Source organism: Tenrec ecaudatus, chromosome 1 (genome assembly GCF_050624435.1).
Source record: "Tenrec ecaudatus isolate mTenEca1 chromosome 1, mTenEca1.hap1, whole genome shotgun sequence".
Classification (NCBI taxonomy): domain Eukaryota; kingdom Metazoa; phylum Chordata; class Mammalia; order Afrosoricida; family Tenrecidae; genus Tenrec; species Tenrec ecaudatus.
In genome coordinates, this window is record NC_134530.1 from 56,592,180 (window position 1) to 56,708,479 (window position 116,300).

The 116,300-nt window shown below is 51.2% G+C and overlaps 2 protein-coding genes across 6 annotated transcripts; one reads left to right on the plus strand and one right to left on the minus strand.

Moving 5' to 3' along the window:
• Positions 1 to 28,218: 28,218 nt before the first annotated feature.
• Positions 28,219 to 69,873, plus strand: ZNF362 (zinc finger protein 362). Of its 5 annotated transcripts, XM_075553702.1 has the most exons (10): positions 28,699 to 29,053; positions 37,156 to 37,343; positions 44,502 to 44,627; positions 49,504 to 49,567; positions 49,746 to 49,992; positions 54,063 to 54,384; positions 55,329 to 55,553; positions 66,052 to 66,130; positions 66,244 to 66,402; positions 68,058 to 69,873. In XM_075553702.1, the coding sequence occupies exons 3-10, from the start codon at positions 44,590 to 44,592 to the stop codon at positions 68,172 to 68,174; spliced, it is 1,251 nt and encodes a 416-aa protein (XP_075409817.1). In that variant the 5' UTR covers positions 28,699 to 29,053; positions 37,156 to 37,343; positions 44,502 to 44,589; the 3' UTR covers positions 68,175 to 69,873. The 5 variants fall into 5 exon arrangements, with proteins under 5 accessions (XP_075409819.1, XP_075409817.1, XP_075409816.1 ...); XM_075553704.1 differs by lacking the exons at positions 28,699 to 29,053; positions 37,156 to 37,343 and adding an exon at positions 28,219 to 28,236; XM_075553701.1 differs by lacking the exon at positions 37,156 to 37,343.
• Positions 69,874 to 84,619: 14,746 nt separating this feature from the next.
• On the minus strand, positions 84,620 to 86,831 carry A3GALT2 (alpha 1,3-galactosyltransferase 2). The gene is made up of 4 exons (XM_075528050.1): positions 86,719 to 86,831; positions 86,410 to 86,499; positions 85,993 to 86,130; positions 84,620 to 85,307 (listed from the first exon to the last, which is right to left on the minus strand). The coding sequence occupies exons 1-4, from the start codon at positions 86,829 to 86,831 to the stop codon at positions 84,620 to 84,622; spliced, it is 1,029 nt and encodes a 342-aa protein (XP_075384165.1).
• Positions 86,832 to 116,300: the final 29,469 nt, after the last annotated feature.

Consider the following 116,300-nt stretch of genomic DNA (forward strand, 5'->3'; position numbering starts at 1 on the left):
CAAATCGAGCTCTTTAGTGACTGAGCACCGTGTACGTGAACCCAGGGGTGGTGAAAGGAGAAAATTTCCAGTAACGTTCATTCACAAGGGCAGAACCTTGCCTGTCATAGTAAATCAAGGAGGGCATCAAGTAGCAACGACACGGTGGTTCCGGGCCACCCTTCGTGGGGCACCTGCAAAGCAGGGGATCCCAACCAGGCCCAGCAACCGCCAACGCCACAGCCCAGGGGCGCAGTCATCTCTTTCTTCTCACGCCGCGAGTCCTGGCGTCAAGTCTAAGGCCACAGGTAAGTCTGCGGTCAATCCCAGTTCTTTCAGAGGGGTTTCTACACGGAGTCCTTCTGTGGCCCATGGAGGGACCCTTATCTTTCAATAAACCTTGCGTCCCATGTGGACAGATATTTAGAGAACTCCCAGTTCGGCAGTTGGCCCCACCATATGTGGGCTCCACAAAATGTGTGTGTGTGTTTTCTAAGAGCAAGGTCACTGGCATTGGGTAGATCCGCTGCAGCAAAGAGCAAGAATGCAACTTTGAAAACTAAGGTGCGCCTGCCCCATGCCCTGGCCGTTCAGTCATCATATGTGCATGGGAAAGGTGGACAATGAATCAGGAAACTGGATAATGAATGAGGCTGAACAATGAATAGGGAAGACTACAGGTAAACCTATGCATTTGAATTATAAAAGTACCACAGACCGCCCCCAAACCAAATCCAACTTAGAAGAAGGACAGCCAGAAGGCTCCTTAGAAGCAAGCATGGTAAGACTTCATCTCACATACACTTGACATGTTATCAGGAGAGACCCAGCCCGGGAAAAGGTCACTGTGGTAGTTTCATAATCGGTTGTCCGGCTGGGATGTTTTCTGAATATTCAATTGCTCTTGTCTCATACACACGCAAGTGGCTATGAACTTGTTTCTCCCGTCCACCGGGACTCACACAGATGTCGTGCTTGGTGAAACAGAAGGTCAGCGAAGAAGTGGAAGACCCTCAATGGACTGTCATAGTGGCTGCAACAATGAAGCCGAATAGAGCCCGGGAGCAGGCCGTGCTGATTCTGCCCCCATGAGTCAGAATCAACTCAGTGATGCCTATGCCCCGGCTCATTGTGGGGGTACCGTTTAGGCTAAGCTGGCCGATGTGTGTCTTAAACTCCTGGGGTGCACCATCTCCCGGTATTGTCAGTGAAACTCCATTACCATTCAGTGCATTCGGACTCATAGGGACCCTACTGGACTGAATAGCACTGCTCCATGGGGTTTCTGAGACTGTCAATCTTCGTGAAGCAGACGGCCTCCACGTTCTTCCAAGGAGCAGCTGCTGGCTTTGAACCACCAAACGTTCCGTTAGCATCACAATACTTAGCCCACGGAGCCACCAGGGATCCTTCATTCAAATCAACAGTAGATTCAAAGTATACACCAACAGCAGTGTGGCGGTCGCGAAACTGAACATGCGTGAGCTCCATTCTGACACCCTCAGTGACCACCTAGTCTTTCTCCACGTACAACATTTTCAGGGAACTTTGGTGGGAAATGTGTTCCCCCTTTCCAGTCTCGCCTCCCTAGAGGGCAACGCTGCGGAATGAAGGCGTGGTGGGGAAAGGCCCGGCCAGCAGGGGTGCTGGGCCTGAAGCGAGGGTGCCGCTCCGTGGCCTCTGGAACGGCGCATGCTCAGGTGCCATCTTCTACTGTGTGGGATGATGCGTTCCCGATGATCCTTTTTGCAGGTGTGAGTTTCCAAAAGCAGGTCACCAAGACCTCCTCTCAGGTGGACTTGGACCTTCCGTGAGCAGCAGAGCTCACTCGCCACGTTTACCCCCTAGAGGTCTTTCCTGTGTGACGTCTTAGGTGAAGTCAGTCAGACAGATCAGCTGGCCTTCTCCTTGACCTCTGTACAGTATGACAGCAGCTATAAAGTTGCTTCTTAAAGGTCAGCTCACAGAAAGTAGGGAGAAGGCCATTGTCTACACAACAACAAAATGTAAGGTAGGGAGCAAACGAAGGGGGGCAGGGAGAGAGAGCGAGAACAGCATCCTGGCCCACCAAGCGTCGAGGACCACATTCCCGCTCAGAGCAGCCAAGGCACAGAGAGGACCACAGGGTTGGCCTTACCATGAGACACTGAGCCACAGCGCTATGGCGGGCAGCGCCAGAGACACCCCACACACACCAGGGCATAGCAGGAAGGGGGCACAACTGAGCAGCAAGGGGAGCAAAGCAAAAAAGTCCCTGAGAAATTCTGAGAAGACTCTGGACTTGGTGGGGGTGGGGGTGGGTGGGGGGAGGTGGGCATGGGTGGACAGGGTTTGGCACTGCATTAGACCTGATTGGAAAACATCCATAAGGGCAGCAGACAGACCTGGAACTATTCATAGGCTTTTTCTTTTCTTTTCTTTCATGTCTATCTATATAAGATAGGCAGGATAAACAATTCTGAGGAGAAAACAACAGGATCGATGGTTCCAGGGCGACAGGGGAGAAGAGGAGGCGGGGCAGGGGGAGTAGGGGGAGTCAACAAACCCAGGGAGAAGGGAACAACAACAAGATCTAAAATCAATGGCAAGGAGGGCATAGAATGCCTGGTGGGGTTTGATCAAGTGCAATGTAGCTGAGAGGAAGTACAGAGAGCCGAATGAAGGTCAACGTGATAGTGGGACAGAAGGAAAGTAAAAGGAAATACAGAAAATAACTAGGAGGCAAAAGACATTTATAGAGGTATAAACATAGGCATGTAAATATGTAAATATATTAATATATAATGATAGGGACATAAGTCTATGTACATATATTTATAGGTTAAGTATTAAGGTAGCAGATGGACATTGAACCTCTACTCAAGTCATCCCTTAATGCAAGAACACTGTGTTCTAATAACCTGGCATTCTATGAAGCTCATCTTCCCAACACGATCCCTGTAGGCAAAATGGGTGCATAAACTAATGTGGTGAAGAAAGCTGATGGGCTGGGGTCTTAAAAGCTTGAAATTAAATAAGTAGCCATCTAGCAGGGAAGCAACAAAGCCCAAATGGAAGAAACACACCAACCCACGTGATCATGCAGTGTTGATGGGATCAGGGGTCAGGCATCAGAAGACCCAAAACAAACAACCATTTGGATGTGAGTGAGGGGGATCAAAATGGAGACACAAAGCCCATCGGGAGACAATTGGACATTCCCTCAAAGAAGGGTCACAAGGAATGGACGAGCCAGCCAGGGTGCAGTATAGCACCCAAGAAACAGATAACATTCCTCCAGTTCTTTAATGCTCCCCACCCCACCCCACTATCATGATCCCAGTTCTAGCTTACAAATCTAGCTAGACCAGAGCATGTACACTGGTGCAGATAAGAGCTCTCCACACACGGAATCCAGGACAGGTAAACCCCTCAGGACCAGTAATGAGAGTAGCGACACCAGGAGGGAAGGGGGAGGTAGGGGGAGAATGGGGAGAAAAGGGGAACTGATGGCAATGATGAAAATACAACGACACACGCACCACGAGCAACAAAAACATGGGTGAAGGGAGACAGTGGATGGTGTAAAATATGAAAATAGAAGTAATTTATAAATGATCAGCGGTTCACAGGGCAGGAGGGGGGAGTGGAACAAACAGGAGCTGATACCAAGGGCTCAAGTAGAAAGAGAATGTTTTGGAAATGATGATGGCAACAAATATACAAATGTGCTTGGTACAATTGATGGATGGGTTGTTATAAGAGCTGTAAGAGCCTCCAATAAAATGATTTATTAAAATAAAATAATTCCTCACCAAGAAACAAAAAGGAAGGCAATGGATATGTATGCAGGAAAAACCCCAGAACGCGGAGAAGAGTGTCATGAGACAAGCAGAAGATGCTGTGCTGACACAGACAGACTTTCAAAAAGGACAGTGCTCGGGTACCTCCGTCATTTCCCCCCAGAACTGCTCATCCGATGGAGCCAGCTCTCACCATGGTTCAACCATCTGTCTGTCACACAGAAGAGAAAACACTTCAGAAGTTGCTTAAAAAACAAACAAACCAACAACCAAATATAATAGAAATCTTTGATGGGTTTTCTAGTGAAGTTATCTTAATGGGGATTTCTAATATGTGGAGGCATTGGGATCAATAGTAATCCCAAAGCAGCAAATTCAATTTCTGGAGTGTGTTATGAAATGGGAATTTCATGAATCGCTTTCAAGTTTGAGCTTATGGTTAAGGCTTTTTCTACCTGCACCACTGTTAACTCATGTGAAAGAAACTTTCCTAATTCAAAATGAAACATGGCCACTCCTTGAGCATCACCTGTGGATGAAGATGGACTCACAAATGCGGCCACCTTTCTATTGGACATCAGCACATGAATGAGATCATTTTTGACCAAGTCACGAGAAACTCACAGCAGTTACAGTGCAAAACCGGAAACTGCAAGGTTTTTATGTATTTGTGGGACAAACCAATATGTGGGTGCATATTTTCCTAGTTATTTCTAAAACAACAGTGAATTATATCACTGGCCCATTAATTTTTTTCCTTGTACCCTAATATTTATTTTCTCTAAATTTTTAATATTTTATTTCTTATATTTTCATGGCATGTTTTTGTTTGTTTTATGGCCAACATTATCAATTATATTTTGTGAATTTTGGGGGGAAAATTGTGTCATATAAAAGGAAGGTGTTAAAAAATATTTTAAAGGCTGTTCTGAGCATCAAATATGCCAGGTAAGCTGGTGGGAAGGATGCAACCTTACAGTCATGATATTCTTGTCAAAAATATATAATCTAAAATGTATAATGAAAAATAGCAATCAAACCCTACTTGAAAGACATTTTATAAGTAAGTGTTAATATTCTTCTGAAAATGCCAGGGTCAAGAAAACTATAGAAAGGCCCAGGGACTGTTACAGAGTGCTGTTTTTAGGATGAGACCAGTTGGCTCAGAGTCATGCGGACACTATGTTCAACAGAACCACACACTGCCTGGTCCTGTGCCGTCCTCACAGTTGCTGTCAGGCGTGAGCCCACTGTTGCAGTCAGCAATGCCAATCTATCTCATTGATGGACTTTCTCTTCATTTGCTGATCATGTGCTTTACCAAGCATGATGTCCTTTCCCAGATTAAAGAACACAAAACATGACAACTAAATGCAATATGTTCTTAACAAAAGGATTATAGGAAACAATCAAAAGTCTTGGGGCAAAGTGGCAGGATGCAAGATGAACACACATACACACACACACAAATCAATCTGATTCCTATATATTGACGAAGAGAGCTCTGAAAAAGACATTGAGGAAACAATATAATTGATCATAGCCAAACAAAATATTAAAATATTTGGAATAAACCTAAGAAAGCTACAGAACAGTATTAGAAGAAATTAAAAGACACCTATTTAAATGGAAGACTATCCCATGTTCCTGGATAAGAAGGCTTAGCATCATGAAAATGTCAATACTACCCAAAGCAATCTATAAATGCAACACAGTTCCAATCCAGACATCAACTTCATTCTCTAAAGAAATGGAAAAACCATAACTAATTTTATATTGCAAGAGGAGACCCACGATAAGCTAAGAACTCCTTCAGAACAAGAAAAAAAGTAAGAGGCCTCTCATTACCTGACCGCAGAGCCTATTACATAGCCACAGTAGTCAAAACAGCCTGATACTGAATCAATGATGGGTACACAGAACAATGGAACGGCATAGAAAACCCAGAAATAAATTCACCCACCTACAGACAAAAGACAAAAAAACATTAAACAGTATAAATAGACAGTCTCTTTAACAATTGGTGTTGACACTATCAAATCTCCATCTGCAGGAGAATGAAACAGGGCTCATACCTCACCCCCAAATGAACTCAAGGTGAATCAAAAACCTAAATATAAATCCTAGAGCTAAAGTGAGAAAATAGGGACACACTTAAGGGTTCTATTGAGGACATCACTATACTATCAAAGATAACCAAGAAAGCACACCAGTAGAGGACAAAAGAGAGATGGTGACCTGATAACAATAGGACACAGTGCATCAGAGACTTCATCAAAAGAGCCTAAAGAGAACCCCCGGACGGAAAAAATCATAGCAATGACACATAGACAAGAGAAAACTCTGTAAAATTTATAGAAAACCCAGTAAGAAAAAAAATTTTAAAGCAGGCAAAGGACATGAGCAGAGGCAGTTCACCAAAATTTCCGTTGAGATGGTTACAAACTCATGAGACAAATGCTCACAATCACTAGCCATCTGGGAGATGCAAACCAAAACAATGAGATATCACCTCATCCCGACAATGACAATTCAACAAACCAGAAAACAACTACTGCTGGAGAGGGTGAGGGCCCAATGGAACTCTCCCACACTGCCCGTGTGTCTGTCTGTACTGTGCACGACCATCGTGGAAAGTAACACAAAACCAAAAGCCCACCTCACTGCCACCAAGTCCATTCTGTCTCATGGTGACCCGATAGGACATGGTAGAACTGCCCCAGTGGGTTTCTGAGATTGTAACTCTTTATAGGAGTAGAAAGCCAAGTCTTTCTCCCATGGAGCAGCGGGTGGGTTCAAACTGCTGGAAAGTAACATGGTGCTACTGAGAAACAACTGGGAATAGAAATCCCACACGATCCAGCAATAACTTTCTGGGTATATAACCTAAGGAATAAGAGCCAGAACACAAACAGAAGTAAGCCCTCCCGTGTTCATTACGGCACTGTTCACAATAGCAAACAGTTGGAAACCGCTCCAAGCCCATCAGTAGCAAAATGGATAAAGCCACTTTGGTACATACACACAATGGAGTACTACGCATCACTAAGAAAACCAAGGATAAAACCACGTAGCACCTCTCCAGATGTGGGTGGACCTGAAGACACTATGCTGAGCAAAGCTAGCTAGCTAGTCACAAAAGGACAGTATTGCACAAGAGCACTTTTTATTGCAAGGACAAACACATGACAAAGGCTGACATGCCAAAGCAAACAGACTTTGAAGGCTCTCAGGGGAGGGAGGGCAAGGGTGTGACGTTGAAGCACTGGACTAGAGGGTCCACAGTTAAAGACTTGGGTGTAAAGGAGGCTGGAGGCTCATCAGAGGGAAAGGGGCGAAGTCAGATAGAGTATGGGCCAGGGGGTGATGAGAGGTTAGAATTGTTGAATGCAGAGTTGGTAGTCTGAAATATAATCCACCTGCCTGACCTGTAATAAATAAACTAATGCAGTGAGTGCCGAATTGAGATCAAGTCGTCATAAGGGGCATTAGTGGGACAACTAGACTTTTTGAATTTCAACTATGGATTAACTTACAGAATTAAATTATATTATGTATTAAAATATATGTTCCGCATATATTTTGCAATGTATGTGGAACATTATTACTTTTATCAACTATAAGTTTCATGAAATTATAAACCTGTTGTAAAAATAATCAACATAATCCATATTACTTTGAAAAACAGTAAAATAAATATCGTATATCAAACAAAAAATACATTCTTTGTTCCCCAGTGTTCATTTGTTGATATGTTGCTTTGCGATACAATGTTTTATTGTTACTGTACTCTACAACTATACTCGACAACTACATTGAGAAGCAAAGACAGTGTGCAGATATTACCCCTGAAACACTGTGCAAAAATTACCTCCTAGCCATTGGTTTGATTAGTTGTGGAGAGACCTTATCCTACAGTTACAAGTTTTTCATATATTGTAGTTGGCATAGGACCTATATATAAACAAAGGTTCCTAGTACTTTTTATTATTATTTTTTAAAACATTTTATTAGGGACTCATACAACTCTTATCACAATCCATACATATATCAATTGTGTAAAGCACATCTGTACATTCTTTGCCCTCATCATTTTCAAAGCATTTGCTCTCCACTTAAGCCCTTTGCATCAGGTCCTCTTTTTCCCCCTCCCTCCCCGCTCCCCACTCCCCCCTCCCCCCTCCTTCATGAGCCCTTGATAATTTATAAATTATTATTTTGTCATATCTTTCCCTGTCCCACGTCTCCCTTCACCCCCTTTTCTGTTGTCCGTCCCTCAGGGAGGAGGTCACATGTAGATCCTTGTAATTGGTTCCCTCTTTCCAACCCTCTCTCCCTCTACCCTCCCAGTATCGCCCCTCACACCCCTGGTCCTGGAGGTATCATCGGCCCTGGATTCCCTGTGCCTCCAGCTCCTATCTGCACCAGTGTACATCCTCTGCTCTATCCAGACTTGCAAGGTAGAACTCAGATCATGATAGTTGGGGGGAGGAAGCGTTTAGGAACTTGAGGAAAGCTGTATTCTTGATTGGTGCTACATCGCACCCTGACTGACTCATCTCCTCCCGTAGACCCCTCTCCAGTGGCCGACAAATGGGTTTTGGGTGTCCACTCTGCACTTCCCCCTTCATTCATTATGGTAAGATATTTTTTTTCCCCTGATGATGCCTTATACCTGATCGCTTCGACACCTCGTGATCACACAAGCTGGTGTACTTCTTCCATGTGAGCTTTGTTGCTTCTGAGCTAGATGGCTGCTTGTTTACCTTCAAGCCTTTAAGACCCCAGATGCTATCTTTTTTGATAGCCGGGCACCATCAGCCTAGTACTTTTTAAATGTGTGGTACTTTGTATAACATTTTTCTCTGTGAAGTGGTACCTTAAATTTTTTGCAAATGTGGGGAATGATCAAGGGTAAGGTTGCATAGAGAAGAGGTATATCTGTAGCCCAGGTGGGAACGGAGCATGGTAGTTGGGCAGGAGGAAAGTCAAGGGAGATGGAGGAAGGAGCTGGGAGTCAAGGGGCATTTATGGAGGTCTAGACAAAGACATGTACATGCAAACATATATATGAGGATGGGGAAATAGATCTATGTGTCTATATTTATAGGTTTAGTATTAAGGTGGTGGAAGGACCTTGGGCCTCTACTTAAGCACTCCCTCAATGCATGAATACTTTCTTTTATTAAATTGGAACTCTATGATGCTCACTCTCCTGACACAACTGCTGAAGCCAAAGTGGGTGAACAAGTAAATGTGGTGAAGAAAGCTGATGGTGCCCGGCTATCAAAAGAGACAGTGACTGGGATCTTAAAGGCTAGAAGATAAACAAGCGGCCATCTAGCTCAGAAGCAACAAAGCCCACATGGAAGAACACACCAACCTGTGTGATCGCGTGGTCCCAAAGGGATCAGTTATCAGGCATCAAAGAACAAAAAAACATATCATTGGCTGCACACCTCCATGATACGATCGCCGAAGACAAACGGGTGCATAGCAAATGTGGCGAAGAAAGCTGATGGTGCCCAGCTATCGAAAGAGATAGTGTCTGGGGTCTTAAAGGCTTGAAGGTGAACAAGCGGCCATCTAGCTCAGAAGCAATAAAGCCCACATGGAAGAAGCACACCAGCCGGTGCGATCACGAGGTGCCAAAGGGACCAGGTATAAGGCATCATGCAAAAAAAAAAAAGAATATATATATATATGTGTGTGTATATATATGTATAAATGTGTGTGTGTATATATATACCATAGTGAATGAAGGGGGAAGTGCAGACCCAAGGCCCAAGTGTCGGCCACTGGAGATCCCCTCATAGAGGGGTTTAGGAGAGGAGATGGGTCAGTCAGGGTGCGATGTAGTACCGATGAAGAACACAGCTTTCCCCTAGATCCTGGATGCTTCCTCCCCCCAACTACCATGATCCGAATTCTACCTTGCAGGACTGGATAGGGCAGAGGCTGTACACTGGTGCATATGGGAGCTGGAGGCACAGGGAATCCAGGGTGGACGATACCTTCAGGACCAGGGGTGTGAGGGGCGATGCTGGGAGAGTGGAGCGTGAGTGGGTTGGAAAGGGGGAACTGATTACAAGGATCCACATGTGACCTCCTCCATGGGAGATGGATGGCAGAGAAGGGGGGGAAGGGAGACTCCAGATAGGGCAAGATATGAAAAATAACAATCTGTGGATTATCAAGGGCTCATGAGGGAAGGGGGAGCGGGGAGGGAGGGGGAAAAAAAAGAGGACCTGATGCGGAGGGCTTAAGTGGAGAGCAAATGCTTTGAGAGTGATTAGTGCAAGGAATGTACGGATGTGCTTTATACAATTGATGTATGTATATGTGTGGATTGTGATAAGAGTTATATGAGCCCCTAATAAAATGTAAAAAAGAAAAAAAATTGCAAATATACCTGGTTTCACTTCTTTTTTCATTGGCAGCACAAATTCTACAGGCGCTGGTAGGAAATTTCTTTTTCCCGTTGCTTGAAATGAACACAGGTTCCTGCTGCTTTACGAGTTATCTCGTGATCCGTCCATTACAGATGGAGCACAAAACATGAGTAAACTCAGGATCCATCCACAATGTGTTAATGTTGATTTTTCTGATTTTTAAATATGTATGTATATATATATCACAAAATATTTGGTATTAGGCTGGGTTTTCTAGAAAAACAAAACCAGTGACATCTGGATATAAATGTAAACAGAGTCAGAGCCAGAGATAGAGATATAGAGATAGATTGAAATTTGCATCAAGACAATGGTTCACACCATTGTAGAAGCGAGTTAAGCCTAGTTCAGTTCATGTCTATGGGTCAGATGTTAAGCTGCACTCATGTAGCTGCAAGGACTGATGAACCAGGAAAACCAAACAAGAATAGTGGATGCAGAGAGGAATAATTCCAAGGTCAGGTTTGTGACTGTAGAGTCCAATGAACCCAAGGTCCGCAGGCCATTGCCAGGCTGCTGATAGGTTGACGAACCAGATGCAGGACCTAGATCCAGCAGGAAAGAAACAGCAAGTGCCCCACAGTGTCTACTTATATGGGAAGTAGGCCACACCCCTGAGGAAACTTCAATGGGGCCTATGACCTGAGTAAGGGGATGCATGCCACCCAAGTCTTCCTACAGCTGATGGGCTACTCACAGCGAAGCCCAGTTTGGAGCTGATTACATTGTGTAAGGTAACATCATGGCTTATTAGACTTTGCTTGCCAAACCACTGAGAATCCTGACCCAGTCAAGTTGGTACAAAACCTAATATCAAATATCCCAAGGTAAGATCTTCATGTGTGCAATTAATGATCTATCGACTCCATTATCATGTTGTGCAACCATGAGTTAATTGTTCTTGCTAAATTCTCCAGCAGCATAAACAGAAACTCACTGTTTCCTAAGAAATGACTTCCACCTCACTGGATCCCTCCCACTTCTATTCACCATGAATAACGCTTTGGTCTCTATAAATTGGTATATTCATATAAGTGGGCTCAAATAATATTTGTCCTTTTGCAATTGACTCATATCACTCCGCATAATGTTTTCAAGGTCTTTTCCGTGTTGTAGAACGTATCAGGATTTCATTTTTCTTTGTGGCTGAATAATATCCTCTTGCAGATATGTACCACATTTGTGTATCCATTCATCTGGTGCTGGGCATTTAGATTCTTTACTCCTTTGGGCTATCGTGTATAGTGCGGTTACAAGATGTGGAATCACCTTGCAGCAAGTAAGTGACTTGGCCTTTGTACTTGGTTCTTTGTACGGTCTTCTGAGGCTAACGAATGAAGGCTGATCAGACCAAGAGGGACCACCACCTGGGGCCCCCTAGGCTAATTGAATGACAGGAGTCATAATGTCATCTATCATGGCTTAGGGTGAGGCCACAACTAGCAAAAGTCAGGAGTGGAGTGTGTCCAAGATCCCCCCTCAGTGAACTGCCTTAATCCAAGAGACAGCTTTGACCTCTGAAGCGTGGCAGAGGAGCAGTAGCTGCAGAAGTAGAAGCCAGAGCGTAAGACAGGATGATGGACTGACTTCCCAGCCCACAGAGCAAGTAAAGCTAAGTGCTTTGAGGCAGGAAACTGGCTTGTGGAGTAAGGTGCCTCTGGGCACTTAATTGGGAGAGCTGGGTTCAACTGACTATTGGAGGTGGAGCTGAATGCCTTCAGATTGAGACTTACAGTGGAGTGGCATGCCCCTGGAGTATGTATTAGCCCTAAAAGAACTTTGTAACTTGTCCTGAAAAATAACTATCCTGAGCATCTTTCACCTGAATCACAAACTTCCATAATAAACCCCAAAATTGTGAGCACTGGCGGTGAGCTTTGTGTGGCCATTGTGCTGAATTGCAGGACCCAGCGGAAACAGAGAGAGTGCTGTGGGAGACCAAGCATTGAAAGTCGGGAGTGTTGTGTGAGATAGGACAAATTAGGTGTGTGAAGATATCGATGGATGCATAAAAGATACAGAATAATAACGACAGATGAGGCAAATTGTAAACCGTTGAAGAATATGGGTAAAGTGTCTTACGCTCTCCATGTAGCTTTTCTATAAGTTTGAAATTATTTGAAGATGGAATTGTACCAACAACAGTAATAAAGGTGAAGCTGGAGCTGGAGCTAGTGGTATGTGGTCATGAAAGAGAGAAAAGATCTGGGGGTGACACTGAGCAGCGTAACGGGAGTGGATGTGAGTGAGAGAGAGAATCCCAGCCAGAACAAGAAGTCTGGGTACAGTAGATGGAAAGGCTGTGGTCCTGTGGAGCCTCGGTTCCCGGAGGATAACCCAGGGCCAGTTCCTAGAAGGAAGGTTGCTGGGTGTGTGGCTCGGAGGCTGGGAGAATAGATGAGCACTGGAGAATGGATCATGTGCCCTAAGAGGGAAGGAAGGGTGTGAACAGGGAGGAGGGCAGCAGGGGATGGCAAGATTTACTAGCTGGCCTAGGAAGAAAAGCCACTAACACAAAAGACAGAGGCAAAAGCAGCGCTGAGTGACAAGGACCAGAAAACAAAGGAGGTGAGAATTTCAAGCAAGGAACATGATATTGTGGACAAGCTCCAAGAATAGAAAAACAAGATAAGGACAAACTTAAAAACAAACAAAACAGTTTCATTGGTACTCAATCTACATATCATACAATTCAATAATTCAATCATAGCAAGAAAAGTTGTACAATCTTTACCACCATCAATTTTAGAACATTTTCTTCTTTCTTGTTTCATTATTATTAGCTCCTAATTTCCCTCCAATCTCCCGTACCATACCCCCAAGAAACCATTAACCCAGCCACTGTCTCTGTAGATTTACCCATTCTACACTTCATAGACAGAAAAACATACAAACAACAACAACCACTGTGACAAAGTGAAACTCAGAAAAGCCTCGATTATACAAAAGGTAGAAAATATGAAACACTAGAACAAGTTTAAAATAAGTCAAAAGGGAGGTCAAATGATAAGGTGTTCGATTGCAGACGCAATATCTACTTTCCAGTGCGCTCTGCATGACAGCAAAGCTATCCCGTCCCTGGTCTACGATCAGAGGAAATTCACCAAATTTAATGCACCTGCTTAATCCCTTAACTTTATTTTTTGTAACCGAAACAACTTTTAAGTGGATCAATGGGGGCATCAAATTCTAAGATATTACATTGTAACCTAACTATATCTACCAAAACTAACTTGACACGGCTCTGTCTGATAGCCAGGCCAGTCACATAAACTATGGCCAGAGGGGATGCAGTGGACGCTCAGTCTATATGTGAACCCTGCAAATAGCCTTCACTGCTGTCCACAGACCTCTGCAAAACCAGGTATGCACAATTTAAGCACAGATACCATTCCCTCTTTCGGATTTGGATTATAGTATTTCCAATCCTTGGATCACAAAGGCTGATGTACTTTTCCCATGTGGACTAAGCTGACACCTCACCTAGATTGCTGTTTGTTTGAAGGCAAGCAGAATAAGGACGCATTTTTAAAGTAGATTCTAGCAAGTATTTAGTGGTATTAGTGAGCGTGATACACCCATTAACCTACATAGGAAGATCCCCGCCCCCCCCAAAAAAAATATAATGTCCATTAACACTGAAAACAACAACAAACGCAAACTAGGGTTGAAAATCAACCTACGGTCAGAATTAAGACTTACTACTGATTAGAAAGTGATGGAGATGAATTGAAAACCACCTGTGATATTTGGTAAAGAAAGTACCAGGTACGCATATCTCGTCTCTTAGGAATTAGTTGTGTCCTGCAGTAGCAATGAATTGTATAATGTCACTCTTCTAGCCAAAGTCTCTAACGCCCACCAGGTGAACTGCCCCTGCCCAGGTCTGGTAAAAGGTGGAAGAAGATACTGATAGGATTCACCTCTGAGTAATTTTGAATAGATTCCCTGGAGTGCCATCCTGACGTGTACAGAATGAGCCCTCTGAGCAGCAGGAGGAGGGACGCTATTACCAGCAAGAGCTCGGATTGAAGCGTGTGCTCTGGACCTGAGATGTCTGCAGTGAACCTCCTGGATCCAGAAGCCAGTTTCACCATCAGAGGAGCAGCAGCAGAACCAGGAGCCAGAGGACGGACAGAGTCATGGACTTCCCAACCCCCAGACCAAGTAAAGCTGGGAGCTTTTGTGTAGGAGGCTGGCTTGCTGAGTGGGTGCCTCTGGGCACCTAATTAGAGAAGCTGGGTTTGCTGACTCATGGAAATGAACTTTCGGGTTGAGGCTGACTGGAATGAGGAGTCTCTGGGTACTCAATTCGGGGAGCTGGGTTCACTGACTCATGTCTTCAGATTTGACTTCTACCCTCCAGAACAGTGGGACATTTCTGTTCTTCGGAACCACTCCGAATTCATTATAGCGGTCCTGGGAAGTGAGCACCCACTGCCCTTGGTTCAGAGCATAGGATATGCTGCAGCCAGACCAAGGGCAGCCACAGGAGAGCCGCCGCCCCCACCCCACCCCACCCCCACCCCCTCCTCACAAGTCTCCACAACGGTCCTCACTTAGGAAGAGCCTGCAAAGGTCCTGGGCCCTCAGCTCGCCCTCACAATAGCCCCACCGGTGGGGAGTACTGTTAAACCCTGTTTGTGTTCCGAAAGCAGTCACACAGAGAGGGCACTGGACTTACCCAAGGTCACACAGAGCCACGGCTGGAGCTCAGGCAATGTGTCTCCAGGGTGAATTCGCTCTAGGCCATGGTAAGGGCCACCTCCCAGGCCGATGATCCTCGGCCCCGCGGGGGCCTGGGAAGCTGTGCGGCTCACTCAGGCGCTTCCCCTGGACATGCTGTCTGAAGGCTCACTGTGCGGGGCACCAGGAACACGTGGGTCAGGCCGGTTCCTCAATTCTCAGATCCCAGATGCCCTGGGGTCCCCTCTCTGGGGGTCTTCTCTGGCAGCATCTCCCAGCCTGGGAACTTTGTTTTTCCCTCTCCTTTGGTCTTCCTTACTCAGTCTGAGTTGGGAGCATGGTCCAGGCTAGTCTCAGGGATGCAACTTTTTCCTTACTTAACCTGTTCTCCCAAGTCTTAGGTCTGTGCCAAGCGTCCTACTGACAGGCAGGGCTGTGCTCCTTCGTCATCCTTGTCACCCTGGCCTCCTCCCCGAAGCACTAAGTACAGAAATGCCTTGGTTTTACTAAAGTCTTTGCTTCAACAAACACTTACTGAATGCCAACACTTTGCCTGGCACAATTTCCGTTATACAACTGGGAATCAGACAAAGTCTGTTGTAGGAAAGAGAACATTTTCGAGTGGAAAGAACTCCCTTCATATGTCTCGAGAGTAATAGAGTGGTTTAGCACTCAGCTGCTAAGCAAAAGGTTGGCAGTTTGACCAGCCAGCCCATGGAAGAAAGATGTGGAAGAAAGAGATGGCAGTCAGCTTCCATAAAGATTACAGTCTGGGAAAACCTGTGGAGGCAGTTCTACTGTGGTTTGTCAAACTCACTCCCATCAAGTTGATTCTGATTCTCGGTGACCCTATAGGACAGGGCAGAACTGCCTTGGTGAGTTTCTGAGAGTAACTTTTTACAAGAGTAGAAAACCTCATCTTTCTCTCCAGGAGCAGCTGGTGGTTCCAAACTGCTGACCTTGTATTAGCAGTCCAAAGCATACCTACTAGGCCACCAAGACTCCTCTGTCCTGCCCTGCCTCCCTTGGTCAAATGGAAGGCCCTGTTTCAACCCTGTAAGCTCTTTCATCTAACATAATGTACACGTCCCGGCCAAGGCTCTGTTCCTGGAGGTGTAGTCCCACTGTGAGTATGATGTACCCCTCTGCCACCAATCATACATTTCTGACAGTTCCCTCTGTGCTCATTAGGAAAGTAGTTGTGTGGCTATAGAGCCTTGGACACCATTATGACCTCATGCTAATGAGCTCCCTCATTCCAACACGTTCTCCTTAAAGTATATTTGAGGTTGGGCTCTCTTTGGGACCCTCACACAAGCTCAGGGCAGTGGCTCTCAACCTGTGGGTCTCCATCCCTTTGGGGGTTGAATGACCCTTTCACAGGGGTCGCCGGATTCATAACAGTAGCAACATGACAGTTAGGAAGTAGCAATGAAAATGTTACGGTTGGGGGCTCATCACAACATGAAGCACTGCTCTGCTCTAGGGGCAGGCCTCCTCTCTGGGTTCCGGGAAAGGTTTCAATTTCTGTCTCTATGTCCTTTGGCGATCCATCTTCACGTGGCTGGATCCTGCCTACTCTGCTCTTCTTATTTCTCAAAGGTGAGAGGTGTAAAACACACCCTGCACCCATATGCCTCATCAACATAACAAAGTAAAGCCTATTTCCAAACGGGATCATGCTCATTAGGTACGGACGTTGCTCTTAAATGCCATCAATGAAACATCACCTGGTCTTTCTCCATCCTCACAATTGCTACGCTTGAGTTCATTGTTGCAGCCCTGTCCATCCGTCTCCCTGTAGCTCTTCCTTTTTCACCTGCGCCTCTACTTTACCACAGAGCTGGTGGTGTAGTGGCAATGTGTTGGGTTACAATCTGAACGGTCAGCAATTTGAAACCACCAGCAGCTTTGCTGGAGAGAGACGGGCTTTCTATTCCTGTCAACAGTGACAGTCTCGGAAACCCACAGCGGCTTGCTAAGAGTCAGCATTGACGCGGTGGCCGTGAGCTTGGATTTTGGTTTTCTACTTTACCAAACCTGATGTCCTTCTCCAGGAACTAGTTTCCTCTAAGAACAAGTCTACCATTAGGTATAGAGGTTAGGATTTATAACACATTTTTGTTTAGGCTGGGGGCAATGGACACAATCAATCCATAACAATTCCTTTGGTTAAATGGTTCAGGAAGCCTGGTGGCATAGTGGGTTATGCACGGGACTGCTAACTAAATTGTGGTCAGGTTTAAATCTACCAGCTTTTCTGAGAAAGAAAAGTTATTAAGCTTTCTGCTCCCATCACGATTGAGAGCCTCAGAAACGCTCTGCTCTGCAGAGTGCTCTGAGTCAGCAAGGGGTGGGCAGGGGGTTGAGTCATGCCCTCCCTGCGAAGATAGGCTGCTATCCTAAACCCTGGGGCCTTATTTAGAAAAAAACCATCATTGCAGACCTAAAGATCTCCAGATTAGCTCACCCTGGATTAGGTCCAATGACAAGTGTCCTTATAAGAGAGAGACACGGGAGAAAAACGTGTGAAGACCGGGAGTGATAGGGAAGACAGGAAGACAGGCTGGAGTGAGGCAGCTGCAAGCCAAGCGTGAAGGCACATGGTGTATCGGCTAGACAATGACTCTCAGCGCTGACAGACAGGAGACTGATGGCTCTTCCATAACGTAATCGCCCTCCATTTAGTGATCTGATGCCAGCAGCCAATCAGTTGAAAGCCAATCAGTTTCCTTGAGACTTTGGCTTGCCTCCAATAGGGATCCGTGATCTGCAAAAACTCTGTCTTCTGTCCTGCATTTGATTTCGCCTTTGACCTCTGGTTTTTGAGATGTGAGCCAGCAGCCTGTTGTCCTACCTGATGATTTGGGGCTGATCAGCCCTGGCCACCATGGGAGACAGAAGCCTTCAGCCGCCACTGTGTGAGCCATTTCCTCAGAATAGGCATCTTTATGTATTGATATGCTTCGTGGATTTTGCTCCTCCAGAGAACCCAGCCTCTAACACACCTGGGCACGCAGAAGCCAAGAGAAGGTGGAAGAGGCAAGGACGTCTTCTCTTGAGTTCTGGAGTTGAAATCCCCGTTTTCTGCTTATTTGCCCATCTGGGATGATTCACGTCTCTTGTAACCCAACGTGTGCAAACAGACTGGCCTGGCACTGTGCAGATAGGACAAAGCCAAGACCCAAGATGCACGCAGGGCCCAGGGCTGCCACGCTCTCATTTTACGTGTGGGGAACGGAAGTTCAGAGAGGGAAATGGACCATCCACAGTCGCACAGCATGAGGGCAGTGTAACCTGGTCTCTTGTTTCTGCGCTGGGGGTGACTTGGTTAGGTAGCCAGAAGAGGGATTAGGGGGCTGTCTCCTCAGATGCCTGCATAGGGTCACAGCGAAGGGGTGGGAAAGGAATCAGGCACCCATTAGACACCTATGGAAAGATCCAAACTGAGCATGCTCAGACACAAGACCCCTTGGCCCAGGTGGGAGGTCCACCGGGGTGCCCAGTTTAGGCTCAGTCACATGATATCACCCAGGTGCGCTTTAACTCAGCCAATGAAGTCACCCAAAACCTTCAACCGCGCCTCCCCAGCTGAAGGCGATAAGTGCCTGTGGGAAGGCTAAGCCTCTTTCACTCCTCTCTTTCACGCTTCCCTTCCCTCTTTGGGGAGCGAGGTGCACCTGCAGGTGGGAGTGTGGGGTGCAGGCCGGGCCCCCGGGGCCTGAGCTCCTACTCCAGCGCCTCTCTCAGGACACTCTTTTGGAATTCCCTGCTCTTGGACCCTGGGGTTTCCTGGGAATATACCTGAAACGTCCCGTTTCCTCATAGAAGTCACTTGGATTTGCCAAAGTCCTTCTGCCGGATCTATTCTTTCAACGTGAACAAGCAAGAACCGAGGCATAAACCAGCCCAGAAACCTAACGTCACCCCCGAAACAGACTTGTTGCTGTTGAGCCAATTTGCAATTCATGGTGACCCCATGTGTTCGCGTGTGTTAGCGTGACTGTGCTGCTTGAGGCAGGCTCTCTTGACTAATCCCCACGGAAGCAGATCACCGCCAGGCCATTCTTCCACAGCACCACGTGAGTGGCCTGGAACCACCAACCTGTGGGGTAGCAGTCAAGTGTAGGCTGTGGTACTCGCTACCCTTGGGTGTGACTTGAGGCTGCCTCATTCCTCTTTTTCCGTGACTCCCCCACCCTCTCCCTGAGGGCATCTACTTCCTGACAGAAGGGAGGGGGAACTAGACTCTGTCAACATGGGCTGCTTCATATTCTCAGGGTCTACAAAAGGCTGCTATTATTTAATTACTGCAAGTGGCCATTATAAGGGAAGGCAATTGTCTGCTCTTTCATTGAGGCACTTCTGCCCCTTTCTCCTGGCAGCCCCCAAGACAGTCACAAAAGGGAGCTGGGGCTGGTTGGCCCAGCCCTGAAGGGATGGAAATAGTTCCTGCTCTCAGCCTCCCCCCAGAAGGGCCTCAAAGCCCTGCAAGAAGTGGGATGGATGTAGATCCTCACTTCCTGGAGGAGAGAGGGAGACCAAACCCACTCCCCAGGGCTGTGTCTCAGACACTGTGCTTGGCGCTCTCCCGTCTGGCTGGGGTGATGCACTGACCAGCCCAGCAGGGTGCCTGCTGAGAGTAAATGCTTGGAGAATGACGATGCTACTATTTCTGCTCCTCATGCACCAGCCTGGGGGAGTCAACATAATGATCCTAATTTTACAAAGAAGAAGACAGGGGCGCAGTCCAGGTCCTGCAGCTAATGTGAACTGCAGCTAAGGTGTGAACCCCGTCTGACCTCACGGCACCCTTGTTCTGCCCTTAGAACTTGTACTATTGGCCTCTTTTACAGTTGTAGAAATGGAGGCCCAGGGACACACTCCTGCCCCAGCCCGACAAATGAGAGCCATGTGCCCTTCCCTGCCCGGTGCGCTGCTGACTTGGTAGTGGCTCTGGGTCACCTGCTCCATAGCCCCTTAGCCCAGCTCAGCTCACAAGAGGGCAGGCATGGACTCCGATTGTGATGTGTAGCTTCAGTTTCACCAGGCTTCTCACCAGAGAGGAACCCACCTATCAATCACTCTGTAGAGGTTCGTTTGTCAGCATTACACATCAGTGTGTCATTCTCTGTAGCCTTTAGTAAGACCATTTAAGGTCCCTGAAAGGGCCTTCCAGAATCTTGCTGGGATTGTGCTCTGGATAACGGAGGAGTTTCCTGGTAATGGAGCTAGAGAAGATTTCCTAAAGACTTCCTGTTCGGGAATGTACATGAGGAGGAATGAAGCCCACCTGTTGTCCGAGGCCTATCGCTGAGCTGGGAGTGGGGATCTGTTGGAGGCTGGGGATAAGGCGGAGGAAGGGAGGGGTGGCTGGCTGCCTTGGATGGCCACCTGTCTCCAAAGAGAGCAAGGAGAGCTCCCATGGGAATGACTTGGGTCTTGGCAGAGGCACTTGTAGAAAGCTGGGTGCATTAGCTCCCAAGTGTCCCGAGAGTCCACTATTATCGCCATTTGAAACTAGACTAAAAGCAGCGACCTAGCAGTGAGCGCTCGGGTCCAGGCCCAGTTCTGTTGGACTCTAAACTCCATGGCTTTCTGTTGTTGGTAAGATGAGGTGCCATCAACGTCCTTCTGACTCACAGTGAAGCTATGTCCAACGGCACAAACCACTTCCCGGTCACACAAAGCAATTCTCATTCACGCTCCAGCCTCACAATCTTTGCTATGGTTGAGCCCATTATTGCAGCCATTGTGTCGATCCATCTCATTAAAAATCTTTCTCTTTTTACTGACCCTCTCCTTTACCAAGCATTTATATCATTCTCGCTCCTAATAAAGTACCGCAGAACCCCAAACCCACTGCCATCAAGCCAGTTCTGACTCATGGGTGCCCTTGTAGGACACAGTAGGACTCCTTCCTAGGGTCTCCCAGACTATAAGTATTTATAGGAGCAAACAACCTCATTGGCCTCCCTCAGAGCAGCTGGTGGGCTTGAACTGCTCACCTTGTGGTTTGCAGCCCAATGTTTCCTCCACTATGCCACCAGAGATCCTATGGCCAAAGTAGACCAGATAAAGTCCCTCCATCCTCACTTCTAAGAAGCGCCCTGGCTATATTGTTTGCAAGGCTAATATTCCTTCTAGCAGCCCATGGAATATACAATATTCTCCCCAACACCATAATTCAAATGCATCAATTCTTTTGCCTCTTGTAGTCATGACCTCGCTTTTGCATGCATATGAGGCTATGGAAAATACCGTGACTTAGGTCAGGCAGAGTTTAATCCTTGAAGTCATGTCTTGGCTTTTTAACACTTGAGAGTTTTTGTTTTGAGCAAATTTGCTCAATTCAACCCATTGTTTGCTTTCCTTGCTGCGTCCATGGTTGTTCAACTCAAAGGAGATCTTTAACACCTTCAACCTTTCCCCCATTTATCATGTTGCTATATATTGGTTCCCCTGTGAGGATTCTTGTTTGATGTTGAAGTGTACTCTGTCCTGAAGGCGGTAGTCTTTGATCTTTGGTTGTAAGCCTTCAGGTCCTTCTCCCTTGCAGCAAGCAAGGTTGTGTGATTAGTCTATGACGTGTTTAATGAGCCTTCCTCCAATCCTGATGCTGACCTTCGTCAGAGAGTTATTTGCTCAGCAGCGCAGACTGAATAAATGTGGTGAAAAGATACAGCCCTGACACATATCTTTCCTGATTTTAGTCAGGGAGAATCCCTTGTTCTGGTCACACACTGCACGTCTTTGGTTTCGGTTCAGATTCTGCATGAGCACAAGGAAGTGTTCTGGAGTTCCTGTTCTTCACAGTGTCATACGTAATTTGGTATGACCCACACATTCATAGCATACTGCCTAATACACAATGCATAGGATAATGCATAGCCTCTGCCTCGTCAAGATCCACCTGACATCAGCAGTGATGTCCCTCATCCCATTTCTCTTCTGAGTTTAGCTCGACTTTCCAGCGGTTCCCTGTTGATGCGCTGCTGCAACCATTTTAAAAATTATCTTCAGCAAGCGGTGTAACTTGTGTGCGATATTAATGACATTGTTTGATCATTTTTACATCCTGTTGGGTCATCTTTCTTTGGAATGGACCCAAGCGTGGATCTCTTCCGGTTGGCTGGCCACGTAGCTGTCTTCCAAATGTGTTGGTCTAGTGGTAAGTTCTAGCACCACATCACTTTGCTGAAACAGTTCAATCGGTGTTCTTTCAGTTCCTGGGTTGTTTTGGGTTGTTACCAATGCCTTTAGTGTGTCTTGGGCTTCATTCATGATCATTGGTTCTTGATCATATTCTACCTCCTAAAAGGTTGGAATATTGACCAACTTTTAGTAACTGTAGTTCTTCCCCCGTTTCGATGGCTCCTGTGTCATAAATATTTTGCCTGCTAAGTCTTTTAATATTGTAACGTGAGGCTCGGATATTTTCTTCAGTTCTTTTATTTTGAGAAATAAGGAAGGGGTCCTTCCCATTTAGTTTATAGGTTTTTGCATAGTTCATTTCAATATTTTACTTTGTCTTTCCAAGCTACCCTTTGAAAATTTCTTTTCAGCTTTTTTAATTCACCATTTTCTCCACTTGCTTAGGCTACACTACATTCAAGAGCAAGTTAAGTCTTGTCTGCCATCCACCTTGGTCTTTTTCCCTGCCTTTTTAATGACCTTGTGGTTTCTTCAGGCATGATATCCTGATGTCGTCCTGAAACTCATTTGGTCTTTGATGCAACTCATCATATCTATCCCTGTAGTGCCAGGCGTGATGCTTTCGTATCATTTAATTAAAATGTTTATATTAATATATATTGATAACTATAAAAGAATAAAAACAAAAAATTTTTCCTTGGAATTAAAAATTCAGGTGTTATAGGGCTATTCTTGAGATGGTCTCCAAATTCAAGTGGGATAAATAAATGACACACTTTGGTTCTTATGGACGCTTTCAATCCCTTCAGCTTGCACTTGGACTTGCATATGAGCAGGAGCTGGTCTGCCCCACAGTTGGCCCCTGGCCTCATTTTGACTGCTATATTCAGCTTCTCCGTTGCTTCTTGTAAGGAGCCCTGTGGTGTGGTGGTCACTTGTTGGGCTGATAACCTCAGGGCTAGCTGCTCAAAAACTCTAGCTGCTCCTTGGGACAAAGACGGGCTTTCTAATCCCGTAAAGGGTTACAGTCTCAGAAACCCACATGGCAGTTCTTCTCTGCCCTATCGGCTCCCCATGAGCCACATCGACTCGATGGCGGTGAGTTTGGTTCACCACAGATGCCGTCAATTTATTTCCTGTGTATCCATCTGGTGAGGCCCACATGTAGAGTCAAGGTTTATGCTGTTAAAAAAGATATTGCCAATGGATGCATAGTTGGTCTTGCAAAATTCTATCATTTGATCTCCAATTGTTGGGTTGTTTCTATCACCAATGCCACATTGCCTATCACTATCCATCTGGTCACTATCAATCCTTCTTGTTGTTTCCAACTTTTGCATTGCGATCACTGGTCCTTATCCTTGTATCTTGATTGCAAATGTGATCAATTTCAGACTGCAGAAACTGGAAGGAATCTTCAATTGTTTCGTCTTCGGCATTTGTGCTTGGTGTGTATATTGGAATAATAGCCGAATGAGCCGAAAGTATTGCACTTCGGGATAGAACTTGAGCTATTCCTGTTGACAGTGAACGTGACCCTATTCGTTTTCAGTTCGTCATTTCTGGCAGAGTGTGAACCTTGTGCCGGGCACAGGGGAGGTTACAGAACCTGACACACCTGCCTTCTCCCTTCCCACATCTGTAAGTCACCAAATCCTGGTAAGGCTGAATCCTTGAGAACATGGCCCACATTTGTTCACGTCTCTCCGCTTTCACCAATCCCACCTTGGTGCGAGCCATCTCCATCGATCACTTCCAAGACTTTGGACATTGCCCTGCTGCTCTCCCACCCTTTGTCTTCTTCCGGGTAGCCACAGGGACCTTTTGAAAAGACATCTGATCGGATGACTTCTCTGTTTAGCTCCCTCCTCCCCACGAGGACTTGTTGGTCTTAAGCTAAAATCTGAGCATCATTTTGCCCCCCACTCCCATCCCCTATCCACTGCAGCTCCGCCGTCCTTTCTGTCTCTTGAATGGGTCACGCTCTTCTTTGGCTCAGGACCGGCACACAGTTCTCTCCACCAACGGTCGTTCTTTTCTCATCTCTTCCTTGGTCTCGGCGTAACTATCCCTGCCGGCGACAAGTTTCTCTGATCGTCACCCATTCTTCTGACACCTCACACTTCTTTGAAACTCACCGATCCTAATACTCTCGAGTAATTGTTTGTTGAAGCCTGTCTCCTAGCGCGATGGAGGAGCGCTTACCAAGGTCCAGTTCTTTTCTCCTTCACGCTAGAGGAACTCTGGACTTTCCAGCCTCTCTTGTTGGTGAGCAGGAACAGGTGACTGCTTTGGGCCAATGAATGATGAGAGAGCGATGGATTGTGTCACTTCCAGGCTGAAGCAGGGGAAACCCCACGCATGGTTTCTAGGCTCCTGCCCTGCTGTAGTTCCTGAGAGGGCAGGCCATGTGCTTCAGCAGGTGAGGCCTTGAGATCACAGGGACTTCTCAGTCTAAGACTTTGAGGGGCTAGAACAGAGGACTTAGGATGGGTATGTATTACAGATTAGATTGTGTCCTCTCACCCCTACAGATATGTGTCAGAATCCAGGCCCTTATACCGGTGGATGTAACTCCATTTCTTTGCTATGCTAATGAGGCCATATCGGCATAGGTTTGTCTCAAATCATTTTATGTCTGAGATACAAAACGAGCCGGTCAAGCACAGAGAAGCAAGCACAAAGGGAGAAGATGCATACTACACGGAGAGCAGATCGCCAAGAAGAAATGAGAGAAACTCAGACAAGATGGGCCTCCCCAGAGGGAACAAAGAGAGCCGTCCCCTAGAGGCAGGACCCCACCTGCTAGCTTCCTAAATTGAAAGAGAAATTTCTGACCCTTAAAGTTACCTACTGTGCTCTTTGTTCCAGCTGCACCAGAACACTAAGATCGCCTGTGGCCCAGTGAGCAACAAACTACTGTCCCCCTACGCCACCATTTTGGAGTTGTCCTTGCTGCAGCAGAGCCTGGCCGGTGCTAACTGATACGGTGCTTCTTCCCATGAGCAGACCCTGGCTCGTGTTTGCTGCTCTAGCTCCTGGGCCTGGAATTCTGAGATATAAAAACCAAGTCCTGTCAAAGACAGTCTACTGCCCTCAAGTCGATTCTGACTCAGAGTGACCCTGCCTGCATAGGAGTTTCCAAGATGCAAATCTTTATGGGATTGAATGGCTCATCCTCAGGGAAACTGCTGAATTTGAGCCAGCGGCTGTAGGGTTACACATCCAACACTGCCCTGGCACACCAGCCAAGCTCCTGGAATTTAGCCTTTGCGTGAAATCGGACTCATGGGGCTTCTTAGGGTCTCAGATGTGTTATGAGCTATAGCAAGCGTGATCTTATCGAATCTCTCCAAAAGTCCATGGGTTGGCACTGTATGATTGTTTTTCAAGACTATTTTTAGAGGTTTCAAATTTCTAGAACAATCGAGAAGACATTCTAGGGAGTTCCCGTGTAGCACGCTTTTCCACAGCCCGTGTCCTATACTAGCATGTGCCACCTTCTTGCGCTGCGCTCTGTGCACATTCTTATCATTTGCTTAGATTTCCTTCATTTGTACCATTTTCTGTTCGTTAAGTGCCCTTCTTATATTCCAGGATCTCATGTGGCGCTGCGCTGCGTTGTCACTTCTCTCTCTAGGCTACTCTCTTGGGTGTGGCAGTTTCTCAGACGTCCCTCAATGTTGAGGGGACCCAGAGACTTTGTGGGGGCTGGGCATACACACAACGACAACCCAACTCATTCTCCATGTCCACATCACGGATGCTGATTCTCCAACCCAGTCCCATCCTCCTCTTACATGGTTTCTTCGCCATCAATGTTGCCTCATGACCAACCCCTACCCGTCAAGTCCCCTATTTAATCTTGGGAGTTACTGTTGCTGATTTATTCCATATGTAGCCCAGTGTTCATGGTAAACATTGCTAAGGCATTCTTTTTAAAAAATAGTTTTACTGGCATATAATTTGCATATCATACAATAGTTCAATCATATTAAGAAGTTATGCAATCAATTAATTAAAGACATGTTACTAAAGTAGACATCAGGGCATATTTGTAGATCAAAAGTTATCTTGGGGGTGGGGGGAGTTACCTTGGGACAATTGTTTCCAAGATTCACCCAGCTCAATGGCTCCAGAAAATCTGGATTCCATGAGAATTTGGAATTCTTGTCTGCATTTCTCTTTTCTTTTGATCAGGACTCTGCTGTAGGATCTTTGATCAAAATGTTCAGTGCATGTAGCCAGGTACCATCTAGTTTTTACTGGTCTCCCTGCAGAGGAGAGGAGGCAGTCCATGCAGGCAATGAACTACACATTCCATTTCTTTTTTTTGGTCCTATTCCTGACTTTTATCAGATGCCCTACTACTGGATTTGATCTTACATTTCCTACCTGGTCAACTGCAGTTATAGGGAATTGGGTAGAAGATCACAGAGTTAAAGTATACCATTTGAATTATGTTACAGCAAGTATACATACAATCTACATTGTGAATCATATGTACTACATATGAGGATGTGGTGAGGATGCACTGATGTTATCATTCTCGTGCCAAACCCCCAAAGACAAATAATGATTGGATTTTCTAAAGATACTGATTATAAAGGCAATGATAATGAAAACTGTTAACAAGTGAGATATTTATGACAAAATAATATCATGAATTATGAAGGGTTCATGGAAGGGGGAGTGAGGAGGGAGGGGGAAAATGAGGAGCTGATATTAAGGGCTCAAGTAGAAAGCAAATGTCTTGAGAATGATGATGGCAACAAATGTACAAATGTGCTTGACACAATAGATGTATGTATGGATTGTGATAAGAATTATACGAGCCCCCAATAAAATATTTTTAATGAGATTTTTCACCCCAGAGTGAGTGGCTTGCCAGATTTGTAGGAAAGGGACCTCATCAGAAGGCAGAGGTACTTGTGAAGAATTGGGGACATTTTAAGAAATTTAAGCTTGTCTCCTACATTGATTACGATCTCATTGAACCCTTCAACGCCCTGGTTAGTATAACTCTCATTTTCCTGGAAAACAGCAGGAATTTCCATTCTCCCCACTGGGCTCATCCCAGAGTCCTTTTCTGGAGACCTTGCCCGCCTGTCTGGGAGAGAGTGGGTCTCTCTGTGCTCTTCCACTCTGCTTTTTAACTCCAGTCAGGTCAGGTTACACACATGCTCACTGCGCCTTTGTCTGGGCCAGGCGTTGGGCTTGGGGCCTGAGGACAAATCCCTTACACAGCCCCGCCCTGGAGTTGCTTAGCGCCTTCACCATGTTCCTCAATTCCCAGCCAATGCACACCTATCACAGATTATGCTGAAAAGGTTTCAGTGGAGCTTCCAGACTAAAACGGACTAGGAAGAAGGGTGGCAATCAGTTTCCAAAAATCAGCCAATGAAAATTCTGTGGATCACAACAATCTGATCCCCAACTGATCATGGGGGTGGCTGAGAAGAGGCAGTGCTTCCTTCCGCTGTGCATGGGGTCGCTATAAGCTGGAAGCCAACTAGGAGGCATCTCCCAAGAAGCTAGATTGGAGTCGCCCTGGGTGCAGGGCTTTGCAGGTCCGTGCCCTCGGCCAACCTGCGCAGTGCCTGCGGTGCAGCTGGCCCCCAGCAGAACTGGAAGTGTTTCCGGGAGGGCAGCAAACACGGGCAGCCCATGTGTGTGCTCTTCTACCGGTCCTGGGCGCTCCCTGAGGGCAGGACCAGCCCTGATTGACTCATCAGGGTCCAGACTCTGGCCGAGCGCATCCGAAGTGGGAGCAGGTGACAGGAGCCAGGGACAGCCCTCCTCAGGTATAAGTGAAGTTTGGAAGCTGACACAGCCCAGGAGGCCGAATCAGGAGGGCTTGGTGACTGATTGGCTGGAGAGGGTGGAGCGGGAGGAGTCACACAACCGGCTCTGAGGTCTGGAGCCGGGGGACAGCCACCTCCGATCCTCTGCTGCCAGAGTCGCTGACAGCCTCAGGCGACTCCATCCTTTGGGGCTCAGCCTAGAGCCAGGGAGGGCCGTGGCCTACCGAGGGAGGGGTGCCTAGACTGTGCAAACTTCTGCCCCCCGCTCCCAGGCCCTCACCGTGACAGCAAAAACAAAAACCACACACCCCAAACAAAAACCCAACCCCCAAACAATGCGAACGGAAGCCATCAAACACCAGCTCGGCCCGAATTTTGGTAACGCTCGTTGGCTATGGAGTGCGGGGGTCCGTTCGGCCGCGGGGGCCCCTCGGGGCCGGCTGGCACGGCCCGGACGCGGCCTGCTCGGGGCCCAGGCCCACCAGGCCCGGTGCGCGGCCCGCCATCGGCGCGGCGGGCGGCCAGGCGGCGGCCGCGCTTGGGCGGGACAATGGCCGCGGCCGCCGGGGCTCCGGGCGCCCCCGCGCTGGGGAAGGGGCTGTCCTAGGGCCCGGCGCCGGTGCCCTCCCCGCGCGCAGCTCGGGCGGGCGGGCGGGCGGAGGGGGGCGAGGGCTTCCTTTGTGGCGCGGCCTCCCGCGGGCGGGGGGCGCCGCGCAACTTTGCCAGGCGGCGGCGGCGGCGAGCGCGAGACGAGGCCCCGGGGCCCGAGCGGGGCCCCCAGCGCGCGGCCCGCCCCCGCCCCCTCCCCTCGCGCGCCGTCGCCAGCGCCGGGCGCTGCCCACTCGCGGGAGCCCCCGGGGCTGGACGGGCTGCGCAGCCGGAGAGGCGGGGGCCCGACGCGGCCCCCCCCGGAGCCGGGCGCCTGGCGCGGGGGCTCGCCGAGCGCACCGGGGGCCGCGCGGCGTGCAAGACCCAGCCTCGCGCCGCCGCCGCCGCCGCCGCCGCCGCCTCGGCGCTTGCGGAACCCAGAAGTGAACGGCAGGCGACCCGGAAGGTTTGCGCGCGGCTCCGCACCGAGCCCGAGCCCGAGCCGGAGCCCGAACCGGAGCCCGAACCGGAGCCCCAGCCGGGCCCTCGTCGGGCCGCCGGGCGTGGGGCTGCGGCCGCGTCGCGGAGCTGCCGCCGGCACAGCCAGGTCTGTGCGGGCCCGGGGCGCGCGGGGCGCCGGCCTGGCGCGGGGGGGGCGCCCGCCCGCGGGAAAGTTGCGCCGAGTTGCGGGCGGGGGCGCGGACCGGGGCGCGGGCGCTGTCAGCGCGGGCGGGCGGCTCGCAGGGCCCCGGGCCCGGGCCGGAGCGGCGGCGGCGCGCGCGGGTCGGGAGGGTCCCCGGCAGCGCGTGTGGGTCTGGGCTCCGAGGGTGCGAGTGCATGTGTGCGGATGCCGTTTTCCAAGCCGGGCGATTCAAACCCGCTGCGATTCTCCGGTAAACAATGATTCACGGGCCTTCATGCAAATAAACGCATTGCAAACGGCGCGGTCCGCGCACTTTGCAGCCGGCGCGGTGGGGCGGCCAGCGCCGGATTTATCCCTTTTTTTGCAGATCTGCAGAATATGGCGTCCCCGTCCTGTTTTAAAAATAAGCCAGGCTGCCATTTTTGTTTTTCTTTTGTCTGAAAATTTTAATAAAACTGTCTGAGAATGTGGGAGAGGCGGCTGGAAGCAGAGGGGGCACCCGAAGGGTTGCCTTTTTTCCTTCTCTTTGGCGAGAGCCTCGATCCTTGCTGGGAGGTGAGACACAATGCAATTGCACTGTAAAGTGGGGGGGCAGAGGAAGCCGCTGGGAGATTTTGGGGGGGGGCCGGGAATTTAAAGTTAACTCTGAAACTTTTCTTTTTTTTTTTTAAGCTTTTTTTTTTTTTTTTTTTGGAAGGCAGTGTAATGCCGCGAAAGGATCTCAGGGGCCCATTTCTACCCATAGCCAGCCGCCTTTGCAGAATATTTTGGAGAAAGTTGCCTGCCGATTTCCTCGTAGCTGTGCCTGGCGGGGTGCATAGGGTCGGAGATGGGGGTCTTGGTAGGGGTCTGGGCAGGAGACGTCTTCTTCAAGGGCCTGTGTGAAGATGGCATTGTGAGGAACTATATTCTCTGGTTTGAGGCAGAAGAATGGCAATAGGGGCCCAGGATTTCCAGCTAAGACTCTTGACTTGAAGTAGCGTGGCCCCCACCCTTAACCCTATGCCTGGCACTATGGCCGTGTGTGTGTGTGTGTGTGTGTGTGTGTGTGTGTGTGTGAGAGAGAGAGAGAGAGAGAGAGAGAGAGAGAGAGAGAGAGAGCTTTCCTGTTTTCTTCTTGGGTGGCCTGGCCCCCTTGTAAGTAACAATTTTGCACTGGGCGCCCAAGTGACCCCTGGGCCCTTGGGGCAAGTTTGCTTGGCAGTTTGCCGTTGGAAAGCCCCTTCCCATGCCTGCTGGCCCTTGGACTTCCCGGAGGGGCCTTCAGTGAATGCCTAGCCCTGGGCTGGAGGCTGGGTTCACAGTTTCTCCCCTTAGGCCACTCCTGTCCCTTTTGCCACCCCAATGCAAACCACAGCCCCGAGGCTTTTCTGCTGGAGGCAGTGTGGACTTGGTTAAGTTCCTAAAGTGTCTGATGGGACAGATCAGAGTGTACCAACTCTTTGGGTTACAGAGAGCTTCGGAAGGCTAGGCCCCCAAAGTCCAGGGTTGCTGGCATTGTGGGAATCCCCATGGCCGGGTGAGGGCTGGTGAAGAACTTTCCTGCTTGGGAAAGTTGGTCTGTGCTGGGAGGACCCTTGCCAGCCTATCCGGTCTCTGCCCCTCCACTCCCACTGCTGATTTGTGTCCCAGAAGCCGGAGTCTTCTCTGGCTGAGGGCTGGGGGTCAGAACTGCAGAACTTACCTGAGCTAGCGGCAGGGAACCAAGGTAGGCATTGTTTTAGGTGGAGAAACTGAGGTTGAGAGGGAAAGTGACTTGCCCGAAGTCACCAATTAGGACAGCAGGGATAGGAGTCAGATGTGCAGGCTCTCCTCTCTTGTCCCACAGGGAGGCTGGCCACTGAATGGTTTGCCGTGGACAAAACCAGGCTGGAATGTGGTAGCACGTGCCCAGATGTGAACCAACATCCGCCCACCCACATAAGGATCTGTTCTGTGTGAACCACACTTTACAGTGTGCACAGTGTGTGTGGATGTTGGCCCAGAAACTGGAAGGCGGGGACCATTATCCCCATTTTAAAATGTGGGCCACTGAGGCTGAGTGGCGGCACGCTCGAGCTGAAGTCTAGACTCCGTATCTTGGGCCTTTTCCGCGGATCACTGGGTGCTTGTGGACAGGGCTATTGGATACGTTTGAGGCTCTGATCATTCTCATTCTTGGACACACACTCACTGTTACTGAGTCAATGCTGACAAATAGTGAACCCCCTTGTGGGTTTCTGAGACTTTTACTGGTGACGGGAGTAGAAAGCCCCATCTTTCTGCCCCAGAGCTGCTGATGGTTTTGAACTGCCGACCATGCAGATTGCAGTCCAATGCGTAACCACTACACTACCAGGGCTCTGTATAGGAGCAGATAGCTTATTTTTCTCCCTCGGTAGAGCTGCTTGGTTTGAACTGCCGACTCTGTAGTTAGCAACTAAGGGTCTAACCCACAGGGCCACCGGCGCTGATGTCTATAAAAATCCAGCTGTGCTCCGCCCTCTCAGCGAAGACGGCCACTGGGAAGCCTGGAAGGTCACCTGGGCTCCGAGAGGAGAAGCCTTTGGCTTGAAGTCATCCTGTGTGCTAAGCCCCAACTAAATTCCTGGTTTCCTCCTGGGATATGCAGAGGGAGGGGAACCACTCGACCACTGCCAGCTCCCACTGAGTCCAGGAAGGCCTTGCGTGCTGGTGATGGTGCCAGTGCTGGGCCGTGGGCACTCATAGGTCCGTCCCAGCAGCCGAGGGATGATCTAGGGTCTTGGGGAGTGAAGGCAAGATCGCTGGAGCTAGGAAGAGGAAGCTGGTGTGGGGGGCAGGGACGGACTGGGTCCTTCCTGGACAGACATCTCACTGCTCTGCCTCAGGAAAGTGACGAGCCATTGCGGTCCCCCGTTTGCTTACTCATTTGCCAGTGACTCCTGGCGACATTCTTTCATTTGCTAGATTACCCCTCTCTTCCTTCATTGTGTGTTCACTGGACCAACGGTTATCTCAGGCCTCTGCCCTGCCTGACGCACCCAGCCTAGGCCAGACCCTGACCCGGGAGTTAAGAATGATGGCCTTTGAGTCTTCCATGCGACAGGGAGGAAGAGGCGAGGCTGCCGGCACAGAGCAGCGGGCACTTGCCGACTGCTGACTTCAGGACACCTGAGGAGGTGTAGAGGCTATCCTGATGGTGGATTGGGATCCCGGGATCGAGTCCCTTTAGGCTCCGCATCTTGTCAGACCTTGGGCACCTTCTCTCTGCACCTAGGTTTGCTCTTCTTTAAAACGGGGTACTCTGTGGGTATCTTCGGGGTTGTAGGGAGTAATGATGAGACCGGCATGTGGTGCCAAGGAAATGGAAGGATCGTTGACTGGTACTGTTGAGCCTCCCGTGCTTTGGAAAACCACCGTGGTCATTACGGAATGAGCATGTGATCTTGCCCATTCGTTCCCTGTGAAAGTCTGTCTGTACAGGTTTAGAAGAAAGAAATCCGAAGCCCTTTCTGGGTCAGGGTTACAAGGCCCTGCCTGTCTGATCTGTCCCCACCCCCCACGCCCTTGTCCATCTCAGCCTCAGGTCTTCTTCCCCGTGACCTTCCTACTGCCTCTGGGCCTTTCCTTAGTTCCACACCTTGGGTTTGCAAGGTCTCCTGGCAGGGCCTTTGCACAGGCTGATCTCTGCCTAGAAGGCTGTTCTCTAAATCTCTGCCTGGCTAATAGCAGCCCCCCCCCCTTTTTTAATGAGTCTCATCTCAAATGTCACCTCATCCAGTGGGGCTTCCCTGACCACAGGTGATAAAGTTGCTTCCCGACACTCTCAGTCACCTTGTCCTCCTTTATGCGTTTGTGCTGCTTGCCCGCCTCCGGGGGAGCCTGCAGGAGCCCCCCTCCCGGCAGACGAAGGAGCAGGTGGTTCCGGCGCGGTGGGGCTGGGGCTCCAGTCAGGGTGGGGAACTGTGAGGCCCAGGTGTGGTGGCAGTGCCAGCAGCCAGGAGGGCCTGGGAGATAGTTACCCCGAGCTCTCTCTTCTCTGTCCCCGGGGAGGCTCGGGGCTGTTGGTAGGAAATAATGAGATGGCTAAATCATGGCATCTCAGCCTCTTCCAGTCTCAGAACTGTAGCATCCGAGGGCCTGCCCACCGTAGATGCTTGGTCACTCGGCGGCATCCAGCTGGGCTTCAGATCTCGTGCCCTCACCCCCGTCTTGGTCGGCAGTGTGGAGGTTTGCTTTGGGCCGGGCCGGGTCCTGAAAGGCTTTGTGAACAATAACATGTCCCTCAAAGCAGCGCCCACAAGAAGAGCTCCTTGCCACAGAGAGGATTCCGATGCCTGGTCAGCCTGCGTGTTCCGCAGAGGAATGGCCCCGCAGGGTGTCCATGGTTGCCATCTTTAAAGAAGCAGAGCACCGGGCTTTCTTCCGACGTGTCCCTGGGTGGGTTTGAACTTCCAACCTTTAGGTTGGTAAACATCAACAACCAGCCAACCCACAGCCACCGCGTCGTTTCCTACGCACAGTGACGCGGTGCAGGGTTTCTGAGACAGCCTGGTCTCTCCTGTTGTGGTCAGCTCCGCCACAGCACCACCGGGGCTCCTGATGGTCAATACAAACCATCTGTGCCTCCCAGGGACCCTTAGCTGATTGTTACCACCCCTCTTTTACAGATGAGGAAACTGAGGCACAGAGGCACTTTACCGAATCCCCAGGGACAGGAACTTCAGTGATACTGCTGGGACTTGAACTCAGTCCTTGGCCCCAAAGTTCTGACCAGTTCCTCCTTAGAATCTGTCCACCTCACTTGCCCCTTGTACAGACGGGGCATCCCCTTCCCACATCCTGGGCAAAAGGGTCTCTGCAAGGAGCCCCCTCCAGTGGCAGGGAGTCCTCTCCTCACTCAGCCCCCGTCTATCCTCCCGTTGCTGAAGCCCTCCCCTGCAATCCCACTCCCCCCACCCCGTTTTCATGGAAAGATTTGCCTTTTCACCTAAGGTGAGGGTTGGGAGAATGGCCATTTAGGCTTTCCCTCGCCTCTCTTCACCCCTCTGGGCTCGTCAGCTCCGAAGGCAGGCAGCCTGGGCGCTCAGAGTCGCAGGCGCAGATGGATGAGTGAGCGAGCACACACAGAGCGAGTCAGTCCAGTGTCTCCACCAGCCCGCTCCCGGGGACTGGGCAGGAGGAGGAACGCATAGCCTCTGACCGCCCCAGGGAGTCTGTGTGCGCATGGGTGCAGTCACAGCGCTTGGACACTGACACTCATCAGCTGATCTGAGTCACCTGCCCTGAGGAGAGGGCTAGGTCTCACCGGTCGCCCGGTCAACCCTTGCTTCCCGGCTGGGGGACTGAGCTAGGAAGGGAGGTGAGTGGGGCTCTCGGCCGGCGGGCTTGCTGCTCCCAGGTGCCAGAGGGACACCACAGAACCAATGCTGGGTTGTGGCTGCTGTAGCCTCACCTGTGGTATGTCTTCATCGTGGAAATGGAGGTTACACTCCCTGAGACACAGGCTGCGGAGGGCCAGGGAGACCCCAGAGTCTGCTGATGAGTGAGATCCAGCAAGCGGGCTGTGGTGGACGCCGGCCTGCGGCTGTGTAGTGGGACAGCTTCTGGAAGCCGGGGCTGGGTCTGGGGTTGGAGCTGGCGTGAGGAGACTGCGTCGGAGGTAGGGGGGTGGCTGCCAAAGGGAAGGGTATCTTTGGTGGATGATATGAGCATGGGGAAGGCTGAGGGTTTGTCCTGGGGCCCAGTGGGTCCTGCTTTGCCCCTTCTCCATGTGGCCCTAAGGACACCTGTGTTGGGAAGGGAGGGCCTTCACAATCTCTGAGCTTTGGGTACCAGTTTCAGGCTCCTTGCTCTGGGTTCAGTGAGGGTACCGGGACACATCCAAACATCCATGTCCACATGCATCTGCCCTGTTATTGCATGGTCACCCCTGGCCCTGCCCCAATGCCCCATCTTGGCTACTCTGGGGTGCCCTCTGCTATTTCAGAAAAGGCTTCAGATGCCCGGACGAACTGGGTGCCAGGGGATGTGTCCACATACAATGCACACTTATCCCCCAGTCTTCGCACTCTGCCACGCTCAGCCTGGCACGCTGCTCCCCACCACGCCCCCTTTTGCCAACGTCTGCACACGTGCACGTGTGTCTCTTCTGCCACACCCAGCAGTATCACGTGTGCCTTTGCCAGAGACCCAGCCCCACACGAGGTGCCAGCGATGGGGGGAGAGAGCAGGTTTGCTCGCCGCCCCGGCTGGGGAGCCTGCCACCAGACAAGATCACGCCGATGAATGTAGGATGGATGACGGTGAGCAAATGCCGTTAGTTTGGTCTGAGGAAGGCTTCCTTCTCGCTTCCTGCTTTTCGGCTTCCTGTCTGAATATTGATGGGGCGGTGACCTGAAGATAGCCAGGCCGAGGGTGTACCAGTCAGAGGGAACAGCAAAGGCCCTGGGATAGGGAAAGCGCTTGGCCTAATCTAGGAAGTGGAAGAGAGGGCAGCAGTGAGAGAGAGCAAGGGGTGGTGTGTGTGTGTCGCATGCGTGAGTGTAAGAGTTGAGGGGGGCGCTCCTGGTCTGTCAGGGCCTTTGGTCATCGGTGCTCCCCAACTTGTTTGCTGCACCCCAGTCCTTTCCGCCTTGCCATGCTCAGGGCCTACGCTTTCCAGCCTCCACCCCAGGGGGCTTGGGATAGGCTGTCAAAACTCAAAAAACCTCACTGTCATTGAGCTGATGCCAACTCGTAGCAACTCTATAGGACAGGGTGCCCTGTGGGCTTCTGACCGTAACTGTTTACCAGAGTTAAACAGTCTTTCTCCTGAGGAGCGGCTGGTGGGTTTTAACCACCGACCTTATGGATCGCAGGCCTACACATAACCACTACGCCACCAGGGTTCCTTGGGATAGGGTGTAGGAGCTGGCTTACCACCACACACTGGGGATTCCCAGCACCGTGGGGAAGGTCCTGGCAGCCAGGCCAGGAGCCGGGCTCCAGCATCTGCTTTCCTGTTGAACTCACTCCTGGACGCAGGCCTCAGTCAGTCAACAGGGCAGTCAGTCCCTGTGGGTCTTATAGATTGCCCAGAGTGGCTGTCCCCTGTCCCCCACCTGATTGGCCTCCTGGTTGTGGGTCTTTGGAATACTGTTGGGGAGTGGGGTTGAGGTTGCTCTGCAGGAGGAAAACGAGGCCCATGGGGCCCTACCAGTGGATCCTACAGAGTTGCTGTGAGTTAGAATTCTCCCGAAGGCAGTGGGTTAGGTTTTCTGTTTTCCCTTATACCTTAGAGACCTTAACAGTGGGCACTGAGCCCTGATCCTTACTGTGTGCCGTCCACTAGACAGTCTGTTCTCACGACCACCCTGTGGAGACAGACCCGTGTTCATTTCCAGCTTACAGATGACAATGCTCGGGGGTTTCAGTACCAAGTCCAAGGTTCACAGGCACCTTTGAACTTCAAAATTGGGGCTAGCCGAAGCCGTACTCTTAACCCCTGCAGTACCATGATGCCCCTGTGAGGGTCTGGGGGACAGAGGGCTTGCTTTAGTTGAGCCCCTTTCTCTTTAGGGGAGGAAATGGGCCAGAGAGGGGCGGACTTGCCAAGGGCCCTCAGTGAGCTGATGGCTGCAGGTCCTAACTTCCTTGCTGCACCACCAGCTAGCTGCGGGACTTCAGGCAGGTCCGTACCTCTAAGCTCATTCCATTCCTTGAAAGGAGGAGGTTCATATGGATGCCAGAGGGTAGGGGTCTTTGGGGGCCAAGACAGGACTATAATTGAGAAGAAACAGCATGGGAGCTTCTGGGGTCCCCGGGGGTCGGCTCTTTGACAAACCGCTGAGTGGGTCATGCTTTCTGAAGGCACATCTCCTTTTGGGATGCCCACGACAGTCTACGGCACGGGCTGTTGGGGCAGGATGGGAAACGCTTATCAGACACAGTGCCTGCCCTGCAGGGCCCTCCTCATAGCCGTCCTCACCGTGCTGGCAGAAGGCATTCTCTGGCGACAGGAGCCTGGGGGTCCTCCAGGCAAAGTGAGGTCGAGGGGTGCGCGGGTTTATGTTCAGCATGTGCAGAACGTTTCTTTCGGCCCTGACAAGGGTACCCTGGCCCAGTGTCCCCAGATGAGGTTACTGCCTGTTGGCAGCTGAAGACGAGCAGCTTCCCCACTCCAGGCAGCCCCCGCTCCGCCCGGTCAGTTCTGCCATCACAAGGAAAGCAGGCCTTCCCGGCCTGCACGCGAAGCCCGGCCTAATTGGATCCAGGATCCTCGGAGCCCAGCTCCCCACAGGAAGTGCCCGGGGTGAGTTTCCAAGGCCGGCCTGGCTGGGGTGGGGTCTTGGGGTGAGGTAGGGGGCAGCACCTGGGGCTCAAGGATCTGGGCTTTATGGAGTCGGGGCACATGGAGGGCAGAGGGGTCACGGGAGGCAAACGTGGAGGATTCTGGAAGATAAGAAACCGCCGATGCTCTTGCACCACCTCCAGCTTGTCCTCCCACCGGCCGTCCTTCCGGGCCTGTAACCTGCCCGGCCAAAACCTTGACCGCAGCCTCCCCAGCTTGGGTGCCTCCCTGGCTTTTCATCCCCAAGCCTGTTAGCCTGGAGCTCAGGCTCCTTCTCAACTCTCCCCGGTGACCTTTCCTTCCTTCTGCCAGCGCCGGCCCCGCGCGCGCCCACACCAGCCCAAGCGTGCTTCCCTGCCCCTGCGTTGCATACCTGCCGAGCGCTATACATCTTCGCCCCTCCCCTCCTCTCCAAGTCCCACCTCTGAGCAGCCTGGGTTTCTCCCTCAATGGCTGGGCTCACCTTCCTGGGAACACTGACCGTGACCTCCACCTCTGCCCAGCTGCAGCCCCGTGCCTCTCCCTGGGCCAGGAGCCGGGCTTGAGAAACTTCTGCATGACCCCCCCTCCAGGAAGCCTTGGAATGCCCTCCTGGCCAGCTTCTGGGTCTCCCAGCCCCCCTGACAGGCCCACTGAGCGATGTTCTCAGGGAGTACTTCACGAGCTCCAACTGTGGGTGGAAGGAGCCCTGTGGCATAGTGGGTTACATACATTGGCTGCTAACCACAAAGGCCAGCAGTTAGAAACAACGGGCCTCTCAGTGGGGAAAAGATGAGGCTCCCTCCCCCATTAAGGGCTAGCCCCTCAGAAACGGTCACAGACACAGGGGTGTCACAGACACTCTGTTCTACTGGGTCGCCATGCGTCAGAATCGACCCACTGGCTGTGAGTTCGGTTTGGGTGGAATGTGGACTGACTCCGGGCTGCAGCGGTGGTGGCCCTGCCCTGGGTGGGGTCTTGGAGGTAGAATACAAAGGTGGGTTGGGGAGGATGCAGGGGAATGTGGGAACAGATAACAGGGAGGACCAGTTCCTCTTGGAAATGGAAAGTGACCTCTAAGCCGTGACCTGGCAGAAGTGTGAGTGAGCTGGGGTGGGGGGGGGGTATGGGTACCCAGAGCCGGACACAGCGCTGCAATCCTGTCGGGAGCCCACACAGACAAGGCAGGCAGGCAGTGCTAGGACCGCCGGACACAGCGCTGCAATCCTGTCGGGAGCCCACACAGACAAGGCAGGCAGGCAGTGCTAGGACCGTGGACTCCGCTGGTGCTGAGGAGCTGCTGAAAATACCGCCCCAAGTGCAGACGCCCCAGCTGCGTTGTGCTCAGTGGTGGGAACTTGGTGGAGGCCCGGCTGAGTGATGGGGTTCAGGGGGTGGTACAGTTGTCCGCAGCCTGGCCACAGGAGAGAGCCCTTCCGTTTGAGGGCGTGGCAGGTGGTCTGTAGGGACCATTCCCACTGGGGTGAATGTGCCCAGTGACATGCCCTTCCTGCCCGAGTCTAGGGCTGGATCAGATTTAGAGCCTGCTCCTCTCTCAGCCCTGGTCCAGGTCCTGGGGCAGAAACCCCTGGGGGACTTGCTAAGGGTGGAGTGGGGAGATTGGGAAACTCTGAATTGCTAGGTCAAAGTTGGTCCAACTTTTCATTGTATTGAAATACCCTTACAAAGTCACCCAGTGATCCTGCAGAGATTGGGGATCCCAAGCACAGCACCCCAAGCCTGGGACACCACTGCCTAGGCTGTTCTGCTATTTCCTGCCCTGCCCTTTCTGAGCCCAGAGGCACAGTGTGTTTCTCCTTGGGCTGCTAACTGCAAGGTCAGCAGTTCAAACGACCAGGCACTCTTTGGCAGAAAGAGGAACCTACGTGCTCACATAAAGCCATTTCAGGGTCTTGGTTTTGGTCTCCTCTGCATCTAGTTTTTATAGAAGTATCATTGCTGTAAGGTTCCTAAAAAACCCCAAACCAAACCCACTGCCACCGAATTGAGGCCAGCTCTTAGAAACCCGCTACAGCAGTGGTTCTCAACCTTCCTCACACCGCGACCCTTTCATACAGCAACTCATATGGTGGTGACCCCCAACCATAACATGATTTTCATCGCTACTTCATCACTGTCATTTTGCTACTGTGAAAGAGTCATTTGACCCCCCAAAGGGGTCGTGACCCACAGGTTGAGAACCGCCGATCTACTGGGTTTTCAAGGCGGTAAATGCTGTGGGGGCAGGTAGCCCCATCTTCCTGCCGAGGAGCAGCTGGTGGGTTTGAACTGGACGGCTCCAGCAGAGGTTTGTGCTCCACTGCTAATCTCGCGGTTGGCGCTCTGAACCCACCAAGCAGGGCCTGCAAGCAAGGGTCTGACACTCTGCTTGCTTGCTTAACATCTCAGCCAAGATACCCCACCCCCACTCCCCGGGACAAACGCAGCGGCGGGGTCTCCTCCAGCCCTCTCCAGTGTGTTCCCTCTCAGTCATCTCACTGCCAGGGCCGCAGTCCATGCCGACTCACAGCGACCTGTTTCCGAGACTAACTCTTAGCAGCAGTGGAAGGTCTCGTCTTCCTCCCTCGGAGCCACCAGTGGTTCTGAACTCCTGACCTTGCGGTTAGCAGCCCAGCTAGTAACCGCCATACCTCCAGGGCTCCTGTTCTGTCTGTAAACTCCCAATCCAAGCTCATCGCCATCGAGCCAATGTCAACTCACAGCGAGCCTGTGGGGCAGGGGACCACTGTCCCTGGGAGTTTCCGAGACCGTCACTCTGGCTTGTCTCGCGTGGAGCAGCTGCTGCCCCAGAGGATGGCAGCCCAGCACGGAACCACCGTGCCGCCTGGATCTGTTTGCCATAAGAACATTCGCAGCGCATGAAAGGTGCCGTTTAATCCGTTCCTATCCATGTAGTGTCGGGATGAGAAACCCTGCCCTCTGGAGCCCGGCCGACGGTGTTCAGATCCTACTCTGACTGCTCGGCGCTGGGCAAGTTACCCAGCTCTTTGTGGCCCCCGTTCCTCGCCGGGTTGATAAGAACAGTAAGGGAGCCATTTCTCTATCAGTAAACGCCGGGCATTACCCAGCTGGCACGATGCCGCTGGGAAAGAGCCATCCTCCCGTTGTTTAAATTTTTGGCAGTTGCCGGTTTCCCCCTTGTGAAAACCTACGGGAAGAAGCAGCGTGGAAAGCCTCTTCTCTCGGGGATTATTTCCCAGGGCTAGATGGCCAAGAAAGGGGTCACTCACCAGGAGGTCTGCAAATGGTTAGCCCTCCTGGCACACGCAGTGCCAGCTTGCTGTCAGAAACGCGCCTTTCCAGGGCACACGCCCACCGTGGTTCTGTCAGGCTAAGTGCTTGATTGGTTACCTGCAAGGTCTGTAGTTCAAACCCAGCAGCTGCTCCTTGGGAGAAAGATGAGGCGCTCTGGTCCTGGAAAGGGATGTAGGCTCGGATGCCTACACAGACTCCCTGTGAGTGTGAGTCAACTTGACAGCAGCGGGCTTGCCAGAAATGCCCGGGAGTGCCCTCGTGTCCTGACACCCGCTCGACTCCTCCCTATCTCTTGGTTCCTGCGCTCTTGTAACAGGTGATGCCCATGTCATTTTCACGGCGAGGGAAGCTGTGTTTCCTAACCGCCAGCATGCTTTGGGGGGCTGCTGCTGCTATTAGGTGTCATTGAGAGGCTTTGCAGCCACTGTCAGTCCATCTCATTGAGGGCCGGCCTCTTCTTTGCTGCCCCTCCACTTTACCAAGCATGATGTTCTTCTCCAGGCCTGGTCTCTCCTGATGACATGTCCAAAGTATGTGAGACGAAGTCCCAACATCGTTGGCTCTAAGGAGCATGCTGGCTGTACCGCTTCCCACACGGATCTGTTTGTTCTTTTGGCAGTCCATGGCACGTTGAATATTCCTCACCAACACCGTAGTTCAGCGCATCAATTTTTCTTCAGTCTTCCTTAATCAGTGTCCAATTTCCATAGGCATATAAAGCTATTGGCAACACCATGGCTTGGGTCAGGCCCACCTTAGTCCTCAAAGTAGCAGCCGTGCTTTTCAACACTTGAAAAAGGTCTCATGCAGCAGATTATCAGGTGCAATGTGCTGTTTGATCTGTGAGCATTGATTGTGGAGCCAAACAGGATGAAATCCTTGGCGACTTCAATCGTTTCTCTACTGGTCATCCCGTTACCCATTGGTCCTGTGAGGATGTTGGTCTTCTTGACATTGACTTGTAATCCACACTGAAGGCCATAACCCTTGATCTTCATCAGCAAGTGCTTCAAGTCCTCCTCACTTTCAGCAAGCGAGGTGAGGTGTGTCATCTGCATATCGCAGGTTGTTAATAAGCCTTCCTCCCCTCCTGATGCCACATTTTCTGCCCGTAACCCAGCTTTTCCGGTGATTTGCTCAGCACACAGATTGAATAAGTATGATGAGAGGGTACAACCCTGAACAAAACACACCGTTCCTGATTCTAAGCCTTGCAGTGTCCCCTTGTTCCGTTCACACACCTAACTGCCTTTGGACTCATGTACTGGTTCCACATGAGCACAAGGAAGTGTTCTGGAATTCCCACTCTTCTCAGTGCTATCCGTACTTGGTTATGATCCACACATAGTCCATGAAACACCAGCAAGCGCCTTTCTGTGCTCTGCTTTGAGCGCCATCTGACGCCAGCGACGCTGCCCTTGGTTCCACGACCTCTTCTGAATCTGGCCTGACCAGCTGGCAGCCCGGCAGTGGACTCCTGCAACCGTGGTTGCATGATATAAGCACGTCGCACTTGCACGTGCCATCAGTGATCCCCCGTCATGTGAGCATTCTGCTGGGTCACCTTTCTTCGGAATGGGTACAAATATAGATCTCTCCATCAGTTTCCAATAGCTGTCGTCTAAGTTTCTCGGCACTGAGGAGTGAGGGCTTCCAGTGCTTCATGAGCTTGTTGAAACATTCCCATTGCTATCCCATCCATTCCTGGAGCCGTGTTTTTGGCCAATACTTTCAGCGCAGCCTGCACTTCTACTTGCTGGTCTTTGCGCTCAGATCAATCAGGAAGACAGAGCTCGGATACAGGAAACGGAACAGGGTGGTTCAGGGGACAACGTAGTACAAGAGTTGGAGGGGGGTGGACTCAGGAGAAGGGAGGGGGCTTTCCTCTACCATGGAACTTTCACTACCCTCACCTAGCATTCTCATTCATTCATCAGCTGTGGTCCGGGAGTCCCCGGTGACACCATCAGACAGCGCTGGGCTGCAGACCAAAAGGCATTGAATCCCCCGTGGAGACCATTGGCCCCGCTCGGGTAGCCACGAGTGGGGTGGGGTGGGCTGGCTGCTCACTCAGGGTGTTGTTGGCTGCCTCAGTCCCAGTACTGCCCCGATGGGTGGGGGATGCTCTGACAGCGGAAAGGTAGGGTACTCGGAGGACTGAGAGGAGAGGCACCTAGCGGAAGCGAGGCAGAGCGGTCCCAGAAGGCTTTCCAGAAGGCCCGCCGCGGCGAGGGGTATACTGAAGTTAGCCAGGCAAAAGGGGAAGGGCCCGGGGCTTGAAGGGAGGCAGTGAAGTTGGAAGTGGAACCTTTGGGGAACTGGTCTGGCTGCAGGTACAGGACTGAGGCAGCCAGACCTTTTCTGGGGAAGTAGGGAACCAGGGAAGGTTCTCACGATTTAGAAAGACCTCGGTGATTGTGGTTGGACAGTGGTGTGGGGGTCCCCGGGCAGGGTGGGACGGAAGTGGGGGGCCTTGAGAGGAGGCACTGGCTATAGCTGAGGCCATGGATACGGGGACCTGGACTGAGGCGGGAGAGCCCCCTCCTCCTACCCCCACCCCCTGAGAAATGCTAACACCCACCCTCCTTCAAGTGCAGATGGAAGGAGGTACCTCTTCCAGGCCGCCATTCTCAAAGGACATATTCCTAGAGGCTGTGCAGAGCCTGGCATTCAGGGGCCAACATAGTAGGTACTATCAACTGACCCCGAGCTTCTCCGCTGTGCCTCTAGACCGCCCCTGCCCTTGGGCTGCTAACTTTCTTTCTTTAAAGAATAAATTTATTGTTTTCATTAGAAAAGCAACCGTACTACAATACAGAGAATTTGGAAATGAGCAGAACAAAGAGAAACCCAGCTCAGTCCCCGGCGAGGTCATTCCTCACCCCCACCTCCCGGCCCAATCCAGCCCCGCTCCGGGCGTGGCACCCTACAGCCTTCTTTTTCTGATGCAGGCTTATATTTTTGCCTCCCTGTAATCACAGTGTCTGGGCAGTTTTGAGCCCCGCCGGCCTCCTGCTTACTTTGTTGGGAGCTGGTTCCCCTGTGGCCTCGGGGTCTGGGCAGATCTCAGAGTTCATGTCTGTGGCTAGTCAGGGCAAGGGCTGGGACTGGTGCTGGGCGGAAGCTGCCGAACCACGCCCCAATGCCTTGCAGTGGGCCAGTGGACAAACATAATCCGCATGTCCTCTCTGTGTCCATGTGTCCAGACCAGAACCTCCCTAGGTGGCAGCACCTGTCCCTGGTGACCCCCACCTTCCGCCCACTGCGCTCTGTGGAGCTGGCTGGGCTCCACAGATCCAGACACTGCTCCGCGATCTCAGACAAGGTTCCTAACGTCTCTGGATCTCCGTCCCCTCGCCTGTACCCTGTACTGTTGTAGCAGTGAAACGATGACCGTCATTCCATCAGCATGTCCTTGCCCACTGTAAGTGCTCAAGAAGAAATCCTTGATATTATTGGACTTTCCCACTTTTCGCAAGGAGTTTCTGGGACCCGCTGTGGGGCTAGGGGCTGGGAACGGCAGAGGTGAGTACACCCTGACCCAGCCGGCCCCTGCAGAGCACCCAGTCTGGGGTAGAAAATGCCCAGGCACGTAGATCATTGTACCTGAGTGTGGTTGGCTCTGTAGCGCTGTATCGGACACAGGTGATGTCCTGACTCCATCACTTGTTAGCTGTGTGGCTTTGGGCAAGTTGGTCAACCTCTCTGAGCTGCAGTTTCCTCTTCTGTTCAATGCCTATCTGCCTGAGTCGTCGTCGTCGTGGGAAGATTCAGTGACATGATGCATGTGACACACGGTGCCTGGCACGTAGTAAGTGTTGAAACTGCCGTCTTACTATTGTTGTTGTTATTCCCGTATACAAGGTGCTGTTGGGAACACAGAGGAAGTGACTGACTGGGGGTTCAGGGAAAGCTCCGTAGAAGAGGGAACACTTGAGCTGGGTCTTGAAGGATGAGTAGAAGTTCACCAAGTGGGAAAGGACACTCTAGGTAAGGAGCCTGGGATTCCAGGGTAAACTCTGTCAATGAGGGTTTTGGGGGATCGAGGTATTGTGTTCACCCAAACGCCTTTGAATGCCCCCCTCACTGCCGCCGCAGAAGCCAGCAGGCTTGGCTGGGGCAGTGAAGGGCTCTGGGACCACCCCGGGGGGGATGAGCCCACCCACCTGTGTGATAGCATGCACCGTGTTCTGGTGGCTGTGCCTTCCTGCTCGTGGTGGTGGCTGTGTCCCCATCTGTCCATGTTTGGGACCTCAGGTCTGTGTCTGTCCTGTGCTGTCTGTCTGCATGTCCTCGTGGCCGTGTTTGTGTGGGGATCCAGGAAGCCATTCAGGCCACCCTGCGGGGAGCAGCCTGCCCACGCTTCCTCAGCCTCCAGCTCTGACCCGAGAGCAGGCTGGGTGCCTCTGCTGCCTTGGTCTCTCTCCCCCTGGCCCAGGTGCAGCCCCTGATGTTCCCTGCTGCCTCCCCTCCTGCCCTCTCCAGCTACATCTGCAAGCAGCAGTCAGAGGGGTCCTTCTGAATCACAAATTCTAGCCCACCATCTCCTACTCCAGACTCCAGGCCTAGGGTTCAGGAACCCATCTTCCAGGTCGCCCCTGGCTGCTGGCTCCAGCCTCGCCCGCAGCTCCTTGGACACTGCTGCTTTTCTCCTCCAGGCTTGTGCTCAAGCGGTTGCTTCTGCGGGAATGCTCCCTACTCTCTCTTTGCCTGCGAGCTCCCTCTCATCCTTTAGGACCCAAGGACGTCCTCCCTGAACCTCTCTGTCCAGGCTGGGTCAGGTCTCTGGTGCTGGGCTGCTCATTTCTTCCTTGGGGGCCAGAGCAAGTGACTTGCCCAAGATCACACAGCTGGTGAGATGGAGGCAAGTTTGGAGCACAGGGTGTTGGGCGTTGGGTTCTAAACGCAATGTCCCCTAGTCCAGGGGCAGTGACTGCAGCCGACAAGAGTGGGTGGGCCAGAGAGAGGTTTCAGAAATGGGATCCTCTGGGCGCGGCCAATGGTGGATCTGCGGTGGGGAGGGAGGGAAGGAGGGCAGAGCGGTGGTCCCTCCTGGGTCTGGTGGGTGCCTCTCGAAGATGGAGATACCTCGCCCAGCGCTGGGATAACAGTGGAGGTGCACGGCGTAGGGAAAGCCTGAGGCCAGCCAGGTCTGCCGAGTCTTGAGTGGCCCAGGTGGCAGCCGAGTGGAGGGACCCGGAGGGCTTGGCCTTGACCTTCAGCAAACTGGGCCGGAGAGGGAGCTAAGGGAGTTGGCTGGTGTTTAAAGTCGTATCTGATGGGCCACCCAGCCTATGAGGACAACCTGGGGAGAAAAAGCGTCTGTCGTCTCGGGGGTGCCCAGCCCACAGGGGTGGGGGGAGGGGGAGGACAGAGAGGAGGGCGACCCACAGTGGCAGGGAGGCCTGGAGAATGCGCCTCGCTGGTGGCCCGTCGACTGGCCAGATGAGGTCATTGGGCTAGTGGCTGGTCTCATAGGGGAGCTCCTTCTCGGGGGTCAGTGTCTGCTGCTTTTAGCTTGCGGCTCCTGGAAGCAGGGCTTGTGTTCCATCTGCCTTGGGTTCCCCAGCACTGGCCATTGATTGGGCCCAAAGGACACGCCCAAATGCAGGGATGGATGCATGCAAGGACGGACGGATGGGTGGGTGGGCCAGCTGCCCGTGTGACACTATTTTCGGAGCGAGCACTAAGGGTGGGTGTTTCATTGGTTCCAACAAAATGGTCACTTGTTAGTCCCACTGTGAGGCCCAGGTCTGCTGTCTTGGGGCCCAGAGCACAGAGAACCTTGGCTTCTGCCTGGGGTTCGAAACCCTGCCCAGCCTGCCACCTTGCCTACTGGCCTGGCAGCACCCCCACCACGGCTGTCTCTCTAGCATTCTATCCCGACGTCTTAGCACAGCGCTCGTGACCTTGCCGCTGTGTCTCCTCCCCTGCCCCCAATTCTCCCCCGAGGTGCCTGCTCACCTGCTTGGCTGGTACTGCTCTATCGGCCAGGAATGCCCTAATCACCTACCTGACCATAGCGCTGCCCTGTTTGAGCCCCAGCCTGGCCCTGGCTGCCTTCCCACCTCACTTTTTGCCATGGGCCACCCTGCCTGGCAGTGACTGACTGCAGAACCCACCTTCTCCCTGCAACTTGTAAAGATACTTCCTCCCCTCACAGGATGGTTGGGGGGCTGAAATGAGATGCTGCTTAGCAAGGGGTCTGACAGCATGAGCTCAGTAAATGCTCAGCCCCTGCCCCCTCACCTCCCCCTAGGAGGGATGTGCCAGGGCAGACCCACTTGCAGCATCACTAAATCGCTGAAGACCAGCCAGAGGAGGTGCAGAGAAACCAGGGAGGGTCGTGCAGAGCCCCCGCAGTGACCTATGGTGGGGGGGAAGAGGGGGCAGCTGTCTGACCAGGGGGGCTGATAGGGCCAGAGGGGGTGCTGTATCCCATCTGTGTGACCCTGGGCAAACCTCCCTCCTCGTCCCAGCTCCCATACTGGGGTAAGTCTTCTGGAAGCCTGGACATGGCATTGAACGGCAGAGGAGGAGGAGAGAGGATGGCATACCCAGAACTGTGAGCAGGAGCCAGTGCAGTGAGCAGGGCAGCCCGTCTCACCCCATTCACAGAGGAGGGAAACTGAGGCTGAATGCCAGTGCCCGGCATTCTGCTGCTCTCTCTGCGGCCTGGAGCAGGGTGCCCCTGTCTTCATACCCGCTTTCTCACTGTGAGATGGAAGGAAACATACGGCTCTAGCGTCAGAGACCCTGGGCAGGGACCAGTTTTGTCGAGAGGCTGCAGGGCTAGATGATCGGGTTGGGTTATGCTTAAGATTACTCTGAGCATGACGCCTTCGTTTGTCCATCTTGTCCCAGCATCTGTCCCAAGGACACTGAGACTGAGCAGGCAAGAGAGTCTCTAAAGCTCAGCCTCACTGGGACTGTCCCCCAGGGCCCCCTGCTCTCAGTCTGGGTCTCCTCCAGTTTTTCACTGTGGGACAGAGCAGTCGGGGTAAGTTCTGAGGCTGCTGGGCAAGTGGCAGCCATCGGGAGGGGTCACCCTGAGGCAGGGCACGCTCACAAGCCCACCATTGGCAGCTTGTGTCCTTGAATCTGGGCCGAGAAGACACTGACTTAGGAGTAGCCAGGTGCAGCCTAGAGTGGGGCTCTCAGTTCTCCGCATCCTTGCTGTGTGACCCTGAGCAAGTCACTTCCTCTCTCTGAATTCAACTTATTCCATCGTAAAGCACGGGCATAGGAGAGTGCCTGCCTCCCAGTATCTGTGTCCTGCACAAGGGCAGGCACTGGAAAAGCACTGAAGTCTCCTGATTCTTATTCTTCGGAGGCTTTTCTGAGAAAGGTCCCAAGGGCCTAGGCTGTCGGGGAGCGCTCCAGGCGGGAGGCCTTCTTGTGTTGAGTGGTCAGGGCCTCGAGGACATCCTTGGTGCTCGTGTCTGGTGGGATGGGACTATAGCCGGGCTATCCATCTGCCCCAGAAGTGGTATGTTCATTCTGCGCCTGACCACCACCAACTTCAGGAAGCCGCCCCCGTGTGGGGCAAGGGGTTTTGCATACAGATTACTGATTGATTTGCCTGTGAGAGTTTGCTCTACCCAGAACAGGGGTTAGGGTTTGCAAAACAAATTCCCCAGGGAACCAGCTTGACCAAACCCGATTTCTAGTCTGAATTCTGATTCCTCACCCTGTGGTCTATAGAGGGGTCTTCTCTCCTTCCTCCCAGCCTCTCAGATGCTTCACCGATAAGATGGGAGGCTAAGGGGACGTGCCTCCCATGCCTACTTTTCAAGTAAGGCTCACAGGACAGAATCCACAGACAAAGCTGCTTTTCTGAAAGTCTCTCCCGAAACTCTGCCTGGAATCAGGGGGAACCAGGGAAAAGAGGTCGGAGGCACTTACATTGGTCTTCCCTGTCACAGTCGACGATTCCACACCAGCAGCTTCTTCTGTGAGAGAGGAAGAGGGTTTAGAGGGAGCAAGACTTAATGGCTGGGTCTCCGTAAGTCGCTTTTGGATCTACCCCAGCGTTGCAGGCCAACCCTTGGGAAGGCTGAGCTAGCTCTGAGGGGCCATCTCTGACACCACCCTGGTTGTGAAGTCCCTCCGACTGCACAGGCCTGCCATGCAAGTTGTCCAAAGTCAAGGCCACAGGACATTATCACACCCTTTGCCACACACCTTTATTCAGGAGTCCCAAACTGCCCTTGCTTCAGGCATCCTCAGACATGCCCCTCCATCACCTTAAGCACAGTGTTCTAATGTACCTCCCTGCAGGGGAAAATGTCCTACCTGGCCAGGTGTGGTTCTTGAGATTCACTTTCCAGTGTCTTAGGTCCAAGGACAATGACCAGTTTGGAGCCTCTCTCAAGCCTCCTGCCAAACTGCCCTTCAGAGAGGCCGTGTCTGGTGACCCGGAGCTGCCTCAGCGTGGCCGCGAGGTTTCTGCACAGAGGAGCAGTGGCCAGGAGGGGAGTGGCCAGCAGGGGCGGGTGGTTGCCTCTGTGGCCATTTACAAAATTGCCTACAGGACTCCCCCGGTGGTCTTGTGTGGGAAGCTTTTGTGTGGAATTCCTGGGTCCATGGGGGTGGCCTTGTTACCTAGGGTCTTCCTGGGGATGAGGGTGGGGGCCGGGGGGTGCACCAGGCCCAGAGGTGACCTGTGACCCAGACCGGCGGCGGGAGACACTGGACTGCACCCGGTGGGACCTGGAGATGTGTTCCCTGGGCGGGGTGCGAGCCTGCTGCTGCGGGGCATGAATTGCCAGGCACTGACCCCAGTGGCGTGGGCATCGCAAATGGGAACCTACCCAGTTCGGTGGGGAGGGCTTTCCTCCCAGTGACAGCCTCTCTCTCTCTGCAGGATGGCCGAGCCACGATTTAACAACCCCTACTTCTGGCCCCCTCCTCCCACCATGCCCAGCCAGGTAAGACCCCCACTGGCAAGCGGTGCCTCCAAGCCTGCTCAGCCCTCTCCTATCGGAACTGCTTCCCGTTACCCCTGGTTTGGGCTTGCGGGTGGCCCAGTGAACGCATGGGGAGGGGCCAGTCCGGGCCCAAGCCCCCCTTCAGCCTCCCCCCAACTTCCTCTTCTCCTGCCTGCAGCTGGACAACCTGGTCCTGATTAACAAGATCAAGGAGCAGCTGATGGCGGAGAAGATCCGGCCACCGCACCTTCCACCCACGTCCGCGTCCTCCCAGCAGCCACTGCTGGTGCCTCCGGCGCCTGCCGAGAGCAGCCAGGCTGTCATGTCGCTGCCCAAGTTGCAGCAGGTGCCCGGGCTGCACCCTCAGGCCGTGCCGCAGCCCGATGTGGCCCTGCACGCGCGACCGGCCACCAGCACTGTCTCAGGTACCGCGGGAGGCCGGGACCCGCGGGCTGGGGCGGGACTGGCAGGATTCGGGCACAGCGGGGGGTAGGTGGGGTGGGTGCTCCGGGCGCACGTGGAGTGGGTGGGCCTGTATGGGAGGACTTGGGGGCGGATGGGACCGGCCAAGATGAGGGGCAGCTCAGCGGGGCCCTACCCAGACCTCTTCTGCTTGCCACCCTGCCCCGTGGGCGAGCCCCCGTGGGAATCGAGAAGCTGCCCAGACTGGGGAAGCCTGCGTGGGGCGGGGGTTCTGCAGGAGGAGGGGAGTGCAAGCAGAGGAGCGCCTGTGGGCATCGAGAGCTGGACACAGCCTCCTTGAGGGGGAGGCCGGACGGTCGTACCGGGGCGCTGCCTCCTGCAGAAGATCTGTTTACTGCTCCTGGCCACGCGGCGCCCGCTGAGCCCCAGGACCGTCCCGAGTCCCACAAATAGCACGTGACAGAGGAAGGGGCGCCCCGGGAACCGCGGTTCCGCAGTTGGTACAAGGCAGAGAGCGGCGGCCCTGTTTCAGAACCCGCGTCCCAACAGCCTTTTGCTGTGCGCCAGGCTGGACAGCAGCGGTTCTCAACCTGGGGGTCGCGACCCCTGGGAGGGTGTCGCCGACCCTTTCACAGGGGTCGCCTAATAAATCCTGCATGTCAGATATTTACATGACGATGCCTAACAGTTGCAAAATGACTGATGAAGTAGCTGGGGAACCGTATGAGAGGGTCGGGGCCCGAGGAAGGTGGAGGACCACTACTGTAGAGGAAGCAGCTCCAGGAGGCCTGGTGGCGCAGTGGTTAAGCGCTTGGCTGCTTGCTAACAAACAGGTCAGTGGTTGCCACCCACTGGGTGCTTCCCTGAGAGAAAGATGTGTGGTCTGCTTCTGTACAGATGACGGCCTCAGCCCCCCCCCCCCCCAGGGGCAGTTCTGCATCCTGCAGGTCACTGTGAGTCCAAATCGACCCCATGGTGGCTGCAGAACAAACATGGTGGCAGGAGACAATGGGGGCCTCAACGGGGCTGCCACTGACCGTGGGTGGCAGCAAGGAAAGGGAAAAATGGGCCCACCGGAGGGATACTGAGGCAGAAGAGTGGACTGGGCTTGAGTGGGAGGAGGAGAGGGAGGCAACCAGCTTTGTGGACTGAGCCACTGGGATGGGATCACGGGAGCGGGAAGTAGGCAAGGGACGCAGGGTTTGGGACTGGTGGGCATCCTGCAAGGCGTGCAGAGTGCACCTCTGGGCCTGATGGTTAGGCCTCCAGAAGCCACGGTGCCTGGGCCTTGGTTCCTTCCTCGACAGCCTCTCACCCGCCTCCTCACTGAGCTGCCCAAGAATTTATGGGGACTGGTGAGCCTCCCTCGGGTCCCAGCTGCACTCTGCACATTCCCGTTATAGTTTTATTAAATTCAGTTTTTCATTATCACAGTAATATTAAAAAAGTAATATAAGCATATTAAGGAAATTTGGGGGGGGGTGAGAGAAGCTGAGAAAGAAAGGAAAATAAAAATAAGAACCACTCATGGTCCCCAGCTCCTAACCCAGTAGTTTATGGTCCATTTTGGTACATTTATCCCCATCTTCACACACACACACACACACACACACACACACACACAAGCCTAATACCGAGCTGAGCTTTGCGGCAGGGCTCTCTGCAGGACTTTAACGGTAGGATTTCCTACTCACTATTTCCTCCCCAACAAGTGTTACGTTTTTATATTATTTATTAAGGTTAATACATAGATATCACAGGAAACTTAGAAATTGTTGACCGGCGGATAGGAAACAAAATTAGCCCTGGTCCTACTGTTGTCAGCATGTCTGTATGGTTTCTGAAGGTGCCATTGTGTTTTGTTCTCTGGTCACTGATATTTTAACAAAACTAGATGAACTCACCAGGCAAAATATTCAAATACTATAGAAGCATATGAAAATCCTCCTTTAACAAAACCATTAGCTTAGTGTGTCTCTTCTCAGATCTCCACATGTATTCACACACCCGGCTTCCAAAAATTTGTGGAAAAATGGAATGTAATGATGGCCTTTTCCTAGGAGCCTGTTGAAGCGCCCTTGGAGATCCCTGTGCGCTTCAAGGGTGTGTGTGAATAAATGGGTCCCTGCTGCTTGTGATTTCCTTTTTGTCGCTTGGCAGCACATGGTGAAATCCAGTCGCTTCACTGTGGCTGTAGCCATGCAGACCTCCGTGATGACCTTGGCCCACGTCTGTTTACGTGGCCCCTGTTGAGGCAGAGCCCTTGGGTGGCACAAACAGTTAAAACTCACGGACTCACTAAGAGATTGGTAGTTGGCAAACACACCGAGGCATGCAGGAAGAAAGGCCTGGCGAGCGGTTTCTGGAAGCTCACAGCCGTGGAAGTCTGGATTTCAGCCTTATCCTGCAGCACATGTGCTTGCCGGGTGTTGGAATTGGCAAGTGGGTTTTTATTTACGGAGGAAAAATGGGTGGGGCTCAATGTTGTCTGCTCATAGCTTGATCTGGGAGATCTCTGAACACGGTCTTTGTACTCATATGCGAATAGATAGATGGATAGATAGATAGATAGATAGATAGATAGATAGATAGATAGATAGACAGACAGACTAGGTTTCTAGAAATAGAATTCTCCTTCAAAAATGAGGAATATTTTCAATTTTGGTTGGCTACTTGGCTATTGACAAATTATGGAGCCTGGTGGCAGCATAGTGGCTTACACATTGGGCTGCTCACATGCAAGGTCAGCAGTTCGAAATCGCATGCTGCTCCGAGTGAGAAAGGTGAGGCTTTCTGTTCCTGTGAAGATTTACAGCCCCCTCCCCCACAGAGGACCGTTCTACCCAGCTGCTGTGAGGCTGAATCAATGCAGTGGCTCTGGAAATGCCGAATTGGCTATGTCAGAATTGACTTATGCAATGCTTTTTCTTTTTTGTATTTTTTTAAATCAGAAGATTGTATTGGGGGTTATTACTACTCTTACAACAATCCGTACAGCAATAGTATCAAGCGTATTTGTACTTATGTTACCATTCTTTTCTACACATTTACTTTCTATCAAACCCTTTGGTATCAGCTCCTCTTTTTCCCCTCCCCCCACTATGCTTGTTTTTTTTTTAATATATATAAATCATTTTATTGGGGGCTCTCACAGCTCTTACAACAAGCCATATATCAGTTGTATCAAGAATATGTGAACATATGTTAACATCATTATTTTCAAAACCTTTTCTTTCCACTTGAGCCCTGGGTGTCAGCACCTCTCCCCACCCCGCACCCCCCCCTGCAGGACCCCTGCAGTGCTTTTTCTTAAGGTTGCCCAAACTAACTACTCTTCTTGACGCCCACTAACCGTCTGATAGGGCTTCTTTGTCCAAAACACCTGCCTGTAGACTCTGCGGTAGTATCTCCTTCAGTGCCCAGAATGTTGTGGTTTTATTTTTAAAACATCGTTTCAAACTCATGCTTAGATAGCATTTCCAGTTTCTATCTACTTTTTTTCATATCAAGCCTGGTTCTGCTCCCCTCACTAAAAACAAACCCCTACAAACCCTTTTATTGCAGAAGAGGGGGGAAAATTAATTAAAAGGATCAGAAAACACAATTCAGAAAAAAACGAATTTAATTCCACCCCCATCAGGTTTTTCTGGAGGTCCTCTTAATTGTTTTATTTCCCCTCTGACAAGCATGCCTTTTTAAAAACCAAAAACAAAAAGCAGATAACCTTTTTAACGGGTGGCTGAAGAGAGGAGGTTGATCGCTATGTGCTAACGGCCTTGCCTAACTCGGATTTTGTCAGGTGTCTATTTGTTTCCCTAAGTAACACGGCAGCGAACATCTTTGCGCCCCCTTGTTTTCTGGGGTCTGAATGATTTCCCAGTGCCTCTGATGCGTGGATCTGTGCACCCCCACCGCATGTGGGGCACCTTCCACTAACCGCGTTCATGTAATCTCCCTGGGCAAGTGACAAGGGTGCCCGGGGCACACAGGTGGGTGGGTCTGGCGGGCACCCAGGGCCAAGGTGACCTCTCAGCTGCCTTCAGGCTGGCCTCCTCCCCTTGTGTCTCCGTAGGTCTGGGCCTCTCTTCCAGGACCCCAGCCGTGAGCACGTCCGAGTCGAACGCGGGCACGGGTACCAGCACCCCATCCACACCCACCACCACCAGCCAGAGCCGCCTCATCGCCTCGTCCCCCACCCTCATCTCAGGGATCACCAGCCCCCCCCTCCTGGACTCCATCAAGACAATCCAGGGCCATGGCCTGCTTGGCCCCCCCAAGTCCGAGCGCGGCCGCAAAAAGATCAAGGCGGAGAACCCGGGGGGCCCACCTGTCCTCGTCGTCCCCTACCCTATCTTGGCCTCGGGAGAAACCGCCAAGGAGGGCAAGACATACAGGTGGGGACGGGCACAAGAGCAGGGAGCGGGCGGTCATCCAACCCAGTAGTCAGACCCGGACGAGGGCCCTGGGCACGGGGGGTCGGGGCTCAGGTCTGGAGGAGCGGACTCTCCCGGGAACCTCCACTCAGAGCAACAGAGATAAGAGCTTGCCTCTTCCGAGTCCCGGGGTGGGGTGGGGGGGCAACGGGACTGGCGAGCATGCGCAGTGTTGATGCTGGGACAGCCCCCATCCTGGCCTGGGAGTGGGGTGAGCGGCTTTCCGCCTCCTGAAGTGTTCTCGACCCTGGCACCACCCCAGGAAGTTTACAGAATGCCAGCGCCAAGCTCCCAGGCCTCTGCCTCCACTGTTCCAGATGTAATTTGTCCAGAGGCTCCTAAGCGTCTGATTCAACGTTCCCCAAACCAGAACTTAACCAGGTGCCACCAAGTGGGTTGTAACTTAGGGCGACCCTTTGCGTTGCCTAGCAGAAGGTTTCCTAGGGTTTTCTTGGCGCTAAGCTTTATGGGAGGCAATTGCCAGGTCTTTATTCTGCGGCTGCTCCCCAGATGATTCTAACGAGCTGTCGGTTGAGAACCGCTGCCTAAGCGTGTTAGATGGCTCCACTCCTCCAGCCCCGGGGTGTGGTTTGACTGGGCAAATCTTCACCAGGATCTTGAGGCCTCTTCCCTAGTGAGGTGTAAACCTGTTCCCCCCCACCCCCAGGCATGTACCCCAGGTATGTCCCCAGGCATGAGAGTGTTCTGTAGTCTGCAGAGTGCCCAGGCTGGGAGCTGTCTCCGATCTTTCCCAGGCAGGCCTGGGTCCCTTTGGCCTCCACAAGAGAGAGATGTGCCCAGGTGCTAGGTCTCTGATGGGGGCAGGTAGAAGGTGTCCCCTGAGGTGTGCAGGCAGGAGGCAGGGCGGGATCCTACCGGCTGTGAACCTGCCTCTCCCCCCACAGGTGTAAGGTCTGCCCACTGACCTTCTTCACCAAGTCCGAGATGCAGATCCACTCCAAGTCGCACACAGAGGCCAAGCCCCACAAGTGCCCACACTGCTCCAAGTCCTTTGCCAATGCCTCCTACCTGGCCCAGCACCTGCGCATCCACCTGGGCGTCAAGCCCTACCACTGCTCCTACTGTGATAAGTCCTTCCGACAGCTTTCCCACCTCCAGCAGCACACCAGGTGAGTGGGCTGCCTGGCGCATCCTGGGAGGGGCGTGGGCCTTCTGTAGGTGCCCATTACACTCAGGGTCAAGCGGGACGTCTTTGCTTGGTGTCCGAGGTCCTTCATGCTCCCATGAACCTCCCGACTTCAGCCCTTGCTGTGACACCACCCTTCTGCTGCCAGCCACTTGAGGTCCCCTTGCCGTGCCCCATCCCTGAGTCCCACACCCCCTCTGCTAGCCACCCCCTTCGCTATTTCCATAGGCCCCATGGGTCCCCATCACAGCAGTGGTGGGCTGCCAGGTACTTACCAGGGGGCTTCCGAAAGGGTGTGGGAAAATGCCGTGGTCATTGATCCGTTTCTCCGTGAGCTTTTTGAAGCGCCCTTGTACTGATTATGATGAACCCTGGAAACTTTGGGGCCACGAGCTGTCCTTCTCCATCCCCAGTGTGTGAGACACGCTAGGCATCTAGGCGTGTGTGAAAATGTCTGTGGACTGAACGCGAGGGGACTTCCACTGTTTGCACAGACCTGCCAAAGCCTTCACGTGAGACTAGGTTACGGCATGTAATTCACAGAGCGGTGCTGTCTGCTGGAATCCCAGAGTGGCACATAGAAGGTAAAGCGCTCGGTCTGTCACCTTGTAAAAGGTGACAGGTTGGTGGCTGGAGTCTGCCCAGAGGCACCTAGGAAGAAAGGCTTGGTGATCCACTTTCCTGCGATCCCAGCCATTGACCACCCTGTGGACACAGTGCTGAGCTGCAGTGCGTGGGGTCGCCGTGAGTCGGACGGGCTGGGTAGCAGCTGGGCTTTGTCTTTGCTTTATCCTATTTGCTAGACATGAGCAGTGGACCAAAAGAAGCCTCACTCCGGCCTTCGAGTTGATTCTGCCTCCCAGTGACCCTGTAGGACAGAGTAGAACTGTCCTGTGAGCTTCCGAGACGAACTCTTTATGGGGGTAGAAAGCCTCCTCTTTCTCCCACAGAGCTGCTGGTGGTTTCAAACTGCTGACCTTATGGTTAGCAGCCCACTGCCTAACACCCCTTCAGCAGTGGGCAAAGCGGACGCACATCCTTGCCTCGGGTGGCTTACAGTCTAGTGTGGGACTGAGCACCGAGAACAGTAATCTACTCGCTAAACTTTTGTAAGGGCGTGCAGATTTCGGCTCGCCGAATAAAAATACCACAGGCACACACCGAAGCTTACCAAGAGGTCAGTTGCTGCGGTCAGTAGGGGAAGGGAGAAGTAGTGATTTTCTGACCCTGATGATCTATGTGTAAGCATTGATACATGCCGGCCAAGTCAGCCATTTCAAAATCAGGAATCAAGCTACCTTCCTCCCCCTCCCCCGCCACCCCCCGTGGTGATTTAGAACTTCCTGGCAAGAGCTCCAGGTTTGATATAGTTTGGGAACCCTGCGGGAGACGCGTGTTCCATTCCAGCCAGTGTCCTGACTGGAGGTTTGCGTGTTGCTCTGATGGTCAGTGAGATTTCCAGATTAAGATGGGCTAGGGAGAAGTCAGGGAAAGCATCCTAGATTGTAGCAGGCAGATCCACACCCCACCAGGGGGTTATTTCTTTATCCATTGTCTTTGCGTTATCCCAGCGTGCAAAATGCTGTGTCCCTTTCTCTGCCAACAGACAGGCTGCTCACGGAAGCTGCGGGGCCCCAGGTATCTGCCTGTGTTCTCACCCCAGGGCCTCCTGGGCCACAGGCTGGTTTCAACTATTTTCTGACGCTGCCATTCATTTCATTACAAACAAAACATGGCCAGTTTTCAGTACCAAAGTATGTGATGGATAAGGAAACTCCCCTCTGCTTGGGGAGGGGGGTCTCAACTAGACCCCCAGTTGCTAACTTTTTTCCTTCCGAGACCGGTTATGTTTATTCCACCACTTTTTGATCGTCACAGTGTTTATATTTTCTTACATTTCTGACATCAGGAACCTGGCACCATCCAGCTCACCCCTGCCAGGTGTGTGATCAGACAGCCTGTAATAAGAGGGGTACCTGCTTTGGAGGGGCATTCCCAGGTTTTGCAGTGTTTATGGACCAGATCTGAACCGCGTGGTGAGCATCGCAGGGCAATTCTGGGAGGACAGGGAGCCTCGCTCCTGATGTGAGGGACAGCCTAATTGAGACTTGGCTTCCAATGTGACATTTGTGACATGGTCATGGTTACAAAGTTGGTTGGCCCAATTATCTTTACTGTTAGGGAAGAGAAGAGATTCTTATTGAACCTGTTTACACAGGTAACCATTCATGAAAAGGAAAAGCGTCTCAGAGAAAGCCCCAGGAATATTTTTCTAGCAATTGTTCCGAGGAGTTTTGTAGGCCAGGTTGATTAAATCTATATTATTCTCAGTAGAATTATCCTTTTAAAGTTCCCGTGGTTGTTTATTGGTTGATAAATGCATTTAATGTTCATGGGTTGGTGCTTTTTGGTTTCTTTTTTCCACCTCCCTGAATTCTGAAGGGTCCGTTAAAACAAGGCCCCGTTTCAGGATAATTTTATCCCAGTTAGTAGGCCTAGCCCATACTACCACCTTTTTAAAAAAATACAAACTGAAAAATAGCAAAGCAGATGAATTGCCATCGAGTCAGGGCTGCCTCAGAGACCCGGTGGGTTCCGGAGACTAACGGTTAACGGGACAAGTTGGCTGGCTCTTCTGACACTCCATGGTCTCTTTAATGGTCTCCCCATCCTGTAATACCAGGGCCTCCAGGATCATGCCCGGCTTTGGCATGCACACGGTGATTGGACACCCTGTGGCTTGAGTCAGGTGCACTTTAGTTCTCAAATCTTGACATTTTTACATCTTTACTTTTTGAAGAGGTGTTTTTGCAGCCCATTTGCCCAGGGCAGTAAGTCATCTCGTCGTTTGACGCTGCTTCCACGAGGGCAGATTATGGATCCAGAGTATGAGATCCCTGACCGCTTCAGTGTTAGAGAGAGAGCAGAGGGATGCATCCAGTTCCCACATTCAGGGTGGAATCATGGGCAGTCGTTCCTGCCCTGCTTGCCTTGACTTAGTTGGTCCTCACTGACAAGGTTAGGTTGTCTCCTTCTGCACTAAAGACTCGTGGTCCTGCCTGGCCTCTGGCAGTGCCTGGTCATGGTGACCAAGTCACCTGGAAGCCTGCCCCAGGGGTTTGGCCCATGAAGTATGAAGAGCCACTGTATGGGCGACAGTCCTCCCCCGAGGCTGCCAGTCTCTTGATCTTTCTTTATGGAGACCCGAGCTCTGACCTGCAGCTCAAAGCAGAGCCTTGAGGTCAGTGTCAGGGGGTGCAGCCCTGTTGCGAGGCTAAATGACTCGTTCGCGGAACGGAGGCGCCCGGAGTCCCCTGGCAAGGTGTGAGGTTGGGTGAGGCAGCGAGGGCCCTGACTCCTCTGCAGTCTCTTCATTTATCCCACCAAGTGTGGGTTATAATTGTCACTAATTGACGAGGGTATTTTAAGGCAAGAACCAAAATCTTTTTAGAGAAACGTCTTGGTTGATACTTCCTCTACCCGTCTCTGTACTTGGAAACAAGTTGGCCTTTCTTCCTCTTTAAAAAGTGCCTGTCCCAGAACAGCCAAACCACTGCCGTGGAGTTGATTCCGACTGGATGGAATCTACAGAGTAGAGCTGCCCCTTAGGGGTTTTCCAAGACGGTCCAGCTTCATGGAAGCACACCGCTCATCTCTCTCCTGCCTAGCCTGCAGCACCGTGTGTGTGTGTGTGTGTGTGTGTGTGTGTGTGAGAGAGAGAGAGAGAGAGGCGGGGGGGGGGAGAGACAGGTAGCTCAGTGAGTAATGAATTGGGCTGCTAACCACAAGGTTAGAGACCATCGGCCACTCCTCGGAAGAAAGAGAGATGAGGCGTTCTGCTTCCGTAAAGATGTGCAGCTTCCCAAACCCAGGGAACAGCTCAGCTCGGCCTTACAGGGTCGCCGTGGTGGGAAGGAGTCTGGTTGGGAGATACACGTGCACTGCATGCGCACGAGAGGGCTGTCTACATACCTAGGTACGTCAATACACACACCCATGCTTGGCTGTGTGGTACCAGGGACTTGATTTCAGCCCACAGCATCCTCGGGAGACAGAGCAGGCCTGTTGCCTAGGGTCTCGATGAGAGCTGGTCACCATCTGCCCCAGGCCTGCTGGTTAACCCCTGCGCCACCAAGGCACCTGACTCACAAGGACCCCGCAGGGCAGAGGAAAACCACCCATAGGGTTCTCAAGACTGCCATTGGTATGGGAGCAGGCTGCCACATCTCAGGCCCACACTGTACTATTAGGATTGGGGGGCCAGCCCCCCACCGGTAGTCGTGGGTTCAATGAGCACAATTGTACGGTTGAGATATATAAACATTATATTAAGGTCATCGGGAGCAGGAGAGACATTGCAGTGATGGGATCAGACACACTTCATGGTAGCATTGCTCACCTCAGCCCTGCTAGATGGTCCACGTGGAGAGAGGGGGAGGGGAAGGAGGACAAGGGGAAAGGGAAACAGGAGGAGAGGGAGCGGAGGAGAAATGGGGAGAGACCAGCGAGAGAGGCCTCTATTGCTACCCCAGGATTACATACCTTTGGGGGGGGCGTGCAAGCCCACTCACTAATTACAGGTAAAGACATACAAAGGGGTTGCACTATGTTACCCAGCAGTGAGAGGGGGTGATCTAGGGGATCCACGCAATAGGAAGAGGAGGGATTGGGGGTACACACGTGGCAAGATGGGCTGATCCTAGAGTCAGGATGGCAGCTGGATCTCCAGAGGAACCATTAGCAGTAGGGTGTAAACCCCACCTACAGGAACTAATGGTGACAAGCTTCAGGGAGAGATAGTCCATTGTCCCCAGCAGCAGGGAGCAGGCCCACCCCTGTGGTGGGGGAGACAGCAGTCTCACAGCGACTGCCTTCAGGAAAGGTGTCTAAGCATCTGACCTCCCCCCACACCATGCTAGCTGGAGTTTGACCCTCCAACCTTTCTGTTAGGCTAAGCCACCTTTGCTTCTATGTCAGCGAGCACAGCCCCTTCCCTCCCGAGTGCATGCTTACACATATGTCACCAGACGGAGGCAGCTCCTCGCCTTTGGGAGTAGCTGCACGCCCGATGCGACAGCTCCCATGGAGCAGCCACCATCTAGTATTTCCTCATGCCATCCGCCCCTTTGTAAAGCCAGGATCACATCTTTTCAGGAGGCTGGCAGCCACCTGGACACGGCCAGAGCACGTGTGTGTAAACGACGCCCTGACAGCTCTGGTGTAACACAACGTCGGGCCAGGGTGGAGACCTGCAGGGTCAGAAAGAGCTGAGTGAGGAGCCGGTGAGCAGGCGCGGAGGCTCCGGGTGCCAGAATCGGCGTGCCAGTCACCTCAGTGCAGTTGAAAACAGACACAGTAGGGAAGAGTAATTATGAATTCATTTGCCCCCAATGCTGTTGGGCATGCTGTTTTTAGGCGTCCTCAAGTCAGCTCTGGCTCATAGCGACCCCTCTTGTAGGACACGACGGAGCCCTGCCCGGCCCCCGCCATCCTCGCGATCGTGGCTGTGTTTGAGCCATGGTTGCAGCCGGTCTGCTGTTCCAGCTTGTCAGGGGCCCTTTGGCGCTGCCCCTTTACTTGGCCAAGCGTGATATCCTTCTCCAGAGGCTAGTCCTTACGGGAATCATGTCCGAAGGAGGGGAGTTGACGCCTCGCCATCCTTGCCTCCAAGGAGCTTTCTGGCTGTCCGTCTTCCAAGACAGATGTGTTTGTCCTGCTGGCAGTCCGTCGCACTTTCAGTAATTTTCTCCAGCACAGTCATTCAGACACATCGACAACTCCCTGGTGTTCTTGATTCAGTGGCCAACCTTCAAGAGCATATGAGACAATTGAAAATACCATCGCTTGGGACAGGTGCGCTGTAGTCCTCAAATCATCCTCCCCATTCTTCAACACTTTAACGAGGCCTTGTGCCACAGATTCACCCAGTGCAATGTCTGTTCCTGTCGCTTAACTGCTGCTTCCAAAAACAGACTTAAAAAGAAAAACTGAAAACACAATAAAAAAAGAAACAGGTCTGTGTTAGTCCTGGTAGACTAGAGAAACAAATCCAGAGACACTTGTGTGTGTAAGAGAGAATTTTATGTCAAAGAGTAATTGCACAGTAAGAAAACATCCCAGCTTAGTCCAGATCGAGTCCGTAAGTCCGATACTGCCCTGTATGTCAATACTAGTCCTTAAATTCCTCTGTAGACTCACGCAGCCATGCAATGATGCTGAATGCAGGAAGATCACAGGCCAGTGGGTGCAAAGTCTTGTGAATCCAGTGATGGTGGAAGCATCTCAGCGCTGGCATGGGGCTCCCTGTAGCTCCTCTAGCTCCAGCGCTCTGGCTGCATCAGTGTGGCTCCTTGTGACTTGGCAGCAGGAAGACTAAGCAGAGAGTGCCTCCAGGGAGGAATACACAAGTTCCCAGAATCCTCAGAAGAATGTCATGTCCACACAGAGGCCTCATTGGCTATGGCCTGATTTACAGGTTAGGCTCCACCCCTTCGCAAGTTGACAGGAGATTATATAACTGCCACGAGGTCCTCTTGTTGACTGAGAAGCAGAGAGTCAGACCATAGAATCCATCCCATCTCCCCAATGCCAACTGGTGCTGACTGACCAAAGGAACAGAGTAAGCTTGTTTCGGAAGCACAGCCAGCCTCGGCCAAGTACGAGAGAATGGGGTCCAGGGCAGATTGGACAGGACTCGGCCCAGGAGCCTAGACTGATGCGGTCAGGCACCCTTTAGATGTGCTTCCGTGGGTCTGATGGGTTTGGGACATAAATGCCAGCCGCCTGTGCAGGGCTCTGGAAGTCCATCAGCCTTCAGAAGGATCCAAACCCAACCCACTGTCCTCAAGTCACTGCTGACTCAGGGTGGGCCTGTGGGTTTCCCAGACTGTACCCCTTCACTGCGGGAGGAGAAACTCCCTGCCTTTCTCCCGTGGAGCGGCTGGCGCTTCCGGCACGCCGACCTTGTACTTGGCAGCCCAGTGCACAACTACTGTGCCACCAGGGCTCCTTCAGAAGCACAGCGCTCGAGAGCAGACACCTCTAATGTTGATGGAGCAGAGAAACCGACGCCAACAGTCAGGGTCTCCGTGGCTGGAACGCAGCCCGGCGTCCCCCGACTGACAGACGTGTCAAGGTCATCCTGTATCAGCAGGCATCAGATTGCAGAAGGCCAGGCCAGCATGGTGTCATGAGGAAAGTCAAGGCTGGCTTTTCATTTGAGAACAAGAGGCGCTGGGCTGTTTACCCAGGATGCCTTGCTCTGGGTTTTGTTTCTCTCCCCGTCGCCGTGTGCTGTTGAGCCCACCAGCGACGCCCAGTGTGGCAGAGGAAGGTGCCGTTTGCTTCTTCGGTTATGGTGGCAACAACAGCAGGGGTGCGGTTCCTCGTCCCTGAGCTGCTGCATGCCTGACCCTGCAGGCTCCTCGTGGCCCAGGTGTTCAGGAAGCCCTCTGTCAGTGGGGTTTTCACCTCAACGCAGGGAGAGAGACGCGGGGGCGGGACGCCAGCGAGAATCGACTCAAAGGACGTTACCTGCCTTTCCAGCTCCCTTAGTGTTTCTTACAAAGCACCGGCTGATGCCGACAGTCAGGTCAGCAGCATGTGCTGGTCATTACCTGAGACGTACAGACATCACCAAGAAGAGTCAGTGCTATGCATTGATGTATGCATGTGGGAGAGGGGGCGGGGGGGGGCGGCAGTCCCCTCTTGCCGGCTGCCTGGACATGGCTGAGCTGAAGCAGGGGTGCATGTGCTCAGGGCCAAGGTGGGAGAGAAGGCAGCACCCACCTGACCCCACCCAGAGGGAGTGAGGGCAGGAGAGAATGGCGAAGACTCTGGTCACAGGCCGAGCGGGCCCAGGTGACCCTTAAGGTATTTTCTTAGCGACACTCAGTGGCCTAGGGCACTGCCCCCAAACCCAGCACACCCAGAAGCGCTCAGTTCCAGTTGGCCTGTCCTGCGTTGGCCTTTGCGCAGCATCCTGCACTTTGTGTCCCGGCCCTGGGCCCCATCTAGTCAAGGACACAACCCCATGGCGGGCCCCCAGAGACGCCAGTGTTCGGATGAAGTGTGTGCCGGCCTTGAGAGGGTGAGAAGGGGCCGGTGGGTATCTGAGGACACGTGGTGGTGAGGGCTGGACATGGTCGGTGGACCGGCAGTGGTTTGAGACCTACAGTCAGAACCAAAACTGTCTCCCGAAGTCCTTGTTGCACTGAACAGCCACGTCACCCCGTTGGTACAGACGTACTCCTGGAGCGTGCGGGGCTCTTTGGACGGTTGTACAAGGGAAACCAGGCTGACAGCAGCAGCTCTCCAACACAGAGGAGAAGACGGGGGTGGGGGGTGGGGGTGGGGAAGTCTTCAGTTAAAGGGACTGAAACCAGCGAGACTTGCTAAGACGTGAAGGACGCAGCCAGAGTCACCAGTCTGCACCTGTAGAAATTGTGGCCCGGGTGCATGTGTTGCGCTGTGTACTTTCACCAGAAGTCAAAAGAATCGGTTCTCAGGGACCAGGACACAGGGAGGGCACTTAAGGAGGAAGAAGTTGAGACTGGACCTCATGCTGAGGGCCCGGAGTGACCCGCTGAGGAATCGGACCTTCCCAGTGTTCGCAGTGGGCAGCCAACACCAGCGGCTGCTGGGCAGGAACGAGTGTTGTCTTACTATCATCCCGGGGTCCCTGAGTCCAGCACCGGGCCTGCCCAAGAGGCCCGTTGGCGAGGGGATGCTCGGTGGGCTGGGGCTGGAGCGGCCTGATCTGGATTCTTACTGCTCACTGGCAACTTCAGCAAGCAAAGCTCGGGCTTAGCTGGCATTTCACTGCCCGCGGGCAGCTGCCAAGTCAATTCAACTGACCGCGACGCTGGGCCCAACAGAAGAACACACTGCCCTGACCTGTGCCACGCTCCCCATGGTCCTGGTGAGCCTGTTGCTGCCACCGTGTCATTCCATCTGGTCAAGGGTCTTTTTCTCTGTCCCTCTGCCTGACCAAGCATGGAGTCCTTCTCCAGGGACTGGTCTGTCCTGAGAACGTGTCTAACATCTCGCCGGCCTCCCCTCTGCGGAGCACTCTGGCTGTGCGTCTTCCAAGACACATCTGTTTGTCGTTTGAGGAGTCCGTGGCCTTTTCAGTATTCTTCAGCAGCCCCATAGCCTTCCTTAGTCCCTGTCCAACGTCCGCATGCATGGGAGGCCACTGGAAATGCCATAGCTGGGGCCCCATGCACCCTAGCCCCACCCCCCAACCTTGTAACACAGAGCTCTCCTGCAGCGATTGACCCAAAGCAGCGCGTCGCTCCACCTCTCCATTGCTGCCCCATAAGCGTTGACCGTGAATCCGAGCAAGACTAAATCCGCGTACTGCGTGCATGTACTTGCCGCAGCAGAGGATGAGAGCCCAGCCAGAATGAGAGCCAGCCGCTTGCCGGTGAAGAAGGCGGCCGCGTGCGCCCAGCCCAAGTGCACCCCTGCAGTCTGACCACTTGCACGCAGGTGACCAGCATGAGCTGTAATGGCCGCCTTCAAGCCCGTTCCATTGTCCCCTTCTCAGTGAGACCCACCCTGAGCTCCTCCCTTCTCTCTGGGCCCTCACAAGGTCCCTCTCCTCGCTGCGTGTTTTCTCGGGGCGCACCCTGCCTGCTCTCTGAGGGCTGCGGGCTCGCTACTGCTCCTGAGTGTCCCCGAGGGGGTGCTTAGTCCGTTTCGTTCACTGTCAGGCCGTCAGTGTGGACAGAAGTTGGGGAGCAAACTGTGCTGGGAGCGTTGGCTGCGTGTTGGCTGGACGCCCTCCCTCCCGTGTGTTATCTGATAGCCTTGTACTTTCATCCCACTGTACAGATGAAGAAACTGAGGTTCAGCTAGTCACTAGGGGAGCTGACATGAGACCCCCAAGAGTAGGGGGTCTCCAAAGCGCCTTCTTGTTCCTCTCCCTGCCATGTTGGGGGTGGCAGTCGGGGCTCATGGGAAGGGGATGGTCTGAGTGTCGGGTCTGCACAAACGAGCTGGGGCCCTCACAGTCCACGGGAAATGGCTCCTTCTGTGGAAAGAGGCAGCCCTGGTGGGGCCCCACTTGTGTGCCAGCTGCTCCCCAAAGTTTGACACCACCTGCGGCTCCGTGAGAGATGGGATTTGCCCTCCCCTGAAGAGTTACAGCATCGGAGACTCACGGAGCGCTGGGGCGCCATGCAGGGAGTCGGCTCCATGGCAGGGTGCTTTGGTTCTGAAGGCAGCGTGGGCAGGGATGGCCAGACACCGCCGTGGGGCTGTGGACAGGCTTTCCCGAGGAGACAGGCAGAATGCAGTGAGAACAAGACTTCCATAGGGTCTGGAGGGTGGCCTCCAGGGACCAGGACCTCCTGGTCCCCAGCAGGCTGTGGTCCCTGGGGTGAGTGTGGGATAGAGGCCGGGGACTTGGGAGCCACAAGGGTGGCTGGCCTGGGGGTCTGCCAAGGCCCTCCACCTCACGGGGCTGCCCATTGCAGAATCCACACAGGCGACCGACCCTACAAGTGCCCACATCCTGGCTGCGAAAAGGCTTTCACTCAGCTCTCCAACCTCCAGGTGAGTATTGCCTGCCAGGCAGCCCACCTGGGGAAGGCGGCCCCGCCCCCACCCCAGGGGCAAGACAGGGCCGCGGCTTGCCTGTCTCTTGACCCCAGACTGTGATCCCCCAGTCTCACCAGCGCCAGCACAACAAGGACAAACCCTACAAGTGTCCCAACTGCTACCGGGCCTACTCGGACTCCGCCTCCCTGCAGATCCACCTGTCCGCCCACGCCATCAAGCACGCCAAGGCCTACTGCTGCAGCATGTGCGGGCGGGCCTACACCTCGGTGAGTGCGCCCACGGCCCCCCATTGTGCAGTCAGAACAGGAAGCCGCTGTGGCCTGGCTGCCACTTGAATGAGACTCCTGAACTCCCTGCCCCTTGCCTGCCCTGAGCCTGTGTTCCCAAGGAGCCGGGCGAGGCTAGTGAAAGTGCAACTCCCCTCGTGGCCACAAGATGGCACACGACTTGGTCCAGGACGGCCCCTCCATTCCCAGAAAAGGCCTTTCTGGGCTGCCATCCCATCCAGCTCTCCAGCTCCTAGCCCTGCTGGGAATTTCCCCAGGGGAGGCCTTATGGCAGCAGCGAGGGGTGCCAGGTGATTCATTCCTGCCTGTGCTTCTGGGTAGCAGACCGCCTCATATGCCCTCGCCTCAGGTCTTCACCCGTGAGAGGAAGGCAGTCAGTCGTCAACACCTAGGTGGTCTGTGACCAATAAGCCTTAGCTATCCCTGTGATCTAGGCGCCCTAGTGGCATCGTAGCTTACACAGTGGACTGCTAGCCATAAAGTCAGCAGTTCTAAACCACCAGCCACCCTGGGGAAGACAGATAAAAGGCTTTCTACTCCCATGAAGATTTACAGTCTCAGAAACCCACAGGGCTAGGTCCGCCCTTTCCTACAGGGTTGCCATGAGTAGGGATCCACTCACTGGCAGTGAGTGAGCTTATTACATTGATCTAAGGAGCCCCGCTGGTGTCGTGGATTATACACTGGGCTGCCAACTGGATGGCCTGCAGTTCAAACCCACGGGAGGCGGTGGGGGAGGGCCAAGGTGGGGAGTGAGAGCTGGGGGGGGGGTGAGGGTTGGGGTGGGGAGAGTGGAGGACAGATCTCCAGAAATCTTGAGTCAGAATGGACCAGCTTGTCACTGGGTGTGTACTGAGCACCTGTGTCTGGAACTTGGGAATCTCGAGGCTCCTGCAGACAGGGGGAGGTAAGTGTCTCCTGGAGGAGGCAGGTAGGTGGCAGGACCAGCTAGGAGGGAATGGAGAGCTACTAACGGCTGCCAAGCAGGGGTTCCCAACCTAAGCACTACCAACATGTGCACAGTGCCTCGTTTCAGGGGACTGGGCGAGGCAGGGGAGCGTCCCGTGTACTGAAGGCTATTCAGCAGCATTCTTGGCCTCCATCCACTCGATGCCAGTAGGAACCCTCCCAGCCGGGCCACTTGAACACGCCGCATTGCCAAGTGTCCCCTGGGAGGTCCGCAGTGATAAAGGGAGCATGAGCTGCAAGAACCGCAGCAGAGAAGCCAAAAGGTAGAGAAGGGCGGAAGCCCAGGTAGGTCATGCGAGGAGGCAGCCTTGAAGGATAATTGATCAGGTGAGGGGGAGGAAAAAAGAAAGCCCTTCCCCCAGCAGGGGAACTGGTATGTACAGGTAGCCTGAAGTGACTCACACTTTGTGTGTTTAGGGAACTGAAAGAACAAGGTGGGGCCCAGTCCTCAGGAAGGGGGGGCTGCCAGAGAGGGTGATTTTGGTGTGAATGGCAGGTGCGGTGGTCGGTATATTTGTCAGATGCCAACAGAGGCTTTTGCTGCTATATACATGTCATTTGTCCTTCTTTGGAGTTAAAGGGACAGAAGAGACTCGAGAGACTGAGAGGATGAACTGCCCCTTCCCAGGACCGCACGTTGTTCTGACTCTCACATTTGCCCGCAGGAGACCTACCTGATGAAGCACATGTCCAAACACACGGTGGTGGAGCACCTGGTGAGCCACCACTCGCCCCAGAGGACGGAGTCTCCTGGCATCCCAGTGCGAATCTCCCTCATCTGAGCCCACCCGCGCGCCGCCCAGCCCGCCGGCAGACGCAGACCCAGGCAGCACCAGGCCTCAGCTCCCTCTCGGGGCCTCCGGGACAGCCTCGCTCTCACCACCTCCCCGACCTTCCAGGAGGCCTGGGCCACAGCAGCCCCACGCGGCCCGGCTCCCTTGGGGCAGCCAGGCCGACCCGCAGATTCTGGACAGTTGTGGTGGCATCCAAAGACGATCTCCGAGCACTTTGAATCTCTGTTGAGTTTTCTTTTTCTTCCCCACCCTTCACTTTCTTCACTTTTTTTTTAAGTTTGTTTTGCAAGTGACAGGAAAAAAAAAAGATATTTATTGGCCAAGACGTTGGTGCTGCTAAGACCGAGAAATTAAAAGAATCGGACAAATAGACACAGAGAACCAGAGGGCAGCGTGGGACCTTCTCTTGCCACAGCCTCAAGTCTCGAGGGAAGGCTCAGGCCAGGTTTCTGGACTGCATAGGGGACCCCCAGGCAGGAAGGGCAAGACGTAGCTGGAGTGAGGGCCTCCACCCGAGTGCCCAGCTCAGCCCTCTCCAGTGGGGCCCTGGGTACCAGTGAGCAGAGGGGCGAGGCAGCCACCAGGCCTGCCCAGGCTTCAGGAGGTGGAAACCAGAGAGGGGACAGGCGAGCCGCAGGACCAAAGGGCGCAGCGGTGGGCTGGGCTGGGCTGGGCGGCAGGCCCAGGGAAGTGGCGTAGGGTGGGCTGGGTGAGGCCTGGCCCCCCGCTGCCTCGAAGACCACCCAGTCTACCTCGGTGCTGGCCAGGAAACCTATTGGCTACCTCTCCTGCCATCCCGGACTGTGGGCAGGGGGCAAGAGGGGGTGGGCCTGGGGCAGTAACCCCTGTCCAGAATTCTCTGTCCAGAATTTCCTCCCGATGGGGGTTGGGGGTCAGCCTTCCCTGGCCTGGAGGGGACCTCTCCAGCCCAGACCCTTGGTCCCTCAGCAGGGATGGGATCCTGGGGAGGAGGGTCCCAGGAACAGACTCTGCTCCCCTCCCCCACAGACACACCCCAATCTGAAAGCCATGCGTGTCCGTGTATATAGGAACCATGTACAGAGCCCGGAGAAGCCCCCCCTCCCACATACACACACACACCCCCAGGGGAAAAAAAAAAAAGAAGAAAGCTAGACAGAAACTCATCTATATATTCTGTATCCGGAGTTCCGTTTTGAATATTAGCCGTGTTATTTTTATACACTTTTTAAGCCTTAACTCGCCATTGATTTGCCAGTCTAACGTCTCCTGGGGTTTCTTCTCCCCTGGCGTGCTCTGCCCCACCCCGTCCCCTTTGTTTGACTTGCGTCGTCTGATACTCAGTATTGTAGCTTTTCGTCCGCATGTTACTACCCTGTAAATACGCTGTTACACATACCGTTAGCACCCCTTTGCTTTTTCCTATGGGACCTCCAGGCCACCATATCTAGAACTAGACCTTATTAAAAAAGAGAAAACAGTCGGTTGGCTTCTCAGTCTGCATCTTGGTGGCAGGGAGGGGAGGGGAGGTGCCCTCAGACAAGTCAGGAAAGAAGTTGGCATCATGTTTTGAAGAGGGGTTGGGGAGCAAAATATTAAAAAAAAAATCAAATGGGAGAAAACACTATAAAGGGGCAAGAAACCAAGGAATTACGAACCCTCTGCTCTTTGTATTTCTCTGTTGTGAATAAACTGTACCTGCACCCAGGTGGCAGTGGTGTGTGGCGTGCTCTGTGCGAGGGTAGGGCTGGGGGGCACCTTTCCACTGCTCCTCTCCCCTCCCCCGTCCCCCCAGACTCAGAGGAAGAAAGAAATAGCCCTCAGTTGTGGAACTGGTGCTGAGCTAAGCCCTGTATATTTGGTGTTGTGCAAGACCTCTGGGAAGTTCATAGCCAACCAAAGAGGTGATTCCATTGCCAGGAATCATGCCGTGATTAAGTGGCGGAGGCATATTTCACCCTAGGCCACCTGGTTCTGAAGACTGTTTAGATCATTGTGTTAGGCTGGGTCCTCAAGACCAGGTGTATAAAGAGAGCTTATATCAACGAAAATGGCTCACTCAGTTGTAGGAACAGTTAAGTCCAGTTCAAGTTCATGGGTCAGATGTTAAGCAGAAGGCTCCTCCTGATCCGTGAAGCAGGAAAACCATGGCTAGTGGATGGGAAGTCAGATAAATCTAAGGTCGGCAGTCCATTGATGGCTTCTGGGATTGGCCAATAGTATGGCAGCAGGTTGATGGATTACTTGCAGGCTGAAGGCCCAGCAGACGTGACAAGCTTTGACACAGTCTGTTTAAATAGGAGCAGTGCACACCCCCTAGGAATCTTTTCATTGCCTCAAGGCTCTGACCTGGTGTATGGGGCAGCACTCCATCACAACTGCTGACTGCTTGTAGTTGACGTTAGACCCAATCCTGGAGTTGAATAGATCACCTGTGTTAAGATCACAGGTGGATGACTGCCAAACTCCTGAGAATCCGGACCCAGCCAACCTATCAGACATCCTGGGTGCCTCCAGTTTGGTTTGCTTCCCTGCTCCCAGAAGGCCAGCCACATCCAGTTACCTGTACCCCCTTTGGGGGTCTATTAGGCATGCCCTGAATTGGAGAGGAGATTCCAGTAATTGGGACCCCCAATAAGGCTCTCTCTTACACATTTTCTCCATGGGGATCAATGTTTTGATTGAGAGGTGCGGACAGGGATCTCCAAAGGCTGACCTTCACTCTCAGATCATCTCTTGGTAGTCATCTACCACGTCTGCACTCCCTGCTGCTGAGGTGGCAATGAACCCTGTGAACAGTTACAGCTGCATCAGTTCCAGCAGAAAAACAAAGGTTGTTGGTGGGAGCAATGAAGGCTATGGGCTATGGCTGTGTGTTAGGCTGGGTTAACTAGAGAGACAAATCTAGGGAGACGCATGTATATAAAAGAGTAATAGTATATTAAGAAAACAGCCCAGTCCAGATCAAGTCCATACGTCCTGTATGCCCAATACCAGTCTATAAATTCTTCAGAGTCACACCACATGCAATGACGCCGAGTGCAGGGAGATCACAGTCCAGTGGGTGGAAAGCCTTGTGGATCCAGTGGCAGTGGAAGGATCTCAGGGCTGGTGTGGGTCTCCACGTGGCTCCTCCAGCTCCAGGGCTCTGGCTCCATCAGCGTAGCTCCACGTGACTCGACAACAGGAATGCCTTGCAGGGAGACCAGAGTTCTCAGGAGAAAGCCATGCCCACACAGAGGTCTCATTGGCTATGGCCTGATTGACCGGCTAGACTCCACCCCTTTTCAAGTTGACAGAAGATGATGTAACTGCCTTAGGGTGGGAGAGCCATATTGTCATCCACTGCATTGCCATGGGCCAATCCCCACCCATCATGACCCAATAGGACAGAGTAGAACTGTTCTTCTGGGTTTCCGAGATAATAACTCTTTATAGGAGCAAGCAGCCTCATCTTTCTCCCACAGAGCTGCTTCAGGGTTTGAACACCCTACCTTGCAGTTAGTAGCCCAACACTTAAGCTACACCACCAGGGCGCCTTCAGAAAAGGGTCAGGGAGATGGAAACATTGTCTTTGGACCTGTGCTATATTGAGGGAAGGGTGGGTCAGGGAACAATGGCTTCACATTCAGATACTTTTGTTTAATAAAGGTGGGTGTGATAGTTTGTAGCAATGTTTTTTGACTGGCCTTCATACCACAAGAAAAAGAGCATGCGCCACCCAGGACTGATGGCCCAGGGGCTCACCTTGGTGCTCTGAGCACTCACAGAACTTGGTGTCCAGACCTGGTTGAGAATGGTGGCAAGCCCATCCCACCCCGGGGTTTATGAATGGGACAGTGCAGGGGTGAGGCCAGGGCTCCACATCTCCAGCTCTCCCAGAGTCGGTGCCATCCTTGCCTTTCTGCAGGGGCAGCAGCTCCACACTCAACCCTTTCTCAGCCCTGGCGCATGAAGCGGGATAAAGGAGACAGCTGGAGGAGGTGGACAGCCAGTGGCCACCTCAGCTCTTGACTGCCAGTCTCCCTCCCTTGGCCAGGCTGAATAGTCTGTTGGTTGCTCACCTCAGTGAGTGAATGGGGTGCCCCTGGGCAGGGCCCTGGTGGCACAGTGGTCACACATCCTGCTGCTTCCCTCAAGGTCAGCTATTTGAAACCACCAGCCTCTCCAAGGGAGAAAGATGGGGCTCTCCACCCCAGTAAAGATGTACAGTCCTGGAAACCCGCAGGGGCAGCTCTACCCTGTGGGAAACAGATTTCTCCCAAGTTGTCTCTCCCAAATTTATCCCAAACTTAGCTGTTTGCTACACGTGGTAAATGACTATACACTTGGAGGTCAACAGAAGTAGGTCAGGGGTTATTCTCCCTAAGGGTTATCAGCCATCTAGACCAAGCAGACACCACTGTTTATCCCACAACAAGTAGGGCCCACTCCCTTCTGATGAGAATAGTAGTTGACTGTTTCCCTGAAGGAGAGCCCAGGGAGGTCAAGCCCACCCAAGGGTGACCAAGGTTAGGCTGCCATCATGAATCTAGGGTCTGCCCTTCTTGTCACATGTATACCCCTAGTCCCTCCCCTTCCTATCATATGTACACCCCTAGCTTATCCTCTTCCTGTGATGTGTATGCCTCTTGTACTGCCCCTTCCTATGATGTGTAGTTTCCTGTAACTATGCCCCTCTAAGTAGATATAAGCCTTGGCTAGCAATAAAGTTCGGCCCTGCTAGCTCTGGCCTACCTCACCTCGGCCCACAATATGCATGGACCTGGCTGGTAAGATCATGGCTATCCAGGAGGTGAGCATGTTACCATGAAATGTGTCTGACTTCTTTATTTTACTCTCTCTCCTATCTCATGCTCTATGACTTTATTATAATCTGTATATATCTCAACCATATAATTGTGCTTATATAACCCATGATTAGTTGTGAGGGGCTGGCCTTTCCTCCACAAATGGTGCCCAACACGGGGCATTAGGGAAAAAAACTTTTGGGTTATACCCTGTGTAACAATTGTATGGCTCCACTAGAATGTAGAGTGAATCAGAAAATTGTGTGAAGTGAGGATCCAGTGTGGGGATTGGCAGATAAGTAGTGGAAATAGTGAATGAGTATTTTAAAGAGGACAATGGGTCAAGGTAAAAGTAGACCTGAAGCATGGTACTACGCTCATCAACTTAATGAAAAGATAGGGCATAAAAGTAACAAAGATGCAATGTTTTTTAAAAGTAATTAAAAGGTATAATCCATGGTTCCCAGAGGAAGGAACTTTCGATCTAGACACCTGGAAGTCATTGTAAACTTAAAGAAAGTACACAGAGATGGGGAGGATATCCCTGTGGAGACATGGTCTCTGTGGGTTCAAGTTAAGATGGTTTTAGTATCTTTGCAGGAGGAAGAGAATGCAGATTATCAGTGCAGTGAGAATTATTGTGTCTATTCAAATCTAGAAGAGCAAGCTAAAGTCTCTTTGAATGAGTATGAATTAGGTGATGAAACTTTAGGTAAAACTGAAGAAGCAGGGATTAATTTTTATTTAAGGCCTCCGATTCTAAAGTAAACTTCATGGCCAAAGCCTATATGTCTTCGGGGGACTGCAGCAAGTTAGCGAGACCCCTCTGAAGAGACCCGAACTTAAATCTGGTGAGAGGCAGACAGAATGAGTATCAGGCAGATTTTAGACGGACCTGAGAAAACTAACCTGAGTCAGGAGCGGGCATCATAGGAAAAGCATCTGCTCCTCTGCTGGGATTTAGTGTGAGAAAGACCAGAAATTGAAAAACAAATAACCAGGCCAGCGATGGAAGTAGAGAGATTAGCTCGAAAGAAATGCAAAAAATGTTAACTAAGAGCTAACAGAGAAGATGAAGTTCGGAAGTGGAGCTTCAAGATACACCAGCTGAGAAAATACAAGCAAAGCGGCCAAGTATAGGAAAGCACCTTTACTTTCCAGGGTAGAAAGGGGGATTGCAGAAGAAGGAGATTTAGAATTTAGACTGTTTTATCTGTTAGAGTGGCTAACAGACAGCCTTAAGGGGAAACACCCACAAGAAATTCACAGTGCCTTCCCCTTTGAGTTGCTAAAGGGCCTCAAGCAGGCAGTCAATGATTATGGCCCAGACTCACCTCATGTAATTAGCATGATAAGGGTTTTAGCAGAGTCTGAGAACTGGACCCCTGCTGGCTGGAGAGTTGTGTCGAAAATTTGTCTTTACTTCAGAATTTTTACAATATCATATGTGGTGGGAGTTTACAGCCCATTCACAAGCTTGTAAGCATGCTGAGGATGGGATAGATTAAGTAATTCACCAATTGCTAGGGGATCAGAATTCTATCACAGTTGAGTCCCAGCTACAGTTTACTGAATAGACAATAGGACAGATACGTGAACTTTGCCTAAGGGCCTGGGGAAAGATAATTCCATCAGAGAAAGCAGAGTTACACGACTATAAGACAGTGGAATGACGAATCCTATGCTGACTTTGTGTCCCGACTGGAAGACTCTATTTCCAAATGTGTAAAAAATGTCCAGGCAATAAGAGACCTACTACATAAGCTATGTTATGATTTCTCTTAATAAACACTGTAAAAATGCCTTGCGTCCCTATAGGGAACAGGGCACGCTGTTAGATCATCTCAAGATATGCAGGGATGTAGAGACAGATGAATACAAGGCTGACCTCATGGCAGCTGCCTTGGCAAATTACACCAGACCTAAAGTGCTTTAGTTGTAGAAAGACAGGTCATCTTCAAAGAGAATGTAGGCAGCACAGACAAATCAATCTGACTGCACAGAGCAAGCTGTGGCCTGCACCAGAGCATGGGTCAGGGCCAGGGCCACAGAGTTCAGGTTTAAAAGAACCTGAACTTTGCCCCCACTATAGGAAGGGAGCTCATTGAGTGAGTCAATGTCACTGAAGATTCAACAGAAAAGAATTGCCATTAGCAACGGCTTTCTGGTCGGAAGATGAAGGAAAGGAGCTTGATTCAAGTCCTACCCAACCGAGGTCGGAAGGCAAAGCCTCTGCCTAGCCCAGCAAAAGAACTCTGATTGGCAGCAATCACAGGTACCCCCCAATCTCACAGCAAGAGACCAGATCTAACCAAGCCTGCAAAAGCCCAGCCTCTGTTCTCACTGCAGTGAGTTTGACTCACCAAGAAAAGGCTCAGCAACCCTCCCTGCAGTGTGTTGATTCTAAAAAGCAGGAGCCTCTTATTGAAAGAGTAATACAGTTTTTATCAGGAAGATTCAACCTAAGGACTCAAGGCATTAAAATTGATACTGGAGTTGATCAGAGTTGTGAGGAAATGCCAAAAGCTGTGATTAAAGCAGAAATTATTAAGAGCAGTAATTGGGGTCCGCTACCTGAAAGAACTATGGGACGTTTACTAGGAAAGTCTAATCTAAATTCTCAGGGTGTTCAGATTGTTGCTGGATTTATGAATCAGGATTACGAAGAAATTAAGGCAGTGAAAAAATCTGATATACCATGGTTTATAAAGGAAGATCGCTTAAGCCATTTTTTGCTTCCTTGCATTTCTAGAGAAAAAACCTTTACCTACAGAAAAGAGTATTTGAGAAGGCTCACCACCCTGTAACTCAAGGAGTCTTTCGGAATGCTGTTGTGGGAAAACAACAGTGGTCCCACACGGAATTAGAAATTGGAGGGAAAAGGTTTTTAAACTCTGGATATGGGGTCATTTCCTTAGGGCCTCAGACCCACCCACTAACTTCCTCTAAATCCAGCTTGGAAGGAATGAGAGAAGTTAATCAAGAAAGAATATTGAAGATTGTAAAACCCTACAGTGTGAAGAGCCTGAAAGGCAATGTGGCTTAATTGAAACTGTAATCTCATTGGTAAACTTAGAGAAAACATGCCTGCTTGGTAAGTTAGTTCAAGAACAGCTGAACACATTTAAGAATTTTTTTCAGTCTTTCAAATCATCCTGTGTGGTAAGAAGTAGTCACAATTAGTCAGCTCTCTTGATTATCTGAGAGCTGGGAGTGTATATGTACTTAACAATGAACTCTATCTAAGTAGTATTACTTGTTCAAAACCAAACAAGTTAGCTGAGATTTCCAGCAGTGCTTTAAAATTTGCATTGTGTGACAACTTTCATGTAGTCACTTTAACTAAAAAATTCCTCTCCTGACTAAAAGTTTGTAACAAAATTAGGGCAGATAAACACATTTTCACTTCTACAGAAAAAGCTGATCCTGGAAATCCCAGGAAGACGGGAATTGCGTTTGGGATCCAGATCCATTTGTCACCTGGAGAAAGGACTAAACATTTATGTTTTTGCAGAATAAAGCTGGTGGTCTCCCCTTAGTAGTACACAACCACGTTTGGAGAAAGATGGACAAGGAAGAGATGGAGAAGCCACCCAATTTTAATCATAATTCTTTTTCCAGATTGCTGACACCCTGAAGGGATGTTTGCTTATGTTTTCACAGGCAAAGGACATGGGTGGGTTTCTCTTCAGCCAAAGGCCCAGGAGACAGGAGGGAAGCTGATGCTATGACCTGACCCTGTCCTGTTACCGAAGTTATTCAAAACGTCAAGAAGACCTCGCAGATTCCTGAGAATGGCGATCGCTGACTACTGAGATATTTCTTCCATTGCTGATGCTGTCTAGGGACACTATGGGGCTCTATCATAACTGAACATTTTATACAGTAGTGACTGGGCTAGTACAACACACTGTTCTTTGCTAAGAGATCTAGATATTGAGCATATCAATTAGGGCTAAAATGTGATTGGAATATAACTGATTTCTGTGTAACCCCTTGCCTATATAATGTAACATATTGGGATTGGATTAGGAAACATTTGCAAGGGTTTAAGGGAAACATTTCATTAGATGTCGATCAGCTTAAAAAGGATATTTTCTATACATTCAAAGACAGGTTTGAGGCATCTCCTGGCTCTGATAAAATTAAGCAAATGGTGGGTGGCTTAGAAAGAGGCTGGACCCCATGCACTGGGTTCAAAGCATTTCACACAGCTTAAGTTCCAGTCTGACTGTGTTGTTTGTCACCATACTGATGCTCGCAGTCTCGTGTCGCTTCTATAGGAAGCTAAGAGATATGAAGAGAGACCATGTTGCCTCCGTGACACTATTAAATCTTAAACATAATACAGAAGGGGGAAATGTGGGAAACTAGCACTGAAGGAAATAAGACTGGGACTTAATCCCTGACTGGTATGGAGGGAATCTGGAAGACTAGAATTCCAAGGCTGGAAGACCGCCACTCTGGTAGTTGGAGATATAGTCCGAGTACATGTTCCTGCGGCTGTCTACCATTTCCAGTTTCTCCCTTAAAGCTGTGCTGCCTTAAAGTGAGCACATGGGTGATTCTATCCCTACAGACGGAGACATTCCCATTGGCTCTATTTTTTCCCACCAAGGCAGGTATCCAAATCCCTCTCATACCTTCCTCCAATAGCAGATAGGCATAGGGGGACTTTATCCCCCATGCCTGGATTCAAAAAGCTTGCCATAAGCCTGAGTTTTTAGCTTGGTTATATTAATTTGGTCATTAAATTTGCCTTGACAGCTTTCAATGTATAGAAAATAACCATGTAGCCACTGTGGCTCTTTTGAATTATATATATAAAACAAAAGGGGGAAATGTAGGAAACAGAAAGATTTCTCCCAAGTTGTCTCCCCCAAATTTATCCCAAACTTAGCTGCTTGCTACATGTGGCAAATGACTATACACTTGGAGGTCAACAGAAGTAGGTCAAGGGTTATTCTCCTTAAGGGTTATCAGCCATTTAGACCAAGCAGACACCACCGTTTATCCCACAAGTAGGACCCACTCACTTCTGATGAGGATAGTAGTTGACTATTTCCCTGAAGGAGAGCCCAGGGAGGTCAAGCCCACCCAAGGGTGACCAAGGTTAGGCTGCCATCATGAATCTAGGGTCTGCCCTTCTTGTCACATGTATACCCCTAGTCCCTCCCCTTCCTATCATGTGTACACCCCTACCTTATCCTCTTCCTGTGATGTGTATGCCTATTTTACTGCCCCTTCCTGTGATGTGTAGTTTCCTATAATCATGTCCCCCTAAGTAGATATAAGCCTTGGCTAGCAATAAAGTTCGGCCCTGCCAGCTCTCTGCCCCACCTCACCTTGGCCCACGTTGTGCATGGACCTGGCTGGTAAGATCATGGCCATCCAGGAGGTGAGCATGCTACTATGAAATGTGTCTGACTTCTTTATTTTACTCTCTCCTATCTCATGCTCCATGACTCTATTATCATCTGTATATATCTCACCTGTACAATTGTGCTTACTGAACCCGTGATTAGATGTGGGGGGCTGGCCTCTCCCCGACACCACCCTGCCTTATAGGGTAGCTTTGAGTTGAAATGACTTGATGGTCGTGAGGTCTGGGTTTTTGTTTCTGGCTTTGGTGCCAAGGGCACCAGAGTTTCTTTCAGCTCCCGGTGCCTGTAAAGTGGAAGAAACGATAGCAATGGATGGACTGGGCGGCTATAGGTTGTCTAGGGCTAGCTCAACTGAGTAGCCAAGTTGGATGGCTTAGAACTCTGCTTGCCATCGAGTCGATTTGGACCCACAAGGTTTCCCAGACTGTAACTCTTTATGGGAGTAGAAAGCCTCTGTATTTTCTCTCCGTTTTCAAGGCTGGATATCCACATCAGAGTGTCAGAAGCCCTTGGAAAAAAGTCACCAATCCCTGTGATCAAGAAAATGTGATTGGCGTAGGCCTGGAGTCCCAGCTCACCTGCAGTTCATCGCCAGAAGAACCCAGGAAAAGAGATGGGGGATCTTAGAACCAGCTCTGTGGACAGGTCTTATGTCCTCCTTGGAAACTGGCCTCCCATAGTCCTCTTGCCATGAGAGTTGAGGCTTTTGGCCCGCCCCCAGCTCCAGCCCCACCTGATTGGCCGAGGCAGGACACGTGACTCCGAGGGATTCCATTTACAGCCAGGACACTGCCAAGGGAGCCTTGGTGAGGGAGTGGTTAGGTTGGTGTTGGGTGGTGGCTCGCAAATTGTTTTGCCCCAGAGGAGATGGACAGCCAGTCTCAGACATCAATGGTTGCATGGTGCGCCCTGGGCAAGCTAGTTGACCTCGCTGTCCGAGTTCCTCTAAAATGGGGGAAACAATAGGTTTACAAGGTGGCTGAAGTCCTTTCTTAAGTTGTCCCAAACCCATCCAACCCCCTGCAGCCATATCGACCCCACACACAGAGCCTCTGTGGACAGAGCACGGCTGCTCCCTTGGAGCCCCTGGGATTAGTTTTTCTGCCGACAGACAGCCTCTTTTGCCTGCCAAGTTGCTGGTGGGTTTGAACCTTGAGGTTAGCAGCCCAATGCTTAACCCTAGAGTTGCCCTACCTATGGCTTCTTTGAACCCCACTCCCTCCTCAGGGAGGTGTGGCTAACAGCAGCAGGGGGCCACCCCCAGCTCCGGACGTGGTTACCCCAACCCTGTCGTTGACGCACCCAAAAAGGATCCGACCCTTCCTGGAGGTTCTCTTGCACCCCGCGCACTTGTTGGTAAAGGGCAGTGGGGAAGAGCGTGCAGGTGTCAAATTCTGGAGAACCCCAGCAACTCGTACAGGACGGTCATCAGAACCCGGCTTTCTGGATGAGAAAACAGAGCCCCATGGAAAAGCGGATTCCTGGGTCGGTGGACGGGGGCGAAGGCCAGTGTGCAGGCTGCAGGAGATGTTGGAGGTCTTGATCCCAGGAAAGGAAGGGCTGTAGGCACCCCACGGGTGCCTCGTTCCCATTTCTCACTCAGAACCTAAACGCCTTCTGGGTTTTGCCAACCTCGTTTAGGTCAGAGGCACTGGGGCGCTTTGCATTGCTGTTGAGCGGAGAGAATTCTACCTCGTGTTAGAAAGAACGGCATCGGCTTGTGACAAGGAGCAAATTGTCAGCAGCATCAGGGATGGACACTGTGACCTGGTATTACTGCCATACCTGCGAACAGTAGACATGCCAGGGTCCTGAGAACGGCACCCCAAGGACCCAGGCGGCCAGGAGTAGAAGGCCACATTCAGAGAGCCCCGTTCTCCCCATTGTCAGATGGTGGCTCGGAGGCTGCCGGTGACGGCTTTCCTGTTCCCTGGGCTGTGTCGTGGCACCCTGACGGCACAGTGGTTGCACGTTGAACTGCTAACTGCAAAGTCAGCAGTTTGAAACCACTAGCCAACTCCGAGGGAGAAAGACAAGGCTTTCTATACCCGTAAGGAGTGAACAGTGTCGGAAACTCAAAGGGGGCAATTCTACCCTGTCCTGTAGGGTTGCCGTGCGTCGGGACTGACGCAATGACAGGGTATGTGGTCTGGGCGTCTAGGAGGGCCTGGCGGGGTAGTGGTTGGGCGCTGGGGTGCCAGCCACAACGTGACTGCTTTCCTGTTTCCTGGCTGTCTCCAGGGGCGCCTGGGCGCAGAGTGCTTCCACATGGAACTCCTAACTGCAAAGTCAGCAGTTGGAAAGCAACAGCCAGTCCCGTGAGAGAAAACCAGAGCTTTTGTTTATTTGTTTGTTTGTTTGTTTTGAGTGTCTGCAGAAGGAAGCCACCTTTCCTGCAGAGCCGGCGGGCTGCACGCTCCCCTTGAGCCGGCTCTTCTCCATCTGTAGTGAAGAGTGTAGGGGCACCTGACCGCCAGCGAGCTATCCCCAGCACGTGATGCAACTAAGCTCCACCAGGCCTGAGGCCGGAAAATGCCCACCTGGACCTTGAGCCGATCGTCTAAAGAGAAAGGGTCATACAGATAATATTGCAATACATTATTTTAATTTTTGTGTCAGCTCTAATTCTTGATAGTGCGGTGTGTTAGGAGACCTGCTCCCTAATACACGTAGAATAGGCAGTGATGGGCAACGGGCAAGAACATGACCCCCAGGCTACTGCCTCATGCCCGGAGCTCCTTGGCCTGGCACCCCAGGCTAACTCTGTGTCCTCAGGCAGCGTGACTCTGGCTTTCAACCTCAGTCATCTTATCCCATAAAATCTGGCTCGGCAGGGGGAGGGTACTGGTTAAGTCTCCACAGAAATGGGAGCGTGAGTGCAGACCCACCACTGCGCCGAACCTTGAGGGCAACGTCACCACATGGAGCAACTCCTGAACAGGGAGGGCTACAGGGCTGGCCCAATCAGAGCCAAACTGACCCCTCCCTGAAGTATGTGCAACAGAGGACGACACTCAACCTACAGGTTGGAGAGGGGCCGGCTGGCCTGCCACGCCCACACGGAAGCAAACCAAGAAGGGAAAAGAGAGAGGGATGGACTAGACCCCGTACCAGAACACCACGCCCCAAGGACGGCCCTGCACGGAGCTGCTAAGGCACAGAGAGGACTGGAGGGCCAACAACAGCTCGAGACATGATGTCCCCTTGCTGGAGCACACCGAGACAGAGGACAATACTGGGGACACATGGCAGGGAGTCAGCCCAACCTGAACCCCCCACCGCAGGGCGAACCAAGAAGGGAACATAAGAGATCAGCAACGGGAGCAAAGCCATGCCAGAAAGCCTCTGAGAAGCCCCCAAATAGACTTTAGACTAGGAGGGCAGTTCCCAGAAACCCCCAGGACAGGGGGGAGAGAGTCATAAAGGTCATCCGACAGACTTGGAATGATGTAAGCTCTTTCAGGCTTTTTACTAGGTCTTTTCTCTGTCTTTTTATTCAATCTCTTGTTTTCTTTCTTGTTTTGTCTTCATTATTGTTGTTTTGCCTACTTACCGTATATAAAATAAGCATGGGAAGTAAGCCTGAGGAGAAAGCAATGGGACTTATGGTCCCAGAGGGACTTGGGGGAGAGGAGGAGATGGGGGAAGGCAGTGGTAAGCAAACAATGCCATAGACAGGGGAACAACTAGGGAATTAAAATCAACAATGAGGAGGATGTACAGATCCTGAGAGCAACAGCACTCTAGATCGGAGGCATTACTAAGAGGCACAAGAAGGGCGAGCATGATGGTGGGGCAGAAGAAAAGTAAAAGGAAACGAAAGATCTTGGAAGCAAAGCTATGGATAGAGGTATAAACATGGGTGTGTATATATATGTGTGACACTGTGCCCTGTGACGATAACAGGCAGCTCACTCTCCCGCCCGGTCAGGAATGGGTGCCCTGTAACAGTAACAGGCAGCTCACCCTCTCCACCCCCGTCAGAAATGGAAACATTTTAAAATTGCAGCCTGAAACAGGTGTAGCCCAGCCCAGGATGTTTACGCTCCAAGAAGCAGCCTAGCCTACCTACAGTATCGTTTGGCAGACCACTGGGGACAAACTGATCTTAAATGTAGAACTTACTTTGTTGGACTTAAAAACTGTTTTGTTTCACTTTTCTGAGAATGCTTTGCCAGTTTCACACAAGAACTTGCCTTCCCCCTCCCCTTGCTTGGCAAGACGCCCCACAAGGATGTATAATAACTTTCCTTTGAAGCTGTTCAGGGCTCTCCCCTTACAGACTGAGCCTGCCTCAGTTGCTGGTGAGGGCCCAGATTCGAATGTCTGAATAAAGCTTTACTGTTTCCATCTCTGTTTCAGTGAGTGGTCTGGGTGAGGGTCTCGCTCGCTAACAATATGTAAATATATCAATTCATAAAAATGGAGGTATTGACCTATGTATGTATATTTATATGGCAAGACATTGAGGAAGTGGATGGACTTTGAGTCTCTGCTCAAGTCCTCCCTCAACACAAGAACACTTTGTTCTAACAACATGCCATTCTGTGATGCTCACCCTCCATACACAATTGCTCTATGTCTAGAGTCAGACAAAATGGGTTCACAAACAAATGTGGTGAAGAAAGATGATGGCACCCAGCTATCAAAAGATATAATGCCTGGGGTCTTAAAGACTTGAAGTTAAACAAGAGGCCATCTAGCAGAGAAGCAACAAGCCTACATGGAAGAAGCACACCAATTTGTGGGATCATGAGGTATCAATGGGATCAGGTCACAAGCATCAGAAAACTCAAAATAAACACATATTGTTGAGAACGAGAGTGGGGAGGGTTGGAGCAGAAACCCCAAACCCATCTGTAGACAATAGGACATCCCCTCACAGAAGGGTCACAAGGAAGGGATGAGTCAACCAGGGCACAGTACAGCACTGATGAAACACACAATACTCTTCTGGTTCCTGGAGCCTTCCTCACCTCCCACTCATGACTCCAGTCCTACCTTTCACTGAGGGTTAGACCGGAGCGTGTACACAGGTACAGACAAGAGCTCATGACACACAGAGTCCAGGTCATAAGCCCCCGAGGAACAGAAATGGGATTAGCAATACCAGGAGGGTAGGGGGAAGGTGGGGAGAGGAAGGGGGAAGAAACTGAGGGGGAAGGGAGACAGCTATGGGCAAATAATAATTATCATTATTAAGGGATCATTAGGATTGGAGGGGGTTAGAATAGTAAAAAGAGCTGATACCAAGGGCTCAGATAGAAAGTAAATGTTTATTAAATAATGACAGCAACACATGTACAAATATGTTTGATACAATTGATGTACGGATTGATGTATAATCTTAAATACAAACAAACAAATGAACATATATTGTTGAGAGAAGGGGTCGGAGCAGAGACCCAAAACCCATCTGTAGACAATGGGACGTCCCCTCAGAGAAGGGTCATAAGAAAGGGATGAGTCAGCCAGGGCACACTATAGCACCGATGAACACACAATATTCCTCTGGTTCCCTGCATCAGGATCCCAGTCCTGCCTGTCCCTGTGGACTGGACCAGAACATGTACACAGGTACAGATAAGGGCTCGAGACACACAGTCCAGGTCAGATAAGGAGTACAGATACCAGGAAGGGAGGAGGAAGGAGGGACTGATCGCAATGATCAACACATAACATTCCCCGATTCCCCCACCCCCCCCTTGCCAGGGGGAATCAAGAACAGAAAATTCTAATTTATCAAGGGGTCGTTCACGAGGGTGGGAGTAGGCGGAGAGGAAGGCAAAAAAGGGGAGCTGATACCAAGGGCTCAAATTGAAAAGAAAATGTTTAGAAAATGATGATGGCAACCTATGTACATGTGGATTGTTATAAGAGCTGTGTGAGCCCCCAATAAAATGAGCTTAAAAAAATTTTTTAACAAACAAACGTGGCTTGGGAGGCCGCCGACGAGTTTCGCAAGACCGGCTGGGGAAGCACCCTTCTCGTGCCAAGTTGGGGAAGCGGCTCTTTCACTCTCACCAAGAAGCTGCCACGGGCCAGGGTTCTGCCTCCCCGTCCCGCCCCGCCCGCCACGGGCAGGGGTAGGCTCTCTCCATGCAGTCTCTGCTCTGTCCCTCCTGCCATGCTGTCCCCAAGTACCATGCTGCTTTCTAACGGCCTCCCACCGGCTTTGGGTCTCCTTTCCCTGCTGTTCCCGGGCCCCAGTGTCCACCGTGCCCTCGGGATGCGGCTGGACCAGGGCTGGCGGGTCCCAGGGCCGCCTGGGCTCCGATCCCTAGGTGCGCACCATGGCGTATTCCTTGGGCGCCCAGAGCAGGCGTGGGCTGTGGATCTCGGTCCGCTGGCCGAGCTCCGGGCTCCAGCAGAACTCGGGCGACAGCACCTTGGTGGGCTTGTGCAGCCAGAAGTACCTGTTGAGATGGCTCTCGTCGTGCCAGCGCGCCTCCAGGCCGCGCGCGCGGTCCTGCTGCATGGTCTGCGCGCAGTGCCAGGTCAGGGCGCGCAGCGCCGCCACGCTGCCCCCGAACAGGGCGGCGTGGTAGTAGAAGTCGCCCTCGTGGTGGGTCAGCGCGGCGGCCGAGCGCGGGTTGCGCTCGAAGGGCAGCAGCCTCCGCGGCCAGTGGTAGTGCCAGGCGTGCAGCTGCGCCACCAACTCGGCCAGCACCTCGGGCCCGAAGGTGCCCAGGAAGTGCTGGTCCACGTCCATGCAGAACACGAAGTCCGCCTCCCGGCCCAGCCGGCCGCCCAGTGCCTCGTGCAACGTGCTCATGCGCTGCATGGACACGTCCTGCCAGCGCTGCTCGCGCTCCACGCGCTCCACCCGCAGCCGGCGCCCGGGGCCCAGCGCCACGCGCGGCACGGCCTGCGGGCGCTCAGTGAACACATAGTACACCACGCGCTGGCCCACCATGAAGTGCTGCTCGGCAGTCTCCAGGAAGCGTGCCAGGTACTTCTCCAGGTACCTGCGGTTGGGGGGTGGGGGGAGGGAATGGGACGCTCAACCAGTTATTCCCGGCTCTAGCCCTTTGCCACAACTCAGCCCTTGCCCTACCACCTCAGCCCCTGGAGCGCACCCATCCTATTCCTGAGCACCAGCCCCGTACTCCTGGCCCCCTTCCGCGGGTACCGTCGACCATCCTTGTCCCCTCTGAACCCTCTGATCCGTTACACCGCCGTAGTATCCGTCACCCCTCATCTCTTCACTTCTTCCTACCCAGCATGGACTCCCCAGTCTGTGGCCCTCTGACCACCGTGCACCTGCCCCTGCAACGCTGACCTCGAATGGGCGTTGCTCATACCAGGCCTGTCCTTCTATCTGTCCAGTGGCTTTCCCTTCTCATGACACTCTCCTGACTCTTATCATTTCCTCTCACAAGCCCACCCTTGCCTCCAGATGGACCAGCTCCATCACCTAGGCCATTTCCTCCTAGGACATGGTTCTGACCCGCTGGCTGCCTGTGCTGGCCCGCTTAGCAGTGTTGATGTCCAGGGAGAGAGGTGGGTGGTCCTGCCTTCACCCTGGGAGTCTGGGACAAGGGGTGCTGTCGTCGCCTCCCACTTCCCCTTGGAATTCCACGCACATGGGAACAGGGTAGCCCCACTCTTCTCCCCCTTCCTGGTTAGCACCCACGGTACTCCAGGACTTACTTGCCCACAGCAAAGACGGTCAGTCCAATGGTCAGGTTCTGCCGTTCAGCCATTTCCTTGGCTATGGCTGAGTCAAAGGTGCCATCCCAAAGAATGAGGGCCCCCCAGGAGGTGCAGGTCAGGACGTCAGGCCGGGCGCTGGCCAAGGCAGGGATAGAGAGACAGGTTTATCCATCTGCCCACTTGGTGCTTGCTCACTGCCTCCTCCCCCATTCTGGGGCCTGGTAACCCACAGATGAATCAGACCCAGTCTTTGTCCTGAGGAGCCCCAATAAAGAACAGACACAGACAGGAGACTGGAGGTGTGGGCGGAGAGGATGCTAACCCCTCGGCTCTGCCCTGATGGCATGGGACACTGGCATGGAGCTGTGTTGGGTAGTGAGTGTTCTGGGAGAGGGAGGGGTGCAGACTCCTTACCTGAGACTCAGGGGACCCGTGAAGTTGTCTCTCAGCAGGGCCATTTGGGCCTTGGGGCAGGCACCCATGGAGATGAAGACCTCCAGGTCCCTGAGGGGGCGAGGGGTGGGGGTGGGATACTGTGGTAAACCAGTCTGCCTCAAAAGCCCCCTTGACTTTGCTCCTTCCAAGGAGGGAGAGCCCACAGGGACCATGGCTCTGGTTCCAGGTGTCCACCCACCACCCCTTCCCTCGGGAAGGCGCTTAGCAAGTCCATCTGTAGGGTCTCATCCTGACGGTTCCCCTGGAGTAGTGGGGAGGGCCTTGTACCTGACCGAAGTAAACTTGTAGTGGAACAGGCTGAGGATGGCCAGGGAAAAGAGGAGCAGCCACAGGAAGAGTCTCCTCCAGGTCCTGGGAGGAAGGGTGTCATCAGTACTCATTGGCACTGCATTCCCCTCCCCCCCTTTGCAACAAGAGCACCCGTTCTTTCTGTGGCATTCAAAGGAGCAAAGGGCGCAGCGAGTGAAAATCGGCCCTGTGCCCAGCTACCCAGTCCTCCGCGTGGAGGCAAACCAGTGCCACCAGTTTCTAGGACGTCCTTTCAGGGATGGATGGATGAGGGCCACTGCCATTGAGCCGGTTCCCTCGCATAGCCAGTCTGCAGGACAGAGCAGAATGCCCCGGGGTTTCAGAGACTGAAACTCTTTGCCGGTGTGGATAGTCCCACCTTTCTCCCTCAGAGCGACGATGAGCAGCTGGAAATGCATCCCAGCACGGCCCCAGGGCTCCGCAGCCAGTGCTGATCCAGGCAAATATATACATAGGCACGCTCTCTTCCGCTCCCCTGCCCATAAAGGGCGCACAGTGGGCTTGCTCGTGGGGAGCTTGTGCTTCTCGGGGAGCACTGGATCTCCCAGGTGACTGCCTCTCCACACCTAAAGAGCTGACTGATAGAGCATCTTGGCTCTTTGTTTCCCAGCTAACGAGCTAACCGGTCAACTTGGCCTGAGAGTATGTTTCTAGCCCGTAGACTGAGGGCAGGCGTAAGGGGTGGCAACAGTAGGACTCGAATGCTTAGCCTGGGTGGACGGTAGGACTGACGTTGGACAGAAGAGGTTGAGGGGAGTTTGTGGCTTGGTGGCTGGAAGTTGGGAGCTATCTGAGACTTAGAGCTGAGTTCCTGGGCTGTGTGGAAGGATGGCTGTGCTCAGAACTCACATGCCTGGTGGCTCGCACCCTTCCAACTTCACTTCTACATATCCTTCCCAATCTGGGACCCAAGCCTGCCTGCATCACTCTCTTTGCCCTGCCTTTTCTCCTACCCCGCCTCCGCCCCTTTGACCATTCCTCGCAATGCTATCTAGGAAATAGGTCAGAGTCTATAGGCCTGCGGTTGTGAGTTGGCTGAGCCGCCCTCTCTCGCCTCCTCCAATTACTCTGGGTGAGTGTTGACTTGACCTCTGTGGTCTCACACCCTTCTCTTCCTCTCTTTGGCTCCACTGTGTTCATGGCTCATCTTTCCCTCCTCTCTGTCACCCCTGCTTGGCCACCAGAGTCCTCTCAAAACATCCCAGCCTGCCTCAGCAGCTTTCACACAATGGGCATGAGCGACTAAGTTCCCCAAGAAGAAACAGGACATGGACAAGTTCATGTGCACGAGGGGCAACAAAGTTTTGAGCAGCATTCTGTGAAAAGACCAGATTTCCCAGGGAACTTCCGGGAGCCCCTTCATACATAGACTAGCACTTGGAAAAAATTTCAACTTCACTATTCAAGGACATGCAAATCTGAGGAGGGTGGTATGATTTACCAATAAAATGAGCACTTAAAAAAATAAATGAAAATAGCCAAGCTGCGAGAAGGTTCTTTGTGCTTGCTGCTGGGAATGAGAATCATGCCAGCATTTTTTGGGAAAGGACCTAGCTACAGGATTCGAGAGCTTTCAATATTCACGGCCTCGGATCCTCTAACCCTCACAACCTGGAGTCTGTTCAAAAGACACAAACTTCAGTAATGGCAACGTCGCTGCAGCAAAGGGGCTCACCATCGTGTTGCAGTCAACGCGTTTTACATGCTTGGTGGACACGAACACATTATCAAGCTCTGTGCAAGGTCGGGAGTTTAGAGGTGAATGGTACATAGACACCGTCTTCAGGAATAGAGTCATGAAGATGTGTGTGTGTGTGTGTGTGTGTGTGTGTATGGGGGCGTGGAGTAGAGAGTGGGCCAGATGACAGGCAGAAAGCAGGTACGTAAAGCTCCGTGCATGCTTGGATTATAGTAGAGACACAAGGTGCACTGAGGGGCAAGTCAATGGGGAGGGGGAGACGGTGTGTGTGCCCGAACCTTGACAGGAAAGCTCCCGGGAGGAGAAGACCTCTAAACTAGGACCGGAAGAATTAGAAGCTAGACACAGAAGGCCGAGCTTGCAAGGGTAGGAAGTCCACAAAAGGGAAACAGCAATGTGCACAGCTAGGCAGTACGGGACACCTTGGAATGTCCCTGAACGTGCAGGGCACGCTGTCGGGGTACAGCGTGTTTACCTGCAGCATGCAGATATGGCTGAAGATGCAGGACCAGGGCCAGGTAAATAAGGACATGCATTCCAAGCTAAGGCCTTGAGGGCCGTGGGGAAATCAGGAGAGGTCTTTCTATCAGAGAGTAATATGGTTATATTTTTATTAAAAACCAGGCATCCCAGCTGATCTTGTGAGGCTAGGCATGGTGGGCATGAGGGCAGGGTTACAGGTGGGAAGGCAATTTGGAGGTCAGGGAATCAATGGCGCAGGAACCAGGGTGTTGGTAGTGGGGAAGAGTAGATAGCAAAGGGTGATAAGGAGGTGGAATGGGCAGGATTGGTCCTTAATTACAGGGTCAGAGGTAGGTTCTGGGAGAGCAGGAGATGCCTGAGTGTGCTGGGAGGTTCAGTAGAGGGCTCTGCGATCCACCAGGAGGGCATAGTCATCACGGGGAGGGGGGATTGATTTGAGAAAGCGAGCACAGAGAGGACCCAGGGATGGTTGAAACAGGAATAGACTGAAGGGAAGATAAGATTCTCGGTGGGCAGAGGAGTGGTGACAGGTATAGAAGTAGGGGCATGGAGAGGAGCTGCTTCTTTCTAGAAGTCTGGCTATAGGGAGCATGCGGCCGGATAGCTAGAGGAGAAAGAGGGGTCGGGATTGATGGGGGCATTTGCTTCTTTGTTTTCTCTTACATAAGGGAGACCGAGTGCGGCGCACTGCTGACTGGATGGCACCCAGCCAGAGGAGCTTGAAGTCACAGGGAGAGGCATTGTAAATGCAAAAGGCCAGCTGAGTGGGGTTGGCTAAATAAATGAAGTGTCTGCAGTACCATGGAAAAATGGTTAATAGACAGGTCTGAGGGGAAGAAAGCACAGTGGTGGGGGTGGGGGGTAATGGGGAGATGATGTCAAGGAGCCCATGTAGAAAAAGATTGTCTGGGAACCTGACTGTGGTAGCAATTGTACAATTCTACTTGACGCGATTGAGCTATGGAATGATATGTGCATTAAATCCCAATGAAAAACAAAGCAAAACTCAAAATCACATAAGAGATCAGGCTTACTGATTGAAGAAAGACAGGTGGGACCCCAAGACTGTGGCCCTCAGTTAACCTTCAGGTTGGGAACTGAATCTACTACGTGATAGAATAATCAATCGTTTAAGATCAAAAGCACAGCATTTCCCCAAGGAAGGAGTTGGATAAAGAGGAATGAAAACAGCAAATCCCAGGAGGAAGCAGAATAAATGATGGTACATTAAGGGAACTGCAATGAAGGAGTTAAAACAAAATTAGTATAAATTGCTGAATTTCAAGTTGATGTTCTGCTCTGTAAACGTTCACCTAATTTGCAAGAAAAAATTAATGAAAAAAAGACAGGAATGAAAGAAAAGACCAAAGTGGGTGACAGAAGATCAGAGACTCTGAAACTTCCTCTTAAATGTTGAATAGTTAAAGCAAATGGGAGATTTTATGAAGTAAAGAGCTAAACAGAGAATGTCAAAGGGCAGCTCAAGAAAAAAGGAAAGCAATGTGCAAAGAACTGGAGCCAGAGAGCCAACAAGGGATGTGTTTCAGCGTATTCCAAGTGGAAAGGAGCCCAGATATTGACACACAGCCAGAGTTCCCCAATAGCAGGACAACACAGTGTACACACGCAGTGTGTGTGAGTGTGTGTGTGAGTGTGTGTGTGTGAGTGTGTGTGTGAGTGTGTGTGCGTGTGTGTGTGTGTGTGTGAGTGTGTGTGAGTGTGTGTGTGTGTGTGTGTGTGTGTGTGCGTGCGTGTGTGTGTGTGGAGGCGGGGGGGGGGGGGGGGGCGGGGGAGGGAGGACGGGACTCAACAGACATAACTAAAGAAGAAAAGATCAGGTCATTAAGAAACCAGCAACCAAGAAAAGCCCAGGAGCAGATGGTTTTGTTAGGTAGCTTAGCCTAGGGAACTGGGAAGTCCATTTCTGCATGCCCAGGAGAGCCAGCATAGGACAAAGCTGTCGGATGGGCGTTACACCTGTAGCAGCCCACCTGGGCCAGGTGACTGCAATTCAGCCAATGGAAGCCACCTGGGGTCGTTCACCACGCCTCCCCCGGGAACCCTTAAGAAGGCAGGAACCCAGAGGGAGAGGGTCTTGCTTGGGTGGTCTGGTCGTCTTCTTGGGAGGAGAGAGATCCTTGCGTGACCTGGGGCAGTCTCTGCCAGGCCGCATGGTCAGAGGAATCCTATGGGTGCCGCGTAAAACCTGAAGCTTCTTTTAACTCTCATTAAATTCACTTGGATCACGAGCCTGGCTTCGGCGTGAAATCTTTCTCGCACGGAGCCAAGGACCGAGGCTGGAATCTAGTACCAGAGAGAGAGACCTTACAGTTTCACAGGGGAATTCTACCAACTAGTCAAAGAAGAGCTGACACCAATCCTACACACTCTTCCAGAACACAGAAAAAGACAATAAAGTCCCAAACTCATACCATGAAGCCAGCATAACACTGATACCCAAACCAGGTAAAGACCCCACAATGCTTGAAATTTTTATTTTATATAAATAAATTATAGACCAATTATATACCAATATCCCTCATGGACATAGATGCTAAAATCCTCAAAATCCTGGCCAATAGACTACAACAACATATCAAAATAAAATAATTCCGCATGACCAAGTAGGATTCATTCCGGGTATGCAGGGATGGTTCACTACTCAAAAAGTAATCAATGTAATCCATGACATAAATGAGGCAAGAAATAAAAAACACATGGTCATATCAATAGATGCAGAAAAGGCATTTGACAATATTCAACACCCATTTCTTGTGGGAAACAGAAAGTTTTCTCCCAAGTGGTCTCCCCAAACATATGCCAAACCTAGCTGCTTGCTACACATGGTGAATGACTATACACTTGGAGGTTAACAGAAGTATGTCAGGGGTTACTCTCCCTAAAGGTTATCAGTCATCCAGAGCAATCAGACTGTATAGTCTGTCCCACCCTAAGTGGGGCCCACTCCCTTCTGATAAGGATAGTAATAGATTGTTTCCTTGTAGGAGAGCCCAGGGAGGTCAAGCCCACCCAAGGGTGACCAAGGTAAGGCTGCCATCATGAATCTAGGGTCATCTCTTCCTGTCACAGGTATATCCCTCGTCCCTCCCCTTCCTATCATGTGTACACCCCTAGCTCACCCCCTTCCTGCTATGTTTATGCCCATTGTATATCCCCCTCCTATTGCTTGTATTGCCTATTGTACAACCCCTTCCTGTGATGTATGTCTTTACTTGTTATTAGGAGGCATGCACACCCCAAAGATATATAAGCTTTGGTTAGCAATAAATCTCTCTCTCTCCTGCCTTCTCGGCTGGTGCTATGCACGGACCTGTCTGCTGAGATCATGGCCAACCAGGAGTTAAGCATGCTACCATAAATTATGCCGTTATTTTACTCTCTCTCCTCTCTCTCTCATTCTCTATGACTTTATTATAATCTTGATATATCTCAACCATACAATTGCACTTACTGAACCCGTGATTTGTTGTTGGGGGCTGACTTCCCCCACAATTTGTTTCAAACACTCAACAAATAGGAACAGAAGGCAGATTCCTCAACATAATAAAAGCCGTATATGAGAACCAATAGCCAACATCATGCTCAATGGGGAAAAGCTAGAAACAATCCCACTGAAAACAGGGACAAGGCAAGGGTGTCCCCTTCACCACTCTTATTCAACATAGTGTTAGACACTTTAGCTAGAGCCGGCAGACAACAAAAAGAAATAAAGGTAATGCAAATAGGCAAAGTAGAAGTGAAATTCTCACTATTTGCAAATGATAAGATCCTATATATAGAAAACTCAAAAGTCTCCACAAAAAGCCTGCTGGAAACAACTGAATACAGCAAGGTAGCAGATACAGTAGCCAGAGAGCAATTGGATTGCTGTGTGCCAGCCAAGAGAGCTGTGGGAAAGGCACTGAGAAATCATTTATAATAACCACACAAAAGATGGAATACCTAGGAATAAAGCTAAAGAAATAAATGAACAGTACAGAGAAAACTACAGAACATTAATACAACACACTTAAAAGGACCAATAGAAATGGAAGACTATCCCATGATCGTGGATAGGCAGACTTAATATTGTGAAAATGACAATACTACCTAAAACAATCTATAGAGATATTGCAATACCAATTAAAATCCCAAATAAATTCTTAAAATAAATGGAAAAACTAACGACCAACTTCATATGTGCAGGCAGAAGACCCAGGATAAGCGAAGAACAACTTTCAAAGAACCAAGTAGGAGGGCTCACACTGCTTGACCTAAAAACCTACACAGCCACAGTGGTCAAAATAGCCTGGTGCTGGCACAACAGGACACAGTGCCCAATGGACATGACTGCATCAACCTACAGCTACCAAGTCTTTGACAGAGGACCGAGGAAAATGCAATGGGAGAAAGACAGTCTCTTCAACAAATGGTGTTGGACAAACTGGATTTCCATAAACGAACTCAAGATGGATTAAAGACCTAAATGTAAGCCCCAAATCTCTCAGGATCATCAAGGAGAAGGCTGGACCAAACTTCAGGGCCCTACTGCAGGCCATCCATAGATTACCAAGTACAATGGAGGAGGCGCACACAGCAGAAGACAAGGTAGATGACTGGGACACACTGAAATCACATCACTTAGGCACATCATTATATGTCTTTTGCTGTCACATCATTGGGAATCTGATCTCGGAACATCTGTACAGATACTAATATGCAAAAGCATCCACTGCATCCCAAACAGTCGTGAGTCGTGACTGAAGCATGTCACAGTCATCTGCCATCGGGCCTGTCTGTTTGTGCCACTCAGAGGCTGTGTCCACACGGATAGAGGGTATGCTGTAGATGCCTGTTTGGAAAGATGATTTTTTTCGTTACAGCAGCATAGGATGTGTCCTAAACACAGTCACTTCAGAGTGAGAAAAAAGTAGATTAAACACAGAAGTAAGCAACAGATGGGGAATTAGAGTTGGAAAGGGACATGGGTCCCACCCCAGAGCAGAAAGAGAGGGCATCTTCCCTGCATTAGGACTTCCAGCCCCCTGAACTGTGAGAAAATACCACAGGAAGAAACAGCAATTGGAAAAATGGCCATAATAGAATTTTGCAAGACCAAGAGCTTCATCACTGCAAACACCTCTCTCTCGCCCCACCCCCGGCCCCCCAGGAATATCAATGGAGACGAATCCTGGGTACTCTGACAGGCGGATGCACAACAACCAAACTGATGATCTGTGGGAAGACAGTGATGGAGAGGCTCAATATCATCAGCCCAAACACAGCCATCCTGGTTCATGTACAAGTTCAGATAGAAGCAAAGCAAATGCAGGAGAATCAAACTATGGCCTTGATATTCCACCTGAATTTTGGGAGCATCTCAAAAGAGATTCGACACATTGAATGGCAGGGACAGTAGACCTGACGAGCTGTGGAGGACATCAAGAACATCATGCAGAAAGCAAAAGGTCCCTAAAAAAGACAAGAATGGAAGAAAAGGCCAAAGTGACGGTCAGGAGAGGCTCTGAAAATTGTTCTTAAATGTAAATATAGCAAATGGAAGAAATGAAGAGGTAAACAAACTGAACAGAACATTTCAGAGGGCAGCAGCTTGAGAAGACAAAACATTGTAATGGAATGTGCAAAGGCATGGAGTTAGAAAGCCAGAAACAACATGCTCAGAATTTCTCAAGATTAAAGAACTGAAGAAAAAATTCAAGGCTCAGTGTCAACATTAAAAAATTACATGGGTAAAAAATTTTTAAAAGAAAAATAATTACATGGGAAAAATTCTGAATGATGTAGGGGCCGGCCCCAATCCGAACTACATGGATACCTGCCCCTCCCCCCAGAATTTATTTCAGAGGACAGCACTGAATCTGCAGCTCTGGGAGAGGGACATATCTGATCAGAGCACACGGGAGCAAATGAAAGGGGAGGAAGAAAGAGTAGAGCGTATAAGGGTGCTTTGCTCAATTGATGTATGTATGGATTGTGATAAGAGTTGTATGAGCCCCAATAAAAATATTTATTAATTTTAAAAAAGAGAGAAAGAGAAAATAAAGATCATCAGAATACCACCTTAAATAAATCATAGATAAATAAAAAAAATGCTATACTAAAAAAAAAAAGAAAGAAAGAAAGAGTAGAGCACATCCTGGCTCATCAAGCCTTGAGGATGATATACCTGCTCAGAGTAGCCAATCCACAGGGAGGACCACATGGCCGGCCCCACTACAAGACACACATCCCTCACTGACCCACAGCCCTACAGGGGACAACACTGGAGACTCAGTGTGGGAATTCCGCCCAATCTGATCCCACCACACCAAGGCAAAACACTAAGGGTGTGCAACAGAACAGCAAGGGGAACAGAACAACTAAGTCCCCAGGGAATACCAAAAATAGACTTTGGGGCCAGGGTTTGGTGCCCCAACAGACTCAACTGGAAAACACTCCAAAGGCCAACAAACAGTCCTTGAACTAACTGCAAGCTTTTCTTTCTTGTGGTTTTTTTTTTTTGTCATTGCTTTGTTGTTGTTGCTTGGTTTTGCTCTGTCATGTTTTTGTACATGTTATTATCTCTGCAGGTCTGTCTAAATAAGGTATGTTGGATGAACAATCTGGAGGAGAAAACAATGGACCGACAGTTCTGCGGGGACATGGGAGAGGGGGAGGTAGGGGGGAAAGATAGTGGTGTTAACAAACCCAGGGACAAGGGAACAGCAAGTGATCCAAATCGGTGGTGAGGAGGGTGTAGGAGGCCTGGTAGGGCATGATCAAGGCTAATGTAACCAAGAGGAATTACTAATACCCAAATGAAGGCTGAGCATGATGGTGGGTCAAGAGGAAAATCAAAGTAAATAGAGGAAAGAGCTAGGAGGCAAAGGGCATTTACAGAGGTCTAAATAAAGGCATGTACATATGTAAATATATTTATATATGAGGATGAGGAAATAGATCTATATGCATATATTTATAGGTTCAGTACTAAGGTAGCAGATGGACATTGGGCCTCCACTCAAGTACTTCCTCAATGCAAGAATACTTTGTTCTATTAAACTAGAATTCTATGATGTTAACCTTCCTGACATAATCGCTGAACACAAAGTGGGTGAATAAGCAAATGTGGTGAAGAAAGCTGATGGTGCCCAGCTAAGAAAAGATATAGTGTCTGGAGTCTTAAAGGATTGAAGGTAAGCAAGCAGCCATCTAGCTGAGAAGCAACAAAGCCCACATGGAAGAAGCACACCAGCCTGTGTGATCATGAGGTGTTGAAGGGATCAGTTATCAGGCATCAAAGAACAAAAACTCATATCATTGTGTGCTCACCTCCCTGATATGATCTCTGAAGACAAATGGGTGCATAAGCAAATGTGGGGAAGAAAGCTGATGGTGCCTGGCTATCAAAAGATATACCATCTGGTGTCTTAATGGCTTGAAGGCAAACAAGTGACCATCTAACTCAGAAGCAACAAAGCCCACATGGAAGAAGCACACCAGCCTGTGTGATCACGAGGTGTTGAAGGGAACAGGTATCAGGCAACATCAAACCAAAAATTATATCATTGTGAATGAGGGGGAGTGTGGAGTGGAGACCCAAAGTCCATCTGTAGGCAACTGGACATGCCTTACAGAAGGGTCTCAGGGAGGAGACGAGCCAGTCAGGGTGCAATGTAACAATGATGAAACACACAACTTTCCTCTAGTTCCTAAATGTTTCCTTCTCCACCCATCATGATCTCAATTCTACTTTACCAATCTACCAGAGGATGTACACTGGCACAGATACGAACTGTAATACAGGGAATCCAGGGCGGATGATCCCTTCAGGACCAGTGGTGTGAGTGGTGATACTGGGAGTGTGGAGGGAGGGTGGGTGGGAAAGGAGGAACCTACTACAAGGATCTACATTTAACCTCCTCCCTAGGGGACGGACAACAGAAAAGTGGGAGAAGGGAGACGTTGGACAGTGCAACATAAGAGAAAATAATAATTTGTAAATTATCAAGTGTTCATGAGAAAAGGGGGAGCAGGGAGAGAGGGGAAAAATGAGGAGCTGGTGCCAGGGCCTTAAGTGGAGAGCAAATATTTTGAGAATAATGAGGGCAATGGATGTACAAATGTGCTTGACACAGTTGATGTATGTATGGATTGTGATAAGCGTTGTATGAGCCTCTAATAAAATGATTATAAAAATACTGAATGATGCAGGAAGCATGAAAAGAAGTGGTCAAGGTCCGCCCCTTTCAAGAAGTAGCATGTGAGCAAGAATCAATGTTCCTGGAGGAAGCCCAAGCTTCACTGACGGCTTTAGCAAAAGTCAAGGCACCAGGAATTGATGGATTACCAATGGGAATGTTTCAATAAGCTGCTGAGGCACTCACTAGGGCTATGCCAGGAAATTTGGAAGACAGCTACCTGGCCAGCCGACTGGAAGAGTGCCATGTTTGTATCTATTGCAAAGAAAGGGGACCCAACAGAATGGGGAAATTATGTAACAATTATCACTAATATCATACACAAGTACAATCATGCTGAAGATCATTTAAAAGTGGCTGCAGCAGTACAGGGACAGGGAGCTGCCAGCAATCCCAGCTGGATTCAGAAGAGGACGTGGAATGAAGGTTGTCATTGCGGACGTCAGGTGTGTTTTGGCTGAAAGCAAAGAAAACCAGAAAAATGTGGACTTGTGTTTTATTGCTAAAGGCATTTGTATGGATCACAGCAAACTCTGTGGATAGCGTTAAGACAAATACACTTCATGGTGCTCTTGTGGCAAGTATACATGGACCAAGAGGCAGTCACTCGAACACCACAAGGGGATCCTGCATGGTTTGAAATCAGCAAGGGTGCGGGTCAGGGGTGCATCCTCTCACCATTACTTATTCAGTCTGCATGCGGAGCAAATCATCCGAGGAGCTGGATCTAAGAAGAAGAACTCGGCACTGTGACTGGAAGAAGGCTTATTAACCTGCGAGACGCAGATGACACAACTTTGCTTGATGAAAACTAGGGGCACTTGAAGCACTTGCTGATAAAGATCAAAGACTACAGCCTTCAGTGTGGATTGCAACTCGCTGTAAAGAAAACCACAATCCCACAACAGGACCAGTACACGACATCACGATAAACAAACAAATGGAACATGTGAACATCTCATTTGCCCAGGCCCACATTCAATGCCCCTAGAAGCAGTCGAGAAATGGGGAACATCTGCTGTCGAAGATTCTTTGAAGTGCTGAAGAGGAAGGCTGGCTGGCCCGACCCGTGGCACTTTCAGTAGTTTCACATGCATGTGAAAGTTGGACATGACCAGGGAGCCGGAAGAACGTATGCCGCTGACTTACGGGGTAGGGCAGACCATGGTACGTACCAGGCTGGCCAGCAGAACAAAGCATCTGTGTTGGCACAAGTACAGCCCAGAAGGCTCAACTCTGAAGAGACTCTGTTTCCCATACGTATGCCATGTTTTCAGGAGGGACCCCTCTCTGGAAAAAGGGCACCACGCTTGGTAAAGTAGAGTGTCAGTGCCAAACAAGGCCCTCCGTGAGCAGGACTGGCCCAGTGGCTGCGGCCGTGAACTCAGGCATAACCAGTGTGAGGGCAGCAGAAGACCAGGCAGAGCCGTGTTCTGTTGGGCTGACGGTTGCTGTTACTTGGATCCAACTAGAAGACACCTAACCACCATCACCACGACCTCCACCACACCACCACCCGCCACCTCCAACACACCACCACTATCAGCACCACCCAACACACCACCACTATCACCACCACCTCCCACCACACCAACACCCACCACCACCACCACCTCCACACCACGTCCACCATACCATCACCAAACAACCACACCACCACTATCACCACACCACCACCCACCACCTTCCACCACACAACACCAGCACCACCAGCAGCACCCCAGCACCACCAGCGCACGCTTTAGCAGGGACACAGCAGACTGCTGAAGGTGGGCTGCCATGGGAGGAGAGAAGGGAACTCCCGCTTCTTACTTGATGCGCTTCTCTAGTGTCCCCTAGCCGTGGGCTGGAAGCAGTCCCTGGAGGCTCTGCTGGGACTGCTCAGGGTGTGGTGGGGTACGGTGACAGAGAGCACCTGTACACATGGGTGCCAGTCACCTGTCCGTTTGGATGATGGCAACAAACATATAAATGTGTTTGACCTCACAGTGACCTGTGAGGTCGCTGACTGGGTACACATTGATAGCGACTCTGTGTACAGCAGGAGGAATACTGGCCTGCTCCTTTCTCGCAGCCATGACGCTGGTGCCCCTGAAGGAGCCCTGCGTACATGGTGGGTTGTGCTCTAAGCGGCGCACCACAAGGTCGGCAGTTCAAACCTACCGGCGGCTCTGAGGGAGAAAGAGAAAGACGTGTCTCTGGGCCAGCTGTGTCCACCTGCGTGTCCCACAAAGACCCCAGACTCGGATGCCCCATAGGCTGCCCTTGGCATTTCGCCCCACTCCTTGCCCTCCTGTGCCCTCTGTGCTTGGTCCCAGGTCCCTGAGTGGCACTTCTCCCTCCCCAAGTGTTATTACCTCAGAGGACCCACAGCTCCCCTCGTCCTCATAAATATGCAAAGAAAAAAAATTACTAGGCGCCTCCCCACCCGCCGCCGGCGCCTCAGCACGTCTTTACTGTAGCCGGTGGTGATGTCGTCAGGTGCCACCGAGCTGGTGCCGCCCCAACAGCCCTCTGTGCAACGGCACAAAACGCCACCTGGTCCTGCGCCATCCTCACAATCGTTTCTGTGTCCGAGCCCATTGTTGCAGGCGCTGTGTCGTCACATACACAATAAACCAGGGAAAAGTACCCCAGGCTGCCAGCCATTGATTGAGTCAGAATGGCCTGAGGCACCTTCTAGGACAGAACAGAGCTGCACCGTGGCTTTCAAAGGCTGTACAGTTTTTTTTAAAATCATTGGACAAGGGGCTCATACAACTCTTATCACAAGCCATCCATCCATCCATCCATCGAGTCAAGCACATTTATATGTTTGTTGCCATCATCATTCTCACAACATTTGCTTTCTACTTGAGCCCTTGGCATCAGCTCCTCACTTTTTCCCCTTCCTCCCTCATGAACCCTTCATAATTTATAAATTATTATTTTGTCATATCTTACACTGTCCAACGTTTCCCTTCACCCACTTTTCTGCTGTCCGTGCCCCAGGGAGGAGATTATATGTAGATCCTTGTAATCGGTTCCCCCTTTCTACCCCACCTTCCCTCTACCCTCCCAGTATCGCCACTCTCATCACTGGTCCTGAAGGGATCATCTGTCCTGGATTCCCTGTGTTTCCAGTTTCTATTTGTACCAGTGTACATCCTTTGGTCTAGCTGGATTGGTAAGGTAGAATTGGGATCATGATAGTTGGGGGGAGGAAGCATTTAGGAACTAGAGGAAAGTTGTGTGTTGCCTTATGTCTGTATGGGCACCAAATGCCTTATCTTTTCCCCATGGAGGTGACTTTAAATGGCTGATCTCATGGTTAGCAGCCCAGTGCTTAACTCACCCTCCCTGCAGGACTCAGGACAAAGTGTATTCACTGATGACGAGCGGCTGTGGATAGGGCAGGGCAGGGCAGGGCTGCCCCTGTGGGTCTCTGAGGCGGGAACTCATTACAGGGCAAAAAGCAGAGCTGCTAGTGGGTTTGCACAGTGGGTTGCTATGAAGAGCCCAGTGCATGACCACTACACCACCAAGGCTTCTAGGATAAAGTATAGGTATCTGCTTTTTCAGCCGCCCCCCTTGGCTTGGATCATTCCAATGTCCCCCTCCCTCGGGGTGCTGTTGACCACTTTGGGAAACTGATCTCCCTAGCTAGCTCCTACTCATGCTGTAATAACCCGGCTTCCCCTCTGGAGAAAGTTTCTTCACCATCAGCCTCTGTCATCCTGTCCCCAGTATGCTTTTGGGTCTCACGTCTGTATCCCACCAACTAGCTTATGTGACTGTCCTGTGCCCGCTCCCCCTGCACACACCCCCTCACCCCGCCAAGGCCGTCTCATAGTCTAATGGTAGGAATAGCCACTTGTTGAGTACAGGAACTAGGCATGACTGGGTTTTTTGTCCTTGGTCCCTTACCCGGTGTTACTCTTTTGTGAAAAACACCTTTCTTCATGATTAGATACACAATCATTATGAGATAGTTAAGGTTTACTGTGCCAACCTGGCTGATAAACACATGTGGAATTAACTGAAGGATGGAGAGAGAACTGGCTCGGTGGACCTCACCTTTCTAGTTCTCGGGTCTCTTGCTTTGTGATGATCAGACCAGGGTCCAGCTTCCTTAGCAGTTTCCCGCCTCAGCTGGCAAGGCTCACTTCCTGCAAGACATCCCTGAGGAGAAGCTGCATGGACCCACCCCGATGCAGCCCTGGGTGCTGGAGCAGCCGTGTGCAGACCCCTGCCAGCGCTGGGATGTTTACACATTCACGAATCCTCCTGCAGTGGGTGTCATTGCATGTGTTTTGTGAGATGGAGGAGGACTTTGTAGATCGGTCGGACATATGGGCTAATGTTGGACTTATGGGCTTGAACAGCACCGGGTTGGGATGCTTTCTGCATGTACACTGACCCTTTTCTCTCTTACATACATGTGCGTTGCTGTGGTTTTCCCAGACTGAGACATTTGTTATCATCATGCATTTATTCACTCATTCGCCCTGCCAGGTGTTTCACGTGCCTGGCTCATTTACATCCGGCCACCATCCCTTGCCGTAGCTGCTGCAAGAGGTCTTTTCAGAATGGAGGCTCAGATAGAGTAAGTCACTTGCTCAGTGTCACACAGCTTGGAAAGGTTAGTGCTGAAATTTGGACCCAGGTCTGCCTGACCCCCAAACCAGAGCCTCTAACATAGCATTTGGGGCTTCATTAAGGCAGAGACAAAGCATTGCTCCAGAGATAAAGAAACTTTCAGCATCCCTGCCACACACACACACACACACACACATACACACACACACACCGCGCCCCCCCTTCTGCCTTTGTAACCGCCTGCTATCTGCCAGCTAGCTCTCTCCCACCATAGCCCTGTGTCAGTGCTGCTTTCTGGTTGTGTATGATCTTGTGCTGGACCGCAGACCACCCGTGAACCCCCTCCCCTGCCTTATAAAATGCTCCTGGACAGGGAGAGCGGGCATGGTCTCTGGATACCAGGCCACTGAGCCACATGTAGACACAATAAAGTCTTTTTTTTTTTTTAATCACCCACTTGGTGTCAGCAACTTCAGAGCGACACGGGCAGCATCGTGACTGACTGGCCCTGGCACAGCTCTGTGGCCTGTCTCCTGAGGGCCCCTCGGTTGCTGCTATTATTTCCCATAGGCAAGGCTCCTCCCCACCCTCCAAGCTATCTCACATTCCAACCAGTCAGCAAGACTTCTTTCCTAGAGCCCTGGGTAGACTGCCGAACTCTGGGACCCCACACCCGCGCTCCTGACTTTGACCTCTGGAATTGTTGGCTGTAGCTGCCTGTGTTCAGCTCCTGGAAGTCTGGGCATACCTGGGGACAAGAGTGTGCCTGGAGGTGTTCCATGCACCCGGAGGGACAGGAAGAGGCTAGAGTAGACCCCAGGCTCTCTCTGCCCTCCGTCGACTCTTACCGGGCCCCTCCCATCCAGGACTGGGCAAGTTGATACTTATCTTGGGGACTGGGCCTCTGCCAGGGCCACCAGGCAGAGCTGGCCTCAAGCAGCTCAGGGGAGGTCAAACTGTCAGGTCTGGGAGGGAGCTGAGGCCCAGGTCTGGGAGGGAGCTGAGGCCCAGGTATGGGGGAGGGGCTCATCAACATTGCCCCAGCCTTGGGGCCCTAGTCCACAGAGCAGCCCGCCACCCATTCCCTCCACAGTCCCCCACCAGATCTTTTCAAAGAAACCACTCCACCCTGCCTACACTTGCAGAAGGTGGTCTCCCAAGCCCTGTCCAACACCGTGCTCTCCACTACCCTTGCTTTCAACCAGTTTCACGATAGGCCACTTGTTAGAGGCCAGTCACTCCCAGGGCGGAACAAGCTGCTCCCTGGGGAACGCACCTGCTGAGACTTTACCCTCTCACAGGCTCAGGTGGGGTTGGGTAGGCAGTGTGTGGCGCTCAGAGAAGCTAGAGGCGCCTAGCTGCCCTCTGGTGGCAGGATCTCCAGGGTGGCAGCCCCCTAGCCCCCCACGCCCCTACCCCGGTCCATCCCCGTGGACCATCGTGCCGCCCCTGTGACAGCCATCCTACATCCTAGGCCTTAGCCAGTCTGGAGCAGGCTAGCCTCACAGCCCCTGCCTACCTGTTTGGCCACAACACTGGACTTCTCTGAGCCTCCCCTCTTCCCTCCTCCTCACCTGCTGGCAGTGTCCCCACTCACCATAACCCTTTCTTGAGAAACATGCTGAGAAGTTGAAGGTCCTGGCCCGCCAGGAGCCCTCTCCACTCAGGTTTCAGGAAGAAATGACCTGGTGACCAGAGCCGAGCAGCTCCGGCCCCCCTGGCTCAGAGCCACACCCACAGCAGTAGGAGGCACAGGATTTACTTGCTCCGGGATCTGCTGGGAGGCGGGGCCTGGTGGAGGAAACTGGCCTCAAGGCAAGGGTGGGGGTTTGAGAACTGGCCCAATCACCAAAGGAGTGTGAATTTGAAATGGGCCAGCTCTGGAGGTGGAGGAAGGGACTATGAATATTTTTGCACTGTAGATTAGGCATCCAATTGCTACCCAAAAGGTAGGTGGATCTAACTCACCAGCTGATCCTTAGGAGAAAGGTGAGACTCTTGGCTCCTGTAAATTTCCAGTCTCAAAGACTCTGTATAGGTTCGCTGTGAGTTGGAATCTTGATGGCAGTGGGTTCTGGGCTGGCCCCTTCTCTGTGTACTGGGCATGGCTGGAGGTCAGGGCTCGGTGTTTGTAAACAGGAAAACCCTGCTCTGTTGAACCTCAGCCAGCTCTCAAGGGCACTGGCTGCTAACTTGTGACCTTGGAAAATTCAAATTATTTCTTGGAGCCCTTTACCTTCTCAGTGAAACTGGGCACAGATCCCAACCCCCCCCCCCCACCCCAGGACTGTGCAGCCCTGAGGAAGCTGTGGGTTTAGATAGTTTTGTCATGTGGTCACCAATGTTTTTCTGTCTGACGCTTTTGAAGGCTTGGACATGGGTGTTGTGGATTCTGACCAAGATTTTAAAACCTGGGATGGAAGGAAATTGAAAAGAAAATATCAGAATGTCTTATACACAAAGGTAGTATTGTTTCATGGACGAATTTCTTTCAGTTATGTGAATCCATATGTTAGGTTGGAAACTGTTTTTCGCTGTGGGTCATGATCAAAAAGGTGTGTGAAGTTCTGTGTCTAGCACAACCCCCCCGTCCCAAACAAACAAACAAGCAACAACAACAACAAAAAAACCAAAGTCACTCAGTGCTTTAGTGTTAGAGTCTACCCTACAGGCCAGGGTAGAGCTGTCTCTGGAATCCTGAGCAGGTAACTCTTCATGGGAGTAGAAAGCTTGGTCTTTCTCCTGCAAGCAGCCAGTGGTTTCCAACTTCGGGCCTCAAACCACTGTGTACCAGGGAGATATAAATTCTATGCACATAAAACCCACTGTTGGTGCCGAAGGGATGTTATCAGGCATCAAAGAACAAAAAATCATATCATTATGTGCTCACCTCCCTGATATGATTGCTGAAGACAAATGGGTACATAAGCAAATGTGGCGAAGAAAGCTGATGGTGCCCGGCTATCAAAAGAAATAGTGTCTGGGTTCTTAAAGGACTGAAGGTAAACGAGCGACCATCTAGCTCAGAAGCAACAAAGCCCACATGGAAGAAGCACACCAGCCTGTGCAATTATGAGGTATTGTTAGGTCTCTCTCTCTCCGGGACTAGATTTCAGCCCCGGTCCTTGGCTCCGTGCGAGAAAGATTTCACGCCGAAGCCAGGCTCGTGATCCAAGTGAATTTTATGAGAGTTAAAAGAAGTTTCAGGTTTTACGCGACACCCATAGGATTCCTTTGACCATGCGGCCTGACAGAGACGGCTCCAGGTCACGCAAGGATCTCTCTCCTCCCACAAAGACGACCAGACCACCCTCTCCCTCTCGGTTCTTACCTTCTTAAGGGTTCCCAGGGGAGGCGTGGTGAAAAACCCCAGGTCGATCCCATTGGCTGAATTGCAGTCACCTGGCCCAGGTGGGCTGCTCCAGGTGTACCGCCCATCTCCGCCCACCGGCGGGAAAATCCAGCTTTGTCCTTTGCTGGCTCTCCTGGGCATGCGTAAATGGACTTCCCAATTCCCTAGGCTAAGCTACCTAACATTCCCCCCTGAAGAGCTATGGACCCAAATCTTTGGGGTACTGGATGACGACATCTCTAGCTGTTTCCTGCTGACATTGGGTCCATACCCTTCCTACTCTGTTAGAAGGGGTTGTCCATTAAGAGCCCAGGATAGATAAGGTTGAGGAGGGTTTTGGAGGCGGTGGTCCTGGAGAAGGCACACCCAGTTTAGAGGCCTTTGTAACCTGAGAACTGGAAACCAAACAGGTGAACAGCTTAAGTGAGACATGGGCAAGATTGTAAGGTGGCAGTGCCCTTGAAGTTAGGTTAGTGTCACAGACTTTGGTCATTGTAAGCACAGGAACAGAGGGGAGGTATTCACTGGCATAAAGGTTGTGAGGGATTTGAGGTAGACTCATCTGTGCAGCCCTCATCTGTCCTGGGGTGGCAATGAAATATCATCCTCAGACCATCCAGTGGCTCACAGGAGTATTCGTCTGTTCCCACGGTTCCTGTGGGGAATCTGAGGCTCCTCCACTGTGAGGAACACCTGGAAGCTGTAGAGGGATTTGTTTGAGGCCCGATGACTGCAGGTGTGCAGCTTGGACAGCAGGTATCGGCCTCTGAGAGGAGCTGGACATTCAGATATTACTAGGAAGCTGTGAGAAAAGTAGAAGTTATTCCAAAGACATCTGAGAGGCTTAGTAAAATGTTTAACTACAGGTTTTCCTGACACTTTCAGCATGGAGCAGGTGTGGGGTGCCAGGGGTCCAAGGAAGGAAATAAGGACAGAGGTGGCTCCAGTATTAAATGGAAGTTCATTGACCTTCCTGCCATGTCGATGCCCACCCTAGGGCTCAGTTACCTCTTGCTGCTGGGCTGTCAGGACAGGGCGCCTTCAGTCCTCCTCCTCCAAGGTCAGGTGCCAGCTGGCCTGTGGGTGCCTCCCCTCCAGGTTTTGGACCTTAGGACAGAGGCCAGCCCAGTGGCCAGTCTGCTTGCAATGGATACATGGCGTCTGAGGAGGTTCGTTCCGGTCAGGGCAGTTCCTAGCCCAATGACCCGGTTGCCGGCAAATGTAGCACTTGGTACCTGGTTTAAAAGTCTGGGTAACCTGGGAGGCATTCGACGGGCATCTGCTGTTGAGTGCAGCTAATATCTGGGCATGCCTAATGTCCTTTCTTTCCTCCTTCTCCTGGGCTCGAGCCTCACTCTCCTGCTCCCTATTGTAAAAAGCCGTGTTGGCACAAGCAACCATCTCCTCCAGGGTAGCTCCTTCAGGCCTTTGCACTAGTTTTTGGACTTTCTTGCGAATGTCCTGTGCAGCCTATGTGAGGAATTTGTCCTTGAGCAGGACTTGCCCCTCATAGGAATCAATATCTACAGCAGCATGATTCTTTAGGGCCTCCTTTAGCCTCTCTAAGAAGCTTACAGGAGACTTGGTAGGTCCCTGGTGAATCGCTGTCACCTTGGCATAATGGCCTTTTGCCTGCCTGACTTTAGTCCACCCGTGATGCACATCAGGAAATGTTCCCGTGCCCACTTGTGCTGAGGCTCACTGTGACTCCATGCAGGGTCTGTGAAGGGTACAGCAGTTTCCCCTACAGGGTACTTTTCATTCATCACATGTAACTCTTCTGCAAACTTTCTAGCACCTTTGAGCACACGCTCTTTCTCGAAATTCGTCATGGTCTGTCCTAGTATGATCACGACATTTTTCCAGGTTAAATCACAGGCTAGGGTGAGGTGCCGGAAGTGTCCTATGGACTGTTGGGTTTGTTAGAGTAACTGCCCAAGTCACTTTTAATTTGCTTGAGTTCAATTAGGGTGAAAGGTTTATAAATTGCTTGGGGACCGTGTTCCCCCGTTGCCTCTACTACAGGTAGAATACTCTGGGCTGCTTCAGGGTTGAGGCCACAGTCTCTCTAGTCCAGGGTCCCTCAGGGGATCCTGGGTGCACCGGGAATAAACCTCCCTGTTCTTCCTTAAAAGGAAGAATGCTTTAATATACGGCATCTCCCACCACTTTCCCAATAGAACAGGATGCATCTGAGGGGCCATTCCCTGGGTATCGATATCGAGCTAGTCTGTCCCATCTGGAAAGCAAACAACACGAAGATTACCTAGAGCTCGATGCCTCGAGGTTGGGTAATCGCAGATTCAGCGCCCACCTCCAAGTGTCATGAATCTGAGGCCTCAGGCAGGTGCCCCCACCCAAGGGAGGAGTCGGAGACCAGTTGCGACATTCTGGTCCGACGCTTTCCAAATTACTAGCTATGAGGGCCACTGTATGGCATGGCACCCCGGCCTTCAGAGACACCTGCTGGCAGGAGCAGACTTCCAAATCTCTGAAGGGAAGGGGGACGTCTATCTGGCAGCTCGGGAACCTCTAAAGGTATCGGTATCAAGCTGGTCTGTCCCATCTGGAAAGCAAATACACGAGGATTACCAAGAGCTCGATGCCTCGAGGTTGGATAATCGCAGATTCAGCGCCCACATCTGGCCTGTTGTGAATCTGAGGCCTTAGACAGGTGCCCCTGCCCAAGGGAGGAGTCGGAGACCAGCCGCGATATTCCGGTCGACTGCTTTCCAGATTCCAAGCTATGAGGGCCACTGCATGGTGTGGCACCCCGGCCTTCAGAGACGCCTGCTGGCAGGAGCAGACTTCCAAATCTCTGAAGGGAAGGGGACTTCTATCCAGCAGCTCGGGAACCTCTAAAGAATCGGGACCTCTGGCTGGAGCATCCTGGGGGTGGAGCCGTATTAAGAGCTTTTCCAGAAAGTGCCAGAGGCAGCATCATTAGAAGGCGGAGGTTAACAACTGTTACTCGGGCCTGGCTTCCGAACGCCTTGGGCCTAGGCCTGGGCCACGGAAGACCAGCTGGTATTAAGGAACAAACCCACACAGGTAGAACCCCAACGCAGCATGTTTGGAAGACCAAGGGAAGCGAAAAGGGAAAATAGGGGAAAGGGGAACATTTGGATCCAGGACTAGAGCAGGAGCTAGCTCCCGGAACCGGAGGAGGGGCTAGCTAACCAGGCACCGCCCCCCCCATGCGGTTGGAGCGGTCGGCCATCTTGGCAGGGTCACGTGCTCCTCTGACCCGTAGCAAAAATGGCGGACACCAGGTGGCGCCATGTGGTCCAGAAAATGGCGGCTGCCACTTGCGGCCTAGAGGGAGATCAGCATGGGGCAATTGAGATGCAAAGAGGCTTGGGGAATGGCCTTCAGCACACAGAGTCCTAGCCCCCTCCCAGCAATCCAGCCTGGGGAAGACATGCAAACTCTCAAGAAGGCGAGCACAGAGAGACAGACGTAAAATCCCGAACACCAAAAGGAGGAGAGGGGTTCGGGAATACGTTACGGATGTCTTCATGGGTTGCCTCGAGGAGCCTTCCATCTCCCAGACATTGCCGGAGCACTTCAGCCTGAACTCCTCAGTTACACGTGGTGTTGTACTTCCGAGTCACGCGGCACCATATGTTAGGTCTCTCTCTCCGGGACTAGATTTCAGCCTCGGTCCTTGGCTCCGTGCGGGAAAGATTTCACGCGAAGCCAGGCTCGTGATCCAAGTGAATTTAATGAGAGTTAAAAGAAGTTTCAGGTTTTACGCGACACCCATTAGGATTCCTTTGACCATGCGGTCTGGCAGAGACTGCCCTAGGTCACTCAAGGATCTCTCTCCTCCCACGAAGATGACCAGACCACCCAAGCAAGACCCTCTCCCTCTCAGTTCTTGCCTTCTTAAGGGTTCCCGGGGGAGGCGTGGTGAACGACCCCAGGTCGATCCCATTGGCTAAATTGCAGTCACCTGGCCCAGGTGGGCTGCTCCAGGTGTACCGCCCATCTCCGCCCACCGGCGGGAAAATCCAGCTTTGTCCTTTGCTGGCTCTCCTGGGCATGCATAAATGGACTTCCCAATTACCTAGGCTAAGCTACCTAACAGTATCTACATGTGACCTCCTCCCTGGGGGACGGACAACAAAAAAGTGGGTGAAGGGAGACATTGGACAGGGCAAGATATGACAAAATAATAGTAATTTCTAAATTATCAAGGGTTCATAAGGGATTGGGGAGTAGGGAGGAACGGGAAAAAGTGAGTACCTGATGCCAGGGGCTTACGTGGAGAGCAAATGTTTTGAGAATGATGAGAGCAATAAATGTACAAATGTGCTTTACACAATTGATGTATGTATGGGTTGTGATGAGTAGTATGAGCCCCTAATGAAACAATTAAAAGAAAACCCATGGAAAAATCTACCCTATCAAATGTACCATATGCTCTTGAGAAGCAGTGTCAGCCAGTGCCCTCTCACACGGTCAAGCTCAGGTAACGCGTGGCCACACAGTGCTTGGATGGCCTGCTTCCTCACCGTGGGGATGGGTCCTTGCTTAGTGCCCCGGGGCCCACTCCCAAGGCTCTCTGTACCCTCAGCTCAACTTCCTCAGACTCATTCTATGCTCGGTGCCCGCCTCTTTCCTGACAGACATTCCATTTGGTTACATTTTAACAGGATTTCCTGAGACTCATTATCAAGACATAACCTTTGCTTCCTTCCAAAATCAGCATGCTTAATCTCTACCAACATGGAGCCCTTGGAGATTGATTCCGGGTTAGGGGCCTGGGTCTTACAACTCGCATTTTTAACACGTATACACAGTATTAATGAAGGACCCATTTTTTGGGGGGGGGGAGGGGCGGGTGACGGGTGAAATCTAGGTTTAGGGATATTTGCTAATTTTTTCAGTGAGGTAGCAGTATAATTATTTGTAAATCACTTTAAGAAACATTGTTCTCATATAAATAGTTGGTAAAGGAAGATTTTGTAATTTTGTCCAGCACATAACGTACGAAAACATAGTTTCTTCATTTACAATTTAGTGATACTGTTAGATCTCTCCTTCTCTTGGGAGAGATGCTTTGGGCGATAAAGAATTCACTCTGAAGCCTGATTTGTGATCCAAGTGAGTTTTATGAAATTTAGAAGCAGTTTCAAGTTTTACAGTAAATGGAACACAGGCAGAGTCCGTGGCACAGTCCCGTTGGGCTGTGTGTCAGCCATTGGGAGAGAGAGCACAGAGCCAAACCTCTGGCTTTTCCGGGGTGCCGTTGGAAGGCGTGGGTGACAGTACTAGTCGACCTCATTGGCTGAATCAAATTCACCTGGCCCAGATGGGCCAATCCAACTGTAACGCCCACCTAGGTGTACCGCCCCTTCCTGGCCAGGACCTTGAACCTAACAATACTGATCACATTCTTGAAGCTGTCCAGCCATTTGCACCCTTCCTGATGAACAAACTCATTACTCCACAATGTCTCTATCGAATCCCTCAAGCACGTATTGTAAATTTGATCCCACAAAGGCTGGTGTTAAAATAGCATGGTGCTCAGGAAGGCAGACTAACTTGATTAAATCAACTAAGTTGATTTCACGGTATATTTTAAGTGAAGAAAAAAAATATTTTTTACATTTTATTAGGGGCTCATACAACTCTTATCACGATCCATACATATACATACATCAATTGTATAAAGCACATCCATACATTCCCTGTCCCAATCATTCTCAAAGCATTTGCTCTCCACTTAAGCCCTTTGCATCAGGTCCTCTTTTTTTTTCCCCCTCCCTCCTCGCTCCCCCCTCTCATGTGCCCTTGGTAATTTATACATCGTTATTTTGTCTTATCTTGCCCTATCCGGAGTCTCCCTTCCCCCCCTTCCCTGCTGTCCCTCTCCCAGGAAGGAGGTCACATGTGGGTCCTTGTAATCAGTTCCCCCTTTCCAACCCACTCGCCCTCTACTCTCCCAGCATCGCCCCTCACACCCTTGGTCCTGAAGGTATCATCCACCCTAGATTCCCTGTGCCTCCAGCCCTCATATGTACCAGTGTACAACCTCTGCCCTATCCAGCCCTGCAAGGTAGAATTCGGATCATGGTAGTTGGGGGGAGGAAGCATCCAGGATCTGGGGGAAAGCTGTGTTCTTCATCGGTACTACCTCGCACCCTCACTGACCCATCTCCTCTCCTGAACCCCTCTGTGAAGGGATCTCCATTGGCCGACACTTGGGCCTTGGGTCTCCACTCTGCACTTCCCCCTTTATTCAATATGGTATATATATATACACATACATATACACATATATACATATACATACACACATATATATACATATACACACATGTCTTTGAAGAAAAAATATTTTAATATCATTTCACTTCACTGAATATACTTATTTAGTACAACAAATGGGAGTTTCATCAACACTTTTTATAACACTAAAATCAATTGGATTATTTCATTTATAACACTTTACTCGATTAAATGGACATTCCATGATACCCACCTTCCCGACATGATTGCTGAAGACAAATGTATGCATAAGTAAGTGTGGTGAAGAAGGCTGATGGTGCCTGGTTATCAAGAGATATAGTGTCTGGGGTCTTAAAAGTTGAAGGTACACAAACAACCATCTAGCTCAGAAGCAACAAAGCCCACATAGAAGAAGCACACCAGCCTGTGTGATCGTGAGGGATCGAAGGGACCAGGTATCAAGTACCAAAGAATCAAAAATCATATCATTGTGAATGAGGGGGAGTGCGGGGTGGGGACTCATTGCCCATCGGTAGGCAACGGGGCATCCCTTTGCAGAGGGGTAGTGGGGAGGAGATGAGTCACTAGGTGTAGTGTAGCATTGATGAAACACACAGCTTTCCTGTATTTCTTAAATGCTTCTTTCCCCATCCGCCCCCCCCCCCTCACTATCATGATCCCAATTCTACCTTACAAACCTGGTTAGACCAGAGGATGAACAGCGCTGCAGATGGGAACTGGAAACACAGGGAATCCAGGACATATGAACCCTTCAGTACCAGTGGTGCTCATACCGGGAGGGTGGAGGGAAGGTGGGGTAAAAAGGGGGAACCGATTACAAGGATCTGCATATAACCTCCTCCCTCGGGGATGGACAGTAGTTAGGTGGTAAAGGGAGACCTTGGTCAGTTAATATGTGATAAAATGATAATTTATAAATTATCAAGGGTTTATGAAGAAGAGGGCAGCAGAGAGGGCGGGGGAAAAATGAAAAACAAGGAGCGGATTCCAAAAGTCCAAGTGGAAAGCAAATGTTTTGAGAATGATGAGGGTAATGAATGTACAAATGTGCTTTACACAATTGATGTATGTATGGATTGTGATAAGAGTTGTATGAGCCCCCAATAATTTTTAAAAGTTTCATCATCAAAAAGTGATGTAAAATACATTTTGACTTCAAACATATTGCCATATATTACCGTTTGTTATGTCAAGTGTCCCCCTCCCTACTTTATTTATGCACCTGTGCTTAAGGAGCATCCCTTGTCCTGTAGACATGTTGGGTTAGGCCCGGGCTGACTAGAGAAACAAATTCAGTGATACTCTTATGTAAGAGAGTTTGATATCAAACAAACATCGATCAAGTCCCTAAGTCCATAAATCCCACTTCAGACCCACGAAGTCACACACAATGATGCAGAATGCAGGAAGATCACCACCGGCCTATGGGTGTAAAGTCCCGTGGATCTAATGATGGTGGCTTTGGCAGTTCTACAAGTGACTTAACAGGAGGAAGGTGAAGGTGGTGGTGGGGGTGGGGGGAGAGAGAGAGACTGCCTCCCGAGAGCCACTTCTCTTGGTGGCACCTCCAAATGAGGTATCAAGTTACAACCTGATCAACAGACTAAACTCCATCCCTACTCTTCAAGTTGACACAAAATTATGTAACTTCCACAAGTGTATCATTTTTAGTCGAGCCCACCACTGTTTATTGGCTAGAATATTTAAGCTATTTATATTCACTGCAATAAATTATCAACAGAGAATTAAAACATTTTGTTAAACATTCCCCCCACCTCTTCTCCTGGTGAGACTGTTCTCTACCTTCAAAGCTAAGTTCTTTTTAGGAATACATTATTTTTGATAATTTAATACCAAATCACTTAGATTCCCTTTTAACACATAAAAGTTCTCTTATCCATATGAATTACCTCCATTTTATTTTTGTTATTGTCAGTTACAATTGTGTAGCCCACATCCCCCATCTCATTGTAAATTTATTATGTGCATTCCGGTGGTTGTCTACTGTCAACATTTTGTGTGGTCGGGCTGGTCATGTTTCCTTTCTAGAGAACTCCCTGTAGTATTTCTTGCAGAGCTGGTATGGTGGCTACAAATTCCCTTAATTTGTTTATCTGGGAAAGTCTCTTTTAAATGATAATTTTGATAGATATATTATTTCTGGTTGATATAAGGGGGTACCCACCCCCCAAAAAACAGAATTTTTTTCAAAGCTATGTATTAAGTTTTTTTTTTTACTAAATAACCTTATCACCTTCAAAGTACTTTCCATTACACTTAATACATTTTTCAAATTTGTGATTCCATCTTGGAAATGTTTTTCAAACGCATCTGTTTGGATGGCTGACAGCATCTCCTTTTTTTTTTTTTCCTTCACCTCTTTCAAGTCTTCAATTCGCTGTCCTTTCATGTCCCCCTGCATTTGCAGAAACCAAAAGAAGTCACATGGAATGAGTTCAGGTGTGTAAGGTGCGTGGGGCGAGAGGCATGCTGGGGGTTTTGTTTCTTGGCGCAGAGATGGCTGCGTGACGAGATGCAGTGTTGCAGTGTGACATCAGGCCTTTTCTTGTGGCACACTGTCACGCAATCGTTTCTGACCCTCTACATAGAGAGCTTGATTAACAGTCTGACCTGGTGGAACGAACTCCAAAGACATGACCAGTCCACATTTTTGTGTTTGGGAAGCTGACGGCCGTCCAGAATGACGTTTGACATCGATGGTCATTTCACCTTTTTAGAAAGGAGAAAAACACTTGCACACTTGAGGTTTTCCCATAGCGCTGTCCTTGTAAACTGTGTTCAGCAACCCAAGTTTCTGCAGCATTTTTCCTGAGCAGGAAACAGAATTTCACAGCTGCACACTGTTCTTTTAAATCGACCATCAGAATAAACGAGGCTTGATAAAAACTGCTTTTATGAAAAAGTTCACTGTGACCAGAGCAGCACCACTGGGGACACGAACTCAGGGTGAGTCGTTCTGTGCTCGCCTAGCGGGAAACCTGTGTGCTGCAAAAGCTCTGCACTTCCCAGCACAGCCCCAGCATTTTGGGGGTCCCCCTGGTATTTTTCTTTCAAGGCTTTGTCTAGGTCTTTCCCACCCCATCTTGCCTGAACAACAATCAGCACTCAATCTTATTGACACTCCTTTGTAAGTGAGGTTTCCCATGCCTCAGGCTGCTAACGTCTATCATCTTTTACTTGGTAAACTCCATGATGATGTCTTGTGATGTTTCTCTCAGGGCTTAACCGATATGGAGTTCGTTGTGATCTTGGATGATTTTTATTCCATTATTTGGGAATTTTCTGTGATTAGTTTTTCAGAAGTTATCTTCCAGACTTCATTTCCTCGATTCCCTTCTGGAATTCCTATTATGCATCTAGCATTTCTTTTTGTGTTCTTGCCCCATAGAACCCTTATGCCCTGGCTCATTTTCTTCCACTTGTTCTTCAAACTGAGTAATCTCAGTGTTTGTCTCCTAGTTCACTCGTTCTTCCTTCTGGGGTTTGATTCTACTTGTGTATTCTTCAAAGGAGCTTTTTATTTGTTCATTATTAAGCTTTAGCATTTCTAGTTGCTTTTAAGATCTCTTTCTCCTTATTAAATTCTGTCTTGCTCTTATGTTGTTTTTTCTGAATTCTTCTAAAATTTTCCCCTTGTTTTCCTTTATCCCATCCAGAAACCTTAACACTAGTTTTTGGATGTCTGTTGAGAATTTCATAGCAGTAAGTGCCTGAAATATTAGGTTTAACTTCCATTGGTGAGTAAACAGAAAACATCCACTGTCCTCACGATTCACAAACTTCCCGATCTTTCACAATTCCTTCCAAAATTTTGATCTTTCTGCTCATTGGTGCTAAGCGACACCAATGTGTTCTGAGAGGCTGCCTCCCTCCTGCTGGCACTGCTGGGACTCCAAACTGAAAAGAACCTATTCATGGCTTCCCTTGATCTGACACCCCACCCCCGCCCGTGTGGCGCACACATGTGGAGAAACTGGACGGCTGGATGAAACCGAGTCCCTCTGGTTTGGGGAACTCCACTCACGTCTGTTGCTACCCGAGGACTGTTGTGAGGGGGCTGCTGCCCCCAGCCACAGCCTCGGCACCAGGAGGTTCATTCCAACACTGGTCTCCAAAGCAGCAGGGGCCTTGAAGGAAGAATTAGCAAATGACCAAGGACAGTCGTTGGCTTAGAGCAATCTTCACTAAGCACCCAAGGCAAATGCAGTGCCAAACAAGTGAAGGCACACAGCCCCACTCCCGTTGGAACATGAAGGGATAGTGAGGCCAACTGGCCTCCCCCACCCCCACATCAGGTGGCAGGCGCCCTGGTGGCGGAGTTATGTGTTGGGCTGGTCAGCAGTTTGAAACTATTAGCTTTCTACACCTTGCAGTTAGCCTTGAAATCCATAGGGACAGTTCTACTCTGCCATGCACGGTCACTCCGAGTTAGTATGGACTCGATGGCATTGAGCTTGGTTTGACTTCTGAGCTTCTGTGGGAGAATGTGGCAGTGTGTCAGGGAACTTACAGCCTTGGGAACTATGTGTTGTCCTGCAGGTGTGTGGTATCGTGGTGTGTGTGTGTGTGTGTGTGTGTGTGCGCGCGTGAGCGCGCGCGCATGTGGGAGATTGAATCCAAAGCCCAGGTCTGGCTTTTCCTGTGCTAGCTGCAGTGTGGCCTTTCAGCTCCACTCGTGCAAGGCTTTGCCTTTCTAGCTCCAGGGTGGGTTACGAGTGGCACAGAAGGGGCTCACTTAGCCCAGCACACACCCACCTAACCCACCCACGCCAGCTCCTGTGCTGCTGGTGCCTGCTTCAGCACCCAAAAGGGGGTCTCAAGTACCCAGTGAATCAAAGCTGCCCAGGGCTAGGCTGGGTCTGGTTGTGCCTCAGGTGACCCTGATGCTGCTGGCTCAGTAGTAATGGGGCCCCCAAAGGTTTCTGTTGATCCCTTTTGAACCCAGGCT

What these genes read in the sequence shown, in the direction of transcription:
- ZNF362 (XM_075553704.1), top strand. Translation starts at nt 44,590, where the DNA reads ATGAGTAGAAGTTCACCAAGTGGGAAAGGACACTCTAG. An exon ending in GGCCACCAGCACTGTCTCAG is followed by an intron (nt 49,993 to 54,062) that starts GTACCGCGGGAG and finishes GTGTCTCCGTAG; the next exon opens with GTCTGGGCCTCTCTTCCAGG. An exon ending in CACCTCCAGCAGCACACCAG is followed by an intron (nt 55,554 to 66,051) that starts GTGAGTGGGCTG and finishes TGCCCATTGCAG; the next exon opens with AATCCACACAGGCGACCGAC.
- A3GALT2 (XM_075528050.1), bottom strand. Translation starts at nt 86,831, where the DNA reads ATGAGTACTGATGACACCCTTCCTCCCAGGACCTGGAGGAGACTCTTC. An exon ending in TACAAGTTTACTTCGGTCAG is followed by an intron (nt 86,500 to 86,718) that starts GTACAAGGCCCT and finishes TCGCCCCCTCAG; the next exon opens with GGACCTGGAGGTCTTCATCT. An exon ending in ACGGGTCCCCTGAGTCTCAG is followed by an intron (nt 86,131 to 86,409) that starts GTAAGGAGTCTG and finishes TGCCTTGGCCAG; the next exon opens with CGCCCGGCCTGACGTCCTGA.